This window comes from Trichosurus vulpecula, chromosome 2 (genome assembly GCF_011100635.1).
Source record: "Trichosurus vulpecula isolate mTriVul1 chromosome 2, mTriVul1.pri, whole genome shotgun sequence".
NCBI lineage: Eukaryota > Metazoa > Chordata > Mammalia > Diprotodontia > Phalangeridae > Trichosurus > Trichosurus vulpecula.
Genome location: NC_050574.1, coordinates 212,676,851 through 212,814,682, shown reverse-complemented (window position 1 = coordinate 212,814,682; position 137,832 = coordinate 212,676,851). Strand labels below are relative to the sequence as shown.

At 37.8% G+C, this 137,832-nt stretch overlaps 1 protein-coding gene across 4 annotated transcripts; it reads right to left on the bottom strand.

Annotated features, from left to right (window-relative positions):
• Nucleotides 1-16,719: 16,719 nt before the first annotated feature.
• On the bottom strand, nucleotides 16,720-107,209 carry TANK (TRAF family member associated NFKB activator). Of its 4 annotated transcripts, none has more exons than XM_036746912.1 (8): nucleotides 107,096-107,209; nucleotides 64,082-64,231; nucleotides 46,657-46,765; nucleotides 45,058-45,188; nucleotides 28,242-28,315; nucleotides 27,483-27,598; nucleotides 21,112-21,698; nucleotides 16,720-17,423 (listed from the first exon to the last, which is right to left on the bottom strand). In XM_036746912.1, exons 2-8 carry the CDS (start codon nucleotides 64,178-64,180, stop codon nucleotides 17,247-17,249), a joined length of 1,293 nt encoding a protein of 430 aa, XP_036602807.1. In that variant the 5' UTR covers nucleotides 64,181-64,231; nucleotides 107,096-107,209; the 3' UTR covers nucleotides 16,720-17,246. The 4 variants fall into 4 exon arrangements, with proteins under 4 accessions (XP_036602807.1, XP_036602805.1, XP_036602808.1 ...); XM_036746910.1 differs by having other exon boundaries at nucleotides 46,657-46,768; nucleotides 107,096-107,189; XM_036746913.1 differs by lacking the exon at nucleotides 107,096-107,209 and adding an exon at nucleotides 99,416-99,476.
• Between the last annotated feature and the right edge of the window lie 30,623 nt (nucleotides 107,210-137,832).

The following is a 137,832-nucleotide window of genomic DNA, read 5'->3' as shown; positions in this document are numbered from 1 at the left end:
TGTTCTAGTTTTATGGAACTATACTAGCAGTTAGAGGGAATGCTTAATGCTCTTTGCCCTCTGCCAGAGGCCCTGACTATCAGAAGCAGATTTGTTAGGCACCTCATTGCCCAGAAGAAGGAGAAATTTCATCTTTATGTTTCCCTTGTTGGCCAATTTTTTAGCTAAAAGACATTTAAAATTGTACAGCAGGCAGAACCCCAGGGGACCGAATAGTGTTCCAACATCCTTAAAGGCTTCCATCACTTGAAAAATCAAATTCCTCCTCCTGTTTCTTAAACCAACCAAAGTAAGCAAAAGCAGTTTTAAAAAGTCTTTGTGTCTAGCATTGGAACTTTCTCATATTTCACACCATTATAGAAATGTCACTCTAACCTATATGTATCACAAATGCTACGCTAAATTAGGGCCAAATTTGCAGCCCAGTTTAACTGGGTTTCCTCTTTTTTTTTTTTTTTTTTGCAAATGCAGTTTTTGGGTCTGCATTTAGCAATGCAGATAAAACTGTCCATATAAACTAACTATGTTTCAAGTGCTAAATTAGGGTATAGCAAGCATTTTGTCTTACCACTTTTTTAAAGGAGGTCACAAAGAAATTTTCGCTTTATTTTATACTGTGGCTAAAATTTAAGGAAGGCATTTTGTTCTTAACTCTCTATAGTGACTAGCCACCAGACAAGTCTGAATTGCATTTATCCAATTTCACAGATATAAGTGATATTACAAAGGAAGAATTTGTGTTTTAAAGTTTAATTATTTTTGCTATCAGTTTTGCCTGAGCAGCTTTTGTCATCTGTATGTATGAAAGTGAATTCAGTCAACCTTACTTAATCATTGAATCCCATGGGTCTTCTGAAGTTTCTAAGATGAGGAAAACAAAGGCAGGGGGAGAAAATTTGTTTTAGATATATGATACATATGCATACATCACAGAACAATATATCTTGAATATCATTATCCCCCACTTTCTGAATCTTCCTTAACCCTACCCCCAGGGGACAGCTGCTGAGAGTATGTTTTTGCAAAAGCATCCTGGTTTCCAATCAGCCACATCCTTCACCCCAACTCATACTTCCAATTCAAGAGGGCCCTTGCAATATTTTTGATCTCCTGGATCAGTCAAATTGCTCTTTTTAATCTGGGAAAGGGGACAAATAGGTTAATAGGTTTGTAAAAGGGGGAAGATGTATTCTTATCTTTCTACATTCCTATGTAAACGTCATTTGTATTTTGGCACCACTTCTGCAAAATGGAACAACCAAATATCCTTGCACTTTGCCATCTCTAGCAAATGATGAGAAAATGTGCTTAAAGCAGGGTCAATCCTGACTGGAATTTGTTATTCTAGATTGTACCTGTTTCATTTTATTCAAGATTTAAATTTTTGAGATGAATCCTTCGAAAACTTGTACCTTCTGCTAAAATAAAATTCTCAGCACTTGTGAATGTAGTGACTTCTCAAGGCTTTGCTCATTATCCCTCAGGATAGTACACCTACTTTAGGGTTCATGAAGTAACAATAGGATCAGAAATTGTCAAACAAACATAATACTTATTGTTAGGTAAATGTTATGATATTTGCATGTGTCATAGTGAGTAAAATAGTTAATGGAGTTTAGGGTACAGGTTTCCCCAGCTTTAAATATTTGGGTCATTTTGTCTTTTTTAATTAATCTCTTGGAAAAAGTACTTTCCAATAGACAATTATGTTTCCTTTAGAATAATAATAATCTCTGTAATAATAGCCAGCATTTATAGATAACACTTTAAGGTTTGCAAACCTCACAACGACATTGGAAAGTAGTGTTATTCCCCACTTTATAGAAGAGGAAATTAAGGCCAAGATTAAATGCTACTAAGTTTTGAAGCTGCTTTTGAACTCAGGTCTTCCTGACTCCAGGTCCAGCACACTATCCACTCTGACACCTACCTACCTAGAGGAATTCACTATACTTAGGTACTCCACTGATTGATTATGTGCTTTGACTTTTTTTTGTCAGTAGTGGTGATGATTTTGCATTGTCATCCACATTCTCATTTAATTTAGTCTTCCATGTGTGCAGCTGCAGAATTTTTGAGATCAGTAGCCAGGCTTAAGAATATGAATTTGAACCTGAGTTTTTGTCTGGGTAATGTAACAACCATGTAGATTTTGGCCATATTGGCACTATGTTCTAATTAGCTAAGATAACTGTTCCCATTTGGGAGCCTATGAAGTATATAAATTGCTAAAAAAAAAAAATAAAAAAAAGAATCTTTCCTATACTGAATGGTGAAGAGAACAACAATCTCTCTTTTGATTATCCTTCATTTTATCCTATTAACAACACTTATGACAGACAACACATAGTGTGTGGGTAGTCAAACCCAACAATGTTTCCATAATGCATTAATATTGTACTTTTGAATAAAGGGATAGATTGAAGGGTTGGTAGTGCAACAGTAATTTAATATGCTGAACTCGTAAATTGATCAGAAGGTTTTAAGGTGATTCACAGCCTAAAGATAAAGCAAAGCTTGTTCCTCTAGAGATTTTTAGGGTGAACAACATGTGTAAGGTTAAGAAGTGCTATATATTTTCAAGTATCACCTATATGCTTTAATATGTATGTACAGGATAAACTCTGTAATGCAATAATTATAGCTAATCTAAACCAACCTGAGATTGTGAAAATTTCAACTTGGGATCTTTTGAATTTTTGAATGTGTTGTAATTGCAAGTAATTGCACCAAAATAATCTAAAGACAGAAAGACTTTTAGGGAGATAATTATATAATTGTAATTTTCAACCTTAGCAGCTAACAATTTTAGAAAACTAAATATAATTCCTAGTTTATGCACAAAGATGTAACAGAAACCTTGCTACATAGTATAACTATATTTTCATGTTGGAAACCAAGATCCTTAGGACACCTCAAACTAAGGGGAACTGTCTCATTTCACTATAAAGCTAGAAATAACATGAAACTTATTTCCAACTTTTATTTCCTAAAGTTTGTCCATAAAAGTTTTTGTCACAATATTAATAGTTATGTTTTCCTATTTCTTTGTGTGTGTAACTCCAAACTTTTCAATTTTCTGATTGTATCATTGCATATCGCTATATACGTATATGTATATACATATATATCATAATTAGAAACTAGGGGAGGAAGCCTAACAATGTATTCAAGTTGGATTGCAAGGCAAGAATAGGAATATTTTTATTGTAAATAAAACTTCAAATCTTGTGAGGGCTTGACACTTTTTTTTCTTCCATACCTTTATAATCTTCGGGAAAACACAAGATGCTCCCATTGGAATCAGACCAAGAAAATAAGATTTTAGCAATAAGGAAAGTATTTCTGGAGTTTTTCCCCCTTCTCTGCTAAAATTTCATGAATCATAAATATTTAGAAAATGCAACCTGCTGTCCTAAAGTTAGTTATGTGAAGGAAAGACCTTTTTTCTTGGAATCAGGGCCTTTGAATTCTTTGCCAAGAAATGGAGACTGAATCATAAAGAAAACTTATTTTCAGCAAAAATTTAAGGGACCATCATGAAGGACATTGTGTTTTTCAGAAAGCCAAAATAAGTATATTTGAATTATCACTCCAATTTTGAGGAACCACTGGATCCCTTATTAGAGACATACAAGATTCCAAGCCTGTTATATTATGGATGGCAAGATAACATCACATCATCTTTCAACTGAAATGTTAGCATAACAAAACCATGTCTTATACTATAAAAGAAGTGTAACTAGGGTGTAGGCAAAAGAGAGTTTTTCAGCTAAAGATACAGTTAATTAGTACTAAAATGGAAATTAGTGACTGGAAGTACAGGTAGCAAAGTGGGGGAAAAGGCAGAAATAAGAGCTAAACTATGCATTGATGGAACACATGCCATCATATGACAAAAATTTTCATCAAACTTCCAGGAAAATAAAGGAAAAGAAACATTTTTTTACCCCCTTAACCTATGGGGGCTAAAGGCTATGACCTAAATTTCAGACTTCTGAAGGCTAGGATAATTAATACCTACCAAAAAATCAACAAGGTTTTTGCTTTTCCACATCCCAGAAACAGAGAGAGCTTTATACGTGAAAATATGACTATTAAGAATTCACAGATTATCTGAAACATTTGCTAATCACCCCACCCCCGTGCTAGAGAGAGAGAGGAAAAGGGAGAGGGAGAGTGAAAGTGCGAAGCATTGGGGAAAGCCAGCTGAGAAAACGTAATGCCCTTCCCAGGGCCTTTAAGCTATCAAACCCATCCCAACCACTATTGTATCACTGTTGCAGCAATGAGGTAGAGAGTATACATGTGGAAGCTAGGAATAAGGGAGAGGAAGAAGATTTTAAAAATATATGGAACTTAAATTCCTATGGTCCTTCCCTCCTGCCACCCCCCCTACCCCCCATCAGAGAGTGCTGTGTTTATACATGCTGGGCGACATAAACCTTGCTGAATTTCTGCAAACTGCTGCCTGAAACTCACAAACAGCATCTATGTCAATAGCAGGGAGGAGACAAGAGACACAGAGAAAGAGATAGCTATGGAGAGAATGGAGAGACACAGTCAGTAGTCCCTGGGATGCTAAGCATGTATGTAACGTGAGTTGTAATGGAAAGACATCATTACATCTAGTACAAAATGTCCTTTTTTTCCCAAAGTCAATGAACCTTTTGCTTTATAAAGACAAAGCATAATAAATGAAATCGACAGAACCTTTCTCCCTCTTCCCTCTCCCTACTCCCCACCTCCCCACCTTTTTGGGAAACAAAACGTAAGGTGTGTTTTTTTAAACTTCTATAAATCTCATTGTTGTGTTCTATTTAACAGACAAAACTCGGCAGGACAACAAAGACTTGATCTGTAGGAGGAGAGAAGGTAATAAAGAGAAAGTCCTCTCCAGAGGGTAATTAATCCTCAGTCATTCAGATGAGAAGTTCCCTGTTAACTGTTAAGGTTAATGTTCAGGTAGCTTATCTCTATTTTCCTTAATAAAATTTTTTTTTAATTTAAAAAACATTTTTTTTTTGCAGAATGTTATACTATTAATTGCCAATTTGCATATGTGTGCAGCTGCTGTTTTGGCTCCGAACTCAATCCGATAAGCTTGCTGGAGGTATCGCAGAGCACTTGGCAGCTTTCCTATTTGAAAAGAAAGCCTCTTCCTAACTACAGAACAGCTGATAGTCTATCAGCGATAGACCCTGATGGCGTGAATTACAATTACACTACTTTTCACACTAAATCTGGGTGATAGCTACTTGGAAAGAAGTTTCATCATTTTTTACCACAAACTGGAAAAAGAATTACATGGTCATGCTGTGCTTTTAAAGGCAGTTTGGTTCACTTTTGTCTATTTAACACCTAATTCCAAGAAGTCCATAGGCATCTAGAGATCTGAATGGCGCGTAATGAATTCACTGTTTAGATTGAAGATTTTTTAAATCTACCTCAAATTACATTTATTAACAAGGCGACCAGGAAGTGTTAAAGTTGTTAGACGCTTCATTTATTAAATAATTTGTGGGTATTTTCAGTTGTCATATCCAGAGTCATGGGGTTTGCTTATTTTTTTTTAATTAGCAATCCAAAACAATGCTACTGCAATTTAACAATTCATCACATAATCTTGGGCTCTTCAGTTCAGCTGTTAATGTTAGATAATTCAGATTGTTATTTTGATCTGTTTATAAATGATTTAGGCTGCATTGTGCTGGTAAGAGAAGTGCTGCCTGAGCTGGGAAGGATCCTCCTCTTTTCTTTCTCCCTCATACATACAGCTCAGGAAGGAGCAGCGGCTCCTTGTTTCATATATGTGTATACATATACATATATGTATACACACAAATATATATACACACATTTTTATGCATGTGCATATATATATGATATGAAGTAATGTATTATATATCTAAGGTAGAGTTTTACCTCCAGCTGGAGGAAACAAGTCATTTGGGGTGGGGCAAGGGGGACCAGTGATTTAACCCATTCTTTCGCCTTGTTATTAGTTTTTTCCCTCTCCTGGTTGGGAACTTGGGAAACTATCTGAAAAAGAGCAGGAAAAATATCTTAGTGCCAAAGAGAATCTAATTATGATCTTAAATTCCAGAAACAGCTTGGGAGGTCAGCAAGCATTATATTTCCTTTTCATGCAAGAACCAAAAAGCAATTACAAACATGGGATGTATATGTATAGGCTCAATACATATATAACTGTAGAGGTCCCTTAAACAACTTCACTCCAGTTCCCTTTTCTCTAATCTTCTGGCCCTTAGATTCTTAAATTTAAATTTCATTTGTAAAAACATTTACGTTTACCCCCAAAGCAGAAGTGGAACACACTAATCCTGACGTAGTTAACCTAACAGAAAATAGATTTTGTTTTCCTTTTTTAGTTGCCTGCTTTATTAGACTTCTCACTCTCACAGATTATCCAAAGACTACCCATTGATTGATCGCCCGTAGAGCTGCATTTGGTGTAAAGAAAAACCTCACAGCTTTATTGGCTCCCAGGAGACAAAACAAACAGAACAAGATATTCATATTAATGCAAACAATGCAACAAATGAGGGGGAAAAAATCGCCACATTGAAGTGAGCCAGTGGAAGAGGTCCGGAGACAAGTCCAGCTGGGTGGCTTTGGCCCTAGTCACCCTCTGGGCCTCCTGCTTCCCTCCTAGAACTGTCCCTAGTCTTCAGCAGCTCCATCCACCCTGGAGGCCAGCCCTGAACCCTAATGAAAGGTTAACGAGGAGGAAATGACCACTGCTTATTGGACCTGGGCCAGGACAGATGGGAGGGGTCAAGGACTCCCCTTCCAAGAAGTAATACACAAACCTTTTCCAGTGCGATCTCCAATGCCTCCAATTTTCTTTTATAGGTGGAAGTTCCTTGTCCTCTCTAGATTCTACAGTTAAGTCTCTATAAATGCCTTGGTTTAAGACTTTTCCATCTCCTGTGTGCTTCTCCCCATTCCCCTCCCCCAAAAGAAAACATGACAACTTTTTCTGCCCCTGGAATTGTTGGGAACTTTGGAGTCAAAAGATCAGCTTATCTCCCAGGCAGAAAGAAAATCAATCAATCAAAAAGCATTAAATACTGACCATATGCCAAGGCACTGTGCAATGCGTGAGGATACAATGACAAAAAAACATTCCTTGCCCTCAAGGAGCTTTCATTATCTGGGGGGAAGGTAGAGGGAGAGGACTTTTGTGCAGATAGATAAAATATACACAAAGTAAACACAAGGTGTTTTCCCAGGAAATGGCACTGGCACTTGGGGTGGAGGAAGGAAGGGTCTCAGTAGATTAAGTGGAACTATTTGCGGGACAATCCTTGCTATGGAGAGTTCAGAGGAGGGAAACATCATTGTTGGCTAGGGACACAGAAGGAAGGTAGAATATACTGGTAAGAGACAAGGCGTGTGGAAAAACATGCTGTACAAGACATCACGCCAGTGAGCCAAGATTACAAAACATAACAAAACAACACAATCTAAAAACTATACAAGCACAGTAATTTGGGACAAACAGAAAATTCTAATGAACCCTATCAAAACTGAAGATATATGTAAAGAGGATCATATAACAGAAAGGAAGCTACAGAAAAAAAAATATCCAAAGTAGCTATGGGAATTTCTTGATAATTTTCAGGCAACGGTATATATCTCATGGCATGGAATTTACACTCTTTATTAGAAAATGGACCAGGCTTTACAGAACCCTCTGATAGCATACTGGACTTTAGGAACAAAAGGAATCAAAGGACCAGTTTTATTTTTTTCCTTGACAGCAGTGTTACAATAACACATCAGCAAACAGGGTATCAGTTACAACAAGTATTTCCATGTCAACATAATATATCTGTTCTACCACTCACTGTGAAATCACAATACTAATTTATATTTAGTTTATTTGGAAATATATGAAATAAATTGTGACTTTAAAACCGTAAGGGAAGCTAACTGTCCTACCTGAACTCTAAGCAATACAGAGGTATAGAAACAGATTTTGTCTAGATCTCAATGATGCCAAAAGAAAGAACTTTCAAAGTGTCCATAGTAAAGCCATAAAGAAAACAACAACCATGCAATAAGCCCAGGTGTGTGTGTTTGTATATGTGTGTGTGTGTGTGTGTGTGTGTGTGTAATGGAATCATAAAGCTGTCATTTGAAAGAACCATGCTATTGGAGCTTCTTATGATTTGGTTTAAAAAAAAAAACCCAAATTCCAAAACTTTTATTAAACAAGTTTGTCATCCTTATTGATACTTTGGGACCCCAGCATGCTAGGCTCTCTTTTAAGTAAATTCTTGGAAGTTAGAGGCACAAGATACCCCTTTATCACTGGCTGTTTGTGGTACTTACCTGCAGAAGGAGAAACTGGTTTGTCCAGAGACAACAGTTTTTATAAGATTTAGTCACAAATAGTTTGGCGAAGAAAGTAGATGACATAATAACATACCTTATCCTGAACTTCAAGACTATCATGGAACTGGTTTAGATCAATTACTTAGATCAAATGGATTGGTTCAGAGAATATTTTTATTCTAGTTCAATGGTTTTTAGGAAATATGTAGGTTCACTTAATGTTTGAACTGATTCACCATTGGTTTGTTTATTGGTTAGTTATTTTAAGCAATATTTGTTAAGTTTGCAGTTCTATAAACATGCCATTTTGATTTGGTCCAAGGATCAGCAAATTCATACAGTTTGTTTTGGATTCTGGTTAATAGTTCAGTTTGATTCATGCCTCTTTGATGCAAAGGCTCTACTTCCTTTGTTTTTTTTTTCCTACCCAAGTTCCTGTGCCCTGTGTTATTCTATGAAAAACACACTCAGCACAGGACAAATATTTTTGTGAAAATATTCTCAGCTAAGTAAAATGATTAAAGTAAGTTTTATTCTTCACCAGACACAACTTGGTAAAGATAATTATTTTAAAAGGCAAACTGCAAGAGACTCAATATCCCATTGACTAAATATACCCTAATTCTAGAGGTTATTTATTGCTTCTTTATTTTCATTTACAGCTCCAAGTATTAGCTATACCTTCCTATCCCTAGAATGAATTGCCTTTTGTGCTGATCTGGTTCTCTTTTCTGTAGCCTTCTTGTTATAGAGGCTGTGCCAGAAGTCTGTGCACCCACTCTTGTGATAAATATTATCAGAGAGCTGCTGCATATAAATACATCTTTCTTATATTTAATATAAATGGTGAAAATGGCCCCCAGGTGCCTAAACACATTCATATGCATTATCTCTCATTTACAAAGAAAATTCAACCGGCCATTTTCAGTATAGGTGCACGGGACCTTTATAAAACCCCAAATTTCTAACCGGGTGGGCATATTTAAAAATGGGATTTCTTCCTTATCCTTTCAGGTTCGATATCTTGCAAGATATTTGACATAGTAATTTTAGCTCTCCATGTGGGAAAGGACAAAGACATTCACCAATATTACAGGTAGACTTTTCAAAGCAAGCAATAGCTTTCTTTCCTGGCTTAAAAAGTGATGGCTCTTTTTTGTTGTTGCTGTTTATTATCACCAAAGGAAAGTGGGGGTGGGATGGGGAAATCTCCTGGAATTTGGGCCAAGGTGATTCCTAAAAAATAAAGTTTTCTCTTGTTATTGATTGGGTGTCAGAAAAGGCCCATAGCCAGGTCAATATTCTAGCAATGGCTTCTTTTATTTTTAACTATATAACCATGCAATCCAGAATCTATACAAACTCTTAAAGAAAGCACTGTTTTGTGGGCAAGAGGTAATATTATAACAATCCTGGGAATTTAAGTAATGCCATGGCTTTCTGTTGGAGTGAGGCCTACTTGACATCCCAGGATAAAAAGCTACAAAAAAAGGATGGAGCTGGAAATAGTGTAGCCCAAGCGAACCTCCCTCTCCCCCCAAACCCCAAACACTCTCAAACATCTGACACAATGCTTCACTGTATAGATTCATGACCAGAACTGGGCCTAGAGGAGGCTGCCAAGTTAGTTACCTTTAAAAAAAAAGAGAGAAAAGGAACAAGAAAAAGGAAAGGAGAGAGCAAGAGATTATGTTGCATCCTGCTCAATCAAAAGCATATTCTTAGAATGTCCACTGGTAACTTATTTTGCTTTGAGATCTCTCCCTGACCTACAGTTTTTGCTTTGGGGTCTCTTCTTGAGCCATAAGCTACATAAAGATCCATTGCTAAACAGACTTCATTCACATTCTGAATCTGGTTTTTGTCTCACACATATTAAATTTTACAAAACAGAAAGAAACAATAGAGCTTATTAGGAAAAACTTGTTTTGAATAGTAAATTAAGCATAATGGAAATAGACACATATTTTAACAAGCCTTTCCCCCTTTTTACCATTTGAGCATTTACATTTTTTTCAAAGTACTGCAATTTTCCCCTTAAGTCTTAAACTGGCACTGCACACTTTCAGCAAATGAGACAAACATCATTCTTTATATACCAAGAGAGAGAAATAATTGCAATTCAGTAGGTTCCAAATGCACAATCTTTTGCAAAAGAGCTTAGGCAGTCGCTTCCAGAGTGAATTAACCATTCAATGCAGTATCTACAAAACCTAAAGGAAATAGCTGTTCCTAGGACAGTATTAACCAAGTACCAATTCTGTACCAATTGATTTCAGTTTATGCCTTTTTCTCAGATTCATGAAATAGATATATAAAGGTACGCTTGAGTTTGCATAATTTGTTATTAAGAGATATGCCCCAGGTGGAGCTATCTTCAAAGCCAAAATCCTTTCTTTATAAGTGGTGTCAAAGTGATGTATATATTAAAAAATCTTGGAATATTATCTCAGAAAGGAAGTAACAGCCCAATGAGCCATATGTTCAGGGAACCTAACAGGTTTCCACTTGGGACTAAATTTCACTTCACCTTTTTGTCCTTATGTGCAAATAAAAACTCATCTGTAAATATGCCATTAAAACAACCATGCAAATTAGTAAAGTCCATAGGCCTGAAAGAAATTAGGTTAGGCCCCAAAGAAACCAGGCTGTTGGAAGACTGAAATCTGAATAAATATTAGATGGGCATTATACAACATTAGTATAGTACTAGGCTTTTTCAAACACTACATTCTCAGATACATTCATATTTATATCATTGGTGACTAAAAGGCGGATGAAAATTATTGAGCCACTAAATTCTGAGACTGACAAGAGTTTCTGTGTCCCCCTCAGGGTCTGGTACAAAGTTAAACTCTATGCTTTAGCTATATTGCTATTTTAATACACTCAAGAACAAGGGGATTTGTCAGATAACTAACCCAGCACATGCATGTATACTCACATAGATGAACACACTATTTAACAGAGCAAAGGGGGACAGGTCAGTTAGTCTTCCTAAAATGCAGAAAAAGAAAAAAACAAAACAACCCACAAACCTGACTCTTATTAGTATACACTTAGCTAAAAAATATTCCTGTGAAGATACCTCAAATTTAAAGATAGTCATTCTGTATTATTTTAGCAGATTTTACACAATTTTGCGGCGTTCTATTAGTATTGTAATTCTCATGTAAGTTATTTTATAAACGAGCATGATATATGGGTATATTTAAAATATTAAGAATTCACTCTTCTTTAATAGGAAAGCTTTTCATATATTAAAGATTTATTAATGTCAAAAGCTTCTCAGGCCAAATGTTATTGACTGATTTTTGGGGGGGGATTGGTAAGGAGGTCAGCAGAAGAAAAACTGCTGTTTCCATGTTCAGTCTTGGCATGGGGTTAAAGGATAGTGTTGGGAAAGGGGAAGGGAGGGGAGAAGATAGTTTTGTTATGCTAATTTAGACACCTGCTTACCTAAATACCATCTGACTGTTTAATCTGAAATTGATCTGTCCGGGGAACTGGGAGCTACCATGAATAGATTTGAACAGGGAATATGGAATCTCATTCTTTGCTCTACACACTTTATGGCCTCTGAAATTGTTCTGCTACTCAGTTCTGATAATCCATTTAAGTCACAACAGAGCCAATAAGTTATTTTCTTAACATAAACGGCAATTTATGTAAACTTACAATAATAAACGATATTTAAACATTAAAGGGAAAAGTGTATGTTAAGCAAAAGCTTTAGGGGCAAAAGTGGGATAATAACTGAGAAACATTTGACAGTAAACAGCCCAGAGCTCTGCTTCCTGCCTCACAAGAGGAACAAGTAATGTTATAGAGGTGAAAGTTGAAGACTCTTTGGTTAAATCCACTTTTGAAGGTTAGAAAATTTGAAGGTTTGGCTGTTTGGCAGCTGTGGGCACCAGTCTTTGACCTGCTTCTCCAGGGCTAGAGAAGGTAGAGAAGCAGCCTAGCAGGGGAGCTGTCCACATTGTTGAAGGTGTTCTAGATTGCCCTCGGCAAAACCTATAGAGGGAGTGAATGAAGCTGGGAGGGTGAAGGGAGGGACGGATGTATTTCTTTAAAGTTCCTTTCTTTCACAATTACGCTATCATTGCCTATTTCGATGCTTCAGGCTGTACTAGGGGGATTTGATCTTGAAGAGCAAAATCTTATAAACCAACCCCTTAACGGCAAAGGCCTGTTTGAAGGTATAAAAGAGCCCTTGAGATTTCCCCTTAGAGATGATGGGAGGGGAGAGGGTGTGTTACTGGGAGGCTTCCTCAGGATTTCGGGGTTTGGGAGGGACAGACCCTGGGGATGCTTGGGGCTCTAGGAGGAAGATAACACTTATTCATCATCAGGTTACTTGTATTTTTAGCTGTCTTACAGCTATTTCTGAAGGCTAGTACAACAGAACTGTGTCTTGTCCGAACACTTCATAGAATTCATATTGTGCTCCACCCCTCCCCCCATCCCTAGAAATTCACTAGGGCAGAAAAGTATTGTTTGTCACCACACCAAGATCAGAGGCCACCAAAGTCTGGGCGATGTGGATGAGGTTGAATCTTTTTTCATATAGATTCAGAGGTGAGGCTAGGATTGGTCAGCAATGAGTCCAAGCATGATGCCCTTTTTCACTGTTGTAGAAAGGGCCACTGGACCCAATACAGCCCCCATTTCCTTGCCCTAATCCAAATTCTTTTATGAACCCACTCTGCCCAACACGAATTAAGAAACTGTCCAACAGCAGTGGAACGTAGGGAGTAGGAGGAAAAAAGACACCTTAGCTTGTTTTTTCAAAATACATTTTTGCTACCAGTATCTTCCACCTGATCAATATCTCTACTCCCGGCTCCCCCCTCAAAAAACCCTCAAAACAAAGCAAAAACTAATGCAGGTTTTGCAAGGGGAGATAGTGAGGGGGCCCCCCTTTCAAATCCGCGGGGTCCGCTGGCGCCTTTCTCCTTCCAGGCTGCTTGTGAGCGGAACTCCGGCTCTAGGTGGCTGGGAGGCGCAGCGGTGGTGCCAATATGTGGGGTGTGCTAGAAGAGTGTAACAGCGACTGTATGTGTGTGCGCGCGCGCGTGTATTTTGGCCAGGGAGATGGGGAGTAGTGGTGCTTGGGTTCGGCTTTGCCAGCGGCTGGAAGGAAGGATGAAGAAGGGGAGGAGAGATGGAGAAAGTAGAGGGTGGCTGTGGGGAGGACGCGGGAAAGGAGGGAGCACCACAGGTGGAGAGGGAGGGAGGGAAGGAGCGGAGGAGGAGAAAAAAGAAGAGGGAGAAAGAGGGAGAGGAAAAGGGAGAGGGAGACAGAGAGAGAGAGAGAGAGGGAGAGGGAGAGGGAGATTGAGAGAGAGAGAGAGAGAAAGGAGGGAGCGCGGCAGGCAGGCGGAGGGAGGGCTGATTAGCATGCAGCAGCGCTCGCAAGCCCGGCTCCATTGTTTTAACACCTCCCCTCTCCTCCGCGCCAATCTGTCACCGTTCAGCAGGCGAACGCTGCTGCCTCAAATGCTGCTCTTCTCAAATGAGACGGATAATTAGTTGCCCCGCACGAATGCCGCACTCTTCTCACCCCTGATTGCTATCACCTTCTTGCTCCTGGCAGTTTTGACACCTCGTAATCAGCCTGCTGCTTTTCTCTTTTCTTTCCCGACTTCTGCTTCCCTCCCCCCTTTTCCTTCTTAGATTTTTTTTATTATTTATTATTATATTAAATGCAATCCGAGCTCCCATTTGGTCGGAGCCTCCGCTGAGTTAACCTTCCTGTATATATTTATTTATCTGTGTATGTATGGATAATGCACAGAAGATACAGAAAATGGGGCAATGGGTGTGTAGTGAGTGCGGCGATGCTGATGGTGATGATGGTGATGGGGGGGGGGTAAGAGTTTGTTTTGCAAGAGAGAACTTCCCTCCTCTCCCGCCGAGATTTTTTTTTTTTGGGGGGGGAGAGGTAGGAGCAGAGGAGAGCCGGGGAGAGACCTCAATTAATGCTTTAAAGATCTCTTAGAAATTAACAAACTGGGGAGTCTCGGAATCTGTCAGAGGCGTGTTTTCCCCTCTCTCCTCTAACGAGCATTGACAGTCTAATTACCGTAGCTACAAGCAGCTGTCGAGGCAGCAGCCAGGGAGAGAAGGCGCCACGGGCTGTGCCCGGCCCCGCCGCCAGCCCCCTGCACCCAGCGGAACGAGCTGCCAAAGGCTGCCGGGATGGCTGGACTTCGGGGTGGAGTGAAAGAAGGGTCCAGACCCCGGGGGTCAGGAAAGCTTCGGAGACCACCAAGGCAGACCTGACATGGGCACCAGCCGAGTTTATTATTTTTCTTTTTTTTTGTAATCCTCACCTTGAAGGTTAAAAGATATGAAGAAAAAAGGAGGGTAGGTGCGGGGGAGTGGGAAATTCTCTCGAGCCATCCCACTTCCCTACCTCGACCCCCGTCCCAACCTCCCACCCCCCCGTGTTGGTAAAATAACCACCCAACCCGGGGCTGAGGAGGCGGGGTGAGCCAGGCTCAAGTGTAAGAAAGCAGATGTCCCCGCTGGCAGCAGCCTTAGCCTCCAGGGAAAGCTGCTGGGGGAGGGGGTGCCTCCCGAGGACATTCACCTCCTACTTCTCAGGCATCCCGCTCACAATTACCTCGCCTCGGCGGGGGTGGTTTTTTCAGACTCAGCGTTTGGCGAGTGCAGCTTTTTTACCTGGGAGCGGTTGTTACCCGGCCACGCTCGGCAGATGCCAAGATGCATCCCTTGCACGACTCAGTTAGGAAGGAAGAGGTCTGGAACGTTACCCACTCCTCCCCTTCCCGATACTGCTCTTGCTGCTGCTGCTCCTGCCACCGGCACCTCTGCTCAAGCGTGCTGCTCCCCAAACCCCGAAACTAACCTCTCTCCCTGCAAATGCAGAGCTCCCTGGGAAGCTTCCCGCCCGCCTTGGAAGGGTGGGTCTTCGTGGTGTGTGTAGATCTGCACTTGCAGGGCCCCAGAACAAGAGTCAATAAAAAGTTGGCCCCCTAGACCCCCTCTCCCTACCCTCTTACTGGGACTTCTGAAGGGATGGGACAAGAAGGGTTACCTGGAGATCAACGTAATATAACCCAAATAAGTGGACCGAGGTTTTTAAAAAAGGTGAATAAGAGTCGTCTTAGGTTATTAACAATCTCCTCGTCTTTGCTCCTCTGAGGAAAAGGCAAGTATGTGTGTAGGGGGTCAAATGTGTGTGAGGAATGCCATTCTTTCCTTGGGCCCCCTTTCTGGAATAGTCAGCTCAGGAAGCAAACACTTCAGATTACACATGCTGAAAAGAAAAGCTTGGAGAGTGGTTGATGTCAGAGAAAGTGGGGAAATGGCCCATAATAACCATAGCCAGGCACTTCCACTCATTTCCCTTGGCAATGAAATAAAGAACTTAAGGTTTCAAAACCCTCTACAGTAAAAATACTGTAATAACCAACCTAAGTTGATGGAGGTGAGGGAAATGTCAATCCAATGCCATTGACACCTCTCAGTAGTAAAGGGGCTCTCTCATTCTTTCACACAGATGAGGCTCTCTATTTAGTTCTATTCACAGCGTCAGGCTGAGACTCCTCACAGCCAAAATCAAAGAATTAATATTTTCATATGATGTCTAGCTTCAAGATAGCCTAGGAAACTCCTGTTCTTAGGTGATGCAAATCTATTTTTTTTCACTTGATAAAATGGGAAAGTAACTTCCATGTGGCTCTTAAAACAAGACAGAAGAGAGGTTAAAATGGCCAGTGTGATAGAGAAAGCAAACTTAAGGGGAGCTTCATGTTAAGGTGCTGTATTGCATGTTTTTCCCCTGAAAATCTCAAAACCTTGTACATTGGCAGAGAATCAGACTGCCAGACCCATGCAGAGAGAATGCCTCAGCTAGAATATGTAATATTCCCAACTAAAATACCGAAAGCTATGGCAGTCCTTTTTAGAATAAACCAAACTAAATTAAAATAGTTTGAGTTCCTTTAGCATGAATGTGACCTTTAAAATGTAAAGTAATAAACATGATAATAAAATGCAACGGGTAGCACTGATTATACTTTTCCCAGACTCAATCATTACCCCTTCAATTGTTAAAGGAAAGAATACAGGTATTTAGAATTTCATTCTAAAACTAAAATCTTTCATTCCCAAATAGTGTATCCTATAGAAATAGAATATATATTTTTTTAATATGGATCACCATATAAGTAACAAATTTAATATTTAATAACATATTTCTACCAAGTATATATATATATGCATCATCAAATTAAGACTATCTATATAGATTATCAAAAGTCAATCAAGTCATTACTTCTATTAGAAAAAAATGTATAAGATAATTATACAGGCAGACCAAAGTGAAATTTTTCACCACCAGCCAACAAATGTCTTAAGCTTGGCTTTTTATTCTGGAATTTTATAATGCCTATTTGTTTACTGTAGGTCTATCTGAAAAGGACATTCCATACAGCATAAATATTTTTATTTATTTTAACAAAAAGAATCTCTTATAAATATTTAACATTTTCAAATTGAAAATATCTAACTAGGAATCCAAGCAATATGCTTAGATATTTGAGGCTACATTTAATTATGATGATACTACTCTCTAAATTACACAGGTAATACTGATTTCCAGTAATGGCATTTTAGATATGAGTACACTAAATTATAGGATTTTTTAATGAGATGTCCTTCTAAATGATATCAAAGTTAAAAATATATTTACGAAAACAATCTAAACACCTAGAGCAATGAACTGTATTATAAACATCCATTCTAAAAAACTTTACATGAATATTTAAATTTACAATCAAGTATTTATAGGATTACAAACCAAAAATCATTGCATAAAATCCCATATCCATGTCTGTCTTAAAAATGTCTTAAGACTCTCCATTAAAGTGTGAATTAAGATGCCGAAGGAAATCCCCTCTGGATGTAATTGATGGTGGGAAAACTGCTTGACAGAATTCACATACTTGAGGTTTGTGCAGTTCTGAGTCTGTACTACTTAGTGCCAATAAGTCATTCTCTTCATTAGGGTAAGGCTTCCAGAGGGGCTGAAAGGAGGAAAAAAAGCTTACTTTACTTACTTTCAAAAATTATCTGAAATATTTGAATATTAAGTTATCTGCATATGTTTCAAACCAACGCTAAAAGCAAATTATTCTTGGGTTAAGATAGTCACAAAAATTAAATCTGTACTTACATTCTCTTTAAACAATTCAACTACATATTGACAAGAACATTTAAGAAATATATGCATATATATATAATATATATGTATATGTATATATATATATATGTTCCAGATTCAGTAATAGTCCTTTTAAAACATACCGATAATTATAAATAACAGCATCACTTTTTAACTAATGATGCTAATTTCTGCTATTTTGGAATTTTCTAGAAATTTTACATTTCTTATTTGATTACAGAAACCTTAAGCTACAATTCTTTTAGTTATATCTGGGTTAGGTGGACATTAGCACATATTTTTCTAGGTCATCAAAGGTAAACTGTAAATCAGATTTTGTCTTTAATAATCAAATAGCAAATTTACAAAAAGTCTAATTTCTAAAAAATCCTATCTAACTTCCCCCTCACCCCATTTAAACTAGGTAAAAAAAAATCTCATTGGTCAATGGCTTTTCATTTTGTAATATGAAATATTTAAATCAATTATTCAACAAAGGCTGATATCCAACATATAAAAGTATATTCCTGTCACTTTTCACTCAGATTTGATTTTGTTAAATGTAAGCTTCTCTATTTCCTTACTTATATACAAGCATACTTGCTCTTTCATCCTTACTCGGCCCAGAATAGAATTAAAAGTTTTTCTTTGACTAACTGTCCAATTGAAGAAATGCAAGTAATAACATTCTCAAAATGAGTATTTTGACTATAATCACACCCACAAATGACTGCACGGATGCTTCTTGTAGCTATGAGGGCAAGAAATACTGCACTGTAACTAAAGGGTAACAAAATTCTTTTATTTTCCTGAATCTGTGTCTTGGGTTTTCATCTGATTTTTTTTTCTTTTATCTGTCAATACAGAGGCCTATTATTCTTAAACTCATGTACTTTGAGGAAAGAATCATATGCTATTTACCAAGCTGCTAGGGTAGTCAATTTAAACAGATCATTTATGTGCTATTACCAACCTTTGTTTAGAGTGTCATAAGCCCTTAACTGATTTACAATCACAGCCCTCCCATTCTGGTCAGCAAACTATCCACATAATTAAGTTCTATGTTACTAATTGATAATTTTACATATGACTGTCTCTTCTTCCTCTGCTAACAAACAATTAGGGTATATAAATGAAGTCTCTCTAGGAAGTGAGACACAAATTTCTAAGTTATTATGTAGCTATCGTCATCAAATATTTGTTAAAATAAATTTCTCTTCTTTGTGAGAAAAGTTGTTATAATTATGGGATACACAAGTGAAAAACTTAGTTAATTCCCTTTAGCAAAATGTATATGTTCTTTTATTGTGCAAGTTTAACTGAAAAGAATAACTAGTTAAAACATTTAAAAGTAAAATACATGAGTTCAGAAGAAAAAGGTTTAGACTTTAAAATTTTGTCTGTGTATTCAAATCTCTGAAAAAAATGATGGACTTAGAAATGTCATCATTATAGAATGTAAATGCCTTGAGAATAAAGACTGTCTTGCTTCTGGAGTTATATTATCAGTGCCTGGCACAGCATCTGGCACATAGTAGGCACTTAGTAAATTATGATTGACTGACTTGCTGAAACAAGCTTAGATTTCCACTTTGCTCTCAAAATTGTAGTTGTATTCTAAACTATGGAAGCTACAAGTTGGATTCATCTTTCCATTAAACTCAGTTGAGAAGTTACATTTTTGACTCACTAGAAATAAGATAAAGAAAACAAATTCATATACTGGAACAATATGTATAAATATTTGGTATTCTGTTATAGATAGTTTTCAGTCAATAAAAATTCCTATTTTAAGTTACATTGTTTAGTGTAAAATTAATTTCTGAAAAGATTTCAAACAAATTTCTCCTTGAGTACCACCTAAATAAAAAGGTGCAACTTAGATATGCCAGTATTATTTTCCTGTGTACAATGCAATAGTTAATATTTTAATGTAAAAAAAATTAGCATAAAATATAAATTTACTCAAATATTCTAATGTGGCCCTCAAAAGAAAATAATTTCCTTACTTACTTTCCTGCCAAAATATCAATTATCTAACCTTATGCCCCATGTCTTGTGACAGCTCAACACCAATTCTCCTACATTTTTTTTTAAGCTGCATACTTCCCTATCAACTTGTAATCACATACCAGCTGTTTCACTTGCTGCAGTATAGAAAGCAAATGCACAATGCAGGGTGCCATCTACTGAAAAAATGAATGCACAGACTAACTAGTAAAAGAACAAGCAGACGAGATAATGGAGAAAAAGGGAAAAGTAACAAGGATTAGAATGGATGTGCTTCACAGCTCCACAGGAAATCTACTAGTAATAAATGGAATTGTTTAATTTATTTCACTCAGTCACAACTATTACTGAGAATCTGATCTAAAATATGGTACAAGGGGAGAACTGAAGTGAGTGTGTAATTAGTATCAGTCAGCTAAGTGCAATATTCTTGTGTAAGTAAAATACATCACAACTTTCTGAATGTTTTACATTACTATAATCTAATTGATACACTAACACTACAGTCCTGTAAAGCCAGGGGTTTATTCATTAGCCAAGCTTTTCTGAAAATAAATTTCTTAAGGCAGAAAACAGAAACTAGGCTCCATTTTACTAAACAAATGCCTGCATTCTAAAAGAGATTCACATCAATCTGTATTTTCATGAGCTTCTGTTTATTATTATTTTTGAAATTATAGATTGTCATAGCCTCCAGGCAGTTTTAGAATATTTTTTAAAAAAGAAACATTCTGTGACTGAACCTAAATTTGAAAGGGAGGGTGAAAAGGGGTTTAAGTAGTATGTATGTAGGCTTTTTAAAAGATTTAAATGAAACATGAGATTAAAATCTCATACGTGCAGGGACTACTTAAAATGAATGGAAATACATAGTTAATGGTTGTCTGAATGTGAAGTGATGAATGCTCCCTTACCGCTCCCCAACCCCTCAAATCCCAAACCACTACAATGGCTAGCACAGAGAACGGGCATAACGAAAATATACAGATTTTTAGTATTATGATAAATATAAACAAATACTATAACTATTTACTAAAAACACATTATAATTAATGAATGGGGTAAATACATTGAATTTGTTTCCTTTAAAAATTTTTTTTAAAAAATGCCATAAACTTTAATAAAATTAAACGATCTAGAATTTCAGATTTAAGACTCTCAAGATCATCTGGTTCAAGCCCCTCATTTTACAGAATGAGGAAAGTGAGGCACAGGAGTGCAGTGACAAGTCCAAGGCCACACTTGTTATTGAAACACAACGTAATTTAAAAACAGCAGTACCTAACGAGGTAATAGTCACAATATGGACTTTTGAGGTTATAGCAAGAAATAGATTCCAAAAGGTTAATATATACAAATGTTAAGATATGTGGGATAGTTTAAAAATATCAATTAGGCCCCACTGCAGAAAAAGTTGTATTTTCTGTACCAAGTCTTATAATTTGGTTAATTACTCACTTAATATTAGAAAGGTCTGCCAGGATAGGATTATCAATGTGTGTCGAAACATAATGTAACACTGACCAATGAAAAACAATTACCTGCTGTGGTCCTCGGACAGCTCTTCCCGGGGAATCTGGCGATGCAAACAGTACCTCTGGGGTGTCCTGAACTTGGAGGGATGTATTTACATATATGATATCATGGTCTCCAGCTGGTAAACATGTTGCTTTATCCAGAGTTGTCTTCATACATATATTGATAGGATTTGAGGGTTTTGTCTTGTCAGAAGTTGTAATGTTTTGCATAGCTGAAGTTATGAGGTCAAGTCTATTAATTTCAAATAGAGTACCTTCTGGTTTCACAAAGTTCATCGAATTGTCCCTAAGTTCCCTATCAAATTTATCCTGACTCACAGGCTCAGTTCTGGCCAGACCCATTACCTGGGGTTTATCTGGAGTGCTATGCAAGAAAGTAGAGTCATTATCTGTAGGTGGAAACTTGACATTAAATTTGGAAAGTGATTCTAAAGAGTTGTCTTCCTCCTCTTGACCCAGTCCTCTCGGTGTGACAGATGTGATGCATGATGTCCCTCTATTTATAATATCCTTAACTTGAGGCTTAAAAGGTTCTTCTGGTTGTTCATCAGTTTTATCAGTACATTGTATAGGCAAAGAGAACTGTATTTCTGCAGGGCAAAAACCATACCATCACAAAAGGATCACATTCATGTTTAATCCATTTTTGAAAATCTGTTTAGTCAAATAGGTCCTGAGTTCTCTTAGGGTTTAGTCATTTTTAGGATGGTTGGACATGACTATGATTTTAATGTTTGTAGTTACTAATCATTATTCAGGAATATTAACTCATTTCTGGAAAGTGAATTAAAAGGCAGCCTACCAATTCCTGTTGAACAACTTTTATCATTCCTTCCATTTTCACCTAACATTGTTGTGTTTATTCAACAAACATTAATTAAACACCTACTATTTGTAGGAGCACTAGTGACAGTTTTGCTCAGTTATGGTGCTCCAATACAATCATAAAGGACTCACATGCACTTAAATTTTTTGTCAGTAGGCAAAGCAGCAACTATTAATAAATTTACTAATAAAAAAAAAATCTGTTAGGAGAAAACACAAAAAGGCACATACACAGGCTAAGAGCTATACATACTGAACATCTTATCCCCAGATGTTATTAAGTCACTAAGCATAGCACCAAGCGTTTCACTGACACTCAATTCTCAATTATTTATATTAACTGATGGGCACAAATACAATGATAATCCAAAATAGATGTTAAAGCTTTAGAATTTCTAATATTTCTTTTTTAAGTTACATAGAATTGTAGGTATATTCCATTTTGGAATTCACATGACAAAATAAAATATTCTAACCTGTGAAGACTTGACTTGGGAAGACTTAGAAACTGTCCAATCTCCTTAGCTCTGCTCCAAAAATGTCAGACAGCTTAAAGTAAACTGCCCTCACAAAAATTGTACTTATGACAATTTTCCTGAATCAAAGGGAGTAACTGAGTACTTTTGCTTAAAAGGTCTCCTACTGGGATACAGGTTCCACAATGGAATAAAAGTACAGGAGACACTGAATTGTGCAATATACTACTATCACCTACTTTTATGTTGATTGAATTGAATCTGAAAGTAAGATTTAACATGGATAAAGGCCTACAGTTATTGTGGATTATCTACATGCTTCAGGATTAAAAAAAAAATTAAAAATAAGTCAACAGTTACTCAGTTGAAAATATTGCTGAATGTGTTTCGATAGCAGTATTTCATCTAGAATAATATAGGGGGAAAGACATTTAAAGTTACTTAAATTCAACAAACATTGTTAAGTGCCTGCTGTGTGCATTTAGGGTTATTATCTATTAGCACTAAAGGCAATACAAATTTACATATGACATAGTTCCTGCCCTTACAGATCTTTAAGCTTAGTAACAGAGGCTTACTTATGCTTATACCGACACACTTACTTACACTTAGGTCACTTATTCAATCCATCACCCCAACTATCTTAAAGCCAGTTGAGAGCCAAAAAGGAGGTAACATGAGCCTCTGGGCAGACAAAACAAGTGCTGCAGAGCCTAGGAACTAAAGTTCATAAATTTAATTCAAGAGAGCCCTTCAGACTCTGAATAATTTTCTCTTCTTATTTTAGGCAAAACTATTAATAAATTTGCTTTATTTGATTTTCCAGGCTATAGACAATTAAAAACAGAAAATTATAGGAGGGGCATGGGGAATCTGGTAGAAGCAGAAATCCTGACAGCAGTAAGAAGTGACGACTGATAGGTGAAACGATAGAAAAACTATAAGAATCAGAAATAAGAACTCAAAGCTCTACATTTTCAGGTAATTCCACATTGGGCCAAAGAGTCCTAGACATTTCAACAGACTTCAATAGGAATTACTTCATTACATAGCATTGCAGAGTAAATGACGTCCACAATTATGACATCTCTCTCCCCATGCCTTATTGAGAAAGAATTAAATTGTGTTGGGTAGCCTTTAATAGAGCAGAATACCATTCATTTTAGATAAATTTCCTTCAAAAATAGTTAATATTTTTTTTAAAAAATTTGGCACTTCATGGGGTTTTAGTTAATCATGAAGTCCCTTTAACATAGAATTCTCATTCCCTGAAAATCTTAGACAAACGAAGCTTTATGTTACTCTAGTTTTTATTCTCTTATGCCACCACAAAGTAGAGTTCACACTTGTAGTTGACAACCCACGATAATTTCTATTTATAGGTATCTAGAAGTACAATTTAAGATTAAATTTTAAAAGGAGGTATTTGATCTGAAATCCACTTCTTTCAAAGATCAGCAATCACATGCCACTTCCTACAGGAAGTCTTTCCTAATTCTGGTTATTAGTACTCTCTCACCTCACATTACTATGCATATATTTATTTTTTTTATATTTTTCATTCTCCAAGCAGAATGTAAGTTCCGTGAGGGCATTTATATTGTTTTTTTTGGTAAACCTTCTTCTGTGCCTAGCATAGTATATCACACATTGTGGTTAATATATGTTTGCTTGATCTGACTGAAATTAGTTTCATAATCTGAGGTATAAAAGAGGCTTGGAAATTTCCTCAATCAGTCTTCTTAATAGTAAGAATTATTTCTTCTCTTTTGTTAGAAGATTGCACGGCATAGACATTCTATATGCTTGCTAACAGAGCCACACTGTTCTAGCCATATACTAAATTTTTCTGCTTAACTTTGCAGAACTTTGAAGCTCCCAAAGGTCACTAACTCTCAAGCATGTCAGGTTCTCTCCTGGCACTGGATATGATGATGGCAGGGAATGGTAATATAATTGTCAGCTGGGGGAATCTGAGTTCAAATCCTTGCTCTTCCACTTAATACTCTTATGACCATAGTAAGTTGTTTAACCAATGCTGGAGCTTCAATTTCTTTATTGATCAAATGAAGGGGTTGGATTAGATGACCTCCAACATCCCTTCTGATCTTAAGCATACAAGCCTGTAGTCTGAAAAGATAACCCATGAAGTGTGATGAATCAGAAAGAAGAAAGCACTGTCAAATTTTTTTTTTATAAAAACAGAGACAAGGCTAGAAGAAACCACTAAAGATAAATGTGCTGATTTTCACATGTAAAGTAAAATTACAGGTCCATGTGGTCATCAGGACAGGTATGCTTTGAAGTTTCTCCAGTCACTACAGGATCACTCAGATTCTTTGCTCAGCTCCTCTGAGAACAATGGGAGGAGGAATTTAACCAAATAATTCTAGGTTAGGAGAGTGACAGTTTGTGGAATAGAATTTTTCTCAGAAACAAAGCTAAATGATCTACCATCAATAGCATAGTCTGAATTATCTGGTCTAAGCACAGAAAATCATGTTTTCTAGAACGGGATTTAAATTCAAGATTATCAATGTGGACAGCAGAACTCCAAGCTTGAGTAGAAAGATTGGGAGACAAATTTGGTCTACCACATGATCTGCTCATCCTGACACCATACTGAGTTGCATCCTTCAAGTCAGCAAAACTGCTTTTTGACTCATTTTACTTAAAGATTAACTTTGGAAAGCAAGGAGAGGTACAGTGAGCAAATACTTTTGAATTTTAGAACAAACTTGGGGAATCAGGTGAAAGTTCTTTTTAGTTCCCCTTTATATCTAAAAAGGAAAAAAAATAAACCTTCAACATTTACATGCCACTGACCCTAGGCCTCTTTCCCTACTCTTACAAAACTAACCCCTAATCTACTAAGGCAGATATTACTGTCATATTTACTCACATGCACATGTTCCCTTAAATGACAGCACATTTGAGGAAATGAGAAAGGTAAAGACATGTAATAATGAAAAGGAAGACAATACACACAGTTCTAGTGGTAGCAAGGCAAAGTGGACAGAGCTGAAATTTTCTGAACTAGGCAGCTCTCAAAGGTCACTAAATCTTCTTCTGGTAGTGGACATGACATTGGCAGGAAGCTCTGAGAACTGGTAGCCTCATTACAGTCCTGTAGTTGGAAAGGCCTGGGCTCAAGTTCTGCCTGCACGTGCATACACACACAGACACACACACACACAAGCTGTCTGATCATGGGAAAGTCATTCAACCTTTTAGTTCTCCAAGAAACTTTCTAAATATAGATTTAGTTACAGATGATTTGGCGATCTGCATTGGTGGAGGAAATTTCCACACCTGGAATTCTCCCACAGGTGTGGAGACTAAAAATTTTGCAATCTATAAATTCTTCCTGGGTAGCAACTAGTTTGATTGAAAATAACAAAATATTAAAGTTAATATATCATGACAATAAAAAATTACAGGTCAAATTCTCATGTAAAGCATATTCTTTTGTGATTCTTTAGATAGCATGCTAAATATTTCCATCACAAGTTTATGGAATGTAATATGGACGATTATAAGTCTTGACTAGATATATGCTATGCATCAGTCCCAAAATTTCTGGTAGATTTCTTTTCACATGATCCATTAGTGCCAGGAGCATAATATTCAATACTTCAGTGTGTTGCTTACAGTCCACAAACTCCCACTGTAGTCTGCAGCACAGCAGTTAACAAACATCTTTAAAAAATTGTTGTTTGCTGCTTGTGGCATTTCGTACATTGCAAGAAAGTAGCATTAAAAAGCAATTTTGTGGGCAAAATAAAGTCAGACACTCAGTATTCTAGTTGACAGATGTATACTCAAATTTAGAACCCAGCAATTTTTAAATGGTCAGAGTATTAAGCCATTGATGATGGGGTAAGTTCTCTGTGTAACAAAGAATATTACACCATTATAATGTTTTGATAGGATGCTGATGCTTAGGGAAAAATGCCTATGGATTCTGGGTACCACATTTTTGCAGCTACTAAATTATAAATGAATATATTTCTATTTCAGAAGTATCTAGCATCATCAGTAAGCACAAAAGATTATCTCTCCAATAATATCTGATAAAGAGTGATCTAGAGAAAACTATTTTTGGAAACACCACTGATTACCAAAGCTGCTTTTCTCACCAATACCATAGATAGTTAATCTACAACTTCTTGGAAACTTAAAATAATTAAAATTCTGAAATGAAGTCTTAGTATGAAATCATTTAAATGGTCAAGATATAAAATTTAGAATTGGCAAGTACCCTTTAATTACATAATTTATTATATATAGAATTGCTAGAGAACGCTGCTTTAGTATATTCCAAAAGAGATCAGAAAATCACATTTTTTGAAATCATACTTTGAAATGTCCAAATCACAGAGGTAGAATCATTTAACATATAAATTACTATCAATTTACCTCCTTTTTGTCCCCTGTGGTGCTTGAATATCAGCTTCTATCCCATATACTTTGCTATCAGCATTACACTACAGAGAAGTGAGCCAGTGTAGGAGGTTTGAGAATTGAACCTTCGGAAGGAGTGGGACTTTTTGATTATATTACAATAGCTATACAAAGAAGATATTTTCTTTGGATTCTTTTATATTAAATAAATTCTTCTTCATCTCAGATCTCAACCAGCTGCTCAACAAATTTTTAGGCAGAAGTACAAAATTCATGTACCTGATATTTTTCCCACTTATTACATGGGAGGTGGAAGGAACTTCACTGCAGTTTAGTGATCTATTAAGTTAGTGATTTATGCAATACCCAAAACAGCATATTACAATTTAAGGCCATGTTATATTTATATTCCTTAGTGACTAGTAAGCTTTAAGTACTTGTGTAACTAAATTGTATGTACATACACAGTATCAATCTATGAAGGGAGATGGAATCAAAATAATAAAATAAACTCTTCTTGAAATAGTGCTTTATGCATTTAAATAAGAAACTACTTTATACAGAAGAAGGTATTTGACTGGTAGGTAGTTAGGAATATTTCATACAGTAAGAAAAAAATTCCAAATCCCAAAACATTAATATTGTAGTAAAAATAAAATTGAACCTTACCAGATGTAGGTTCTTGAATGTTAAGTCTGTTTAAGTGGTCTCTCTGTGCTCTTGCTAACATGCATATCCTATGGAATTCTTCTTTCATTTCATGCAAAGTCTTCTCTATTTCTTCCCTGGAAGAGCAAGGTGTTGAATATAAACCTATTATTCTGATCTTTCATCACATCACATTTAATAAAACATTTCCAGTATGTACTCCATGTTTTCATGACCAAAATCCATTTTTTAAAAAAGCTGGTTAAAGGAATAGTCTCAAAGCAAGAAATTAATTAAAAGTTCTCATTTAAAATTAGTTTCAGCTTTGTATTGGGACTGTAGGCTGCCAATCTCCCACTTAGTCATACAGAAAACTAAAGTTGTTAGACCTGTTCTTACCTTTCTGTTAGGGGAAGCCTAAGTGCGTGCGTGCGTGCGTGCATGTGTGTGTATTTTTTTTCTTTTCCCCAAACTTATGTAAAACAAAAAAATTCAAGTCCTTCAACATATTAGCAAAATTAACATTTTCATCTTTCATAGAATAGCACCGTTATATATATTATCTGCAGTAGGAAGAGCTTAGGAGGAGAAATTATTTTTCCCAGCTTGAGAATCTACTATCCTTGTCACATAAACAAACAACCAAATCTTCCTCTGGGCCTCAGTTTCCTCATTGTTAAAAATAAAGTGGTAATGCTAGATGACTCCTAAATTTCTGTAGCATTCTGTTGCTCTATGGCTTTGATAGCAACTGTAAATAAAAAAATAATGTAGATGTACCTTTTACTGAATAAAGGAAAGTCAGGATTCCCTGGAGAATTTTCCTGTCTAGGTGAAGTCTCTGGTCTTTTTACCTTAAAGAAGACACAAGAAGATGGTGATTTCACTTTAACATACTTCTAATTTTCTATAAGAGGAAGCTTACAAATTGTGAGCTATATATTAACTACTCTTTTCTCTGACTTCGATACTTCAAGGAGTCATAGCCTTTATGGATAAAGATTCCAATTTTGATTGCCCAAGTTACTGAAATGAACCAAACATCTTGCCTGTGAATTTTTTTTCTATTTTAGTGCTCACTAATGCTGGATGAAACATGTAAATCAATCCCTTGGAGTATTAAGTTACGACTTCTTTGCTGAAGAATGCAGCTGTGTAGCAGAACAGGGGGAAATCCACAAAACCAAGCAGCTGATTCTTAGCATTTAACAAGCATTTTAAAGATTTGTAAAAATAGCCCCATTATGTATTTAAACTACTTCCACACCAGTTCTTACCTTTCACTACCACCTTGTGGCTTATATTGGTATTACACAGATTTGGAACATGACTACCAAAAGTTGATTATGTTCTAACGATCTATCAGTTGAAAACTTTTTCTATGAACTAGGGCAATCAGAACTTATTACTTAGAAACCTGGCATATCTAGTACTATTTAAATGAAATTTAATATACAAAGCCAACAGTTACAAAAAGTCAAACATGCTTTCAAATAAATGGACAACTTGATACTTAAAGACCTCTCATACAATACTAATCATCATTTAGGTGCACTACAAGAGTATTGAGCAAGAAATCTTAATTGATTGCTCATCTTATCATATGTACACACATGTCTGTAATCTTGCTTTTTGTTAAATCTGATTTTTAAGAGTCTTATTTCTTTCTAAAGGCAGGAATTGACTCAAGTTCCTCTTTCTTTAGATAACTCTCTTCAGTTTGTTTTAATTTACTGCTCCCATTTTCCAACTGTTCCTAAAATAACGTAGGAATTGTTGAACATTCTAAATGAGGAGGATATCATTATGCAAAAGTTGTGGATAGGTTGAATTAAATCTTGGCAACTCAAGTGATTTCGACTTTATATAGTACATTATCATTATCATCAGCTGGAGGTGAAATAAAAACCATTTGCTCTTCAGTGCTATCTGCCTAACACACATTTGTCTTAGTAAAACATATTTATTGAGATGATCTGCTTATAGACAATTACTCAAAAGCTTCAGCTGAGTTTATTGACAAAAAATTCTGACTGGAAAGTATTTTCTCCTCATCAGTTTCTTTCTAACAGCAGTAGGCAATGTTTTGGTTATATGCAATGATCATCAAATGGATTTTAGGGTGGACTAGGAGAGAAAGTTTCTTGATCAAAACATGGTCAACATTTGCAAAGATTACTATTTTGGAAATCAATGAAAGCCAAATGATTTGGAGATTGATAGTTAGTTATATTTAAAAGGAAGCTACTCATTCAGAAAGCCATAAACACAACCAACAAATGAACTTCTATTGGAAATCCTAACAGGATTTCTTTGCTTTTTAAATACTGTAAATGGGGGTCAGGAGAATGGATTACTAAGAAAATAAGAAAGCATTTGGAGGTTTGGCGCTATAAACAAAACAGAATGAATTGTTATGATTGCTCCCTTTACTTTTAAAAAGAGAACTATATGGCTTATTTCATTGTTAGAAAAAATGCTTTGAAAAATAAAAAGAACCAAAAAGAAGCAGCATCTTGATTACTTTGAAGGAATAGTCAAGAAAATCACTGAAAGGGACAAAAAAAGATGGTCAAAATGCTCAGTCTTATTTTTGAAATACTCTAGTTAATCTCTTACTTTTGAAGTCCAACAGACCTACCCAATTTTGTCTCGTTATTTTTAACTAAGCCACTGGGCGCAGTAGTATTCCCTAGGAATCCAAGCAATTTAATGCCTCATGCAGAAACCTGCACAATGACTTTGGGGCATCCTGTATTTCCCAAATCTCTTTATTCTTAATAGGTATCTAGCACTATATGAAATGACCACCTTGAGTTACTTCAGGAGGGTAATCGAAATTTGGTTTTGGGGCAGAAAGTTTTATGTCTTTGTCAGTGGATCAGGAGGGAAATATGTATAAATGAGTGAATAAATAGTGTAAAAGATAAATGAGTGTATGACAGAAAGGAATCTAAAATAGGTCAGAGAATGTAAGACAGGAAAAGCAGAAAAGAAAATGATGAAAATCTACTATACTCAGCTTGGTCAGTAACTTTCCAACTGCTTTCCATTTAACAGGGTTTACAGCTACTGTTGGCATCCTTTTGGGAGTGGCTATGAAAGGGAGGGGAAAAAAGTGTTGAAAGGTATTTATACTCTCAGATTAAGGAAGAAAACAAAATGTGTGTGGTAAAAATGGAATGGAAAGCATAGAAAATATCAGCTGTGGAATGGTTTCTCAATAATGCTGGGTAGTTGATGGAAAAATGGGCACAAGGTAAGGCAAAATTAGAATCTGGATTCATTTATCAACTACATTTTTGACACTTAAGAGTAAAAAGCAAGAAAAAATTACCAAGATTAAAGATATCCTTACCAGTTTTAGATAGGTTGAGACCAAAGACATTATGGTGAAGCCAGGAAGTGGAAACAGTTGAATTAGGGAGAAAGTGTGGAAAGGGCTGCAACATTGAAGAGAATAAAGTAGAAGAAAGCACGATTGGAAAAATTACAGAGAGAGATCTGATAAGAGTAAACACAAAGACGAAGCAAAGCAAAAGAGTAAAGAACAGAAGGCTGAATAAAAAAGTTACTAGGAAGCTATATTTAATCTATAGGAATTTCAGACCATATACAATCTGTAGGTCTCATTACAGGCTCCTTGCTATTCCTGAAAATCTAGCAAAGCAAGAGGAACACAAATCACAGGAGCACTGCCTCAAAGCAGTGTGCTAGGCAAACCTACTGTCAGTGTGGGAACAACTCCAGGACAAAATGGGATACATCCCAGAGTTCTGAAGGAAGTGGCGAGAAAATAAACAATAAGGAAATAAAATTAAACACCCCAATTACTTCCAAGTTCTTTACAGAGGGCTGATTTGACTTTTAAAAAAAGTCTTTATTAGTATAATACTGAGATTAAAAATTAAAGTTATAAATGATTTTTGAAGCCTTCTACAGTTAACCAAATTATAGTGTTTATCACTTGCTAGTCTGTGTTTGTAAGAACATTAGCTTTTGAGTGTCATACTTTGCAGCATGGGGCATTTGGTATGCATTTTCCTGGATTTCATTTTTTATACAAAATGAAAATCCGGTAAGTTACATGCCCAATTTAACAGTAACATTTTGCTCTTTGGCAACTACTTCAATGAAATCACTTGGAAAAAGGATCCTCCCCCCACTGTGAGGTTGTTTGTTTGGGTATGATTTTAATAGAGAATTCGACATAGAAGACAGCCTTAGAGTTGCCAAGAGTGGTTTATCTGCAATGGTAGAGGGAGTTTCTACATTGGAAATTCCTTACACTGTTGAAATCATAAGTCTTTCCTTCCCTGCCCTAAAACAAAAACAAAAAAAAATCAATAAGGTTTAGCAGCAGCAGATTTGTGGATATATGCAAGCCTATCTGAAGGAGTAAAACTTATAGATCATGGTATAGTGCATATAGTGCAATATAGTGTATTAACTTAAAATTTTCCAAAATCTAAACTTTCCTTTCTACCGTTGCACCTAAAAAAATGGTTATTTATAACAAGATTAGAATTAGTGATCAATCCAAGGATTCATATTCACAGGCTTTTTACTAATTAGCTTTCCCCAAGCTTTTTCTGTGGTCCGTTATAACCAAGCAGAAAATTTTAACTCCAATACACCTTATGTACTGTGTCGAAATTACCTCAGTGTTGACACCACCGTATCTAAAATTCCAATCATAGGACAATTTGTCTATTACTTCTATGCCAACATTCAGAATTCTGACCATTTTAAAAACAGTATTTGTGAACAAATGGTTTATACTGGCTGTCTCCACTTCCTTATCACTTATTCAACACTGAGGTTCCTATGACCTGGTTTTTACTCTCATCACTACTGAAAATGTACTCTAGATCACCAATGATATCATCACCAAAATCTTATGGCCCTTTCTAAAGACAGCCCTCTCCTTGACTTCTCCATCACACCTGACAATGCTCATCAACACCTTTTCCTTAAAAACACTTCTTTCTTGGTATCTGTGACACACTAAATTATCCTGCTCCTCTTTCTCTTTTGCTGCAGAGTAGTGAAGAGTGAGATAGTGGAAAGAGAGTAAGACTTGGAAATAGGAGAAACCCGGGTTTGAATCCCACTCCCAACTTTAACTTTTTGTGTGACCATGTGCACGTAACTTTTAACCTCTACAAACTTCAGCTTTCTCATCATTAAAAATAGGATAATGAAAAAAAAATAAAAATAAAAAAATAGGATAATGATACTTGTTATATTTATCTCATTGGGTTATTATGAAGATCAAATATCACTGAACTTCAGCCTTGCACCTTCAACTAATTTGTTTGATGATTTTATTTCAAATGCAATATGCCAAAACCAGAAATCATCTTCCCTACCTCCCCCAAATTGGTTAATGAACTGTTTGTTAGTAATACCATTTTCCCATTTGCTTAGGCTCAAAACTGCTATCTACCAATATTGTTTTTTTTCTCAGTTCAGTGTTGCTTTCTCCTGATATAACTCTAATTTAGGCCTTGGTTAGTGGCCAATTACATCAGCATCCAAATAATTTTTTTCTGGAGGCAAATGGGTTAAGTGACTTGCCCAGGGTCACACAGCTGCTAAGTGTCTGAGGCTGGATAGGAACTCAAGCCTTCCTGATTCCAGGGCCAGTGCTCTATCCACTGTACCACCTAGCTACCCCTCTCTAACTATTCTCTTTCAATCAATATAAGCTATCATCCTGCACACAGGCATATTAGCCTTCCTCAAATATGGTATTCAAGATGTCACTCTTCCATGAAACCACTCCCATATCCCTACTGTCTTTTCACGTCAATTCATTAAGAACTTATTATGTGCCAGGCACTATACTGGCAGCCATCTAAAAGTTGTCTAGAAGACCAAGCCCAAACATCTAAGCCTAGCATTAGAAGTCTTCCAGAACAGCAGTTTCCAAAGTAGGCTCTGTGATCAACCAATAAGATAGAAAGATGGGGCCCATCCCATTTTCCCGGTGATATCCAACTATGGGGCTTATCTCTATCTCTCTCTTTCTCCTTCTCTTAAATTGAAATTTTATTTTTTAAAATTGTTAAGCATTAATTTCTCTCCTTCCCTCCCTTCTACCTCTCCACTCAAGAAAGAGAAACAAAAGCCCTATAATGAATATGCAGAGTAAAGCAAAACTAATTTCTACATTGACCATTTCCAGTAATGTATGTTATATTTTGCATAGTGCGTACAGCACCTCTCTGTCAGGAGGTAGGTAAATGTTCTGCATCATCAATACTAGAAGCAACCAGGTGATGATGAAGATAGAGCTCTGGACCTGGAGGCAGGAGGAAATGTTGAGACAGGTCCTCAGACACTTACTAGCTGTGTGATCTTGGGTGAATCACGTAACCTTTGCCTGCCTCCATTTCCTCATCTGTAAAGTGGTGCTCTTGCTGAGCAGCTCCCTGCCAGGGTTGTCGTGAAGGCCAAATGAGAGAACATTTGTAAAGTGCTTTGCAAGTCTCCAAAAGCAGTGTAAATGTGAGTTACTGTTACTGTTGTTCTTATCACTACTACAATGCTGTTGTTTTATAGCTTGTTCTCCTGATTTGGCTCACTTCATTCAGCATCAGTCATACAAAGTCTTCCCAGTCATGGGGCTTACCTCTAATACACCCTACACCTCTCGATATCTCTAATACCACTCTAATACACACTCAATCTCTCTAATAACCACACCTCACCCAATGCCTTCCTCCTTCTAGCCCTTCCCTCCACTTGTGAATCTCCCCATCAGCAGAGTTATGACCTGTTACCCAGGCACCCAGAGAAGTCCCTTTACAGGTGCTATCGGAAAAATGACCCCTCACCAGCACAGCAGACCTATGCCCCGTCCCCCATGTCACCTAGCGGCTGCCCATCAGCAGGCAGTGTCCAGGGCACTGCCTAATGGGGAAAAGCCCATCTCCCCATCCTTATTTTTCATTTTAGAGAGAACTGAGTGATCCTCATCAGAATGAGCAGGCATAGATAGGTTGTGACAAGATCTCACTTCATCATCTTTTCTCCAAACCCCTCTTTTTTTCTGAACTTCTCTGTATCTGCTGAAGATACTGCTATCTTTCCAGTCACAAGTTTCACAACCTAAGTGTCATCTTGGGCTATTCATTCTCACACCAAATAAACAATTGGTTGCCAAATGTTATCATTTCTACATCCACAACCTCTCTTACATCCCCTTCTCACTACTCACAGTCACAATCTTAGTTTAGGCCCTCATTATAACTCATGTGTACTGTTGAAAATCACCACTTCCTAATTTATCTCTCTGCTTCAAGCATCTCCCTCCCCAATCCATCCTTCAGAAAGATGTCATGATGCAGTCCATGTCACCTTCCTATTCAACAGTATCAGTAGCTCTCTATTGATTGTAGGATCAGAAATTTTATCTTACCTCTTCGTTTTAAAATAAGGGTTTTTTTGCATTAAGTTTTATAACCTATTAGTAAAGTATAGCATGCATATAATTTATAAATAACTATACACATATTGGGGTGGGTGCTCAATTTTTTTTTAATGATAGCCATGCACATTTTTTAAAGTTTGGAGATCTTTCTTTGGATTTCCAGTAGTCAGTATAGTTCTTGGTACTTAGTAAATACTTAATAAATGCTTGTTGACTGACTATTCAACTGTCTTCTGAAGTAGAATAGTACAGGTACTTAATCAAAATAGTGGTTTTTGAAGCGAATATGCTAGAATGTAATAAATCAAGTGGATAAATTAAGGGCAGTGAATAGTATCCACATAAAGAGTTTTGAAAGAACTAAAGAGCCAAAATACACAACACATGGTCACTACACCTAAGGCTACTGGTAAATTGTCATATGAAGGATTCAAGAGGGAAACCTGAGAACTTCTGCTTGGAATTCAGTTTTGCACAGCATAAGTTGGTAGAATCTATGATAAAGGGTAGAATAATTGAATACTTAAGTAAACATAACCTTTTGGGAGAACCCCATATGGCTTCTATACAGACAAATCATACTTTAATACAATTCTTTGAAAGAAGCATGAACTGCCTGTGTGTGCATTATTGATAATACCCAATTTATAATATAAAGTATTTTGCAATCATTTCATTTCTTAAAAAGTTTGTCTTTTCAAGAAGATTGAAAATTCTTTGAGAACAGGAATAATATCCTGTCTTTTTTGGGTACCCTTCTCAGAGGGACTGTCATAGAGTAACTGTTCAGTATATGCTTTTTGCCTCATTGACATGGATCAAAAGAAATACAGACACAAAGGAATATATGTGTGTACATATATATATATATATATACATACATACATATATATGTAGGTGTATGTATATGTATATGTATAAAATAAATTTATAAAATATTAGGTCTGCCAGATGGCTCAGTGGATAGAGTGCCAGGCCTAGAGTCAAGAAGACTCCTCTTTCTGAGTTCAAATTTGGCCTTAGACATATACTAGTTGTGTGACCTCAGGAAAGCCACTTGACCCTGTTTGCCGCAGTTTCCTCATATGTCAAATGAGCTGGAGAAGTAAATGGAAGCCACTTCAGTATCTTTGCCAAGAAAACTCCAAAATGGGATCATGTAGAGTGAGACACTACCGAATAACAACAGCAACATGAGATATAAATTGTACATGATATATACAGTTTAATCAATAATCTGAAAGAGTAAATACACAATGAACTCTCTGAAATTTTAAAAAACACTATGTTCTTACAGCTGATGAAGGGCCAAGATCTTCTAAGGTGAGGTGACTGGCTAGAAAAACTGCAGATAAGCCTCAATTGGGCTATTTTAAGATAAGTGAAAAGTAGTCCAAATTATATATCTATCTACGAGGATGGACACAGAACAGAGACTTGGGAGTCGCTGTAGATTATGACTGAAAGCAACAGCCATAACTATTCTTAAGGCTATTCTTAAGTCAACCGAATGCAGGGCAACCTCAGGAAAAAAGCAATCTAGAGTATAAAAAGACAGCTATAATCAAGAAGACAGGGAACTACTATATGAGGATAAACTGAAAAGACTAGGATTCTAGTAGAGAAAGACTATGGCTTAGAGAAATTATGACCGAAATTTATCAAACAGAGAATCAAATATTCATCAAATCCTAGAATATTAGACAGAAGGGATAAATACTCCTTCTAAACCTAGCCCCTGGTTGCTTCACCCTCCCCCTATCCTCCTAACCTTCACTAAAAATACTTACTAAAACATGTTGCCTTTTGGGAGAAAGCAGATTAAGAGAGAAGATGTGAGGGAAAGAAAAAGAAAAAGAAAAGGTGGTAGGAGGTTTCTTCATCTTTAAAATTACTGGATTAGTCCAGCTACCTCTAGTAGGTACTCTAATCTAGAGTGCACATGAAAATGAAATCTGCAATTTTAAATAGCAATATGTTCTTATGTAAGGAGAAAATGGAATTAAGGACACAAACAAATGCTACTCCATGATTTTCTCCCCTCTCAAATATTGTTTACAGCAAAATTACAAGGTAAAAGATTAAAAATAATATCCTGGATGACACTAGAAGCACACTCACAGTAGAAAAATACCCCAAATATAAGAGGGTATTAATTGAAAGCAAACAAAAAGTCATCAACAAAATTTTAACTGTATGTGTTAAAATACTTTGGCCATCACCATCTTTCTCTTTTAGGGCTGATTATATATTAAGTCTTATGGATATGGAAACTTCTCATCTCCCCTGTGGGACCTAACAAATCTAGGTATATCATTGGTACCCAATAAATATGGACCAACTGACTAGTATATTTTTAAATATCAGATTTTTTAAATGTATCCAGTTTCTATATTTAGTTATAAATGCCAAGCACAGCACATTTTGTGTGTGTGTGTGTGTGTGTGTGTGTGTGTGTGTGTGTGAGAGAGGGGGGGGGGCATCCCATGTCTCCTGGCTTAAATGAAATCTTTCTTGCCCCTTCAGGTTATCTGGAAAGAATCGTAGAGTTCAAATAGTCCAATCCCTTCATTTGCCAGATGAGAATATTGAGGCTTATGGAGGTCAAATGACTTGGCAAAATCACAAAGCCAATTACAATACAGCCCAGAGACTCTATTGGCAAAAATGCCTTTTTAGTTTTTCTTGAAGGGGCGTGGGGGTGGGAAGAGCCAAACTATGAACTATCTGTCAATACCTAGGGGCAGAGTCAGACCTAGGGATTTTATTCATTCATTCAAATAAAGGTGTCTCAAAAGTCTTGATGCAGTTTAAAGCTACCGATCCTTACAACTACACTAAGTTTTTTGGGACACCTTTTGGGACACTATTAAGAACCTGTAGTTTGCAGAGTACTGAACTAGTTACTAGGGAGGTATGAAATTTAGATTAGACAGTCTCTGCCTTCAATTGAGTTTAAACTCTGGTAGGTTTTGTGGCAGTTTAGGTACAAATAAATATTTGCTTTAAGACAGACCATTTATTTAAGACGTACCATTTTTTTGGTGCCTTGGGCTACCACCCAGTTTGCTAAAACTTCGGCTTTATAGGCTCTTACAAAGAATTTTGGTGAAGGATTAGATTCTGTCTGTAAAACAGTAATGGCTAACATTTATATGGTGTTTTAAGGTTTGCAAAATGTTTTACACATATTATCTCATTTGATCCACACAACCACCCTGGGAAGGAGGTGCTATTATCATCTCTATTTTAGATATGAGTAAACAGAGGATGAGAAAAGTTAAATGAGTAGCCTCAGGGCTATCCCAAGTATCTCAGATAGGATTTGAACTCTGCTTGCCCTAAACCCAAATAAATCCAATGCTTTTATCTAATGCACCACAGATTGAAGGGGACTGCAGGAATAAGAACAACAAATTTAGTCTAAGACACTGGGCAAGGTCAGAAGTCACAACAATGGGTTCAGATCTCACATGCAATGTTGGAGCTCTGGATGTCATGGTAGTGAGCTTTGTTCATGTTTCTTACTTGACAGTGCCACTATTATTATAATGGACGTTTGCAGATTGTCTAACTCTCCTCCTTTAGCAACTCAACTATATATTTGCATACAGATTCTTTCTATTTTTAGTGTTTTAGTACAAGCAAATAAAAAAAGTTTGAGCAGACAAGATGCATACAGAAGGAATTCAAGAAATTCTAGGCAAATCATAAAAAAGGAAAATTCATGATAATAATTTAACTGTACTAGTCTAATTAAAAGCTTGTGAATGATGTTAAAGGTAGTGGAACTCATTCAGTGTTTATTATAATTTATTTCAGCTTCTTTACGATATTTAAAAATCTCTCTACTAAATTTCATTAGCTTTACCCACACTTATGTACCCTATTCTCTTTGCCTCCACTATTCACTATCTTTCTTTTACAATTTCTCAAACTATTGATTCTTAAATATTTGCCTGGATTGAATACAGTGGGCATGATTTGGACTTCATTTGCTGGGGACAAGAGCACACTGCTTCCTGGGAGAAATTATATGAACCATATCTCTCAGAAAGCTGTATGTCCAGCCATAGTGTCAACAGGTTGGAAGGGTGGGTGGGGGGGGGGGGTGGTACTCTACAAGGCAAGAGGTTTAAAAAGCAAGGCTTCTAGAACTGTAGAGGCACTTTGAGTCCTAAGGGCCAGTGAGCTGAGAGAAAAAAAGCTGAGAGGGCGAAGCAAGAAGTTTTAGTGGTTCTCATCTGCTCCTAGGAGACTTTTTTTGGGGAAAAAACCCAACAGATCATCAAACCCAAAACTTCAGAGGCAAAAGGTACTACACCCTAAGTTTATTATTACATGGTAGGTTCTGAAGTGACTGTGTCCTTCTCCTTCTGTGCTATGCTGGAAACTCACTGGAGAACAGGAACAAAATAGTATTTCTCTTGGAACTGTATCAAATGGCACCCATTTGTATATGAATATAGAGAATGATTTACCACTTGATTCTCTTTCCTTGTTGCTTTGTGTCTTAATTAAATGGTTTGCTGTTGGATTTATGTGTCTCTTGTGTGCCAACAGAGAATGGATTACAAAGGGACCTGGGCCATGAATCTGCAAGTCAGCTAGGTGGCACAATGGAGTCAGAAAGGAATAAGTTTAAATTCAGCCCCAGATACTTTCTAGTGGTTTGACCCTGAGCGAGCCACTCAACTTTTACTGATCTCAGTTTCTTTGTCTGTGAAATGAGGATAATGATAATATTTACCTATCTAGGGGTTTTGTGAGGATCAAATGAGATATTTGTAAAGCTCTTTGCAAATCTTAAAACACTATACAAATGGTAACTGTTATTATTATTGTTTTTATTGTATTCCAAAAGAGCCAACTAAATTTAGGGAAGTGAGCAAATGAGGTGTGCTATACAAATATATTTAGAACTATCCTATATAAATATAAGGTCTCAAAAATGGCACATGAAGATATAGATGAACATAAATATTTTAGTTAGGCTTAAAGCATAAAAGCTGGTGTTTAGTATAAATGGCTGAATTTATTCTGACAGAGAGTTGTTACTGTAATTCTATTTTGGAGATCAATCCTACTAGTTATTTTCACAGGACAGGCAAAAAGTTACCTTTTTTTGAAAAAGTGAATTCTATAATGCAGTTTTGGATACATATTTTTTAAATGTATGACTGCAAAATAATCGATTGCAAAACTGCAGACGTAATTATGTCCATATCACAAATATAAGGCAGTGTATCTAACAGATGCATCCCCCAGATGAGATGAAATATGGGGACACAATTTAGATCACTTCATCATTATTAATGATTATTTATTAAGTTCCTACATTCATTTTTTGATGATCAGTGCACATTCTCAGATTTGATGCTTCCTTACAAAAAGTTGTTTCTGTAATAATGATCATTTTTGGAAAGCAAACTCCACAAACTAAGAGCAGATAACTCCTAGAAGTTAGGACTACCAGGATAGGATCTGGCTCTTCTCATCCAATAATCCTAATCTATATGAAAAGTGAACCAGTCATTCTTCCATGCCAGTCTTTTCACTAGCCCATCAAACCCCCTCTCCTTCAAATCCCATCTCCTCATAAAGAAACACTTTCTAAAATACCATATCCAAACTAGGATGTAGTGAAAGCTATGTTTTCTGGATTAAGGCCTTTACCATCCCTTCAGTAGACTTAAGAGTGAGGTAAGGAATCCCTTATTTTGTATTTGTTCACAGTACAGCATATAATGGGAGCAGTGGTAGAAGTAGAAATCTTGGCCTTCCAAAGCAAACATTTCTGAAAGGGGTTCTCACTGCTTAATGTATTTTATTCTCTGCATTTCTTATTTTTTATGATTTCCTCTCCAACCAACCGCTGTCCACAATGACTTTGGTCCTGACCTATTTCTTTCCCTCCCTAACCCCATAAGCCAAAAAGACAAAGCTAAGAGAGCAAATGTACTCCTTCCATCAGCTCAAAATATTTCTCTTCACTTGCTAACTCAACTCCCATTCTCTGATGAAAGGATTTTTCTCTAAAGTTAATCTCGCCTTTTATGTTTTGCGCATGTCCAGCTCTCACCTAGTTATATAATCTAGTTTATGGGTTATCCAGCCAAATGGGGCCATTTCCTTCTCCACCTTGTCTTTTGGCTATTTAGCTTCCCATTATTATCACCACAATATACAGGGGAAAGAGAGAGAATCTGAAACGTAAGTTGATCTTTCTTTTTGTTAGTGACTCTGATGAAAGGTTTGGTTGGGAAGGAGCTATTAATATTTTGTACAAGGATTATTTGGTATATCATGTATACCTTTTCCCAATCGGTAAAGATGACTGGGAAAGCTGGCTGAATTGGGAAACCTTTACCTTTCCCAAGCTTTTCTTATTGACTATTCCTAGTTAAGATTTATAAAATATCTTTAATTTGGAAATATGCTATTTATAATTACCTTTCACTTAGTGTTACTCTCAGTGTAGGAATGCTGGCATTAATTTTGAAGCCAAAGTTAAAAGAAAATATTGTTATGCTAACATGTTAAACAGTATTTAAGTGTATATGATAGAAGATTTCTACAACATTGCATATGTATCCTTTCAAATACTTACTCTTAAAGAAAAATAAACTACAAAGCCTGCATGGGTAACCTAAAAATTATACAAATTTGGTTTTTTTTGTTTTTTTTAAATCAAGTTGAACTAGTGAAGATAACACAGAACATCTAGCTTGGCACCTCACTGAATGAACACTTTCCACTTTGGGTTCTAGGCCAAATTCTCTTTTCCTCAAATGCTCCTTGACACCTCGAGCTGGCTGAATTATTTTCCCCTTACCTAAGGAATTTCTATTGTCTTCAAAGAGATTATAGCAACTAAGGAGATAAAGAGAATTTTGCCTACTGCTATCTAATAATAATGGAGTAGTTTGTCATTTCTTTCTCCAGTAGATTAAGTCAAATAGAGGTTAAGTGAATTACCCAGGGTCATACAGCTAGTAAGTGTCTGAGGCCACATTTGAATTCAGGTCTTTTTGACTCCAGGCCCAGCACTGTGCCACCTAGCTGCTACCAGAAAAAAAAATTATGGCTCGATTTTAAGGTTTTCTTGGCAAAGATCACTGGAGTGGTTTGCCATTTCCTTCTCCAACTCATTTTACAGATGAGGAACTGCGGCAAACAGAGCTCAGTAACTTGCCCAGGGTCACACTGCCAGTAAGTGTGTAAGGCCAGGTTTAAACTCAGAAAGATGAGTCTTAACTCTGAAGGACTTATGATGAAAAATGCTATCCATCCTCAGAGAAAGAACTGATGGTATCTGAATACAGCATACTTTTTTTCTTTTTACTTTTTCTTGGAGGTTTTTTTGGTCTATGTTTTCTTTCATGACATGACATTATGGAAATGTTTTGCATGACTATACATGCATAACCTAAACAAATAAATAAAATGAAAAAAAAAAACCTTTATAATGCTAAAAAAAAAAAAGTAAAGATGAGTCTTCCTGACTTCAGCCCCAGCACTGTATCCACTGAACCACCTAGCCACTGTAGGGACAGCATTCTGTCTCAATATCTAATTTTCCCCCATTATTTACTCAAGGAACATATTTATAAAAGTAGTATTCCATAGGCATCATCATAGGCTTTATAATACAGGCAGTATGAACTAGTCACAAAGCACTCCATTCTGAAAGAATCGTTACTGTTGAATTCTTTTTTATGAAAAATAATTTAATAAGAGCTGGATGGAACTTCAGAAGCCATGTAGTCCAACCTTCTCATTTTACAAATGAAATTGAGATATGGAGAAATTGGATGATGTCCATAGATCTGTGAGTGCAGAGGCAGTACTCTTCCCTCTATGCCACACTGCTTCTCATCATTTTGCACCAATATGATTACTAGTAGTTAATTCCTAGCACTTTATTTACCAGCAGCTAGATGGTGCAGTAGATAGAGTACTGGGCTGAGTCAGGACCCAAATTCTGATTCCTGCATCAGATACTTAATACCTGTGGGACCGTGGGCAAGCCACTTACGCTACTCTCAGTTTTGGTTTCCTCGTCTGTCATACGGAAATAAATAATAACATTTACCTTACAGAGTTGTCGTGAGAATCAAATGAGATCATATACATAGAGTGCTTTGCAAATCCTAAAGTGCTACCTAATTATCAGCTATTATTAATGGAAGGGCAGCTAGGTGGTGCAGTAGATAGAGTGCCAGGCCTGGAGTCCAGAAGACTCATCTTTCTGAGTTCAAATCTGGCCTCAGACACTTAACTAGCTGTATGACCCTGTGCAAATCACTTAACCTAGTTTGCCAACATTTCCTCATCTGTAAAATGAGCTGGAGAGGGAAATGGCAAGTCATTCTGGCATCTTTGCCAAGAAAACTCCAAATGGAGTCACGAAGAGGTGGACATGACTAAAAAACACAGTCATGGAAACTTGAGCGGGGGGGGGGGGGGGGGGGGGGGGGGGGGGGGGGACGGAGAAGGAGGGGCATTGTGGTGGTGGTGGTTTGCAATGAATGCTTTATTAGGGGAAAAAAATCCAAATTGAGAATACCAAGAGGTTCTTTCATCTTAAATTTTCTCTTATATAAATAAGCTATAGATGTGTGCAGAAACTTTAAAGCTTCAAATTGGGTTTCTTCAAGGTAATTAGTATTTGTCACTAATCTGATAAAATCATTTTCAAATTAACACTTCTAGATATAATTTACTTAGTTCACAGAAATGCAAGACAACTGTATTCATGGTTCAAATTTAGCAATAGCTGAATAAATGCAGGAATTAAGTTTTTAAAATTATGAACTTTAGTGGTTTATTAAAACTTGAATCTGGGGGCCATCTTTACATCTGTACATCTCTCTGATGTACAAGGCCTTGATCACAGAATTAATGAAAAACTCAGTATTCAGTTCTGTAAAGTGACATTTATCCCTTAATCCTTTCCTTCCTATTTATGCTTTGCTTGTACAGTTTAAAGTACTAATAGAAGCCTTATAAATTCATAGAAATAAACTGTGATTTTTCTAATAAGTTAATTATTAGTCATAGTTCTCTATTGCCTCTCCAAATTCTCTCATTGGCTCTACCAGGAGAAAAATGGGATCTAGGCAAAAATTTAAGAATAGTGCATTTACTTTCACTTCATTTAGGAGTGCAGTAGCCCAGAACTCATGTCTCAAGTGACGGTATTGTTGCTTATTTCTTTATTCTTTATTTTGGATCACCTTCAATCCATTCAATCCTTTCTTATCCTCTGGCCAAGCCTAAGTTAAGTTTCTCCCCAAATTAGTCCAAGAAGATCTTTCAAACTGAATGGGCAGAATCGCAGATATAATATTTCCATTCCCGCAAAAAAAAAAAAAAGTTTTCCATTGGCTCCACTAAGAGGAAAACTGGAATATGGGATAATACCTTAATTGTAATTAGCAACTGATTGAAAATGAAACTTTTAAAAAACTGATTGTGATTTTGTAAATAGTACCTTAATATGGTGGACATTAAAATATGAAAAAGGAGTATTTAAGCTTGGGTTTTCTACAACTAACTTACCTCACTGAAAAAAACATAATTAAAAATAAAAAAGTCAAGGCAGCTGTAGGGAAAAAAAGCTGGAACTTTTTTTTGTTAATAACCTAATGACCATTTGCAGCATGCAAACATTTTGCTGTCTGTTATTTAACCATATAATTCTTATCTTGACTCCATCTTTACCTTCTCTGATGTAGCTTCTAATATATAAACCTAGATAAATGATAGTGAGGAGAATAGTTGAGGATGTGAAATGTCAGCCTTAACAATAATGATTTAATTGGAAAGCTTCAGGAAAATAGAATGCAGTCTTCATAAGAACATACAAATAAGATGAAAATGCATGCACAGACCTTCTACTTAATATTCTTGGTGGAGGATTGTGGAAAAATACACTGACTTATACTTATTACATAGCTGTACTTGACTTTCAGCTTTTGCTGAAGTATTTTGGAGATTGAAGGAAATTCCAAATCATGGCATAAGGGTTTCTTTTGTTGTTGCTGTTTCTTTTTATAAGTGAACCATTCTAGAAGACTGTCAAACTTGATTTCTCTTTTTAGATATCTCTTAGGGCATAAATCTAGAATTCCACATAAAGGCAGGGGAGACTACCTTTGAATGTTTTTCTCTTGGGATTCCTGATTTCACTTTGTCATGGGGCTGATCAAAAGTTACATTAAGAGGTATGTCATTTTTCCTTTTTTCACTCTCTTCCAGCATAGGAACATAGCCATGGACATTATCTGAAAAACAAAAACACCCTCTAAGATGTTAGTGTAAAACTATGTGAAAAGGTGAGATCCAGAAACTAAAAAACTGAAATAATTCTCTCTAGATAAATTAATTCATACCTTAAAATTGTAAACTTTTATAAAGTATATTGAATAAATTACATGTTAAACATTCTTATTTTTATAGAAGTTGTTAAAATAATGTAACCACTCATAGATCCAAGTATGTAAGTAATTTAATCTCTCAAAGATCCAGGTTTATATAGAGTCAACCTAATCCAACAAGCACTTGTTTACCACCTTATGGACTTCTACATGTAAAGCCTTGTGGCTAGGTGCGGGGGATATAAAAACAAAATAAAATTTAGTCTTTGCCCTCGGGAAGTTTATACTGGAGAGGAGGTAAAGAGAATAGAGTAGTACAACATGTTCACATAAAAGTAAAGGCAAGATAAGTTGATGAGAGATAGCACTGACAACAAGGAGGATCTGAAAAGGCTCTTTCATAAGAAGTGGCTCCCGAGTTACGCCCTGAAGGAAGTTAAAGATTGGAAAAGGAGAAGGGGGATAGGAAGTAAATTCGTGGCATTTGGGACAGCTTGGACTAAGGCTCAGAGTCCGGAGATGAAATACTGAACAGCATGAAGGCCAGTCTGACACAATGTGAAATAACTCTGATGTTAGGTTGGAGTTAGATGTGGAAGGCTTACATATATGCACCCACACATATACATACACACATATATTTAACATCTTTTACTTAATATGTATGCATATATATCAATCTATATTAAATATATACACATATATTAAAGATAGCCATCTACCTTCAATTCAATTAGAAGGGCAGTAGTATAGATTCATGTTTTCATATATATGCACATATATATGTCTATATTTATATATTCATATATACATGTACACTCATATACATACAATTATATATATATATATGGACACATATACACACACACATACTTAGGATTTATTTGCATACAGATGTGAAAGCTATGGGAGCTTATGAGATCAAGAGGGTGAATAGAGAAAGAAGAAAAGGGAGAATGTGGAACATGGGTGACGATTCACCAAAAAATACTGAGATAAACAGTTAGACAGGTAAGAGGACATCAGTGTTTCAAAATATAAAGGAGACAGAGAATATGATATATATGTATACTAAATTTAAATATATATGTACACATACACACATGTATACACACATATATGTATATAGAAACATTTGAAACTTCCAGAGAACTAAGAGTGTGCAAGGGTAAATCTCCTCTTTAGAGAACTCATGCCATCTATCAGGGCTTCAAATGTTCTTTCCTTAAATGTTAATAATAAAAATGTGAAGATTTTGTACCATAGTCATCAAAATATCAAAACTTTGTAGCAAACTGGGAGAAAGAATCACAACTTTCACCTTTCTTTCCTCTAAGGAGCTCAAGAAAGATAAAAACAATTAACATTGACATACCTCTGCTGGAATTCACAAGAAGTAACTGTGATTTTAGCTTGTCAATAATACTTTGTTGAAGTGACAGCTGTTCCTGTTGTTCACGTATTCTCTGTTCATAGTTTTCAGTCTGCTGACATAAAAAAAAGTTAGCCTGATATTTACTGACAGCTAAATAAAAAATATATATTGGTCTAGTTCCACTCAAATAATTTTAATTGGATATGGTCTGCCTACTTGAATTTTTATTTTCCTAGAATTTTATTTAGTATATCTAGCTAGCACTTGGCTTCTGAGGTATGTCTCTAAAATCATCACCCATAACTGTGACTAAGTTATTGCAAGCCACCCACATTTAAAGGAATGAGAATATTTCAAGCACAAGTTTAGCTATGTTGAGTACAAAATAAGGTTCCTTGGTCCTTTAAAATTGGTATTAACATCTGGAAATACCTAGGTTCATTTCTTAGTAATAATGATCTATACAAATCCTTCATTTATTTCAAGGATCCTTGTTTTCATTAGTGTGAGAATACTCTTCACCAAATCAGATTACAATCTTTCCTTTCCTTAGTAGGTTCATTTTGTGAGTTGCTATGGCCAAACCCTCCGCTTCCCCCCACCCTCAAATAACCACAAAAAAACCTAATACTTCATAGAATCCTTGATTTAGAGCTCTAAGTTCATTCATTTATTCATTATTCATTCATTCCTTCACTCATTCATCAAGCACATACTGCTTGCCAGGCACTGTGCTAGGCACTGTGGCTATGAAGCAAAAACGAAGCAGTTTTCATTTTCACAGAGCTTCTGTTCTTTTGTGGGGATACAACAGGTATGTAGAAAATTAAACATAAACTGGATACAAAGTAATTTGGAGAAAAGGAGAGGATTACATTAGGCTTATTGCTATCCAAGCCCAAGAGAGCAGCAGAAATGAGAAAAGCTGGTGGATCAATTGCCAAGTTCTGCAGATAGTTCCTAGAGAAGTGTGGCACATGGGAAGGAGTGTAGGGCTGGGGCTGGCAATCACAGGATCTGCATTCACACTTGCTTGGCTATTTGTGTGACCTGGGACAAGTCATTTGTTTCTCGGGGGCTTAATCTGCAAAATAAGAGGTTTGGACTGGATACCCCCAAGGTTCCATCAGGCTCTAAATCTATTTTCCTCAATTTCTATCACCAAGAGCCACTGAGGTCATCTAGTCCAATCCCTTAATTTTGTAGATGATGAATGGAGAATCCAAAGAAGTTGTGTTTCTCTAAGATTACAGAGGTGGCAAGTGCCAGGATCAGGATTTGAACTTACTCCAAATCCAACATACTTTCTAGTAATAGTACATGCATTTACATCCTCCTGATCAGTCTTCCATTGATGTCTCCTTCTATATAAAGTCATGAACTATCAAATAGAAATAATTTCTATAAAATTATCTAATAGTGTCCTTTAATATAATACAAAGTTAATTTTGAAAAGATAATGCTATTTAAACAAAAGTCCTCATGACCTTGTCTATTTACTTTTGCACAAAAGGAATAAAAACAGAGCAAAGCTTCAAAATAAAAGAATCACAACTGAGGAGCTGTAAAAAAGCAATTTAACAAAGTAAAAATTGATTTAAACAGACTTATTTTTCTAAAGGAATTGAAGTTTCAAGGGAAAGTCATAAAAAAGTCATTGCTAGTCTCTGCTGTTCTATTATTTTATTATTCATATGGTGTTTCCATAATATTCCCCTGTATTTTTACTTTAATTAATCCTGCTGCCTGTTAATGGCAATGGAAAATTGAACAACATGTAGCTATTGCTTTAGGGCAGGGTAGGTACTGGAAGCCTACTTCAACATTTGAAAATTCTACATCAGAGCCATCAATTTTGGACAATACCTGAAAATCTAATTGGGGAAGTAATACTGGTAAACCCAAGCTCACAATGTTGATCGGTGGTAAGAAAACACACTATTAGGTGAAAATAATATAATTCTAGAAGAAAAACATCTTTATCTGTGAACAAAAGATAAGTAATATGGTGAAGGTGAACAAATCGACAGTGATAAGAACCAGCCACACAGGATTCAAGTGGTCACTTGAATTGTCAATGACCTCCTGGCTTGCATCTTGGAGGCTGGCCAAATTATGGGCTATTGCAGTCCTTTCTATGACACCATGATGAAATTTACTTCAAGAGGGTTGTGGTCAGCATTGTGAATACGTACGTTTGAGTACTGCCCATTTTATCTTTGGAGAGAAAGTAAAAGTAACCTCTAATTAAGCTCTAAACTGAAGGAAGTTTTAATATTCTCAGAGATTCACTAACCTGTGATTGTTGTTTACATTTACACAGATATGTTAGAATTGATAGTTTTTACACTGGTAGCATATTACTTTAGGAATCTAAGCCTAGATTGTGCCATACATCTTTATTTTCTTCAAAGTGCCTAGCACAGTGCCTTACACATAGAAGGCAATGAGTAAATATTTGCTAAATGCATGAAAGGGCACAAAAACATTTAAGCAGTTTTCATTCTGGTGCATACTGGAATGAAATTCATGAGACCATTTGGTTTGTCCAACAGCTTGTATTCTCCAAGTCTAAATCTAAGAAACGATCTAGTCAAACTCAAGGCCAAACTATCTAATGATACCTGGACTCACATCACACTGGATCTCAGAACAGGTGTGAGTTCTGAGAGTGTGAACTAGAGGAAGGAACCTGATGGTAACAATTTTTGTGAAAGCACTGAGGATATGTGGGGACTCTGCCATCTGGGAAATCTGCAGCTTGTATCCTCAACATCTATTCCTGCTTAAAGAATATAGTAGGTTCCACATGGAATGAACCTTTCTTAAAGGAGTCTGAAACTCTAAGCAGCTATCTTTTAAAAGGTAAGAAAATATGCACAATGACCAGAAAGTTGCCAGTAAGGTTTAAATTTAAGGTGAAAAGGTTTAATTTGAAGAAAGAAGACCTAGATTTAAAATCCTGGATCTGCTTTTCACTACCATCAAAGTCTCAACTTCTTTTGTAACATAAGGGACATCATTCCTAGGGGCATATACAACTCTACATCCTATCCTTTTTTACTTCTCGAGAGTAGGGATTGTTTCATTCTTTGTATCTGTGTATTACTGTATTAGCACCTTATTGTAGTTTCTGACACATAGTATCCACTTCAATAAAGCTTGTTTATTGAATGATTCCTAATGTTTACAGTGGTTGAGTAATATGTTAAAGAATCATTCAGTTCAGTTAATAAAAGTGGCCAGGACAAGGGTCAAAATTTTTCAAATCTTGGCCAATTCTAAATCCGCTGATACCTTGTTAAAACTTCTCTATGTCAACATCAGTCTACCAAAATAAGAGAAATAATTAATGTTAATGTTAATTTTCCTTCATTAACCAAGCAGAAAACTAAGCCTTTGTCAAATAATTTTAGTCTTCTGGCCTTTGACACAAAACACTCTCCAGGATGTTACTATATAACATGTAAATATAAATGAATGATGCTGTAATGGGGAATCTTAAAGGAGCCAGTGAATGCAACAAGTTGAAGAATTTTACTACTTTGTTCTACTGGCCTGAATAATCATATGCAAAATTTGGAACAATATTCTTCTTACTATATTCTTTAGATGCAAAGGTACTAGATCCATAACAGATGAATGCTGGCAGAAAATGCCAACAAAACAGATTTTCAAAAGTACTTTGATGAAAAAGTACAAGTAAAGTCCATTTACTAAGAAGCAGGAAAAAAAAAGTCACAATATAATAAAGGAATGAAGATTAAATTTGAGGAAATAAGGACTGAAGTAAAATAAGATTAAGTATTCTGAAGATGAAAATGAGATGCTTATACTGTCTACTTAAAAAAACAGATTCAGGAGGAAGATTCAGAAAAAAAAAAGCTAGATGACTGATGACATAAATTTAGGAGGGGGAGAGGCCACAAAAATATATTATACCTAAATGTTAAATTGTCAGTAGAATTTAGCTATTCTGCTACATTTGGAAACAATGAAACAGAAATGATTTGTAGGAAAACAACAAAGGTTGTCATTTATATGTCTAGTATATGGATTAAAAAAAAACCCAACAAAACCTGAAAATGTTACTCAGGTCAAATAATTGTTGCACTGTCAGTACATATTTTTAAAAATGCAATCCCAGAGTAAGTATACTCCAGCAACTATCAAAGACCCCATGAAGCAGAAAAATCACTAAACCAAATTGAAAATGTACAACAGCAATGTCTTGTCAACACTTCTGTACAGAGCACAGACATGACAGCTAAAACAGACAGAAGAGAAGATGCTTTTGACAGCCAGGGTGTGTGAATGATTCTTTGAGTCAGATGGCAGCAACAAGTTACCAACTAGAAGATCTGCATGACAACTAACCATCCATCTGTATCAAACACCATCTGGCCAAGATGACTCCGGCTTCTGTGTGTTTGACACGCCTCCCAATGCTGAAGACTAGCAAAACAAGTGGTCCACCCGCAGCTGAAGAAGTAAACAGGTATTACATAGTCCTGGTAGAAAAAGGATTTGGGTGGCTGAACAAACTGTGGCACAGCAGTGTGATGGAATATTACTGCACCATTCAAAATGACAAGCTTCAGGAATATAAAGAAATATGGAAAGACATATGAAATTGTTCAAAAAGGAAGAAAACAGAACTAGAAGAATAGCATATACATTTACTATGGTAATAAAATGGATCATAAAAAACCTTATATGCATACAGATGTAGGAGAGATCTGAATCAGTAAGTTGATGCTATTGGTTTATTAGTTTAAAAAACAAATAATTCTTATGTAGTTGAGTTCTCTTCTTACTTTGTTTCTGTTTAGATTGTTTTAAAATTGTCAAATAAAAAATAGTTTTTGTTAAAAGAGAGAATGGATTTGCATGCTAAAGCAGGGATGAATCCTGCACTGGATACAAGTTCAGGGGTAACTCTCAATGACCAGGGACAGTGGACATGTCTCAAATTCCATAATGACAATATTCTACACATACTAAGCTTTCCTAAATGGAACAAAAAGTTTATCTTAACAACAGCTTCCAGTTCACAAGATTCTCCAAGATTCTAGGATAGCAAGCACTCTCCAAAATGCTACAGAATTTTGTACACACAGATGTACAAGCATTGCTGAATACAAATAAAATTAAAATGATAGTATGTTCTGCAAGTTGAAATTTTCCCTTATCAGGGATACTGAACCAGCTTTCACTTTTTATATGCTCTAAAATGAAAACATTAAAATTTATATTAAGATCCAAGCTCTTCAATATTACAAATGAAACCATATCACTTAGGGTACAAGTCAAACAATTTCTCTCATCATTTCTCCATCTCCCAAAATTGATTTTAAATTTCAGAACCTTTTAAATTATTAGAAAATTGGCCACCTATTAACAAAGGGAGCTGAATCTTCATTATAAGATTTGCTTGGCTACTAGAGACCCACAATATGAAGCTCCATGGCTCATAAAGGAACATAATTAAATAGTAATTATCTTATTGCATAGCACGTTAGAATATCAACTAATTAACTAACTGTCTCATCTTGACACTTTAGTGAGCTAAGCATCATGTTCAATTTTACAGATGAGCAAACTGAAGAGAAGAAAAATGGTAAGAGATCATCCAAACCAAAATTACTACTCTAGTGTTTCTGGATATGCAGGTCTACAGCAGATAATTATTTTCAGCTTCTTACCATGCCCCCATCCCATTAATCAATACATCAGTACCAGTTGTTGTTCAGTTGTTTTTAAGTCATGTCCAACTCTTCATGGCCCCCTTAGGGATTTTCTTGGCAAAGATACTGAAGTGGTTTGCCATTTCCTTCTTCAGCTCATCTTACAGATGAGGAAACTGGGGCAAACTGAGGCAAACTGAGGCTCAGGGTCCCCCAGCTAGTAAGTGTCCGAGGCCAGAGTTGAATTGAGGAACATGAGTCTTCTTGACTCCAAGCAGTGTACTCTAACCACTGTGCCACCAGGATGCTTCCAATAAATCAATAAGCATTTATTTAAGTAACTTCTACGTGACAGGTGAGAGGCAGTGTTTTATAACGGATAATGATTCAGCCTCAGAATTATGAAAACCTACTTTCAAGTACTGCCTCTGACAGTTACTGACTGTGTGACCCTGGGCAACTCACCTAATATCTCTCAGTCTCCCAGGCAACTACTTCTCTAAGACTGAGTTGCATAGCAGATGCTGATTTTCACTGGTAGAGGCAATTTCCTCAGTGGGAGTTCCCTATACCAATACAATAACAAATCTGATTAAAAAAAAAAGTGCCAGGTGCTGTGGATAAAAGACTAAAAATAAAAATGAAATAGTCCCTGTTGTCATTTATCAGGGGAGAGAACATCTATGTTTATACACACACACACATACACACACATATATGTATACACACAATAAGCACAAGGTAATTTCTTTGAAGGGGGAGGCACTAGCAGCTGGGGGAACAACAGAGGCTTCATATAGAAAATAGCTCTTGAGCTGAACTCTGAGGTAAACTAGGAAATTCTGAGAGGCAGAGGTAAGGAAAGAAAGCATTCTAAGCATGGCGGGGGTGGGGGGGGGAAGGGAGGAAGGCAGCTATGCAAAGACATGGGGATGGAAGACAGGATGGAATGTAGCATCAACATCAAGAAAGCTATTTTGGCATGAAAGACAGTATAAGGTTGGAAAAGGAGACTGGACCTGAGTTAAGAAGGGCTTTAAATGTAAACAGAGGAGTCCATATTTGATTCTAGCAGTAACCAGGAGGCACCAAAGTTTTTTGAGCAGGAGAGTTTTTTGAGCAGGACGTCAGCCCTGTGCTTTAGAAAACTCACTTTGGAAGCTGTATGGAAGACAGATTGGGGAATTACATGAGAAAATACCTGAAATGTGATCAGAAACTACTGCCTATACATGATTAGAGTGATCACACTTTCTCCAAATGCCAAATGGGTACTCTGAGAAACTAATCTTATCTTACAAATAATTTGCTAGTTCATTCTAAGTTTCAATAATTTTGTTTCAATTAATTTCAATAATTAATTTTAAGAGTTTTACTATTCATATGACATCAATTACTGTCTACTCTAGATAGCAAATAATATGAGTGTTCAACAAAAGTTGATGACTATAACCGAACACAAAGTCTCTAGTCTTTCCCTTTCCGAAATGTCCTCACTTTACACCCCCAGGTTTTCTTAGTCATCCCTCTCTATATAGTGAAATCAGAGATCCAGGAATCTTAGTTTAAGTTATACCTTCATTTAACCAAGGGTGTTCCATCAAAGAAATATGATCAAACTTGGAGAGGGAGCCAAATAGGATTGAGGACTGAATATATGGTAAAATATGGCTGAGTAAAGTTATACTAGGAAACTGGATAAAGAAAGCTAGTTTCTTTGGTTTTATCTTTATTGTAAGGAAAATCATCGGGCAAGTGAGTGTGTGTGTGTGTGTGTGTGTGTGCGTGCTCGAGTGTGCGTGAGATCCTAGTATGAGTATCTCCTTAAACTGTCAAACTGTTCTATTTCTTTTAAAATAAAGCCTTTCTGCTTTACCAAGCAAGCTATGTTTCTGTTGGACGTGAACCTCTAAAATGCGAACTGTATACTTTGGAAACATGTGCCCTTATTTTAAAATCTGAGTATTTTTTTTCTTTTGGGTCCCTGATTCCACTGCCAAAAAGACATGAGGAAAAGGTAGTAGGATTTATCTGAATTCTGTTTTTCCCAAAATTCTTGTTATGTTTTCTATTACTGAGCCCTCTGCTTACTTCCCCCACTATCTCCCCTTTTCCTCATCTCTCACAGGAAGAAGTGGCCCTTCTTGCCAAGGCAAAGCAGTCTACACACAGTCACATTCTATCCTGTCTTCTCCAGCAAATTCTCCTGTCAACCCCACTCTCTTATCAATCTTCAGTTTCTCCCTAACAGCTACTTCCCTATTGCCAACAGATATGTCCATGTCTCCCCCATCATTAAAAATCATCACTTCATCTATCCATATTATCTATCATTTCTCCTCCCCATTCTCTGATAAACTCCTTGAGAAAGTCATTTATACTCACTGCACTTACTTTCTCTCCTCCTGCTTGATCCTAAACCTTCTATATTTTGCCTTCTGTCCTCATCAATCAACTTAAACTACTCTCCCCAAAGTTACCAATAATCTTCTTTAACGTCAAATCTGATGGCTTATTCTCAGTCCTTGTCCTGGAACTCTCTACAGTCTCTGACACTGTTGATCACCCTCTTCTGGATACTCTTTCCTCTCTGGTGTTTCATAACACTTCTCTCTCCTGGTTCTCTTCCCACCTTCCTGACACCAATCACTCCTCCTCAGTCTCCTTTGCTGTCTCTTCCTCCTGCTCACAATGACTGTATATCCCAAAGTTCTATGCTGGGCTCTCTTCTCTTCTCACTCTGCACCCCCTCACTTGATGATCTTATCAGCTCTCATTTGTTCAGTTGTCTCAATGCAAATGATTCTAGCCCTAACCTTTTTCCTAAGCTATAGCCTTGTACTTCCAAAGGTTTTTTGGACTTCTCAAACTGGGATGTCCCATAGATATTTTAAACTTTACATGTCCAAAACTGAATTCAACTTTCCACCCAAACCATCCTTTCTATCTTCTCTATAACTGTTGTCCATACCACCTTCCTCCCAATCACCCAGGCTACTAAGATGTATTAACAATCACACTGGCATACCCAGGATGGCTGCTAGTGCAGGTTCTTTTATCTGCTTTACTAGGAAAGATAGCTGTTTCAGGGGTCAACAATCTTCTTTAATTAAACAGAAAAAATACAGAGAAGAGAAATAAAGACCAACAGACAGGGCTCTACTGCCTGAATCAAAGCTTTACAACCACCATTGAATCAAGACAGCCTTTACTGCTGAGGAGTTGGGGAGCTCTGAACATATGGCCCCTCAGAGTCTCAACCAGGGAATCACAACATCTTTTTCATAAGTGAGCCCCCAAAGCAAAAGCTCGCTTCTCAAAAACAGGCTCAGAACCAGAAAGCATCCTAACCCTCCTAACTTGGTACCTAATGAGAAATCAGCAAAAGGTGCGTAAGCCTTCCTACAACCAAGCTTCCCTTAATGGGCTCCACATGAGGCCTACTGATGGGTGGAGAAGATCTTATTCCCCACTGACCTTACATAAAAGAAGCTGAAATGTGCCTGTCTTACAAGGTTGCCATAAATCAGGACAAATATACCTTCCTATAGATGTGGACTAGTCAATAGTACAATGAAGTAGATGTGGGACTGGTTAAGTAGTATGTCCAAAAGAATAATCATTAATGGTTAAATGTCAACTTAGAAAGTCTCTAGGAGGATGCCCCTGGGATTTGCCCTTGGCCCTGTGTTAATTTAACATTTTTATCTGGGGCAAGGATTAAGATATATCTGGTATCCTTCCAAATCTGAATATGACTCAGTGAGATTAAGTGACTTAAATAAGATCATACTGCTGGCAAGTGTCAGAGGTGAGATTTGAACCCAGGTCTGCCAAGTCAAGACAGCTGTTATTAACTCTGTACGAAGGTACTGTACTAAGACTAGGGACACAAAGAAAAACAAGACGTAAAGCAGGCCCTGCTCTCAAGAAACTCAGTCTTACAGGAGGGAAGAAAGAAAGTATGCAAATAGCTATGTACAAACAAGACACAAACAGGTAAATTGGGGGGTAATCTCAGAGGGAGAGTACTAGGATTGAGGACTGAAAAGATTTTATATTTGATTCTGGAAGTAATAAGGAGTTTATTGACTAAGGGGTGACATGATCAGACCTGCACTTTAGGAAGATCAGTTTGACAGTTTAGTGGAAGATGAACTGGTGTGGAAGAGACTGAGAGTGAAGGTGGGTTAGGAAGGGAGACACAGGGACCAACTACTGCAATATTCCAAGCATGAAGTAAAGAAGACTCGCATCAGGGTGATAGTAGTCAGAAGTAGTCAGAAGAAAGAAGGAAGAATATAAGAAATATCTTATGAAGGTAGAAATGGCAGGACTGAGCCAAGACGGGAAGTAACAATTAAGTAGCTCTCACCCTCCCTTATTGACCTCTTAAAGCCCAGAATATATCATCCCAGAAAAAACCCTGGAACAGCTGAGCAAGCAGAAAGACAGGATACAGCAGTCTTGTAGCCCAGGAAGCTTGGGGGATTAACAGGAAAGGCTCCTCTCACTCTGGGAGAGGGGGAACAGTACAGGATGGGAGGTATCCCAGCAAGCCAGAAGCAAGCCCCATCTCATCAAACCAGGGGGAGATCCTGAGTCCTAGGGTGGTAGAGCCAGCAAGTGCCAACACCAGAACCCTCAAGTGCCTTAGCACAGGCAGGGGAACCAGTATACACCAGCTCAGAAAACCATCACATGTGGCAGTATTCTCCAGCAGCCAAATCTCCTGGTGCTTCAGCACAACTCCAGGAGGCATAGCTCCAGGCTGGCAGACATTCTCCAGCAGCTAAACATTCATGTGCAAGACCTGGGGGAACAGGCATCCCACAGGGGCCAGACTCCCCACCCCAACCTGAGAGCTCCAGCATTGCTGAGCCCAACTCAGCACCAGGTAAGCTGACAGACCCCTACAGCCTCCAGCTGCTAGCACCTGAGGCCCCAGCACACAAAGCCAGGGACCAGGTCCCCGGCTCCTAGCACAAGAAGCTTGGGTCATTGCCCCCTGTGCTCCAGCTGGTGAGCTCAACTCTAAAAGCCAGGAATTAGGCAAATAGCATGAAAAAAAAGGCAGAAACAGACAATGATCAGAGATTCTTATTATGGGGACAGGGAAGATCAAGGCACAAATTCAGAAGAGGACAACACTGTCAATATACCCACATCTGAAATCTCTAAGAGGAATATGAACTGGTCTCAAGCCTAAAAAGCCTTCCAGAATTTCAAAAGTCACATGAGAGAAGCAGAAGAAAAATTGGGAAAAGATATGAGAGATACGCAAGAGAGAGTCAATAGCTTAGAAAAAGGACAAAAACTGACTGTATAAAACAAGTCCTTAAAAAGTAGAATTGGCCAAATGGAAAAGGAAGCACAAAAACTCACTGAAGAGAAGAACTCCTTAAAAAGTAAAATGGGCCAAAAGGAAAAGGAGGTAAAAAATCTAATAGAAGAAAACAATTTGTTAAAAATTAAAGTTGGCCAAGTAGAAGCTAATGACTGTATGAGATATCAAGAATCAGTCACACAGAAACAAAAGAATAAAAAATAGAAAACATAAAATACCTCATTGGTAAAACAACTGACCTAGAAAATAGATCTAGGAGAGACAATTTAAAAATTATTGGTTTACCTAAAAACCATGATGAAAAAAATAACCTAGACAGCATCTTTCAAGAAATCATTACTCCTAGAACCAGAAGGTAAAATAGTTATTGAAAGAATCCACCGATCACCTCCTGAAAGAGATCCCAAATTGAAAATGCCAAAGAATATTGTAGCCAAATTCTGAAATTACCAGGTCAAAGAGAAAACACTGTAAGCAGCTAGAAAGAGGATCACATAGGACCTTGCAACTTCCATATTAAAAGATCAGAGGGCATGGAATATGATACTCCGTAAGGCAAAGGACAATGGATTACAACCAGTGAAATTGAGCATAATCTTTCAGGGAAGGAGATGAACATTCAATGAAATAGGGTACTTCCGAGCCTTCCTGATGAAAAGACCAGAGCTCAACAGAAAATCTGATCTTCAAATACTAGACTCAAGAGAGGCATAAAAAGGTAAAGAGAAAAGAAACAACAACACGTTATTAATAAGGGCAAACTGTTTACATCCCTACAAGAGAAAATGATACTTGTAACTCTTGAGAACTGTATTGTTACTATGCCATTTATAAGGGGTTTACATAGATACAGGGGGTGGGTATAAGTTGACTTTGATGTGATGATAAAAAATCTAATGAAGTTGTGAAAAGGAATTGTTCTGGGAGAAGAGGAAAGGAGGAGGCAGACAAGGGTAAATTACATCACATGAAAAGGCACAAAAACCTATTGCAGTAGAGGAAAAGAAGGGAGGAAGATGAGCATTCACTTCTAGGTCTGTATCTCAAAGAGACCATAAAAATGGGAAAAGGACCCACACGTATAAAAATATTTATAGCAGTTCTTTTTGTAATGGCAAAGAATTGGAAATAGAGGGGATATCCATCAGTTAGAGAATGGCTGAACAAATTGTGGGATATGAATGTAACGTAATACTATTGTGCTATAAGAAATGATGAGCAGGCGGACCTGAGAAAAACCTGGAAAGACTTACATAAACTGATGCTGAGTAAAATGAGCAGAACTAGGAGAACACTGTAGACAGTAACAGCCACATTGTGTTATGACTAACCTTGATAGACTTGGCTCTTCTCAGCAATGCAAGGATCTAAGACAACTCTGAAAGACTCATGATGGAAAATGCTATCCACATCCAGAGAAAAGAACTGGGGAGTCTGAATGCAAATGGAAGCATACTATTTGCTCTCCTTTTCTTTTGTTGTTTTTTTTTTGTTTCTTCTTTCTCATGGTTCCTCCCATTAGTTCTAATTCTTCTTTACATCACGACTAATGTGAAAATATGTTTAATATGAATGTATAAGGACAGCCTATATCAGACTGCACACCATCTTGGTGAGGGGAGAAAATTCAAGAGCTTGGGTGACTGGGAAGATAGAAGTACTCTCAAGAGTAATAGGGAAGTTAGGAAGAACAAAAAAGTTTAGGTGAAAGATAATGAATTGGGGCAGCTAGGTGGCACAGTGAATAGAGCACCGGCTCTGGAGTTAGGAGGACCTGAGTTCAAATCCAGCCTCAGACACTTGACACATGTACTAGCTTTATGACCTTGGGCAAGTCACTTAACCCCAATTGCCCTGCCAAAAAAAAGATAATGAATTTAGTTTGAGATTTCAAATCCTATTCTCTATCCAATAAACCACGCCATAGTATAAAAATGAAGCCAAAAAAAACCCCAAAAAACTAGTGGAATCTTAGGCTGCATTTTGAGGAATATAGTGTCCAGAAAGAGGGAAGCATTAGTTATGCTGTACTTTACCCTGACAGGACCACATTTGGGGTATTATGTCCAATTTCAGGCAACGCATTTTAGGAAGGATATAGATAAGTTGGAGAATATCCAGAGGAGAGTGACTAGCATGCCATAAAATTGGTTAAAGGAACTAGGATTGTTTATCCTGAAGAGATTTAGGAAGGGATATATGATCATAAGATCATGGATTTAGAACTGAAAGGGACCTCAGAGGCCACATAGTCCACTTCTCTCAATTTACAAATGAGGAAACTGAAGCCCAGAGAGGTTAAGTGATTCGTCTGCTGAATTGAATTCCTTTAAATTTTTGTTATCATCAAATGGAGTTCAGAATCAGCCCTTCTAACAATACTTCAGACACTCTGAGGCTGCTTCAATGTGGAGTACACTGGTCAATACGTCCCCTTCCCTTCCTTGATTCATGCTTACTGAAGCCACAAAACAAAGAATGGAGATCATAGTATCATAGATTTATGGAGGGGACTGGAAGGGACTGCCTTGTTATTTATTGTGTTCCTTGATAGCCACTAACCCACTAATCTGGCCTTCCTGCTGTTCTTTACACAAGACACTCCATCTTCTGTCTCTGTGACTTTATATAAGCTGTCCCCCTAGAAAGCACCTTACCCCTGCCTCTTAGAATTCCTTGTTTTCTTCAAATTTCAATTTACATGGCCTAATCCACTCCCTACATGAGGCCTTTCCCGATCCCCTCAGTCTCTAGTGTGTCCCCTCCAAAATTACGTTGGATGTACTTTGTATATGTTTGTCGATACTTACACAACTTTTTCTCTACACTCGACAGTATACAAATTCTTTGAAGGTACGGATTATTTCATTTTGCATTTGTATCCTCAGTTTGTAGCATAGTGTTTGCCACACAGTAGGGTCTTTAATAAACTCTTGTTAACTGACTTAGTCCAAACTTTTTATTTGGCAAATGAAGAAAATTATATTCTTAGGCATATCCAGGACCACTGTTGAGAAGTCTTTTCAACAAATTTGCACAGAGAGTTAGTAATTACTATCAGGTAAGATATCAATATATTATCATTAACAATTTACATTTATATTGTTCCTTAACACTTGCAAACTGTTTTCCCTACCACAACCAGGGGTGATAGGTAGTATGTTACCCCCATTTGACAGATAAGGAAACTAAAACTCAGATTCTGGAGTTATTGCTATTAGATTTTTGGAGGTTAGATTTGAACTTGGGTATCCTGATTTAGTTTAGCACGATTTCCACTACACTTGCCTTATTTTCTATGGAATGTTTCAGCCTCGCCTCTGGCACAGGAAGCCAAGCTATGGCTTTGCTATCATTGAGCAGTAACTGAGCAGATGTTAGTGGAGATTCTTCACCTGAGTTCCATGGAGTCCCAATGGGTCATAAATAGATTTCAGTGGGTCTGCAAATGGTTTTTAAAAAAATATTTTGGTAATTTTACTTCAGTGTTTGCTTCTTTTGCAATCCTATATATTATAGTTGATGCATTTAAAAATATTTTGAAAAGGGGTCAAAGCTCTCAGCTAACTGCTGAAAGGATACAGTCACAAAAAAAGGCTAAGAATCAGTACACTAGATAAACTTGCTTATGCTTTTTTTTTCTCTGCTACTCAAACCTTAAGTAAAAGAAGCTCTTGACTTAAATAATGTATTTTTATAAAATTTTTAAAAATTCAGTCTCAGAGATAATAATAATTTTATAAAGTAATAGTTCAAGCAAGAAAAAAACAACAAAGAAGACATTTTTTACCAGATTTGAGAAAACAGCATAATGGCCTCTGGATTATTTTTTTAACAGGTCATGGAAGATTTTTTTTAAGGAACCACCTTTAAAAATAAGTATTTCTCAGAGAGGAATAAAAAGAACATCTGGTTCTACCATGATTAGAGTCTGTTTTATCTCTCTCTAAGGAGATATCAAGCTCCCAACGGGCAGAGCCTGTGTTATATACCTTATTTGTGTTGCTCAAAGTAGCTATCATAATACCTTATACAACATAAAATAATAACAATCTATACAGTGACTGACTACACCAATGTATGGCACTATTTTTAATGTAAAACACCTTTAAAATAGGTAATCTTATTTACCCCTAAACATAATTCAAGACAGAAAGTAGAATGGAAGATTTAAGCACCCTACAATTTGAGTTGATTATTACACATTTCCCGCTATCTTATCCTCTTAAAAAAAAGATATTTGTAGTGAAAGAAGTATTGACCTTGCTTTTTCTCAGTCAATGCTTTGTTCTCCAAAGTTTGATGAAAACTCAGTCATTATAATTTGGTAACTCCAATTCTATTAATGCAACAACAGATGTGTGTATTGATTAAAATCAGAACCTAAGAAAATACAACCAAAAAAAGTCCTTAAGAAATCTTTTCCTTTTATAACAGAACAAAAAACTCCATGAAAATGCCTAGAGACTGTGTATGTATATAAGAACATAACACATGAAAAGCAATGATGGAAGTTTTGTTACTTGAAAAATGACTAAAAATTAATGTGGGCAGTATGTAGAATGGGAATAATAATACCTTCATCCAACAGTGTTAGCAGGTATTTTTAATGGTAGGGCTACAAGGTGATAAAAATAATGACTATGATACTTATATTTTTCTTTATTATATATTTGAGTATTTGAGGCCACCCCAGCTTTCAGAGGAAAATCAGAAAAAATTTTTCCCACTTATTTTATCTTCTTCCTTCTTCTTCTGAAACAGAATCTACTTAGAGCAGCTCATTTTTATACTTTAAATTTTATGAAACACAAATTGCTTATAACAGCACTTTAAGGTAGGTAATGAAAATATTTCTATTTTAACATATGAGGAAAATAACACTCAAAGAGGTTAAATGTTTTATTGGTGGTCACATAAGTTGTAAGTGTCATAGCCTCTTGACTTAAAAGTCCAGAACTTTGGAACACTAAAGCCTACAGCTGATGTTATCAGAGGCTTGTTTCAGGGCAGATAAGGGAATAAATTAAAGGAGTAAATAGTTGCTTACCACTGTCTCTAGCAGGGGAGGAAAGTCCAGAAAACTAACTCCTCTATTATGATCCAACCTCACCCTTCCTTCTTATCCTTTCTTACTCTCACCTCATCTGGATCAAGACCAGGGTGTCAGATTTCTTAATGTACATACAACTCTGTGCAAAGTAAAAACAGGAAGGGACTAGGTTGTATATGTGGGTGTGACACAGTCCTCAGGATTTTCTTCCCCAGGATCAAAAATGATTAAGACCCAAATTTAAAATATAAACTTAAGTTTAAACATCATCTTTCAATCACTTTACAAATAATCTCCTTTTCTCTTTCTCTTAACACCCACATTTTCCTTTCCACATGTCACCTAAGAATGAGGGAAATTGCTGGGAGACTGGAGAAATGTTAGGAGATGTCGATGCCAATTAATTTTGCCACTGACTGTTCTTTTGTAAATGGGAATAAGTCTTTCAAGTATTATTAATGAGTGATGGGCAGCAGACTAGGATACTTGAATAACGCTCCATTTTAGAAGGAAAATATCAGGAAAAAAGGAGTATTCATCAGAGATGGAAGGAATGGTCTTCATCTAGCCCAATCCTATGTTTGACAGAAAAACTGAGGTAGAGGGAAGTGAGTTGGCCTTCACCGCCCCCAAAACAGTTTGTTAGAAGAGCTTAGGCTAGAACCCACGTCTTCTGACCCTAATAGTTAAGAGCTCCTTCCAGAACAACACAATGCCTTTTTGGGAAATGTGTTTTTAAGAATGTGATTTCCCAAACTCTCATCAGATACTTGAGAGAAGCTAAAATACCTTAAACTTTCGTTAATTACTGAAGTGTCCCCTTAAGCAGTTTACCCTTATCATACTGTCATTGGGATAAAACTTGTTGGAAACTGATTGTGTTATCTTTCAATAAACAGAAATTCGTAATAAATTAAGCTACATGTTATTTTAAGTTCTGTATGGTCTTTCTGCCAAGCAAACGACGATGTAAACAAATAAAAAGTCAGTTAAGGCACTGATACTTCTTGACTTTGTCTTTTAAAAAAAATCTTGTTTCATATTTCATCTGTTACATATACAATGGAAACACTAACATTTCCATTCCTAGATTTAAGAGAGACCATATTTTTGGTCATTCATAAACATGTAACCTTTAATTAACCCGCAAACATTCCACATGAGTCAATTTTTTTTAACACACCATGAAAAAACGTCAAATTTCTTGCCTTGGTTAATGTGCCTCTTTGATATTTCAAACTCTGTTCTTCCCAGTGATTTCCACTCGTACCAATAGTTCAGTAGAAAATAGTATGCCATGATTTCCAAGAGGTGAGTTTCCAAACCAGCATCACATACCTTTTGTTGTAGTTCTTTTACAGCAGAATCTCTGTCCATGCAAGCCTGGCGGAAAGCTTCATAAGCTTTATTGAGCTGCTCTCCCATGTTTTTATCCATTCCTCTCCGTCCTGTAGCATCACTGAAAAGGACAGTGTCAATGACAAAGATCTAGAGATGGGGAATCAAGAGAGAATTGCATCATTACTGAATAAACACAATTGTATTGTGCACTTTACAGATCTCCCCAATAAGGCTTACTGAGTATTTTGTAGCACGTAGTAGTTATGATCTAGAAATCTGGCCAACAGTATTTAAGAAACCATGCATTTTCATGATTTTATAACATTGTTCACAAATGGCCAAGAAACAAGGGGCACCCAAATTCACAAAGATATCACTTTGACCAGGCCACGTGAACCTAGAGAAATGTGTTGGGCTATTTTATTCACATTACTCTACACAGTGTTTTTCAATAGAAGAAAAAAAAGCACAACAGTGGTAGCAATGTGTGGAGGGATACCTTTTACTAAACGGACAGTTATTTCCACTTACAAGGTGAATTCTTGCTACATTGAAATTGGAGCAAAATTAAATAGATAATAAATGTTTGTAGATGGAGTTCATACTGTTGTTATCTCAGAGCAATTAAAATGTGTGAAAATGCTCTTATTTTAGCACAAAACCTAGGGAGGGCTGTTGTCAGATAGTACATTAAAAAAAAATGCATCCCTTCAGTCCTCTTCCCACACTAGCTCTCCAACCTCCCTGCTGCTTCTGAACTACAGGTTATGTGGCTGGTAGAGGTAATTTGAGAATACCCTTGTTCTGTACTATCAGTTTGTATAACAGCTCCAGCTGCCTGCCCTCCTTGGTAGAGGCCCACCTAAAGGATCTGATTCTCCTTTCCAGTTGGGAAGAGCACAGTGAGGGGGAAAGAGTCCTCTGTTAGCCATTCCTGTCACAGTCAAAGTCAAATTTTTTTACCTCCTTAGAAACCCTCTATTATCTCAGGTTCTGATCGAGTACAAGATTTTCCATTTTATCCTAAAATATTATATTATTATAATTAAATATATATTAAATATTATAAATATTTCCCTACATAGAACAAAAAAAAATCATCTCACTTCAGGATGCCAAGTGTCAAAAAGTTACATGACCAATCAGCTATTCCATAAGAGCAGTAAGATTATTTAAGACCTGTACATCATTATTATGATTTCACTCCCACCCAAGTAACTGAAGGCCCCTTAATATCAACTCATTTATCCTGTTTATCTAATGGTTCACAGAAGGTAAGCTTTTTAAGAAACTGAAACATTTCAAGATTCACTGTCTTTAGCAGTGTCAAACTGGTAGAAAGTGGCTTTGAAACCTTAAGACATCTATAGGCAGTTTGGTAGCACAGCGTTAGAATGCTGTTCTAATCCTAATCATAGTGTGACCTTGGTCAAATCACTTAACCACTATCTGCCTGAGTTTTCTCAACTGTAAAAAAACCACTCAGGATTGTTCTGAGGATAAAGTAAGAAAATATTTGTAAAGCATTTTTGCAGAATTTAAAGTGCTGTAGAATGCTAGCTATTTTTTACCTATATGAATGTGAATTCTTAGGTCACTAGAGCAAAATTTGTGATGATTACTCTAAAGAGCCCCTGACTATTAACATATCCTGAAGAGTGGCAAGTGGCATGTAAAAAAAAAAGACACCACCCACTGTTTAGTCTATTACTGCATATGTAGTGATACTGATTGAAATACATGTTTCAAAGTTAGATATCAGACCAAAAAATACAGTCATCCCTTATGTAAGGTTCACATTCACTATAAAATTCAAAGCACAAAGTACTAAAACCTGACAATTCATCCACAAGAATCTTCTAGGGAGCTATGGGATAGGTAGTTTTTGAACTATATCATACAAATGCCACTTCAAGAAGAAAGTCATCCAACAATTTCCTCATGGATGCATCCCATTTCTCCAAATAGGAAAAAAAAATGCTGTAGAAATAAACTTCAGGTCAATGCAACTAAACAAATTTTATATTTAATTCCGATCTCACTCCAGAGAAAAGAATTGGGTGTTATATCAGTGACACTGACCATAAAAAAAAAAAAAAACTGTCTCCAGGATGCAGCTAATTAAATTGGACAGATTTCAAATATTAACACCCTGAACTTTAATGCCACCGGTCCTTCAATTTTTTTTTGGTTTTACATTTGCTAAGTGTAAAATTAATTTCACAATTTAAGAAACATATTTCCACTGTATTTTGGTATTTTTCCACAATTCTAAAGGCTCAATCGGGCTTTTGCTTTTCAATGCCGGGATGGAAAACCCAAAGGCCCAGCAGGATTAATGAACTCTAGTTTCCTTTGCCTTATAAATATAAAGAAGTTCTTAGAGTAGTCAGTGACAGGCCAGAACGTGGCTTACTCTTTCTTAAATCACCAAGTTGTTTTTTTTTTTTTTAAAGTGTTACTCGCTATTCACATTTACACATTCGTGGTTTGCAGGAGGGAGGCCTCCTCCCCTCAGAAAGGAGGGTCCTCGGAGGCTTTAATTTTTACAGGGACTCAGCACAAGTTGGACCCCGGACCGAAGCCCAAAGAAAGCGAAACCGCCTTGGGCCAGAGCCGCGCGCCCTCAGGCTCAGACTCGCGCCCTCTGCACCCACTTCCCACCCTGGCTGGGAAATGGCAGCAAGCCCTCCCAGTCTCTTCGGCCGTGGCCGCAGGGAGGGCGGCGGTCTCCCGGGTCGCCAGTCCAGCGGCGCCGCGAGGGGCGGGCTCTGGAGCTAGCACAGCTGGCGCGGAGCCCGACCGCCCCGGGGAGCACGCGGCGGGGGGCGACCTGGTTTCCCCGGCTCCAACAGGTGAGGCTAGGAGGAAGCGCCAGGAAAATACCCGCCCCCGGTCACCCGTATGCTTCCTCTTCCCCGTCACCAGCTTTAAAACGAAACCCTGCGAAGTGAGGGAGGGGGCGGCGTCAGGGGCAGACCGGTCGGTGTTCCGAGCAGCAGCCGGAGGATGGGCACCTCCCTCCCCAGGCTAGGGGTGGCCCTCTCGGCAGGGGAAACCGGGCCCAGCATCCCATTACTCAGTCCTCTTCTGCACTTTCCCAACCTCACCGAAACAGGTCTGGCAACCCTTTGGTCCCCTCTCCACAGGCTTCTGTCAGTAAAACACACACAGACACACCGAGACACGGAGACACACACAGCCAGCACCGTTCTGGTTAACACCTTCGTGAGGCACTTGTCTCTACAAAGCTCTCCTGACCCAGGGTGATGGTGCGCCTTCTCTTCTAATTTATCATTTCAGACTCAAGGCCTTTTATAAGTAGAGAGACCACCCCTATGGCTGAGACTTGGGCCAAGACATCTGGGTCTTCCTTTCCTCAACTCTAAGATAGGGGTGGTGTGGGTGGAGATTTGCAATACATGTCTCTAAGCTACTTTATGGCTTTAAATAGCAGGATGCTTTGATTTATGCCACAAAAACACTGAGAAGGGATTACAGATTTAGAGCAGGAAGGGCCCTCAGAGTTCATACTGTCCAACCCCTGCATCTTTTGGAAGAGGAAAAAAAATAAGGCCCAGAGAAGGGAGTGACTTGCCCAAAGTCACATCCATGTCAGAGCCAGGATTTGAATTGGGGTCCTCAAAGTCCAAATCGTGGGTGCCTTTCAGTGATTGCACTACTCTGCCTCCCCCAAAAGTGAAAAGTAAAGATCTTTAAAGACAAAGTGGAATTTTCTGCTATTTATGTGGCATGAATGTCACTGCAATTGAGTCACATTATGAAGGACAAGCAAGAAGCTGCTTAGAATTAATGGAAAACCTCCCCTTTGCTCCCTTCTCCAAGACTTGGGAAGATGGGGTGGGGAACCTGGGGCCTTCTAGGTCCTTGGATGCAGCCTTTTGACTGAGTCCAAATTTTACAGAACAAATCCTTTTATTAAGGGGATTTGTTCTATGAAGTTTGGATTCAGGCAAAGGGATGCACTTGAGGACCTAGAGGGCCACATGTGGCCTTGAGACCACAGGTTCCCCACCCATTAAGTCCAACACCCTTCGCGTTTCATATGAAAAACTGGGGCCCAGAAAGGCAAAATTTCACTGTCCAATCTCTCACAAGCCAGTTGGGGGAACCAATTAGATTCTAATTCTCTTGATCACCAAGTCACTGCTCTATCACTAGATCGGAAGAAGGAGGCAGATTTGTGTTAAATTCACAGGCCATTAAAATACATTTTTAATCTGATGGAGACACAATGTCAGAGAATTTCATATCAGACACTAACCAGCTCTGTGACTCTCAACAGGTCACTAAACCTCTGCCTCCACTTTTTCACCTGTTAAATCAGAATAATAATAGCACCTACCTCACAGGGGTGTGTTTCACAAATAACACACTGGAGGCACTGGAGTTTTTGGACTCTAGCCTCAAACAGGTTCACTCTTGATCTGGTCAGACAGGAAGGACAGGAAGATAGCTACGGAGGGGTTAATAATCTTACTTTATTCTAGTCTGGTCATTTCAAGAGGAAGTTGCTGATAATGGGCGCACCAACAGCATTCCCTAACAACCCTTCTCGAAGGGGCTGACAAGAAGGGGGGAAGGCAACAACTCCTGCATCTCAATGGGGTCAAGCAAGACAGGCACAGCATTCTAGCTTGTGCACTCCCCTAAATCTCCTCAAGCCTCAGTGGGGCCAGTTGAGGCAGGTACATGCATTCCTTTATGCATTACACAAATCCCAAATGGGTTTCCTCATGGATTCCTCTATGGATTCCCTGTGGTCTCCTCACTCACTGATCAGCGCCCACTTGCTTTATAGGGCAACAGATGAAGAAGGCATCTTGCCACCATTAAGCTCACAAGTTAACTTTAGCAATATCATCATTCTGCACAGGCGTAATAAATATCAATTATGTCACCCCTATACCTCATGGCGTAGTCCCAATAGGACTGTCCATCACTCTGATTCTAGGAATTACTATCTAGGATCCTTGAGGCTATTCTGGGAGTTAATATCTAACACCTGGAAACTAGACATTACCATGGCCATGGATCCTGAGAAACTGAATTCTAAAAAGATAACAAAATCCTCCTTACATGCAGGTTGTTATGAAGATGAGATAATTTTTGTAAGGATCTTGGTAAACCTTAAAGCATCATATGAGTGATATTAATATTGTTATTACATAACAATATTATTATTATACTATTATACTATAATACTATTATTGTTAGTATATAAGGTCTTATTATGAATAGCCACTACTGGCACCGTAAATATCTTTAGAATTTTGTTACAGGAAAGGACATTAAAGATCATCTAGTACTAGGAGACTTTTTTTTTTTTTACAGAAGAGGACTCAGTTCAAAGAAGTGAAGTAACTTGTTGAAATTCACCCATCTAATCAATTGGCAGAGTTGGGATTAAACCCAGGTCTCCTAACTCTCAGTGTGACAGTACTCTTTCCACTACACCGTTCTGCCCAAAATTGTCTATTTAGAACACAATGAATTTCAAGTGTCTGATTTTTAAAGAGGGTTAAGTAGACAAGACCTAAAGAATAAGTGTAATTTCCTATAAGATAGTAACCATTTATTATATTCTGAATAAATTTCCATCAGGTGTTTCAAATATTTTCCCCCTAAGGTGGAATCTTACACATTGGATAAAATATAACATTGGATATATAATATCCTTTCTGATTTTATTGTTCATGACAAACTAGCAATGTAAAGCACTGAAATACAACAATTAGGGTTGCTATAGAAATGATTAGATAATAAGACAAGTGGCTATGTCTGAAAAACGGCAGAAAAACAATCTAACATGGAATTTCCAAACATAAATACAGGGTACATTATTGTTTTATTGTGCATTGTGAATGTACCATTCCCCATAACAATCACAGGAAGATGCAAAGCTCATTTTCATTTCATTTTGATTTATTTTGGTTTCATATTTAAAATTGTCTTGTCTTTTCCCAACTGAAAGGGAACACCAGAATAGGTGGGGTCAAAGAAGACACTGGGGCAGGGCGGTAGGAGAGGATGCGGGAAGGGTCCAGAAGGATTTCCTTAGAAATGTGGGCATAGTTAAAACTGAAAATTGCTTTAGAGATCATCTGGTTCAGACCTGTTCCTTTTATGGATGAGGAAACTGGGGTTCCAACAGGTAAAGTGACTGCCCTAAGGGCTAGAAGTCTAGAAGTATCAAGTGGCAAAGCCAACTGTGTGAAACCCAGCTCTTCTGACTCTAAGTCTAGTACTCTGGTCCACAGCCCACAATACTGCTGGATGTGGCTGGAACCAAATTAAAATGTAATTAGAAAACATTTAATAAAATGAAATGAAATTAAAGCTATGTCAATATGTGGCCCACAAGGATCCTAATGTATGGATTAGTGGCCTCCTATTTCTATTTGAGTTGAACACTGCTGCTCAATATCATGCTGCTGCTCTCTTCCCACACAGTCCTAATAGTGAATGGGTCAAATGCCACAACAGGCATTCCAGTCTTGCCTTTCCACTCCTGGATATTGCAGATCTATGGCTTCTGTAGTGGGCTTAGGATTTCATTTCAGGTAGACTATTTATAGGCATCTTGATTTGGCATCAGAAGGCCTGTTTTAGAATCCTGTCTCAAACACTTAAAGTTTGTATGACACTGGACAAGTCATGTTATCTCTGGGCTTCAGTTTCCGTATCTGTAAAATGAAGGGTTTGCATCAAATGATTTCTTTCACCTCTACGATCCTTTGACCTGGATCATCATACTTATAGCTACTCTGTTTAATTCTTTGTTTTGGTCACAGAGTGAGGATGACTCTGGTTGGACCCCTAACTTTCTTTAATCTGGAATTTACAGAAATCAGTAGAGCCACTGGGATATTTGCCTAATGGAATTCAGTGCTTTCCTGGATATTGTTCCTTTTCCCCCTGCAATTTCTACCACTGGGCTACAGTTACAATACTCAAATATTTACTGAGCACCTGCTGTAGCCCGTGTGTGCTTTCTTAAATGCTGCTATACAAAGAGGCATGGAGCTTAGTTTCTGCTCTCCAGGAGCTTATGGTCTAATTGGGAAGATGGCATATAGAGAGAGATAAAAAGAAATAACCAGAGAAAGTAGCATACGCTGAGCAGCTAGGTGAAGCAGTGGATAAAACACTGAAGTCAGGAAAACCTGAGTTCAAATCTGGCCTCAGACACTTACTAGCTGGGTGACTCTGGGCAAGTCACTTACTTGTTTGCCTCATTTTCCTCATCTGTAATATGGAAATAATAATTGGCATCTACCCCCCAGGGGAATGTGAAGATCAAATGAGAGAATAATTGTAAAGCACTTAGCACAGCACATAGTAGGTGCTATATAAATGTCAGCTATTATTATTGAGAGCTTATAAACAATAGCTACTAAAGGAGGAAGTGATAACACTGACTAAGCATCATCAGGAACTTCCCTTCTATTTCTAACACTGAATATGCTCAGGAGGAATCTTTAATTCTGTCAAAATCCCCCCCAAATCTTTCAGCAATAAATGATGAAACATGCTACGTAAAAAAGGAAATAACAGAGATTAAATACTTGTTGTCTCACTACCTACTGCCACAGGATGTCCCTCCCTTTTAGTTTTTCAGATATCATAAACCATACAAAAGGCTAGGCCTATTTATTGTTTGGAAGACAGAAGAAAAGTTGAGCTGGAAATGGTATGGGCATTTATCAAAAAGGGTCTTTATGGCTTATTTTTTTTTAAATCCTGGGCTAAAAAGATCACAAATCCAATGGTTAGGAACATGACTTAATTCTCCGTTCAGTGAAACCTTCTACTGTTCAATAAATGCCTGCAACTTTACTGCCTAGCGCACAAGGCTGGTAAGTGGAAAGGGCACTGTAAAACTTAAAGTATTACTGTGGAAATGTGAATTATTCTCCCTAACCAGTTTCCCAAAGGCAGGATCTAGGTCTTATTTAACCTCTGTAGCTCTGTGAATGTTAGCTGAACTGAATTAAAATAATTAGGAATATCATACAAACAGGTTACTAGAGGTATAGTTTTGCTTTTTCCTTTCCAGAGACTGGATGCTAAGTTGACTAAGGCTATTAGATTTTTCACTAGAATAGATGTGTCGAGCAACTGTTGTTAGCTTAAATATAATTTGGGAAAGTAATTTCAGCCATCCCACAAGGCCCTCTTTAGCTTTAGTTAAATGTGAATGTTTAAATAAAGTAGTAAGTACATTTCCTGCATTGTACTGTTACATTTTATTTCTAGTGTGTCACCCCATATCGATAAAAACAAACAAAAAAAACCCACTACAATGACTTGGTTATTAATAAGATTTGTGATCTTTATCTTTCAGGTAATAATTGTAAAGCTTGCTCTTAGCATAGTGGCACTGTTATAATAAGTGTTATAGAAATTTTGTCAGCTATTGTTATTTCTATAATGCATTAAGGGGAAAGTACTTTTGAGTATCATTATCCCCTATTTTGCACATGATATTGTGGAGGTAGAATGGCTAAAACACTGCATTATGGCATAGTGAAAGAATACTAAATTTTGAGTTAGAAGACCCAGAATTCAAATCCTGGCTCTGCTGCTTGTTACCTGTGTCTAACTTTGCACAAGTCACTTCCTCTCCTCTGGGGTAAAAGACCTTAGTTTCTTCATCAGTAAAATGAGGGTTTGGGCTACATAACCTTTAACGTCTCCTCTCAGCTCTTAACTTGTAAAAACTCTGATAGTGAAATTAAAGTAGCTGTAAATTTTGTCCCCTCACTTACTAGCTCATTCCTACCCCTGGCATCCTTTTAATGTTTTGTTTTGTTTTGTTTTTTTTACTTCTCAGAGGCAATATATACTAGAGGAGAAAAAGCTTATTTGTAAAGAGAGGCTAATGAGAGAGGAAAGAAGAAAGAGGGACAGACAGAAGTCAGGGAGATTTCCACAGAAAGGCTTTAAGTCACAGTTTAAAATTTCTGAGCAGCCATTTAGCCTCGTGAATCTTTCCAGCTATAAATGGGAACTAGCAAAATCTTGCATAATTATGAAGATGTACTGTGTACTCTGATCCACTGGCACAGGACTGTGAAGTTGTTTCTTATAGTCCTGCTTTTAATTTCCCTGAGGACACCTATAGGTTGTTAGGAAAATGTTTGCAAGTTACAACTCGTTTCATTAAAAGTAATTGTGATGAGTCCAATGAGAGACTAAATGAGGTTTCCAAGACTTCCACAGCTCCCTTTCCTGCAAAGATGTTTTAATGTTGAACTACAAATGTTGTTTCTAACAAAAGTTTAAAAATTGCACATAATTTTACTGCTATGCTCAATGAAATTACTTATACTGCTAAACATTTGAAATAATATGGTAGACATTTCTCTCTAGGTGGCCAATGTCAGAGGCCACAATCACTCTCCAATTCATATCCATTATCCTATCAACAGGCTATGAAAATTCAAGCTGGGCTAGTCAGAGTTCTATTGCTCTTCTAGCAAATAGTAATTATCCTTTTTAACAGCGGAGACTGGAGAGTTTCTTAAACTTAAGAGATCCATCAGATTTTGCTCACTCAGTCTCCCAAAAAGCAGGAAAACACATTAAAAAGGAAATATGGCATTAAGAGTTCCTTTTATATTTTTAACCTACCCCTGAACTATCAAAGCGATAACTTGATAAGAGAAAGCTGGTATAGTAGATGGCTCGGGGGAACTAAAGTCAAGAAGTCATCAACAAGTATTTATTAAGTGCCTACTATGTACCAGGCACTGTGGTAGGCACTGGGGATATAAGGAAAGACGAAAACAAAACCAAAATAAACAGTCCTTGTTCTCAAGGAACTCACAAATCTAAGGGGGAAACAGCATGCAAACAATAATGTACAAACAAAATATTCTTGTTTGTGTTGTTTCAGTTGTGTCTGACTCTTTGTGACCCCGTTTGGGGTTTTCTTGGAAAATATATTGGAGTGGTTTGCCACTTCCTTCTCCGCTTCATTTTACAGATGAGCAACTGAAGTTAACAGGGTTAAGTGACATGCCCAGGGTCACATAGTGTCTGAGGCTGGATTTGAACTCAGGTCTTCCTGACTCTAGACCCAGCATTCCTCTATCCAGTGCACCATCTAGCTGATCACAAACAAGATATATATGGAATAAATTGGAGATAATCTCAGAAGGAGGGCACCAGGTTTAAGGAAGACTTGGGAAGGGATTCTTGCAGAAGGTCAGCCTTGAGCTGAGACTTAAAGGAAGCCAGGTGGCAGAGATGATGAGGGAGAGAATTCCAAGCATGGAGGACAGTCAATGAAAATCCCTTAAATTGCTATGTCGCTAACAATTCAAATCAACTAATATTTATTAAACGCCCTCTGCAAGAAGTGCTAGGAAGACAGAAGCTTTGGTTAAGACTGTCCTCACTGTCAAGAAACATGATACATATATCCTAGTATGTATATAATACTTTAAGTTTGCAAAGCATTTTTACAAATATTATTTTATTTGACTTGAGGACTTTTTGCCTCCCAAGTTCAAAGCTCTATTAACTGTCACCTAGCTACCTCATTAAACTTCCCAGGTTCCCTATATGTAAAATGAAGAGGTTGGACTACATGCCCTCTATGGTTTCTCTTGATCTAAAATTATGATCCTATAGATTATAGTACAGAATAATAAGCCCAAATGAAGTGAAAGTGGCATTAGCACTGACCTGCAAATATATAAGAATTTCAAGGATGGCATTTCAGTCACAGGAAATGGCAGGATCAAAGGCATAGAGGGATATTAGTGTGACCTTCAGAGGGCTGGCAAGTGGTACATCTTGGCTAATACCATGAAAAGTCAATCTGCCCTTAAAAAAATTTCTTTTAGCATCATAATGTACTGTAACAAGAAGTAAAATCTTGCATTGTATTATATTGCCCAGAAAAAATAACACCAAAACAAAGCTATTTTCATATCCCAGCAGATGGCTGACAGTAACTGTGCCTTGTTGGTCTGCTTATAATGAATGATACACAGTTCATCACCTTGTACAACAAATATTTGTCTTCAGTTTGTCTATGGAACACACCAGTTCTCTTTAAGAAAAATGTTTTGGTATATGATGGAAAGAGTGTAAACACAATTCACTGGTTCCTCAGAGAAGCATCAATTTCCTCAATTCAGTTTGCCCAATCACCTCCATTCCACTTAAGACCCTTGAGACTTCTATACAGCAAAACTAAGGCCTGAGGATAATAAAAAGGACAGAGATTCAAAAGAGCAACTTCCTTTGGAGATAAGAATCCGAAAGGGCCTCACTGTGTTATCAGGAAGCCACCACCCTAAATTTTAATTGTATTACACTTCCTCCTCACCTCTACAGAAGAAAGTCCCTCTCCTTCTTTAATACTTAGCTCAAGTATCATCTTCTGCACGAAGCATTTTTTGAGCTACCCAATTGCCAGTGCTGTCCCTCCCAAACTACCTTTTGTTTATCTACTCAGTGATGGTGAACACTGGACCTGAAGCCAGGAAGACTTGAATTCAAGTCTGGCCTCAGACACCTGCTAGCTGTGTGAACCTGGGCAAGTCACTTAACATCTGATTCAGTTTCTTCATCTATAAAATGGGGATAATAATAGTACCTACATTCCCGGGTTGTTGCGAGGATGAAATGAGATAACTGTAAAGCACTCAGCACAGTGCCTGGCACATGGTATTATATAAATGTCAGCTATTATTATCTATGTTTATACTGATTTTTTGTATGTACTTATTGCCCCTCCATTAGAACGTAACCACCTTGTAAGAAAGTACTGTTTCATTCTTTGTATTTATACTAGCTCAGCGTCTGACACATAGTTATAGCAGATAGTTAATAAATGCTTGTTGACTGAATGACTGAATATTTTATGACAACAGGTGAACTTTACAACGACAAATTAGACTATCACCTTTCTGTTTGTGAGTCTTGAAGGGCATCTGGAAAAAAATATTTGTCAGGGATGCAGCCTGTCTCCTGCAGAATAAGGCATCCTACAGGGAACACCAATTCCAGATGACCAAGAAATGTCTATCCCTGGAGGGAAAAGGGTCAGTTCAGGCTACAGCAGTTTGACAGAAACAGCCTTTGGGTAAGAGTCAGTTCTCTTAGCTCTAATTCTGTGCTCAGCATGCCACCTTTGGTTCTATTATCTGGTCTGGAGCCGACCTTTTTCCCAGGTTGGAATCTGGTGTACAGACAACCAGTCGAAGTGCTCAGGCCCAGAATAGCATTCATTATAAATGAATAAGCTGGAATTCTTGTTTGTAAGTCTCTAGTGAATTTGGTTAGTGTGAATATACCTCCAGAGTTTTAACACCTATGGTTGAACTTTAAAAAAGAAAGAAAGCTTTTCAAAGCTACAAAGCCAAGGGCCAGACCCTTAATTAGAATAACCCTAAAGGGCAGCTATCCAGTGCGGTCCACTTTGAAAGAGTAAGCTGGCCTTATTTCTTTACCATACTAGCCACTAAAATGAAATTCAAGAAGATATACGACAAGGGGCAGCACACTTTAGGTATTTGTGCCAAAAAGGAGTCTGGCAGTATTCTAGACTAGTTGATACTGGCAGATCTCAGCAGAAGTTAAAGAAGGTAAAATCTGTCATCAGTGCCCTCCTAACCCAGTCCCCTTTCCTTTCCTCCTATTATCTCTGACCAGACCTCCTCTCTTCTGTACTTCTGTTGCTATTATTCAGTCGTTTCTGACTTTTTGTGACCCTATTTGGGGTTTTCTTGGCAAAGATACTGGAGTTGTTTGCCATTTTCTTCTCCAGCTCATTTTACAGATGAGGAAACTGAGGTAAACAGAGTTAAGTGACTCGCCCAGAGTCACACAGCTAGGAAGTGCTTGAGGCCAGATTTGATTTCAAGTCTTCCTGACTCTAGGCCAGTTGTTCTACCCACTTCACCATCTAGCTACCCTATGGCATAATGCCCATACTAAAGCTCTTCAATCCCCATTAAGATAATGGCTTTCAGTTTAAGATATTAGCATAATGATGGTTTGAATTACAATAAAGCTCTTTAAAGCCAGGAGGTGGTAAGGTTGTAGATGGTGATGTCAGTTCCACCTAGGCCTTAATTCTGGAAGTGGTTCAGTAGAAGGAGGGCAACTGCCACCCTCCTTCTACCTCAAAATAACCATCTTATAGTTTCCAAATATAGTCCTGAAGGGAGTTGATATATAAAAGGTTTTCCTTGTTAAGCCAGGAGCTTACTTTCAGAAGGCAGGAACTTTTTTGCCTTCCTTTGTATTAGCCTGCCTCTAACTTTAGGACTTCTTTTACTACACCTGTCCCTTGAGGGAAGAGGAAGATGAAAGTTGGTAAAGAGCAGGACTTGAATCTCCAGAAGTGAGGTTCACATTCTGTCTCACTTTCAGAGGGAAGATGAGTGAAATGGGCCCTGCCATCTGACCCTATACTTCCCACCTTGTGTTTAGCTTCTCCTGTCTGATCTCCAGCCTCCTCCGGAGAGACAGATGTCTCCTTCAACTCACTGATAGCCATCTAGTCATACCGTACACATCCCAATGATTCTGAAACTCTGTAGGTCATCATCCAAACTCCATTTTCCACCCCCTACCACCTGATTCCTTGCCATTCCCCTCAACCCTCCCACCCCAAAGTCTGGAACAAACACTACACAACTCTTCCAATGTACTCTCTAAAATACAGGTTCCACAAATAGCTGACCTTCCTTCAATCTACATCTTTTCATTTCCTACACTTCCCATCTTCTAGCAATCACTAAAACCTGGGCTCTCCACATAGCCTCCCTGGCCACCCTTTCCAGTACTGCCTGCATTTGCGCTCACTCCCCTCAGATTACTGGTTGAGATGGGGGAGTTGGAATACTCCATGCTCCCTACTGCCACTTCCAGGTTCTCCCCCTACCTCTGTCACTTAGTAACCTTTCCTCTTTTGAGGTTCATGTTATTCATAGATACCACCCTATCAAAATCATGGTAGTTGTTATCTAGAGACCCCCATGTCACTCCCTGTTCTTTCTCACTGAGTTTAGTACCTGGCTCACAATTTTTTTCTCCTCCCCACAACTCCTGCCCTCATACTAGGGACTTCAACATACATAGTGACTCTCCCTCAAACACCCTAACCACTCACTTCCTCCACCTACTAACTTCCCATGATCTATTCCTCCACCCAACCTCAGGCATATACAAAGATGGTAACACCCTTGATCTAACCACCCACAAAAATGCACCACCTCCATGTTCAAGAATTCCGAAATCCCCTTATCTGACCATAATATGTTGGCTTTGAGACTTCCCCTCTGCCATCTCTTACCAAACCCTACCCTTCATCCACACCTAGAACTCTAATCCCTCAGCTCTTCAACTCTCTCCCAGGCCGTCACCCCTGCACAGCCACTGTATCCTCTTTTCTTATCTTAATCCCTTGGTGAACCAGTTCAACTCTATACTATCTTCTTTTCTTGAATCCTCCTCCCCAGCATACCAACAATTTTGCCCTACTAAACCTTGGATCACTTCCAAATTCTGCCACTTTTGCTCCAACACGTGTACTTTTTTTTTTCTTTGTGGAGACAATCAGGATTAATTGACTTGCCCGGAGTCACACAGCTAATAAGCTTCTGAGGCTAAATTTGAAGTCCAGTCCTCCTGACTCCAAGGCCAGTGCTCTAGCTACTATGCCACCTCTGACCCCTACAGCACCTAGCTGCCCTGTACACATGCATTGCTGAAAGGAAGTGGAGAAAATCATGTGACCATTCTGATTGGGTTGACAACAAATTTATGTTGCACAATGTCAACTGAGCCTTCACTGCTGTTAGGTAATCCTTCAACACCTCCCTTATCAACTCTATCCCGCTCTTCATAGTGGCTCTTCTAAACCTTTCATCCCTCCTCAAACTGAGAACTTTGCCTTGCATTTTATAGAAAACACTGAGGCCATAAGTCTTGAGCTTCCTCTTTTCCTCTTCCTCATCTCATATTATTCAGATGCCTTATGGTAGTCTTATTGCATACCAAAGCTAACTCTGCTGCCTGTACAACAAATCTTTCCACCCCCATTTTTTCCAGCAGATTGCCCTTCTCTCTCTCCCACTCTTCAATTTCTCCCTGTCTATTGATTCCTTCCCTACTGTCTACAACCATGCCCACATCTCCCTCATCCTCAAATAAACCCTATATTGATCCTTCCATACCCCCAACTATCATCCTATATGGCTTCTGCCCTCTGTGGGTAAACTGCTTGAAAAGGTCAGATACAATAGGTGCCTCCACTTTCTCTCCTCTCATTCTCTTCTTAACCTCTTACAACCCAGCTTCCAACCTCATCATTCCACTGAAACTGCCGTCTCCAAAGTTACCAACGATCTCTTAAATGCCAAATCCAATAGTCTTTTCTCAATCCTCATAATCTAACAGTAGGCACTTAATAACAGTCTACTGACTGACTGATCTACTTCTCAGTATTTCCACTGAAAATGTGCTTTCTTCAAAGCATTAGCTTCCCAGGTGTTGCCGTGATTTTTTATACTACTACACTCTAGGTATTAAGAGAATCTAAGTATCTGCCTTGATCTAATATACATTAAGTTTCTTAACAACACAAATTAACAAGAAAATTTTTTAAAAAAGTGAGTGTTAGAACTGGAAAGAATCTCATATCATCCCATCCAGTCCCCTCATTTTAAAGAGGAGAAAACTGAGGCCCAGAGTGGCGAATCAACTTGTCCAGTCCTGAAACATCAATACCAGAGGACTCAAATACCCTCAAGAGTCTGTCATTTGGTGATTGTAATCCATATTTGGATGGAGGGAAATGAGAAGTCCACTTACTGTGCTAGAGACCTTCAATAAAGATCCCACTGGAACATTGAAAACAATCCTCATTCTGACCAAGTATTTTTTGAACGTACACCTTCGATAGCATCCTTTAGTCCAGGGATGGGGCACCTGCAGCCTTGGGGCCACATGTGGCCTTCTAGGTCCTTGGGTGCGGTCTTTTGACTGAGTCCAAGTTTTATAGAACAAATCCTTTTATTAAGGGGATCTGTTCTGCGAAGTTTAGATTCAGTCAAAGGGCTGCACTTGAGGACCTAGAGGCCACATGTGGGCTCAAGGCCACAAATTCCCCAGCCCTTCTTCAGTCTGTGTTCCCATTGAACATGTGCTTCTTCATTGCCTTCTGGTTACTCCTTATTTTTAATTTTTTAGAGACTGTACTGTTCTATGTCATGTCCATTAAACACTGGTACAATATTGGCACTAAAAAAAGATGGGCCTTTGTTTCCAACATAAGTCTGGTGTCATCAAAATAACTTTGCAACATCTCAAAAAAAGGAATCCAACTTGATCTCTTTCTCTTGTTCAACTTTGGGCCAAACTTCCTCACTATTTGCAGTGTCATTTTAAGATACCTCTAATAATGAATGAGCCCTGTAGGTTATCCAGTTGCATATGATGTTCTAGATCAGGGCTTCTTAAACTTTTTCTACTCGTGACCCCTTTTAGGCAGCACATGTTGGCGCTGCATGGGTGGCATGAAGGCATGTGCAGTGCAAAGGGTGCATGTCATTTGTTCAAAACCCAGGCTGCAGTAAAGTTGCAAAATGCAACACAGGCAAGTGCTGCCAGAAACACCTTGGATTCATTACACACTTGATTTTGAATTAATTTTTGATAATTGTGCATTCATAAACCTTTTAACATTGCCAAATTTTTCAGTTGCAACCCACAGTTTAAGAAGAGCTGGTCAGTGGGGCAGGGGCAAGCCAAGATGTCAGCTGGAAAGCAGGGACTTGCCTAAAGCTCGCCCCCAGGACCCTCCAAACACCTATAAAAATGGCTCTGAACAAATTCTAGAACTGCAGAACCCACAAAATAGCAGAGGGAAGCAGGGCTCCAGCCCAGGACAGCCTGGATGGTCGCTGGGTAAGGTCTATTGCATGGAACTGGGAGCAGAATAAAGCCCAGCATGGGCTGTGCTTGGACCAACCAGACCGGGAGCTGAGCGGAAAAGGCCCTAGCACCCTGAATCAGTGAGCTGTGGCAGTTACCAGACTTCTCAACCCACAAACACCAAAGACAACAGAAAAGGTTAGTGGGGAAAAACTGGGGGGACAGAGTGAAAGGAGTTCGAGGTTGGCCACCTCCCAGGGGGCAGCAGAGGTGGTGCAGGTCTGAGGCTGCTTACAGAGCTACAGCTGCAGTTGCTTCTGGCCCCAGGCCCACCTATTGGGAGGAATTAAGTTGTAGATCACAGCAGGAGTGCAGAGCCTGCTTAGATCTGAGCCAAAGTCCTGGTTGGGGGAGGAAGAGCACTGGTGTGGCAGAGCTTGCTGTGTAGAAATAGCTCTGAAAACAACAGCACAGACCCTCAAGCTTGGGACAAAGTACTCTCTACTCTACAAGCAGTCATACCCCAACAAAAACCTCAAGGGTCAAGTAGTTGGCTGGGAACATGGCCAGGCAGCAAATAGGGACTCAGATTCAGACTCAGATTTTGGAATCTTTCTTTGGTGACAAAGAAAACCAAAACATACAGACAGAAGAAGTCAACAAAGTCAAAGAGCCTACATCAAAAGCCTCCAAGAAAAACATAAACTGGTCTCAGGCCATGGAAGAGCTCAAAAAGGATTTGGAAAAGCAAGTTAGAGAAGTAGAGGAAAAATTGGGACCAGAAATGAGAGTGATGTGAGAAAACCATGAAAAACAAGTCAATGTCTGACCAAAGTAGACCCAAAAAAATACTGAAGAAAATAACACCTTTAAAAATAGACTAACTCAAATGGCAAAAGAGCTCCAAAAAGCCAGTGAGGAGAAGAATGCCTTGAAAGGCAGAATTACCCAAATGGAAAAGGAGGTCCAAAAGACCACTGAAGAAAATACTACCTTAAAAATTAGATTGGAGCAAGTGGAAGCTAGTGACTTGATGAGAAATCAAGATATTATAAAACAGAACCAAAGGAATGAAAAAATGGAAGACAATGTCAAACATCTCATTGGAAAAACCACTGACCTGGAAAATAGATCCAGGAGAGATCATTTAAAAATTATTGGACTACCTGAAAGCCATGATCAAACAAACAGCCTAGATATCATCTTTCAAGAAATTATCAAGGAGAACTGCCCTGATATTCTAGAGCCAGAGGGTAAAACAGAAATTGGAACAATCCACCAATCGCCTCCTGAAAAAGATTCCCAAAAGAAAACTCCTAGGAATATTGTTACCAAATTCCAGAGCTCCCAGATCAAGGAGAAATACTGCAAGCAGCCAGAAAGAAACAATTTGAGTACTGTGGAAACACAATCAGGATAATACAAGATCTAGCAGCTTCTACGTTAAGGGATTGAAGGGCTTGGAATACGATACTCCACAGGTCAATGGAGCTATGATTAAAACCAAGAGTCACCTACCCAGCAAAAATGAGTATCATGCTTGAAGGCAAAATATGGATTTTCAATAAAATAGAGGACTTTCAAGCTTTCTCAGTGAAAAGACCAGAGATGAATAGAAAATTTGACTTTTAAACATAAGAATCAAGAGAAGCATGAAAAGGTAAACAAGAAAGAAAAATCACAAGGGACTTACTAAAGTTGAACTGTTTTGTTTACATTCCTACATGGAAAGATGATGTGTATAATTCATGACACCTCAGTATTAGGGTAGCCGAAGGGAATATACATTTACATATACATATATATATATATATATATATATATATGCATACATACATACACACACACACACACACACATATATATATATATATATATATATATATGAACAGAGAGCACAGGGTGAGTTGAATCTGAAGGGATGATGTCTAAAAAAATGACATCAAATTAAGGGATGAGAGAGGAATATATTGAGAGGGAGAAAGGGAGAGATAGAATGGGGTAAATTATCTCGCATAAAAGTGGCAAGAAAAAGCAGTTCTGTAGGAAGGGAAGAGGGGGCAGGTGAGGAGGAATGAGTGAATCTTGCTCTCATCCGATTTGCCCTGAGGAGGGAATAACATACACGCTCAATTGGGTATCTTACCCCACAGGAAAGAAGGAGGAAGGAGATACAAAAGTGGGGATGATAGAAGGGAGGGCAGATAGGAGGAGGAGGTAAACAAAAGCAAACACTTTTGAAAAGGGACAGGGTCAAGGGAGAAAACTGAATAAAGGGGGATAGGATAGGAAGGAGCAAAATACTGTTAGTCTTTCACAACATGAGTATTCTGGAAGGGTTTTATATAATTATACACATGTGGCCTATGCTGAAATTGCTTGCCTTCTTAGGGAGGGTTGGTGGGGAGGGAAGAGGGGAGAGAATTTGGAACTCAAAGTTTTAAAAGCAGATGTTCAAAATGAAAGTTTTTGCATACAACTAGGAAATAATTTATATAGGCAATGGGGCATAGAAATCCATCTTGCCCTACAAGAAAGTAAGGGAAAAGGGGATGGGGGGGAGTAGGGTGACAGAAGGGAGGGCTGACTGGGCAACAGGGCAACGAGAATATATGCCATCTTGGAGTGGGGGGAGGGTAGAAATGGGGATAAAATTTGTAATTCAAACTCTTGTGAAAATCAATGCTGAAAACTAAAAATATTAAATTATATATATGTGTGCATACACACACACACACACATAGATATAGATATATATATATGTATATAAATATATATATATATACACCTTTTCGGAAAAAAAAGAGAGCTGGTCTAGATGATAGATATTCATCAGCTTTTTCTTTTTCATGGTTGGATAACTAGGCAAAACTCTTTTGAGTGGTTATAGATTTTATCCAGGAGGCTCTGAAATGATCCAGAGCTTGATGTAATTAGCATGTCATCTGCATATAGCATGTCATCTGCATACATACTCACCAACTATATAAAATCTCCCTTTAACTTGGACCCTGCACTGGATCTTTTTCCCTATGACAGTGGGAAGTACCTCCAACAAGTAGACATTTCCCTGTTTTATGCTATACCAAATAATATGATCAGAGTTTATTTCAAGGAAATATTACATAAGGATTTTGTCTTTGGGGAATTAATCAGGACTTACTACCATTTTTACTATCTTAATAATAACACATTTGGAAGGCAGTGTGGAATAGGGAATAAATGGCCTGATAAACTCTCTAAAACTGTAAGTTAAGTACAAGATCCTGATCTACATTTTTAGAGGGAGCTTCAATACTGGGAGTGCTTTACACCAATGAAATCTTTGTAGCAAATTTCTCTAAAAAATATCTAACTTCCAAGATACATATGCAATCGATTGAAATTTGTAAGAATAAGAGCCGCTTCCTAATATGAATAGGTAGTTAGGAAGAAATTCAGGCTATCAAGAACTACACGAAAAAATGCTCCATTTGACTTAATAATTATAGAAATGAAAATTAAGTTCACTTTGAGTTTCTACTACATATTCATTGGATTGACAAAGCTGACAAAAGAAAAATGGCAAATGTCAGAAAGGCTGTGGGAAAATAGGCACACTGATGTACTGTTAGTGAAGCTATGAACTGGTCTAGTCATTCTGGAGAGCAATTTGGAACTATGTCTGAAAGTTACTAAACTGTGCATATCCTTTGACTAAGCCATACCACTGCTAGGCCTGGGTCCACAAAGAGATTAAAAAAAAAAAACAAGAACAGAAAAGAAAGAAAGAAAAAGGAAGAAAGAACACAAATGTTTAAAAAATTATAGGATCTTTTTTTCTTTTGGTGGTGGTGGCAAAGGACTCTAAACTAAAGGGGGGCTTATCAATTAGGGAATGGCTGAACAGATTATGGTATATCAATAAAAAGGCGTACTATTGTGCTGTAAGAAATGATGAAAGAAGTGCTTTCAGGAAACCTTGGAAGGTCTATATGAAAAGATGCAGAATGTAGTGAGCACAACTAGGAGAACAATTTATACAATAACAACACTGTAAAGACAAACAACTTTGAAAGACTTAATAATTCTGATCAATGCAATGACTAACCATGATTCCAGAGTACTTATGATGAAGAATATTATCTATCTCCTGAAATAGAGATGAAGGACAATATGATGAATGAGACTTTTTTTTGAACATGGTCAACATGGAAATTTGTTTTGATTATGAATATAGTGCAAGATTTTTTTTCCCCTGGGGGACTGAAGGAGAAAAAAATAGACTTTTGTTATTTGACATGAATTTTCATTCTAAAACCTCTCTTAGGTATTAACTTATTGTAATGTAGAAAGGCAGTATGGTGTTGGCTAGACTTGGTCATTGAGACATTGATTCAAACCCTGCCAACTTTACTAGTTATGTGACAATGAGTAAATTCCTCAACATCTCTGAACCTCCATTTCCTCATCTGTAAAATGGGAGTAACATCTGTAGGGCCTGCTTCACGGGGTTATTATGCAGTTAAAGTGAAACATATGCAAAACTTTACAAACCCCAAAGCGTTATAATATGTAATGTATATATACACATAAAGTGGCAGTGATGCTGTTGGGGGGGAGGAAGGTGGTCCTAACTCATAAATTCATTGCTGTAAGGCACTCCCAGTGTAGAAACTCCCCCTAACAATGCACATCGTCATCTTGTCAGTAACTTATAGTTTCAGGGAGCTAAGCCAGCCATTTACCATCTACGCCACACTGCCTTTCAAAAGTCAGTTATAATTAAATTAGTAAAAATAGCAGTAAGTTATGATTACTTCTCAAAATGACCAAATTGAATAGGGTTTTTACTGTGATTTCAGTTCATGCAGGACTTTCAAACTCTGTCCCAGTTTTCAAAGACTCCCTTCCTGCCTCAGGCAAAAAAAAAAAAGTATATTTTTCTTAATCATGAACAGAAACTGGACAGCAGTCTTTCTTAACACTTAGTTCTGATCAACTTTTGAGAGTATTTTTTTATCCCCAGAGAAAGCTGAATGTGTGTGTTTTTTTTTTATTTTACTGATGCATTTTGAATTTTACACCAGTCATTTCCTGATATATCTCTCCTCATACTGACATAGCAACTGCAACTGGCAGCACTGGCAACAGACTGCACCTGTGTCCCTTCATCTCTCTACCACGTGTTTTTCATCATCTGTCCTTAAGTGTTCCATGACAGAACCCATCAACTCTCTAAAATGACAGCCAACACTGCACTTTTTAGGATGGTGGGGGGAGGAAGAAAACAAGCATTTATTAAGCACCTACTATGTGCCAGGCACTATGCTAAGCACTGTACAAATATGATCTCATTTGATCCTCACAACAACTCTGTATAGTAGGTCCTATTATTACCCCCATTTTACAGATGAGGAAATAGAGGCAGACAAAAGTTAAATGACTTGCCCAGGTCACACAGGCAACATCTGAGGCTGGATTTGAACTCAGGTCTTTCTGACTCCAGGCCCAGCACTTTTTCCATTGCTTCACCTAACTGCCTTTTCTGCTGTGAATGAAGAAACAGAAACTTTTGTGTCCTGATCTGATATCCACTATGACAGGAATTTTAAAATAAAAGATCAAACAATGTGCGGATTTAGATTCTTGTACGTTATGGTGTAAGGACAAGCCAAAAGAAGCTGTCACAACACAGGAAAATGATGGTATAGGCTAAAAGCTGCCCCAGTCAGGTTCTCTACTGCCTGGATTAATGGAGAATTAGCCTCTCTGTGCTAATACCAAAAGGTTAAAAGGAGGAAAATTACCCCACCAAATACTACACTCTTGAATACTAACCTTGCCTGACCTCCTACTTTCCTCAAACAATATCCTTTTTTCTCATCCTGCCTTCTATAGCAGACACAGCAATATTACTAGACTTAACTATCATGAAAGCATTTGAAGGATCTATTTATTTATGTATATGCAATTGAGAACAATTATAACAGCAGTCTCATGATGCTCAATAAGCGTGGAAGAAGTTTGAAACATTACACAGACTCTTCAGTGTATGGTTACTTATTTAAAATAAATTTTATTGATATCTTTTGTCTTCATATCACATCCCACTGCATCCTTTCCCCTGCTCCCTCTGAGAAAGCTATACTTTATAATAAAGGATTTTTTAAGAGGCAGAAAGAAAAAAAATGTTTCACAAAACTAACATATTAGAAAAATCTGACATTTCATGTACACCTACACCTATGGTTCCCTACTTCCTTTTTAAATTAGTTTTTAAATTAATTAAACAAATCTATTTTTTCTCCTACTCCCACCCTACTGGGGTAAAAACAAACAAAAAACCCTAACCAAAATCCTTGTAACAAATATAGTCAAGCAAAAGAGATTCACTCACTATATCCAAAAAATGTCTTATTTTGCACCCTGAGTTCATCACCTCTTTATCAGGAGGTGGTCAGCATTCTGCGTTATGAGTTCCTCTCAAAACATAGACAGCACTGTGCTGCTGATCACTGTTCACACTTCAGGAATGGCTGTCACCCTTTCCCCCATCCCCAGATCCTTATGCAGACTCTCTCTCCAGTCCCTAATCCTTGAGACAGAAAAATTACCATCAGTCTTCTAGTTGGTCCACTCTACTTCTACCATACAGGCTGTCCAAAAATCAATGTTTTTTGCCCTTCTCCCTCCTCCTTTAGTCTCTGGAGATATAAAGAGGTCTTTTTCTTTGAGGCCCCAGATCCACTTTCTTTGGCTTTTGGACAAAACTTTTGTGTAGCTACCTCCATTAGTAACTGTGCTGGTGCTCCTTCCTTGGATCTGGCTCAACAAATATTTCTTCAGAGGTGGAGCCAAGATGGCGGAGTAAAGACAGGGATTCACCTGAGCTCTTCCCCAATCCCATCCAAATACCTTTAAAAAATGACTCTAAACAAATTCTAGAGCAGCAGAACCCACAAAAAGATGGAGTGAAACAAATTTCCAGCCCAAGACAACTTGGAAGGTCTGCAGGAAAGGTCTGTTGTAGCAGGGTGAGAGAGGAGCACAGGCTGCATCAGCATAGACTGGGCCCCAACAAACCAAGAGTAGGCCTTGGAGTGACTGAATCACTGGCAGAGTGGCTGTTTCCAGACCTCTCTGCCCACAGACACCAAGGACAACTTAGAAGGTCAGCAGGAAAGGTCTGGTTGCACCCCAGTGAGAGAGGAGTGCAGTCCAGTGCAGGCCACACCAGCAAAGTCTGGGACCCAGCAAACCAGTAGCACGCCTTGGAAGTGACTGAATTAATAGTGGCAGCTGCTTCAGGAGCTCTCAGCCCACAGATGGTTAAGGGGGCCAAACGACTGGTCAGGAGGAGATTACTGGGGTCCTTTTACTAGCACTGAGGCAAGACTCTGTTGCTTTGCCCGTACTTGGATCCAGGCTGCAGCCCTGGGTGGCAGTTCCAGGGCATGGAGGAGCACTAGCACAGCAGAGCTTGTGGTCACAGTGAAGCGGGACCCTCCTCACAGTTCCAGGGCAGAAAAGAGTGCTTGTGGTTGCTCACAGACCATAACACAGGCCAGGAGAGTAGTAAACACCTCTCTTTATATCATACCACCTTGGAAGAACTGAAAACTTAAGAGACCCCTAGAAGTATCTCTGAAAACAGCTGATGCTTGAGACAGTACACCCTTCATCTTGAAAGCAGAACCTTACTTTAACAAGGAATTAAAAGTCAACTAATAGGGTGGGAAAATGAGCAAACAATTGGAAAAAAAAACCTCTGACTATCGAAAATTACTATGGTGACAAGGAATACCAAAACACACTCAGAAGAAGACAACAAAGTCAAAGCTCCTATATCCAAAGCCTTCAAGAAAAATATGAATTAGGCCATGGAAGAGACTGAAAATCAAGTAAGAGAGGTAGAGGAAAAACCGGGAAGAGAAATGAGAGTGATATAAGAAAATCATGAAAAAAGAGTCAACAGCTTGGTAGAGGAGACAAAAAAAATACTGAAGAAAATAACACCTTAAAAAACAGGCTAGGCCAACTGGTAAAAAGAGGTCCAAAAGCTCACTGAAGAAAATAATTCCTTAAAAATTAGAATGGAGCAAATGGAAGCTAATGACTTTATGAGAAATCAAAAACAATAAAACAAAACCAAAAGATTAGACAATGTGAAATATTTCACTGGAAAAAACAACTGACCTGGGAAATGGATGCAGGAGAGATAATTTAAAAATTACTGGACTTCCTGAAAGCCATGATCAAAAAAAGAGCCTGGACATCATCTTTCAACAAATTATCAAAGAAAACTGCCTGATATTCTAGAACCTGAGGGAAAAATAGAAATTGAAAGAATCCACCAATCACCTCCTGAAAGAGATCCCAAAATGAAAACTGCCAGGAATATTATAGCCAAATTCCAGAGTTCCTAGGTCAAGGAGAAAGTATAGCAAGCAACCAGAAAGAAACAAATCAAGTATTGTGGTGCCACAGTAAGGACAACACATGATTTAGCAGCTTCTACATTAAAGGATCAGAGGACTCGGAATATGATATTCCAGAGGTCAAAGGAGCGAGGATTACAATCACAAATCACCTACCCAGAAAAACTGAATATAATCCTTCAGGGGGAAAAACAGACATGCAAGGAGATAGAGGCTTTCAAGCACTCTTGATGAAAAGAATAGAGCTTAATAGAAAATTTGACTTCCAAATACAAGACTCAAGAGAAGCATAAAAACGTAAATAGGAAAGGGAAATCATAATGAACTTAATGTTAAACTGTTTACATTTCTACATGGGAAGATGATATTTGTAACTCGTAAGACCTTTCTCACTATTAAGGGAGTTAGAAGGAGATCACATAGACAAAGAGCACAGTTGTGAGCTGAATATGAAGGGATGATATCTAAAATATAAAATTAAGGGGTGAGAGAGAGGAAGGTACTGGGAGAAAGAAAAAGGGAGAGGTAGAGTGGGCTAAGTTATCTCACACAAAAGAGGCAAGAAAAATGTTTTACAGAGGAGAGGAAGAGGGGGGAAGTGAGGAGAAGTAAGTGAATCTTACTCTTATCAGAACTGGTTCAAAGAGGGAATAACATACACTCTCAATTAGGTATAGAAATCTGTCGTACCCTAAAGGAAAGTAGGAGGGCAAAGGGTGTGGGTGGGAATGTGTGATAGAGGTAGGGAGGGTGGGAAATTAGGGGAGAGAGTAGTCAGAAGCAACATACTTTTGAGGAGGGACATGGTGAAAAGAGAGAGAATAGAATAAATGAGGCGGGGAGAAGGATAGAGAGAAATACAGTTAGCAATAGTAACTTAAAAAAAATTTGAAGCAAGTGTCTGATTTCTCATTTCTCAAACACATAGAGAACTAAGACAAATTTATAAAAATAAGAGCCATCTCCCAATTGATAAATGATCAAAAGATCAGTTTTCAGATAATCAGAGCTATCTTTAGCCATATGAAAAAATACTCTAATTCACTACTGATTGGAGAAATGCAAATTAAAATAATTCAGAGGTACCATCTCATACCTATTAGATTGGCTGATAGGTCAGAAAAGGTAAATGACAAATGTTAGTGGGGATATGGAAAAAATGAGACTTTAATGCACTGTTCGCAGAGTTGTGAATGGATTAAACCACTATGTAGAGCAATTTGGAATGAGGCCCAAAGGGCTAAAAAAGCATGCATATACTCTTTGACCTAGCAATACTATCACTAGGCCTGTATCCCAAAAGAAATAAAAAGCAAAAATGAAAAGGACCCATTTGTACAAAAATAGTTACAGCAGCTCTTTTTTGGGGGTAAAGAATTCAAAGTTGAGGGGAAGCCTGTTAATTGGGGAATGGCTGAACAAGTTGTGGTATGTGATTACAATGGCATACTATTGTACTATAAAAAATGATGAGCCAAGATGCTCTCAGAAAAACCTGGAAAGACTTGCATGAGCTGATATAAAGTGAAATGTACTGTGTACAAAGTAACAACAATATTTTAAGATGATCAGCTGTGAATGACTTAGCTATTCTCAGCAATACAATGATCCAAGACAACTTTGAAGGACTTATGATGAAAAATGCTATCCATCCCCAGAGAAAGAACTGATGGTGTCTGAATACAGATTGAAGGATACTCTTTTTACTTCCTTTATTTTTCTTGAGTTTTTGTATCTGTTTTCTTTCACAGCATGACTATTATGGATATATTTTGCATGACTACACATGTATAACCTATATCAAATTGCTTGTCTTCTCAATGAGGTGGGGTAGGGAGGGGAGGAAAGGAGAGAATTTGGAACTCAAAAGTTTTAAAACTAATGTTAAAAATTGTTTTTACATGTAACTGGGAAAAAACAAAATACTAAATAAAAGCTTAAAAAAAGTAAAAAAAAACATAAAACCAACTATTTCTTCATCTAACAGTAATGAAGCATTTATTATATATAAGACTATGTTAGTAACTAGGGAGGGATACAGATACAAAAACGGCACTGCCCTGTCCATAAAGAACTTACATGTGAGGGTTGGGGGAACTTGGAAAGCTGGAAGGAGATAAATGTAATTGCTCCCAGGAATTTTTTTCCCTCTACCCTTTTCTCTTCATTCCTTTGCTGAGTCTCCCTTTTCTGGCTCTTCTTCTAACTATTCCATATTCCAGATTGTTTCTTTAGAAGTCTGTCTGCCCTTGCTCAGTGAGTCTTCTAGAAGGCTCTATCCCTAGGTCTTCAATTATTAATATTTGTTTCTCTTTATTCAATTCCATCCATGAAATTTATTAAGCATCTACTAGCGGCAAGACACTGTGCAGGGAGTATGACATGGTAAGTCCTGTGCCCTAGGAAGATTTGGGGCTGGGGGGCATCTGAGTTCAGAGTGGATTGAAGACTGGAAGCAGGGAGGCCATCCAAGAGGTTGTTCCAATAGCTGAAATCAGATGTAGATGAAAGCAAAAAGTTTATAATTGGGAATTTTACTGATTTGGAGTGGGCAGATTTTCTTCACTTTACTGACAGGTTAGTTCACATGTGAAATTATTTTGGGGAGAGAAAGGACTAAAAACGTACTATACTGGAGTAGGATGCAATCAAAAATGTATTATTTTTCCATGATTTCTATGTTAAAATGTACCTTTTATTAACTCCTCCCAGTATCTCTGAACAAGGATATAATATTATAATTTTTATTATATATGCCTGAAATACACAAATATAGGACTTCCCCTATGGAAGAATCATGCTTAATTTTTAAAAAGAGTTCTAAAATATCTAAAATTAACAATATTATTTTAAGGTCCAATGAAGCCTCATTTTAGTAGCTGCTTATATTGTTTTGAGAATAATCAGCATCTTGGTTTTTCTCCTTATGTATCTGAAAACCAGATTGGTGGTCCAAGTAGGAAGGGGTTGTAGAGAACACCTGCTGTGTAGGTGGGGAAAGTCATTGTAAGCAGCAAGATCCAAGAAACTAATGACAGTGTAAGGGCACATGAAGCTACTAATTCCACCTGCTCCCATAAGAATCTTCTCTTAAACACCACACCAAAGAATTTTGCCCCAAACAGTTGTTACTTTCTTTCCATATATGCTATACACAGTACACATATATGTGTGTATATATGTGTATGCATATATATGTATATATGTTACTTTCCATATATATCTACATCTACATATATGTATATATTATATACACACACACACATATATATTTGTACATAGTTGTTTGCGTGTTGTCTCCTTCCATTAGATTTTAAGTTTCTTAAGGGCAGGGACTCTGCTTTTCTCTGTATCCCTGGCTCATAGCATAGAAGGGGGTCAGCCGGCTGTACCAACTACCAACTGACTGCCATTCATGGGGCAGAGAAACCAGACTAACTGAAGCAGCAAGACAGGCAGACTAAATGAAGCAGAAAGTGAGCCAGACGAACTGAAACAGCAAGACATATCTGGGGAGAGACAGTGCTGGGCAGCACAGGCTACTTCTAAAACCTTGACAACCAGCTCTTCTCAGACCCCAAGAGAGAGCCCAGGACCGTAAATCTAAGAGTCTTGGCAATGTTTCCAAACAAGTGACTTCAGTCATCATCCTAAAGTAAATATAGGTAAAGAAGAAACAAAATTATCATTTCTTCCAGATGACAAGATGGTGTACTTAAAGTACTTAAAGAGTCAATTAAAACCAAGTGGAACGATTAATTTCAGCAAACTTGCAAGATATAAAATTAAACTCCAAATCACCAATGAAACCCAGCAAGAAGAAACATAAAAAAAACTCCATTAAAAATTACTACAGAATGTTAAAATATTTGGGAGTCTATCTTCCAAGAGACACAGAACTATATAAATACAACTATATATAACTTTCCAGAAATAGACATAACCATAAAACTATTAACTGCTCATGCTTAAGCCAATACAATAAAATGACAATACTATTTAAGTTAATTTATTCAATATCATACCAAACTACCAAAAGAGTACTTCATAGAAAAATAGCAACAAAATTCATATAGAGGAAGAAATGATCAGGAATCTCAAGAGAAATAATGAAAAGAAATGGGAACAAATGGGGCCTACGTGCCAGATCTCAGACTAGATTACAAAGTTGTAATTATTAAAAACCACTTATTTGATATTGGTTAAAAAATAGATTGATCAATGGAACAAATTAAGTACTCAACATACAGAAGCAAATGTGTCTAGTAGTATAGTGTAGTATTTGATAAAAATAAAGATTGCAGTTACTGGGATAAGGACTTGTTATTTGTAAAAAAGAAAAAAAAACCAGCTGGAAAAGATAAATAAGGAATGAATCAAATTTACAAGAAAAAGGCCTGTTTATCCAATTGATAAATGGTCTAAGGACAAGAACAGATAGTTCTCTAGGGAAGAAATCCAGGCTATCTCCAGCCATATGAAAAGATGTTCCAAATCACTACTAATTAGAAAAATGCAAATTAACAATTCTGAAATTCCACCTCACACCCAGAGAGGAAAAAAAATGACAAAATAAGGAAAACTGTAAATGTTGGAGAGGCTGTAGGAAAACAGGCACACTGACAGACAGGTAAACCTGAGAATGGACCTTTCCCATGTGGAAAGCAATTTGGAGTTATATACAAAAAGTTACTAAACTATGTGGCCTTTGACCCAATTATACTACAGTTAAGCCTACATCAAAAAGAGATTAAAAAAAGAGGAAAAGGGGTGAGCAGTTGGGTGGAGGTGTGTAGCTCAAAGGCAGCTAGGTGGTACAGTGGATAGAGCACCGGGCTTGGAATCAGGAACACTTTTTGGGTTCGAATCCGGCCTCGGATACTTACTACCTGTGTGACCCTGAACAAATCACTTAACCCTGTTTGCCTGATTTTTTTTTATCTGTAAAATGAGATGGAGAAGTAAATGCCAAGCTACTCCAGTATCTTTGCCAAGAAAACCCTATGGGATGGATCATGAAGTGTCAGACACAACTGAACAACAACAACATATACACAACGTAGCCTTTTCTGTGGTGGCAAAAAAAAAAAAGGGACCTATGAGCATGCTCAACAATTGCCTGAATAAGCTGCGGTTATATGAATATGATGGAATACTTCTATGCTGTAAGAACTGAGGAAAGAGATGATTTCAGAAAGATATGCAAAGATTTAAATGAAGTGCTACAGAGTGAAGTGAGTAGAATCAGAAGAATAATTTATACTATAACATCAATATTATAAAATGAACAATTTCGAGGACTTTTATAAACTACTTAAGAATGGAATAAGCAGAACCAGGAGCACTGAGAAGAGCTATGGTCAACAGAACGACCATTCATGACTCCAGCGGACCACTGATGAAACATGTCATCTTTATCTACAGAGATGTAACAGATTTAGGGTGCAAAATGAGACATACATGTTTTTGTACGCAGTCACTGTGGGAACTGTTACAAGAAATTTGTTTTTCTTTTCTTGGACGGGGAGAAAATAGATTTCTGTTAATTTTTTTTAAATAGGTCTGCGTGTGGGGGTGATACAGATATGAAATGTCAGATGAGGTCACTATCATTAGTTTTGCTTAACTGTTTAAAGTTACAAAAGACTTCTCAAGAAGAGAAAGTAATCTGTAAATGCATGTAATATAAAAAGAAAAGACATCAACATAGGGGAAAAAGGGAAGGTGTAGAGTAGGGTTGCCAGGCTGCATCTGTGGAGATATCACTGAAGTCTTTGGCACTGTCAAATGGTTCAGCATTAGAAACTGAAATGATATTATCAGTAGAAATGACATTAAGAAGGCATTACCATCTGCTTTGCCACTGCACCCTAAGGATCATGGGACTTTTCTATCTGACTTGCAGCTGAATCTTCTGTACTTATTCTCCCCATTAAGATTGTGAGCTCCTTGAAAGGAGGTCATGTTACTTCTCTTTCTCCTCAAAACTTAACATAGTGTTTTGCACATAGTAAATGCTAAATGAATGATAGTGCCTGATACATAGTAAGATTCCCTTATCCTAGTGCCCACTGAGGGACTGGAAATATGACTACTACTTTCTGTGGAACTGAGAATGCAAAATCAAACATGCCATCACCTCAACTTTTACCAAGAAACACTTCCTTTATGAGAAGCAATTAAGTCAAATTTGCCCCAGTTCTGGATGAAAAACTAGATTTCTTTTATAACTAACACTCCTTACCTTCAAAAAGGTATCTATTCAAAAAGCATCTATGCAGATAAAGTAGGGAAGATACTAATTTAGTCAACAGAAACAACCAATCCAGATAATAAAGACAACTCACTTTCATTTAGTGCTTTAACAAAGGATTTTCTTCACAATAGCCCTGTGAGGTAAGTGGTATCTCAGTTTCCTCATTTGTAAAATAAGTGACTTCTAAGGTCCCTTCCAGCTCTGAATCCTACAAGTCTAAGTTAGAAAACAAAAGCAGAAACAAAAGTCATTCCCAATAAACCCACATAGAAGTAGTCAGAATGGGAACAAGTGAGAGCTTTTATATGTCAAGTTTGGTTAATAAGTTTTTTACTATACACATCCATCTTTACATTTGGTTTTGTTTAATGCATGTGATGAAAAGTAAAAAGCAAAATAAAAATAGGCTGTCAGGTGTTTCTCTTTTATAAAAGCACTACCATTCAGTCACGACAGCAAAAGCATATATATTATATTACTATGCCACAAAGAAAACTGTCCAAATGGTCTGCTTAGGCAATAGCCAACTTCTTTTAGCTAATACTCAGTCACATGAATAATAGCTGTTCACTTTCTGTAGTGAATACTTCCCTCTGACTTCATTCTGATACACTCCACAGTTCACTGGAGATGTCAATTGCTGAGTTACAGGGCCTGTTTCAGGTGATCATTTTCAAAGTGAGCAAAAACTGTTGGATTAATCATTTGTGAAAGTCAAAAAGAAGTTTTCTCACAAACTTTTCCTCTTTCCAAGATATGTTTCCCACCAAATACAAAACCAAGCCAATATGAGCTCCTAGAGGGCAGGGGCCATTTGTATTCCCAACACTCGGCACAGTCACTAGCACATAGCAATTGCTTTTGAGCAAGCTATTATGTGCTGGGGGGAGGGGATATGGAGGCAAAAAAGTAAATAGTTCCTGCCCTCAAGGAGTTTTCGTTCTCTTGAATGAAGAAAAATTGTCCTGGTTGGATGCTTCGTTTTTTTCAATTCCCCAGGCCTACCTGGGTGTTTCATGATAATGTCAAGATTTCAGTGCCATGGTGGATATGAGATAATGCATGGCCTTTATAGGGTGTTTTCTCTGCCACACATTTTGAAATTCTACTACGGTAATTTACTGCGATGGTGGAAAGTCTTAGCAATGATCTTTATGATAAATTTCCCTTGTAATACTGTGAAGCAAGTGACAAAAGAATGAAACTGATGCTTTTACCAGGAGTTTCACTCTTGGTTTCTTTTGGGTCATACCATAGAGGAACAATTCTTGGCAGAAGTTATACCTTTATAATGTTGCTAAAGAAGAAAAGAAAGACTATTTATCCAAGAAATATCGGCTCTCTCAAAAACATATTCAAAGTCCTTTCCCTGCCATCCTCTAGAGGAATGAAAATGACCCAGACCCCTCACATTTTTCTTCCTGTTAGTCCACTACTGCTGTACCATGGGAATCATTTCCTCATTAATTTGGATTTACTCAAGAGAACTTCATGTCATTTTTATAAATTATGGTCATGTTTGATAAATAATTTTTCTGTGTCTTAATGAGAATTCTTTCTTGTCGTTTCTCCCTTGAAATCTCTGATCTGTGCTGAGAAAGAGAACCACCTTATTCTTCCTCATAGTAAATTTTGTTTGGCACTTATTACACCTCCTTCCTTACATGTGACATGCTGTCAGAAGCTTCTCCTATGAGATAAAGGAAACTTTTAAGTAGCAATGTTTTTGTACTTTTTGGTAATTAAAATGTGCCATTAGGGGAGCAGTTAATTTTTCTTCAGCTTAATTATGTTCACAGATTTCTTTAACCCTTGATTAGTAGTACCGCTTTTACTCCGTTAAATTCTAGGCTAATAGTGAATTTTACAGACCAGGATGGTAATATTAACACTGATCTATCAGGATTCTGAGGTTCCCTTTCAGAATCTGTCAAGATTCACTGACTAAACCTTTCATGAGCTTCTCTTTACCGTATAAATTGTGGTGACACCTCACAAAACCTGTGTAAAAGCCAAGGAAAGGCAATATGGTAGCAAGCATATTCACAATATTTTAAAACCTATTAAGATTCAGAGTATATTAACTGCAGAGAGTTGGCATGGTGTAGTGGACAATGGGCTGTCCTAGGAGTCAGGAATCTGTGTTCAAGTCCCAACTCTGACAAATAGTGGCTCTGTGATCATCTGTCACTTAACTTCTGAGCTCTAGGCTAGTAGATTCAAACTCAAATAGAAATGGGGGCCATTAATCCAGTACATAAAGATCCCTGTGGGCTGAACAGATTAATTTAGAAAACTACATATTAATATTATCTATGTTCTATTGTATTGTTATTTATTTTGTTAAATATTTCCCAGTCACATTTTAATCTGGTTCCTTCAGCATGGCCAGTGGGCCACCTTTGACACTTCTGCTCTAGGCAACTCCCTAAGACTAAGTTGTCTACAAGGTGCCAACCTGCACTGGTGGAGAGCATTCCTTCATCAGGGAGTTTCCTATATCAATGAAATCACAGGTCTGTTTCCTATTCCTAACTGTCCCACAGAAAACCTAGAAACTTGTGTACCCATATTTGAAATCTTTTGTAACAGTGGTTTAACTGTAAAATCATATTTAGTATTAAGGGGTGGGTGGGAGAAATACGCATTTCTATAGTGCTTACTATGTGCCAGGTACTGTGCTAAACACTTTTTATAAACACTATCTCATTTGATCCTCACAATAACTCTGTCAGGTTGGCTCTGTTAAATGAAATCAGACACTAAATAATAAACCACATCCCTATTTCAACAATACTTTGCTTTTCCTATGCCTCCACCAGCACTAAAGGAAGTCACAGGAAGTAAAAAATGAGGAGCCTCCTTGCTCCCATCAATCATCCTTATTCCCCTTGCCCAGGTGGAGAAACTAACAAAGTGAGGTGTGAGAGTGTGTGTGTGTGATTGTGAGATGGGTATGTATGAGACAGTGTGTGAAAGATAGCAGTGAGATGTGAGAGACTATGTATCAGAATGTATGAGCCTGTGAGATGGCGTGAGTTAGTGTGTATGTGACAGAATGAGTGTGCCAAAGTGTGAGATAGAGTGACTGTATTGTGAGAAAGTGTATGTGGGAATGCAAGACGAAAGTGAGTGTGAGAATGTGAGTGATTGTAAGATAGTGTGTGTGAAATAGTGTGTAAGTGATGTTACTGAGTGTGAGTTTAGTGAGATGGTGTGTTAGTGTGTGAGGATGAGTGTGTTTAAGAGTGCACGAGTGAGTGCATGAAGCAGCGTGTGTGTGGAAGTGTGTGAGCCTGAGAGTGTTTGAGATACAGAGGTTGTGGGCGACAGGGTGTGCGAGTGTTTGTGAGGTAGTGTGAGTTAGTGTGTGTGAAAGTGTTTGAGACACAGTGTGAGATAGAGGGTGTGATAGTGTGAGTGTGTGCGTGTGTGTGTGCTTGTGATAGAGAGGGGGTGTGTGCTGGGGGCGCCCGTGCGTGCGCGCGCTCGCCTGGCCCTGTGGTGCCATCACTCCGCTCCTCCTCCCGGGAGCAAGGGCGGCCGCACTGACTTGTGGACAAACTCCGGGCTCTCTCCGGGCCCCGCCCCCGCTCCTGCCGCTCCCCCGCGCCCCCCCAACCCCGTCCCCCGGCTGTGCCCCACCCCCACCTCACACAAGCTCAGACCCCCGGCACCGCAGCGGGGAGGGCCGGACCCGCCACTCAGGGAGGCAGGCAGCTCGTTACTCACACAGTTCAGGAATTCAGAGCCCCAACTTTATCAGCTTGTCAGCACCCAAAGCAGGGACTCTAACCGGAAGTCGCTTTCGGTTCCAGTTCAGAGGGCAGCTCCTGCGCGCGGAATCATTAACCCCTTGTGAGCACTTCTCTCCTCTCCACGAGGAGCCCAGAAGAACGACAGCTAACACAGCTCTTCCTGGTGACACAGGCAAGACAACAACCAGCCCAAGCCTAAAGGTTACCAGGACCAGGGGGACTTTAGAGGCCACTCTCCTTGTTTTACAGATAAGGAAACTGAGGCCCAGCGAGGTTTTTCTTTTAGTTATTTGCCCGAAGATACACATGTGGTAAATAGTGGAGGTGAGATTCAAAGCAGGGTCCCTTAGCATTCTTCAGTCTCTGTAGATTTGTTGAAAAACATCCTAAGGTAGGGCATTTTGACATTACTTGGTATGTAATCATTTTACAGCCTGTAATACTTTTGATAATAAAACGCCTTACCCTCAACGACTATGGCAAGAAGAATGGCCTTTACCCTGTCCAGGAGCTAGAGGCAGAAAGTCAAAAAGCATCTGTTAATCATCATGCGTCTGGCACTCGTGGAAGCTCTGGGGATTCACAGAAAGGCAAGTCTGATGGGGGAGACAAACATTCAAATAAATACACACTTACAAAATATATACAGTGAAAAGGGGAGGTGACTGACTTCATTCTACTTACTACCTGATGGTCATTGAGCTTCTCTATAGCTGTAAGAGTCAAGGTGAGGTTGGAAGGAAGATTGGAATATAAGGGAGTAGGAGATGTAAATTCTAGTCCCAACTCCAACACTACCTAGCAGTATGACCTTGGAGAAGTGGCTTCTCTTCTGAGGTTTCCTCAGCTCGGAAATGCAGATAGTAATAGCTATGCTATATATCTCGCAAAGTTATTGTGAGGAAGAAGATCAAATGAGCAGATATATGAAAAACACTTCATAAGCCATAAAGCATCGAATAATTGTGAATTTTTTTGATTTTAGAGTTATGAGGTGAAGAGGGAGCCATTTTCTTGAAGAAGATAGGTTATGCCTTTAATTCCAGGCTTCCTGAGTAACACATACTGGCACTGTATCCAGGTTGCTCCCAACAAGGCCTGTCTTCATCGTTGCCCTCCATTTGCTTCAGGAAAGTGGAAAAACTAGTGGGTCATCTGGTGTTACGAAGGGCAATTGCTCTCTTCTCTGTGGTTTCTAGAAAGAGCTCATCTAATTAGGCACACTTCACACAGAAGCTGCTTGTCCTCAAAGAGGCCTTTAGAGAGATTATGGAGTGCTAGCTGATTTTTAATGGAAATATTTATAACTTGAAAAGTCCATTGCTCTTTTCTGCTTATCCAAGTCCTGCTAATTGTCCAGGGCCCAATTCAAATTCCATCTTCTCCACAAAGTTTTATTGATGCATTCAGCACCTCTCTTCCCCCATCTTCTCCAAATTCCTTATTGCATTTGTCTATACCACCAACAGGAAATTTAGACAGTTCTTTGTCTTATAACCATTGGTGTTTAAGTACCTTATCTCTCTAACTAAATGAAGTTGTTGGAAGAGTGGGGTGGAAAGAAGAAATTCTACTTTTTCTTTCCTAAATTACACAGCATAGTGTCTCTTGCATGGTACCCCTAATATATATTTGTTAATTGACATCACATTGTCTTCTTATAGTGGTTTGAGACACATCTTGAGCTACAGAGTAGAAGACCATACTGAAAAACACCAGGAAAATTGAATCATTTCACTGGAGCTGTTAACATTATGTAAATCTGGAAGATAGGGAACTATGATCAAGATTTTTATTTCTTAAAAAACTGATTAAGCCCCTACTATATGCTAGGCACTTTAAAAATTTAGCTTTTAAGACTTTTAGAACATTGTACAAACACAAGAAGAGACAGTCCTAGACCTCAAAAGGCTTATAATGGGAGAAATACAATGCGTAAAAGGCAGCAGAAAAGTCTGAGGCCTTGGTGGAAGAGGGAGATTCATGGTGGAGAGGTTCTGAGAATCCAGAGCAGAGATGAGAGAAGACTGAAGGAGTGAGTGAGATTGGAGGTTCTGGGGAGCAAATGGAGGTTCCAGGGAGCAAATGGGATGGAAGTTAATGGTCTTACGAAAACCTTTATTCACAAATTAGAGAAGAAGGATCAGGGAGGACAGAAATTAGGGTGGGGGGGCATAGAAAACAGTCAGCTTCATTATATCTAGAAATTGGCCAATAAAATGTTGTCTAAGGGGCAAGGGATCCTCTCCTTGTGAAGTCTATTCTATTTTTTTAAAAAGTCCTGCCCTGGAGAGAGGCAGCATGTTACGGTAGAAAGAGGAAAATGGAAAGCGACAACAACAACATTGGGAGTCAAGGACCTGTGTCATATTCTATTCCTTGTCACTTATCGCCTGTGTGACATTGGGTAAGATGCTTACCCTTTCTGAGCAGTTCTCCTCAATTATAAAATGAAAATTAGAATAGATGACTTCTAATGAGTTATAGCCTATATCCTGTGACCTTGGAATTGCAGAATAAAATGTCAAGTTAAATGCAGAAGGCTCTGATGGCCATGACTTATTCACATTCAGAGGATCCTGGAATGTTAGAGTTCCAAGAAGACTTAGAGATCATCTACCATGATTATTGGAGGCAGCTAGGTTGTGCGGTAGAGAGAACAGTGGGCCTGGAGTCAAGGAAGACCTGAGTTCAAATCTAGCCTCAGACACTTACTAGCTGTTTGTCCGTGGGCAAGTCACTTAACTGTGTTTGCTTCAGTTTTCTTATCTGCAAAAATGAGCTGGAGAAGGAAATGGCAAACCACTACAATATCTTTGCCAAGAAAACCCAAAACATGGTCATGTAGAGTTGGACACAACTGAACAACAACAACCAGGATTATCAATGTGGGGTCGATGAACTTTTTTAAAAAAAGTACTTTGATAACTATATTTCAATAGAGTTGGTTTCTTTTGTACTCTTACATGTTTCATTTTGTGCGTTACGTTATCCTATGATCTATGGAGTTTCACCAGTCTACCAAAGAGATCCATGATGTACTAAAAGATTAAGAACCCTTAATCTAGCTTAACCACCTCATTTCACATTCACAGAGCTGGGACCAGAATCCAGAATTCCTGGCTCCCGCTTTACCCTTTCTGCTAGATCAATTAGATATTCTTCCAGGTTAGCAACTTCTTTTAAAACAAAAAGATAGTGAGAAGGTTAAGCTATACTGCAGGCACAACTTAATAAAACTTATTTAGAAAATTGGAGCATCTAGACACTTAACAAAATTGGAGGGTGTGTGTGTGTGTGTGTGTGTGTGTGTGTGTGTGTGTGTGTGTGTGTGTGTGTGTGTGTGTAAGAGAACGATGAGGTGATTTGGGAGTCTGGGGTGGTGTGGGAAGGGGAGTGCTAGCTTGGGCACTAAAATGAGGACCTTTGGGAAGTTATGGGGAAGAGCCAAGAGAAAACACAAGGGAGACAAATTCATCTACTTTCATTTTGCCTAGAGGTTGAAATGGTTTTTACGCCTCTGAAAATTATCTTGGTGCCATCTTTTATCTCCCTGTTGAAGCAGGGTATATACCAAGTAGTTTAAGAGGTTACCTAGTGTTTAAATTAATAAAACGATCATGTTATATTAAGAAAAATATATTTACATAGATCAGTATAACTGGAAATTCTGTAACTGGGAGGGCTTGCCTGAAAATTTAGCCTTTTCTTTGTTTACTGAATTTTTGGAGATTCCCTTCTTCAATTTAAGTACAATCCTAAAGTGAATTACTTCCTTCTAGTCAGAGATCTGGGGTCAAATCTTTGCTCAAGTAACTTACAACTTGTGTGACATTCAGCAAGTCCCTTAACCTCCCTGGGTTTCAGTTTCATCAAGTGTAAAACGAGGTTTTTCATTTCCAGAGCAATGTTCACTCATATTCTAGTTCGTTTTAACTGGAGCCAAATACTAACTGGTTGGCACACCATGGCAAAAAGTCTTATTTAGGCTACAAATCTAACCTTTTTTGCTGAGGAGGTCTGGAGAGTCCCTAAGGCAATGTTTTTGTTTATCTCTTCAGGCTGAAAAGCTCCTGCCCGCCTTCTTTTATGGCTGTTTGGTCCTTGGACTAGGTTGGCCTCTCTGAAGAACCTTCCATCTCAGATATTGTGATTTTGTTAAGGGGGTTGCCCTGACTCTTAAACAATCTTTTCCTAATAAAATGAGAATAACCTTGCTAGCAGTTGCCTCCCATCTCTTAATCTTTCAGCTTTATCATAGACTTTCGGCTAATTCAGGCTGCATACTCATCGATGAAAAGACTATATACATTTTACAGCCTTTTCTCCATTTCTTGCCTGGTTATATGAGCTTCATCTGAGTCTTTTTTATATACCAGACTTGCTTCCTAAAATAAGGCAAACCTTTTCTAAGCAAATTCAAAGTTACATTAGATTAGACATATGTTTTGAACAATTTAACCCATCTATGTATTAGGCTGTGATGATACAAAAAAAAAATTAAAAGTTTCTCCTCCTAAGAAGTTTATATTTTAGTAGCAGAATGTAAATTGATCAATAGATTCCTCAGATTTCTATTATTGGGGGACTTATTTAGGTAATCTTTGGGCAAAGAAAAATTCTTGGACATAGGTACGCTGAAGCCAGTTCTAACTAGTTTCAGAGAGCTGAGAGACCCTTCCTAATTTTTCAGTTAGCATTTATACTTCAGAAATCAGCAAACTGCAACAAAATAGGGCTTGATTCCTTGTTTTGTCAATTGACCACAGACCTTAGAAAGTGTTAATGCAGATTAAATTTAGAATTGGATTAAGTTTATGGTTCCCTCTTCTCCCACCCCCTTCCCCTCCTGCAGCTGCTTGTCAAACATTTACCAACATACCCCTGCTCTTGGGTAATTGTAGGGTCTTATGTAATACTGGAGTAGTGGAAACAAATGTTCCCCTTCCCCCTCCATGATGACATAATATGTTGTACAACAGTTTTTTAAAAAATGTCCTATGTCTAAACCAGCTCCTCTACAGGTCTCCAGAAGTAAACTATTCTCAATCCAATAAAGTCTTTTAAAAAATGAAGTTCAACCTCTTCATGGGACATTCACACATGGTTTTCCTAATCACGGCCAGGAATTGGGCTAATGAGGTCATCATCTGGGGGCCAGTCTTTCAAAAGAATTACATATTTTTTAAACAGGCTCCCTCAGAAAAAGGTTGTAAGAGATAAAAAATCCGACTTTTTCAATAATTGATGTTGTAACAGAATTGTATAATAAGCTCTTTCTTACCTAAACCAGACATTCTTGATGACCTACATTTAGAAATATATCTATTTTCCACTGTATAGTCCTACTCAGATCAGTGAGTAGAATTTCTCTGTTTTCTGGAGATAGCTTCAGGCCTTTTAAAATAATGCTTGGGCTGATAATTTTTGGAGAAGGTACTCATTTACAAAACTAATTGATAATTTATTTGGTGATCTCAGTGTGAGCTTGGAGGCACGGAGTTCCTAACATCTGCTGTAGTCGCAGAATGGAAAGGAATATGAATGAAGCATTCATTCTTATGACCAAATTGTCATGTGTAAAATACCATTAATAATATCATTCCAAGGGACAATTTTAAATCTATTCTCCTGAAAAATGGCTTTTGCCATTTTTTTGCAAGTGAAATAATGTATTTGACCATTACTTTTATTGTAATTTCAGCTGATATTTTAGCCTAATTTCAGTTTGTTCTTTAAATAGCAGTGACTTGTCAGTTTTTGGGTCTCCTTCATCCTTCCTCTCTCATCCCCTTAAGTGGGACTACTTGTTCTTTGTTTTTGTTTGGGAATGTTTGGGAATGCCTTTTCTAGGCCTTCATGCCCTACTTTGTTGTTTTTGGAGGAATATGTTTGTGAGTGTGTGTGTGTGTGTGTGTGTGTGTGCACACATACATATATAGAAAGAGATACCTGTTTAAAAGTCAAGATAGAGTAATACTTTGGTAACTAATTTCCTTTTATTATGCAAATGAGTACCAGTTTCCTTAGTTTTTATTTTTGTTTTTTTGCCATTCTTTTCTAAATTCAAATTTCTATCCCTTGTCCAAGTATGTAATTTAAAATCCTGCTCATCTTTCACTATTGTGGAGGAAAGCATTGCAAATTCAAAACAGTTTATAGGACAACAATGTTCGAAGGTATGTTTAGTGAATGCTTCTTTAACAAGTCATACACTTGTATGCTGCTCATGATTAGCTGTCAAAGTTTCAGGTGAACTTAATGTAGGTGACACAGGAAAAACAGGACTCCTGTTAAGACTGTCTTGTTTTTCTAAAGCTCCTTTGTATCCTTCTCCCTTCTTCATTAACCAACTCTGCCTTCCTGCGATAAACACCAGACTTTCCAATTTTATTATGTGCTGCCAGAGCAAGCACACATCATGTTCTACAAGAGAAGAAGCCTTATATTCTTTGTTGAACTATTATTTACCAATTTCATCTTTACATTGTCTTCTTCTGGATAACAATAGCATGTAATTTGTACAATTAATCTGGCCTCTTCAAACCTTCCCAGAGATGTCTGGGGAAAATTTAGTTGTTTGAGAGGAAGATAAGAAATCATTAACTAAGCCTTTTTGGTCATTCATCATCAGACAATCTATTTTGAGCTCTTAGTGAGTAATATGGCACTATATTTAGTATAGTACTAAGTAACAAAATATCAAAACCATTCATGCTTTGAAGCTATATATCAGAAAAGATAATGTTAATATCAGTAAGTCTGGTAATAATTAATCTGCTTTATATGTATAATCACTTGTATAAAATGAGGGATATGGAAAAAAAAATAAGGGAAAATATTTGTCTCGACCTCTTACTGTAGCCATGACTTCAAGTAGTAGGCGGCTTACATCTGATGCTTCATTTGTTTCTGGATCTATCAACTTGTCCCAGCATTATTTCCATGGTTCTAGTACAATCTATAGCATTAACATTTGATTTTGAAGATAAAAAGTTGAACTTTACCAGAATCAGGTTAGTGTACTACAGTGAAGTAAATTAAAATAATCTAAGACAAGAACTAAAAAAGTTTAGCTGATTATTGTGTTAAAGTAAGATTGACAAGCATATGTTTCCCATAAAATGGAAATTACCAAACCCAAGCTCACAACAAAATGGGAATTCTGTATCAGTTTAGAATTAATCCATCAGATTTCAGCAAAAAAAGAAAACAGAAAAGAAAAACTGCAAACCATATTTAGTTTATTATCCCAAGAGAAAACAGCAACCTAATCGACTAATGTACAGATCTTATGTGTATTTGGTCTTTTGTCCTGAAATATTTTATAATAAACTTGAACATTAGAAAAGGCCTATGTTCCAAAGTTGAGCTAAAGAGAAATAGTTTTAAAGAGGTCCATAGATACTCATGATTTTACTCACTGGAAAGCTAGAAAGAATAATTTTTTTAAAATAATATCATCTCTTTATTTTCATTTCTTCTTTAATTTCTTAGACTAGCCAAATTCCCTTCGATTGTAGGGATTGTAGGTTTAGGCCTTTCATTATGCTTTTAACACGAGTAGAGAGTAGTTAAAATGGATATACTGTAATTTAATTTTATATGCTAATTTAGTAACTGACAATCAACAGGCACAAAAGCTTTTCATTACCTTATTAGAAACTTCTCGATTAGTCCTGAGTCATAGATTATTCTTCTTTAAATACTTAGGTAATTGTGTAGTCTGAAAGCTTTGTCACCAGGTTTTCAAAATGCAGCCCACAGTGAAACTGTCCTGAGTCTAACAAGTATCTTATCTGGGAACTTCCACTGAGAAATCCCCTAACTTGAAGACTTCCTTATTTGCAGCTACTAACAGCCAATCCCTGCAAAATATTGAAATGAACAAAGTCTACCAGAAGATATTTTGCAAACCACCCTGCCTGTAGCTCTAGCCGACTTCCTTCTTCAATTCAAAAGAAGTTTATCATAAATAAAGCTTATTCTTGTACAATTAGAACATTTCACAAAATTTTTAAATGTTGCAAATCAAATTTTTTTTAGATAAAACACCATTTTCAATCAGTTCTAAGCCATTATTTCCAGAAATAATTAGAGAAGTAGTGAATTTAGCATTCACAAGGCAGGACAGAAAGTAGTTAGCAAAGATTCAAATATTAGCAAAAATTGTCTAGAACTTTTGTTTCTCCATCCTTGATGTGGAAAGTATGCCCAGAAGGAGCCTGGTAAAGATTAATTTCCCAGGAGGCATTAAAAAGTTAGTTTGTCTCTCTTCTGGCATTGGAGATGCCTGCCTACCCAGAGGATAAACTTTCCTTTAAGTACTGGGGTTGGAACTTTGTTCTGACATTGATGTCTCCTTGAATGGGGAGTGAGCTGACTTTGCCCAACTCTTGTCCTACTGGCACTACCTTAGGAATGACTGATTTATTACCAATTTCAGAGAATCTGGGCAATTCCTTTGAACTCAACTACCCAAATGAGCTTTCTGATGTCGATGTTCCCTTCAGTGATGCAGATCACTGTGCATCTTGTTCACCTATTGCTCATATTTTCCATGAGTTTGCCACAGGGGGTCTGCCCAATATGCCTTCCTTGCTTTCTACTGACATTAAGTAAATACCTGTGCAGCGTAGAGTTTGCCTCCTGGCTACTCCTCTATCTCAAAGACCAGCTTATCTTCATTTTCAATTAGAGATTTCTTTGTTGGCATCCTTTACTCTAGTTTTTGGTAGTTTGTATTGCAGCCTACTCACATGTAGCATGTACTTCCCCACTGTCTCCTTCTGAGTAGTTATTCTTCAGAGACTGTAATGGTCCATGTCTCATGGACATACAACAATACTGAAGAGGTTATTGTAAAAATGAAGATTGTACGGAACCATAGGTTCCAAAATACCTACACGCCGGGTCCTGCAGAAAGAATTCGACTCAAGCCTTCTCAGCCAAGGGAAAAGAGAAAGTTTATTAAGGATTCACCACAATGGGCTGTCTTAAGAAATCCACCCCTTTTTGTGACGCCTGTTTCCACAAGCGGGCCAGATTCAACCTCCTGAATTAGATTGAATCTGAGCACCTTCATGGAGGCAAGATGGAGATTATATACACAAAGATTGTAGGAGGGATTGAGGGGTGGTCTGGGGTGACAAGAGGAGGGGTTTAGGGAGGGTCTTGAGGGGAAGTCTAAGGAGGATAAGGTGGGGTCAGAGTCCAGGAACCTAGAGAATGGAATTAAGGATGGGAAGTAGCTGAAGGCATGGATACTGATATATCAAGGGTGGGAAAGTAGCTGGACAATAAAGGGTGAGGCTAGGTAGAGATTTGGCCTAATGATAATGTGAGGCTTGTGGCCTTAGGGGAAGGCCAGATCCAGTTGGAAGATTCAAGGACAGTTCAAGGGGGCTCCCAGAGACTGTATTCCAGATTCAAGGGGGTTCCTAGAGACTGTGCCCTCATCAATACCAGTGGAATATTGTTATTACAAAGATAGGCTATTGTTTCTGGAGAAGTGTAGGGTCATTAAACGAACTTTGCAATTTCCCCAGTACAATGCATCTTGCTTTCCTCCTACTTCTGGGCTCAAATAATTTGTAATGTCTGTACAAGATTTTACATGTATAACATGTATGTACATATATGCAGGATATCCCAAAAGTCTTCGTGTAGTTTAAATGTATTAGATATTTAAACTTAGACTTTTGGACACACTTTACATCTATACATGAAAACCAATATAAAGACATATGTGTGCTGGAGCCTGCTTATAGTTACTCAGCTAGAGCCGACCATTAGATTTTCAGTGTGAACATATTATGTCTTAGAAATCAGTAAGTACTGCAAATGAGGCCTTGACTTGCTGATTGTCTAGACGTAAAGTGACAATTGAAAATGTTAGTAATACAGATTAAACTTTAACTTGTGTCATGGGTACTTCTCCCTTTGTATATGTAAGATCCCCATGGAGGGGTAGAGTTCAAACCTAAAGTACAAAGATATTGAGGCACATGTGCAGGCAATATAGGTGACAAGGGAATAACTCACAGTTCCTGTTTACTGAGAATGCTTTTCTTTCTTCGTAGAGGGACTCCCTTTAGGTATAGCTCTCTGCTAGGCTCTGAGAATCATTGCCTTTCTAGAGTCCATAGCTGACACTTTTCTCCATCATAATGGAGCACAATCCTTGAAGTTGTCACTGTATTCTGGTGACTAGATCTTTCCATATTCTTCTGTAAGTGCTTCCTCTGTAATCAGCCACTATTGCTCTAATGAACTTTGCTGCTGACCCTGATCACAGCTAAAACCTCTGATTGAACCTCTGGATGGAACCTTAGGATCTCTTGAACTTAGGTTACTGCCTGGATAATTTCATCTTGGGATAGTGTATCAGTAATTAAGGTGGGACTTTTTAGGGTTCTTCTCTTAGTACCTTTAATGATTCTGGCCTTTGTTTGAATGGGGCAGCTAAAATGGGATCTTTTTGTCTTGGAATGTTTCTCAGCACTAAGACAATTAGGAGTCATTGATTTGTTTATGGTAGTACTGGGGATTAACTTTCCCACACCCTAAGTGGGATTTTTCACTGTTCTTTGTTTGAGTGCCTTTCAGCCCTTAGGTAATCAAGTGCCCCAGGGCCCTGAGACAGGTCTATAAGATCCAGCCTCGGCATTTGACTTTTGGGGACTCTCACTCACTGGAAGAGTGGTGTGTGACTCTGGGCAAACTGTTGTTAAGAGCCCCCTGGCTTTGAAGAAATCCCTATGTTTTGTTGGGGGCTCTCGCTCACTGGAAGAGTGGCACATGAGTCTGGGCAAGCCACTGTAACTGCCCCCTGGCTTTTGATTTTTGGGGGCACATTCATGGAAGGAGTGTTGAGACTCTGGGGCAAGGCACCCCCTGGCTTTGTAACCCCAATAGATGTTGGTGATTCTCTGGTAACTGTGAATTGTGATTTGAATCAGACAAGGTCTGTCTGTTGATGTCTGTAATATATTTGTATTTGCTCTGAAGTTCAGGTGGCTTTTCCTCCTGAACTAAGTGAATGATATTTGTATGTTGGATTAAAGTGAGATTGTTAACCCCTTAAAGTTACTTTCCTTAGTAAAGCAGATCAAAGAACCTGTGTTAGTGGCCTTCTTTGTGCTGATTGTTGTTGGTTTTACACAGCCACAGTAGCTGCTAGCAGATTGTTGCTACACATACTCATTTGCAAAAGCTTGAATAGAATAAAACTAAAGAAACAGAGGTTCCATAAGCTCATAGACATATGGTAGTTAAGTGGAAGATACAGCAGCCACCTTCTCTCTCCCCAAACCCCGACCTGGAAGCTCTTGCCACAAGGAAGGAAAGATTATTCCTTCTGTATGAGAAATCAGTTCCAACCCATCACCTCCTGAGTCATCCATCCTTCCAACTCCTCAGCTAATTAGAAGACTTTTCATCACACACAGTACTGGCTTCTCAGTTACACATGACTGGAAATAGATTCTCCCCAAATTTCCACATGGTTGCTTATGCTGGAGCTAGGCAGGGAAATATCTGCACATGTCCTAAGGACTGAATTAATGTAGAGAATATCTGCACATGCTTCAGGGACTGGGTTCTCATTGGCTAGTCTCCCTGTTACACATAAAAATTTATAATTCTCTATTCGAATGTAAGCTGCCTATGTGTAGAGATTGTTTTCTTCTTTGTATGCCAGTGCCAAGCACATTGGGTTTCACATGGTAGGTGCTTAATAAATGTTTGTTGACTGATTCTGGGGGCCCTACTGCCTTTGGTGGAGAATGCACACACATACACACACACACACACACACACACACACATCAATAGATATGTGTGTATAGATAGATGTGATAGATTGTTCTTCTGATTACATGTCATAATGTGAACATTAGGTATTTATTTATCATTTGTTTTTTTCCTGTGACTGGTCAGACCAAACTTTTTCATGTGATCACATATGTCTTCCAGGAAGTTCTGCATTATTCTAGGGCATAAAGCAAGCAGCGCAATCATCTGCAAACAGGGGCATCTATATGGCCTCAACATAGGTAGGAAATCCCTCTTCAATTGGGACTATGTGCTAGATCTCCTATTAAAGTAACAAACAGGGGGCGGAGCTAAGATGGTGGCTGGAAAGCAGGGACTTGTGTGAGCTCCCCACCAAGGTCCCTCCAAACACCTATAAAAATGGCTCTGAACAAATTCTAGAAGTGCAGAACCCAGAAATAGCAGAGAGAAGCAGGGCTCCAGCCCAGGACAGCCTGGATGGTCATGGGGTAAGGTCTATTGCATGGAACTGGGAGCAGAGTGGAGCAGAGCCTAGTGTGAGCTGCGCCTGGACCAACCAGACCAGGAGCCGGGCAGAACAGGACCTAGTGCCATGAATCAGTGAGCTGTGGCAGTTACCAGACTTCTCAACCCACAGACACCAAAGACAACACAGAAGGTTAGTGGGAAAAACTGCCAGCGACAGAGTGAAAGGAATTTGAGGTTAAGCCACCTCCCAGGGGGCAGCAGAGGTAGTGCAGGTCTGAGGCTGCTTACAGAGCTACAGCTGCAGTTGCTTCTGGCCCCAGATCCACCTGGCGGGAGGAATTAAGTGGCAGATCTGAGCAGGAGTGCGGAGCCAGCTTAGATCTGAGCCACAGTCCTGCTTGGTGGTTCTTGTGGGAGGAAGAGTGCTGGTGTGGCAGAGCTTGCTGTGTAGAAATAGCTCTGAAAACAACAGCACAGACCCTCAAGCTTGGGACAAAGTACTCTCTACTCTACAAGCAGTCATACCCTGCTGAAAAACTCAAGGGTCAATGAAATTGGCTGGGAACATGGCCAGGCAGCAAAAAGGGACTCAGATTCAGACTCAGACTTTGGAATCTTTCTTTGGTGACAAAGAAGACTAAAACATATAGCCAGAAGAAGTCAACAAAGTCAAAGAGCCTACATCAAAAGCCTCCAAGAAAAACATAAACTGGTCTCAGGCCATGGAAGAGCTCAAAAAGGATTTGGAAAAGCAAGTTAGAGAAGTAGAGGAAAAATTGGGACCAGAAATGAGAGTGATGTGAGAAAACCATGAAAAACAAGTCAATGACTGGCTAAAGGAGACCCAAAAAATACTGAAAAAAATATTGAAGAAAACAACACCTTAAAAACTAGACTAACTCAAATGGCAAAAGAACTCCAAAAAGCAAATGAGGAGAAGAATGCCTTGAAAGGCAGAATTAGCCAAATGGAAAAGGAGGTCCAAAAGACCACTGAAGAAAATACTACCTTAAAAATGAGATTGGAGCAAGTGGAAGCTAGTGACTTGATGAGAAATCAAGATATTATAAAACAGAACCAAAGGAACAAAAAAGTGGAAGACAATGTGAAATATCTCATTGGAAAAACCACTGACCTGGAAAATAGATCCAGGAGAGATAATTTAAAAATTATTGGACTACCTGAAAGCCATGATCAAAAAAACAGCCTAGATATCGTCTTTCAAGAAATTATCAAGGAGAACTGCCCTGACATTCTAGGGCCAGAGGGTAAAATAGAAATTGAAAGAATCCACCGATCGCCTCCTCAAAAAGATCCCAAAAAGAAATCTCCTAGGAATGTTGTTGCCAAATTCCAGACCTCCCAGATCAAGGAGAAAATACTGGAAACAGCCAGAAAGAAACAATTTGAGTATTGTGAAAACACAATCAGGATAACACAAGATCTAGCAGTTTCTACATTATGGGATCAAAGGGCTTGGAATATGATATTCTGGAGGTCAGTGGAGCTAGGATTAAAACCAAGAATCACCTACCCAGCAAAACTGAGTATCATGCTCCAAGGCAAAATATGGATTTTCCATAAAATAGAGAACTTTCAAGCTTTCTCAATGAAAAGACCAGAGCTGAATGGAAAATTTGACTTTCAAACAAGAATCAAGAGAAGCATGAAAAGGTAAACAAGAAAGAGAAATAACAAAGGATTTACTGAAGTTGAACTGTTCCATGTTGAATTGCTTGCCTTCTTAGGGAGGGTGGGTGGGGAGAGAAGAGGGGAGAGAATTTGGAACTCAAAGTTTTAAAAGCAGATGTTCAAAAAAAAAGTTTTTGTATGCAACTAGGAAATAAGATACATAGGCAATGGGGCGTAGAAATTTATCTTGCCCTACAAGAAAGTAAGGAAAAAGGAGATGGGGGGGAGTGGGGTAACAGAAGAAAGGGCTGACTGGGGAACTGGGCAACCAGAATATATGCCATCTTGGAGTGGGGGGGAGGGCAGAAATGGGGAGAAAATTTGTAATTCAAACTCTTGTGAAAATCAATGCTGAAAACTAAAAATATTAAATAAATTAAATAAATAAATTTTAAAAAAAGTAGCAAACACCTTTGGTAAATGTTTGGCTTCATCTTTTATGTCTTGCCAGATAGTCATGATTGGAGATGTATGAAAATGAGTTAATTTGTCAGAAAAGAATCAACAAGGTATCATTTTGCTTCACTAGATTGAATGCTTCTTTATTATCAACTGAAAGTAGGCACAGTGGGATCTTGTATTCTCTATGTCCTTTCGTCAATTGTGTGATGATGAACCTGAGGTCTGTTTTAGGATGTTGCTTATGAAAGTCTGCCAATTGCAAGATAATACTCTCATTGAGGATGTCTTTAATGCAATTATAGGTTATTTTCATAAAATGTTATATGTAAGTGGGAAAATAGGTATATGGGTTGGTAGTCATTAATGTCCTTACATTTGCCTTTTTTGGTATCAATAAGGTCTGAGATTTTTTCCATATACTCTTGGTATCATATCTCAGTCAGTCAACAAGCACTTAGGAAACATGGAAAAAAGAAAAGAAGGAAACAAGGGAACAAGCTTTTATTAAGTCTCTGTAGCCAGAATGGACTTTGTTTTCTTTGAATGACTCAGCTTGCCTCGTTGAGCTTCCCTGGATGCTGGGGCTTGCTCTTCCGGGGCAGGACCAGAGCTTCCTGTGTGATGAGTCGTGGGGCTGGCTGAGGGGAGGTGTGTTAACGTGGTCTATGCTAGGGGGAGGGGCCAAGTCAAGAACAATCGGCCCTGGTCGTTCAGGCGGCGCTTGATGATGTCAAAAACTCTATAAGAGGGGAGAGGACAGCTTGAAGATCCTCCTTTCCTTTTCCGGTTGGAGCCAGAGACGCCTACAGCCGAAGCTGAGCTGCTGGTAGCAGAGCTGACTACAGGCTAGTGGGTAATCTTCTTACCGTAGAGGGGAAGCATGTATACGATTTTGCCTTATACCATCTCGCTTCTCTGTGGCCTCCTGGTTACCCTTGTAAGGCGGACTTATTGGGCCTGGAAGCTTTTGATGAAAATATCAAAATGGGGATGCTGGTTTGTGGGCTTGTTATTGTGGAGTGTAAATACATGCTTTAGTTCTCCTGCCTTCTGCCTAGAGAATTCCTTATATCTTGCGGTTCCAGACCTTTTAGGCACATATGAGATTCTCTTTGAAATCATAAATTCTGCCTTCCTAATATAGTCTCCCATCTAGCAGGCACTGCACTAAATGCTTTACAAATATTATCTTATTTGATCTTCACAGCAAGCAACCTTGGGAGGTTGTTGTTGTTCAGACATTTTACAGTCATATCCAACTCTGTGACCCCATTTGGGATTTTCTTGGTAAAGATACTGGGGTGGTTTCCCATTTACGTCTCCAGCTCATTTTACAAATAAGAAAAATGAGGCAAACAGGGTTAAGTGACTTGCCCAGGGTTACACAGGTAGCAAGTGTCTGAGACTGATTTGAACTCAGTTCTTCCTGACTCTAGGCCTAGTGCTTTGTCACTGTATCACTTAAATGCTTTTACTATGTGCCAGATCCAGTGTGCTAAGCACCAGGAATATAAAAACAAGGAAAACACTCAAGGAGCTTACATTCCAATAGGGGAAGACAACACAATAAAAGGAAGCTGAAGATCAAGGAGGATCAGCACCAAACATCAGGGAATGGTAGAGAAAGCCAGGGGTATAGCTTGGAGAGGACGAAGATGTGGCTGGCCTGGGAGCCTTCCTTAAATGGAGCTTCTCAGAAAAGTCATCCATTCAAAGGAGTGGCCATTGAGGAGGAAGAGAAGAGGGTACTTCTAATGTGTGGATTCCAGGGATTGAGAGGGCTTCTAGGAAGAGGAGGATTCCCGGGCATAGTAGAGAAAGTCTAGAATTCATCCTGGAGAGGTGGTGAATTGATACACACCTTGTGCATTGTAAATAGACTTACCTTGTGAACTAACTGACCCTTCAATTCCTTCACAATTGTGTTGCATTCAACATGTATTCCATACAGCAAAATTTATCTGATTTTGCTCTCTGTTCTAGTTTGTGTTGTTTTTACCTCCTCTATAAATGCATAAGGAGTATTATATCTTACGATTGCAATTTGGTCAAATTGACCTTTTCTATGTTCCTCTCACATAACACTCCATCTCTCATCTCCACTCCTTTGCACTGGCTGTCCTGCATGCCTAGAATGTACTCCTTCTTTCCTGCTACCTTAGAGTCCCTCTCTTCCTTTAAGATGCAGCTTAAGCACTGTCTTTTGCATGAAGCCATTCCTGAGTCTCCCAAATGCTATGCTCTCTCTCCCAAACTATATTTTATCTAATTAGTTCATATTTGTACCTGTTTATATTTATGCTGTGTGTATTTATATGTGTACTTGTTGTCTCCTCCATTAGAATGTAAGCTTTTTTTGAGTAGGGAGTGTTTCCTTCTTTGTATTTATATCCCCTGAACCTTTCACATAGTAGGTGCTTAAATAAATGCTTGTGGATTGGTTGGTTGATGGCCTTCCTGTCCCTGATGGTGAATAAAGCTCATTCTAAAAATCTTTGAATTTTTCTTTTGTTTATCATCTTTCATCCTCATATGAACTTAGGATGACTGCTTAGTTGGGTCTCTTGCTAAATTTGCTCTATAGTGGTTTCCCTTCCACTGCTTCACTCTTTTATGAGGCAACATCAGTCATAAATCTCCATAATACTCCCCGCTAAGAATTTACAAGCAACTTTACTTTGCTGCCCTATTTCTCTCCTTCGTAAGTAAGTTCAATGTTTGGCAACCAAGGTCTGGCTTTTTTGTAATAATTATATAATTGTACAATAATCGTATAATTTGTAATAATTGATTTACATTTAAACTTTTGTATGAAGCAGTCTATTTCTATATCCCTTTTATCTTAAATATCTCATTTTCATTAACATTTGTTTAAATAAGTTAGGATGGAATTGTTTTATTTTTATCTCATATATTTTTCTTATTTTTATTCTTCCAGCTTTGAATTGTAGGTTTGGCAGTTTGACCTCAATTGAACTTAGTAAGAGTGAAGGATGGTTTCTAATACCTTTAGCCTATCTTGGCAGGCATTCTTTTAACTCTAGAGAAACTGAAATGAGTTATTAAGATAGATTAATAAATATGCTAATATGCTGGAAAAATATATTGTGAAATTTTGCATTTAATTGCAAGTGACTTTAGAGAAATACATTTTAAAATCAGGTGAAAAGAAGTATATGCAAGTGTATACATATACACACATAAATATACATATACATATGTACACAAAATACATATACACACATATATGCAGACACATACATATATATTTTTTCATAGACTCATAGATCTAGAAAGAACCTTAGACATTATCCACTCTAGCCTTCTAATTTCTATGGTCTAAAGAGATAAAGTGACTTGGCCATGGTCATATAGTTAACAAAACAAGGATTAGAGCCTGGTATCCTCAATAAAAAACAATAGTCTTTCAAACTTTAAAATCCTTTGTGAATGTGAATTATTATTACCAAAAACAGCCAATGTTTCTTCTACTATATATTCCACACTATATAAGACTAAACTGTTACTACTTTGTGACTTTGCCAATTACAAAATGAAATAGCACATGAAGCAGAGAAAGCGCTAAATTAATCTACAGTAGAATATATATTATTTCTTACCTGAAGTACAGTGAGCTGTGTCTTGTTTAGGCCTCCTTCTGGACTGTTAATTTTACAAGTACTTCTCATGAAAAATTAGGGCACAAAACTTATAATTTTTCTTTATGGTATTGAAAATAAAACAAGCAGTAAAACAAGATTCTCCCCAACAAAGTAGGAAAGAGATGTTTTTTCATTTGGGCCTATATATTTTATAGAAGCAAGGCTTTTTAAAAAAATCTTAATAGGTCCAAGAGAATGAAATAAGTCTTATTCCTTCTATCATTGTCTAAGAAGAAAGTCATTGGTTACCAGCATAGATGATGATTTTAATATTACACGTAATCATTTTCACACATTAGTTTAGCCTTGCAGATGGATTTCAAAAATGACTAGGTTTCTACTTCCTTTACTCCTTGTTCTTTTCCTCATATGAATACATTAAGAAAATGGTAAATCATCTTTTTTCCACAAATTCAGATTGTTTGAAGCAGCCTGTGTAGTACCTGAGACCTTCCTTGAGTTAATGACCAGATTATTTCTAAGGGCCATTGCCTTTGGATGGGAGGGGATGGAGAAGAAAGAAGTCTCTTTTGCCAGTTTTCTCTTGAAGGGCCTAGAATTTAAACTTATAGCATTGCTTATGGCTTCCTAGAGGATTTTCTTTCCCATAGCTTCCATCTTTGTTTCTCCCTATCTTCTTCCTCTTCCCCCTCCACCCCACACAAATCCTGTCTAGAAGGGATTAGTCATTAATAATAGAACATGAATTTAAGTCAAAACATTACCTCTCCCAGAGGTGTCTGCATTTTAAATCTTATCAGAATAAAACATTTTTTTTGTCCTCTGTTAAAATAATTTCTGTTACCAGGGCACAGATAAGTACAGATTTTCAGGAGACAGTATAGTTTTCTTATTCCCTAAAACCACATCACCTAAGTAAATGCCAGCTTTGTCTGTGAGTTAGGCAGATCACATGAATGACAATATGAGTTTTCCTTCTGAACCCATGAAAATCAAGTATTATACAAAAAGAAAGAAACTTTATCAAATTTATTTTAGGCCAGCTGCCTGATTCTCACTTGACCTACTCTGATTTCCTTTGGATTCTGGTCAAGTGGGTTAATGCTTGTTTTTTTAGCCTTATTAGTAAAATTTCTCTTAATAATCCAACATTTGACCTTAAAGCTACAGATTTCATTTTTTCTGAGGATAGAAGGATAATTTATATTCTTGCTATTAGTTAGATGAACCTAGATTTAGTTTTCCTTGGCATTTTTCCTGAAAATTACAGACTCTACAAATTCTTTAGAAAATAACACTTCAGATATAAATACCTGAAGTACCAAGACTATGTGTGTATAAGAGGCTTCTCTGGCTGATTCTTTTTGAGAAGAGAAATATGAATTACAACTTTAGATTTTTTTTTGAAGTGACATTTTTATTTAATATATTTAGTTTTCAGCATTGATTTTCACAAGAGTTTCAATTACAAATTTTCTCCCCATTTCTACCCTCCCCCCAACTCCAAGATGGCATGTATTCTGGTTGCCCTGTTCCCCAGTCAGCCCTCCCTTCTGTCACCCCACTCCCCTCCCATCCCCTTTTCCCTTTCTTTCTTGTAGGGCAAGATAAATTTCTACGCCCCATTGCCTATGTATCTTATTTTCTAGTTGCATGCAAAAACATTTTTTTTTGTTTTTGAACATCTGTTTTTAAAACTTTGAGTTTCAAATTCTCTCCCCTCTTCCCTTCCCACCCACCCTCCCTAAGAAGTCAAGCAATTCAACATAGGCCACACGTGTATCATTATGTATAACCCTTCTACAATATTCATGTTGTGAAAGACTCACTATATTTTGCTCCTTCCTAACCTATCCCCCTTTGTTGAATTTTCTCCCTTGACCCTGTCCCCTTTCGAAAGTGTTTGTTTTTGATTACCTCCACCCCCATCTGCCCTCCTTTCTATCATCCCCCCTTTTTTTTTATCTTCTTCTTCCTCCTTTTTTCCTGTGGGGTAAGTTACCCAATTGAGTATGTATGGTATTCCCTCCTCAGGTCAAATCTGATGAGAGCAAGATTCACTCATTCCCCCTCACCTGACTTCTCTTCCCTTCCTACAGAAGTGCTTTCTTGCCACTTTTATACGAGATAATTTACCCCATTCTATCTCTCCCTATCTCCCTCTCTCAATATATTCCTCTCTCATCCCTTAATTTGATTTTATTTTTTTTTAGATATCTTCCCTTCATCTTCAACTCACCCTGTGCCGGCTCTCTCTCTCTCTCTCTCTCTCTGTATTTATATATATATATATATGTATATGTATATGTGTATATATGTATATATATATATGTATATATGTATATATATACATACATACTCACATATACATATATATATACATAAATATATATATGTATATATATGAATATTCCCTTCAGCTACCCTAATACTGAGGTCTCATGAATCATACACATCATCTTTCCATGTAGGAATGTAAACAAAACAGTTCAACTTCAGTAAGTCCCTTGCAATTTCTTTTTCTTGATTACCATTTCATGCTTCTCTTGATTCTTGTGTTTGAAAGTCAAATTTTCTATTCATCTCTTGTCTCTTCACTGAGAAAGCTTGAAAGTCCTCTATTTTATTGAAAATCCATATTTTTCCTTCAAGCATGATACTCATTTTTGCTGGGTAGGTGATTTTTGGTTTTAATCCTAGCTTCATTGACCTCCAGAATATCGTATTCCAAGCCCTTCGATCTCTTAATGTAGAAGCTGCTAGATCTTGGGTTATTCTGATTGGGTTTCCACAATACTCAAATTGTTTCTTTCTGGCTGCTTGCAGTATTTTCTCCTTGATCTGGGAGCTCTGGAATTTGGTGACAATATTCCTAGGAGATTTCTTTTAGGGATCTATTTGAGGAGGCGATCGGTGGATTCTTTCAATTTCTATTTTGCCCTGTGGCTCTAGAATATCCGGGCATTTCTCCTTGATGATTTCTTAAAAGATGATATCTAGGGCTGTTTTTTTTTTTTTTTTTTTTTTTTTTTTTTTTAATTTAAATTTATTTATTTGACATATTTAGTTTTCAGCATTGATTTTCCCAATAGCTTGAATTACAAATTTTCTCCCCATTTCCACCCTCCCCCCCCACTCCAAGATGGCGTATATTCTGGTTGCCCTGTTCCCCAGTCAGCCCTCCCCTCTATCAACCCCCTCCCCTCTCATCCCCTTTTCCGTTCCTTTCTTGTAGGGCAAGATAAATTTCTCTGCCCCATTGCCTGTGTATCTTATTTTTTAATTGCATGCAAAAACTTTTTTTTTGTTTTTGAATATCTGATTTTAAACCTTTGAGTTCCAAATTCTCTCCCCTCTTCCCTTCCCACCCACCCTCCCTAACAAGTCGAGCAATTCAACCTAGGCCACATGTGTATCATTATGTATAACCCTTCCACAATACTCATGTTGTGAAAGACTAACTACATTTTGCTCCTTCCCAACCCATCCCGCTTTATTGAATTTTCTCCCTTGACCCTGTCCCCTTTCCAAAGTGTTTGTTTTTGATTACCTCCACCCCCATCTGCCCTCCCCTCCATCATCCCCCCCTTTTATTTTTTTTTTATCTTCCTCCCTCTTCTTTCCTGTGGGGTAAGATACACAACTGAATATGTATGGTATTCCCTCCTCAGGCCAAATCTGATGAGTGCAAGGTTCACTCATTCCCCCCTCACCTGCCCTCTCCCCTCCTCCCACAGAACTGCTTCCTCTTGCCACCTTTAGGTGAGATAATCCACCCCATTCTATCTCTCCCTATCTCCCTCTCTCAGTATGTTGCTCTCTCATCCCTTAATTTCATTTCATTTCTTTTAGATATCTTCCCTTCATCTTCAACTCACCCTGTGTCACACATATATATATACACATATATACATACATACACATTCACTTATATATATATACATAAACGCATATATATATATATATATACATACATATATATATATATATATATATATATATATATATATATATATATATATATACATATATACATACACACATACATATTCCCTTCAGCTACCCTAATACTGAGGTCTCATGAATCATACATGTCCTCCTTCCATGTAGGAATGTAAACAAAACAGTTCAACTTTAGTAAGTCCCTTGCAATTTCTGTTTCTTGATTACCTTTTCATGCTTCTCTTGATTCTTATGTTTGAAAGTCAAATTTTCTATTCAGCTCTGGTCTTTTCACTGAGAAAGCTTGAAAGTCCTCTATTTTATTGAAAATCCATATTTTGCCTTGGAGCAAGATACTCAGTTTTGCTGGGTAGGTGATTCTAGGTTTTAATCCTAGCTCCATTGACCTCCGGAATATTGCATTCCAAGCCCTTCGATCTCTTAATGTAGAAGCTGCCAGATCCTGGGTTATTCTGATTATGTTTCCACAATACTCAAATTGTTTCTTTCTGGCTGCTTGCAGTATTTTCTCCTTGATCTGGGAGCTCTGGAATTTGGAGACAATATTCCTAGGAGATTTCTTTTTGGGATCTATTTGAGGAGGCGATCGGTGGATTCTTTCAATTTCTATTTTGCCCCGTGGCTCTAGAATATCAGGGCAGTTCTCCTTGATAATTTCTTGAAAGTTGATATCTAGGCTCTTTTTTTGATCATGGCTTTCAGGTAGTCCAATAATTTTTAAATTATCTCTCCTGGATCTATTTTCCAGGTCAGTGGTTTTTCCAATGAGATATTTCACATTGTCTTCCACTTTTTCATTCCTTTGGTTCTGTTTTATAATATCTTGATTTCTCATCAAGTCACTAGCTTCCACTTACTCCAATCTAATTTTTAAGGTAGTATTTTCTTCAGTGGTCTTTTGGGCCTCCTTTTCCATTTGGGTAATTCTGCCTTTCAAGGCATTCTTCTCCTCACTGGCTTTTTGGAGCTTTTTTGCCATTTGAGTTAGTCTATTTTTTAAGGTGTTGTTTTCTTCAGTGTATTTTTCAGCATTTTTTTTTTGGTCTCTTTTAGCAAGTCATTGACTTGTTTTTCATGGTTTTCTCACATCACTCTCATTTCTGGTCCCAATTTTTCCTCTACTTCTCTAACTTGCTTTTCCAAATCCTTTTTGAGCTCTTCCATGGCCTGAGACCAGTTCATGTTTTTCTTGGAGGCTTTTGGTGTATGCTCTTGGACTTTTTGACTTCTTCTGGCTGTATGTTTTGGTCTTCTTTGTCACCAAAGAAGGATTCCAAAGTCTGAGACTGAATCTGGGTGTGTTTTCGCTGCCTGGCCATGTTCCCAGCCAACTTACTTGACCCTTGAACTTTTTCAGCAGGGTATGACTGTTTGTAGACTAAAGAGTTCTATGTTCCACACTTGGGGGGATGTGCCAGCTCTGCCACACCAGCACTCCTCCTTCCCCAAGAACCCCCAACCCAGACTGGACTTAGATCTTCAGCAGGCTCTTCACTCCTGCTCTGATCCGTCTCTTAATTCCTCCCACCAGGTGGACCTGTGGCCAGAAGCAACTGCAGCTGTAGTTCTGTAGCTGCCCCACTTCCGCCGCCCCGAACCTCAAACTACTTCCACTGTCGCAGCTTTTCGCACTAACCTTCTCTGTTGTCTTTGGTGTTTGTGGGTTGAGAAGTCTGGTAACTGCTGCAGCTCACTGATTCAGGGCGCTAGGGCACGCTCCGCCCGGCTCCTGGTCTGGTTGGTCTGCTCCACCCACGCTGGGCTCTGCTCCTCTCTGCTCCCAGCTCTGTGCGGGATAGACCTCACCCAGAGACCATCCAGGCTATCCTGGGCTGGAGCCCTGCTTCCCTCTGCTCTTTTGTGAGTTCTGCAGTTCTAGAATTGGTTCAGAGCCATTTTTTTATAGGTTTTTGGAGGCACTCGGCGGGGAGCTCACGCTAGTCCCTGCTTTTCAGCTGCCATCTTGGCTCCGCCAACAGACCTTTAGATTTTCTAAGGTAAACCTATTCTCATAGAACTTTGTTCTGTTAAAAAAAATAAAATATTCAGAATAGAGCTAAAAGTGTGTGTTGGATGGGCCATGGGGAATTGAAATGGCTCCTCTCCCTCCATTTTCTCTTTCTCTCAATTCAGGTGAAAAAATTCTTGTTAATTACTTACTATATGTTAGGTACTAGGAATATAACAAGAAGAAATAAATAGCTCCTGCTCTCAAGGTACTGACCTTTTACAGAGCAATACAAATTAATTTCAACTAACTATGGTAGGAGATTAGAAAAGACTTAATTAGGAGGTGGCACATAAACTGTGTTCTTTGACTTCTATGAAGTGGAAGTGTATACCAGACATGAAGGACCACCTGGGCAAAGATATGGAGTCAGGAGATACAGTGTCATCTAGTTGACCAGTTTGACTGGGATGGAAAGAGAAGGAAGGAATAAGATAAAATACTGTTGAAAAGGCAGATGGAAGTCAGATTGTGAAGGGAGTTTAATATATTTTTAAGTACTAGACTGAGGAGTTTGTGTGTTATCCTAGAGAAATAAAAAACCCACCACAGATCTTTGTATGGCCAAGATGACATGGTCTGGTCTGTGTTTTAGAAGTATCACTTTAGCAGTTGTTTGGAGGAAGGATTGGAGAGGAGAGAGACTGGAGGCAAGAAAATCAATTAGGAGGGGACAGTCCAGCGTAAAAGATTATGAGTGCCTGAACCAGGGCAGTGGGTTCAGGGGATGAAAGGGGCATAGTATCCAGCCTATCTGCTCTTTTCACCCCTTGAACACACTGCCCTGGTCCAGGCACTCATAAAGTAGTAAAATATGACCCAAAGGGGTTGGAGCATAACCAGAAAAGATATAGTCAGGAAGCACTACCATGGAGGGGGTGGTAAATGATTAAGAAGAGTAACTTGAATCTCCCCTTTCCCTAAGGCCACATACTCCATCATCGGACTGGCTACTTTACGTGTGTGTGTCAAAGAGATGGGGCCAACTAAAAGAATAACAAGAGTGGAGGGGAGGAAAGAGAGAAAAAAAAGGAAGGCATATCTTGTTTGGAAGTGGAAGGAATAGAATTAGAAATGGAAGCTTTGCTTATCTTCTCTTTTCTCTTAAGAACTAGTTGGGGGGAAAAGTTTGGCCTTATTACTTATTCTGTGCTATTATTTAAAGAAGGATGAGAGTGTACATTTTCTTTCCTGCAGATTTACTCATCTTTCAATTTCTCCTTTCCTCATTTATTATGTATAGAGTTGCGAGACTCATAAAATTGTTCATGGTATCTTTCTTCAGAGTACAAAGGTGAACTAATTCCTTATAAAGCCTTTCTAAGGTGAAAGAATTTCGTTAGAGGATGAGTTCAATCTACTATACAAAGGGTACGTTTTGAGCATTATATATTTTACTTTCTTTTTTAGTAGTTAAAGTAGCAATACGTTTAGTTTATTGCCAAATAACCTTCTTACTTTGATCTATGTACTGGAAATTCCTTCTGTCTTAAGGTTAATGAGAGGCACTAACCAAAAGAATGAGTATGGTAGGCATATTCTTTCTGAACTCTGAGATCCAACAAAATGGTTTGGATCTCAGATGAAGGGAAATAGAAATAATCTGGCTCCTTTCATGGTACTCCACAATTTTTATGTGGTTGAAAACAAATCTGCATTAGTTGAGAGATATTTATTTCAGCACAGTAAGTTCTTGAAACTCAAACTGCTGTGAAACACAATCATTTCCTGTCTCTTTAGATAGAAAGAAAAAACGGCACCATAATTTAGTGCTGGCACAGTTTCTAATATTAGCAGAATTAATAAAGTGGTTATATAATTCTCTAGGAATGAAGGCATGAGAAACTAAATTAGCTTTTTCTCTCACCTTTGAGAGACAATGAAAGCAAGACAGAGAAATCTGAGAGAAGAAAAAAATTGAGAGAAGGGAGAAAATGATTTAGAGAAACAGTTCCTTAATTCTTAATCTAGGCTTTGAAATCAAGTCTTTTCTAGGATATTGGGAAGATCATTTAACATTTCTGCTACATTTATTCTAATGGAAACTGCTCAGCTTAGCTCCAGAGAGGAGTTTTTAGGACAGGCTTGCTTATGTTTTTTAAGAGAATTGTAAAAGACTTGCAGGTTTGCCATAGGTTCAGCAAGTTGTCTTTAGTTTGAACACTTCTTAGGAAATGCCAGAAAATCCCAGTGCGAGGATAAGATAAGATTCAGGGAACCCAAAGAACAGAACACATGAGGAACTTCTCTTTGTCATAGATTCCAAGCTAAATCACAAGTTGCTATTTATGGGACTGAGTGAATTCAGGTAGTGTTAGATGAGTATGTGTATATGTACAGATCTGTATTGGGGCACAGGGAATGATTAGGGTTTGCAGTCTAGAAGAGAGTGATGAAAGAACTGTCTATAATGACTATGTATGAGACAACAACTTATGCTCCCCTTCTTTTTCCTCCCTTTTCATTAGGTAGAGGTTTCACACCATTGATGAACCAGAAAAGAAAATCTCAGTTCTGACTTTGTTTTTCAGCCTGCCATTTAGTCAGTTAAAGAACAAATATTTTTGCCAAGTTCTGATGATGTGTAGAGCACTACATTAGTGAATTTTCAGGACCTTAAGAGAGTGAATGCTCCCTCTGGCTGGGTAATAGTGAGCATTTATATAGCATTTTAAGATTTGCAAACACTTTATAAATGTTCTCATTTTATCCTCACAGCAGTTGGGGGAAGTGGGGAAGGGAAGGTAGATATTATATTATCCCAATTTTACAGATAAGGAAACTGAGGCAGAAAGAGGTTAAGCAGTTTGCCTGGTGTCTCACAGCTAAGAAGTATCTGAGGTGGAACTCAAACTCAGGTCTTTTTTACTTCAGACCCAGCATTCTATCCACGATGACAAGAGCACAATTTCTGAGGCTATATCTTGTATACAACCTCTATTTTCACTGATGACACAGTCCTCCTGAGAGAGCAAAAGCAGTTTTATGGAGGGTATTGTCAGATTGCTGAGAACTTGCTTCTTCCTAGATTCTTACTATTTACACTTTCCTCATGAATTGTTTGGGAGAAGGAGTATTATAGAGTAATCTTCCCTCCACACCAAAAGTTCTGAAATCCTCTGGGTACCAACTCCCAGCTCTGTCGGTGTTCTGTCTTTTCACTTTGTAGGAGCTTTACGCAGAGTGACATTGAATGAGCTTTACCAAGGACTGACATTTATTGTCTTTGCAATTCCATTCCATAGCAACTAGTAATAATAATAGGAAGAAGGAAGGAAGAAATAAGAGGAGGAAAAGGATGGGGAGGAGCAGAAAAAGAAAGAGGAGGAGAATGAGTAAGAGGAGGAGAAGGAGGAGGAAGAGAAGGATGAGGAGGAGGAGGAGGAGGAGGAGGAGGAGAAGAAGAAGAAGACCTCTAGATTTGAATCTCTAGAATCTCTGTTCTATAAAATGGTACCAGTTGTTCTGGTCAATTATCTTTCCGTGAGGTCTGTGAGGATAAATTAGGACATAGATAGCAATTATTTTGAACTTCTCAAATAACAACTCTAGGGAAAATATGGCGACTTTAATTCTTCTCTTAGAATCATAGAATCTTGGAGTTGAGAGGGACTTTAGAGATTACTATCCATCCAACTTCTGATTTGTAGTTAGAGCACTTGAATTCAAATTTAGTCTCTGCCACATACTGCCTGTGTGATCTTGAAGAAATCACTTTTTATTCTTCCAAGACTTTTTTCCTTCTTTGTAAAATAAGAGGTTTGGACTAGATAATCTTTGAAATCCCTTCAAAGATCTAAATCTATGATCCTACAAATTATCTTGTATCATGTGGGAATAACTTTTGACATCTTTTCTTGCACCAGAGCTGAAGGAAGATCAGGACAGTAGGACATACATTCATTGCCCAACAAATATTGATCACTCACTATGATCTAGTGTGATAGAACGGAAAGAACATTGAATTTTATATTGAGAGGTCTTAGTTCAAAGCCTGCCTTTGACACTTAACTGACTGTAACCTTGAACAAACTATTTAATCTCACCAAACCTTATCCTTTTCTTCATATGGTGATATTCTGAATAATGGAAGGTCATCCTTGTGGCCCCTTGAATGATAAATCATTAGAGAAGATCCTCCATATTACAGTGTAAGCCCAGCACGTATATGTCAAGCTCCCTGGCCCCTTTTAACAAACCTTTGGACTCTCCTGCTTGGACACTAATAGGCCCTGAACAAAGAACAGGAAACTCTTAAAACAAAGGATAGGAAATAACTTCTCTCCTGATGGAGAAACATTCCTGAAGACATTAACCTAACCAGTTCTTAGGAATGAGGGGGGCAGGGGTGGCTCCCCTCTCTGGTGGGAAAAACTTTCTTTGTTCAGGGTCCTATAAAAATCATCATGTGGGTGAATCACATTGGATCTCACTCATGGAGAGCATGCTTTGCCTGGGACTACCTTCTCTTTTGGGGCCTTGATCGAGCTGTGTAAACCGGGATCCCCTCAGCTTTGAAAAGATTAAGTGCTGGCCTTCCCCTGAGAGGTGATGCATCTCTGTTGTCTGTGTGTTTGTCTCTGTAGCTGTGTTTGTTAGGAATTGTTCATTAGTGTGGTTGTGGGTTCAATGTAGCATTTCCCTGTCTTTCAATAAAAACTTTATTCTGTTGGGAGTATGTCTTATGGCCAGTGCGAATCTGAATCTGAACCTAACCTAGCTTAATCGAACACCCCTACAGGAATGTGCTTCTGACAAACCTGTTGCACTGCCCTACCCCAAACCATTTTTAAAGATGGAGGTTCCCCAAAAGCTTCAGATGTTAGAGATTGGGAGGGCAGGGAACCAGGGCTTATAGCCCCCAATTTCTCCTCCTGGGCTGAACAGGTACAATAGATGTTCTATGAGTGCTTGTTTTCATTTCCAGCCTAAACTCCTGCGTAAATTACAGTTTGGTGGTCCACAACTCCCTTTCCAAAGTTGGATTTTCGCTCTGAGGCTTTATGTTGCTAACTGGCACATGGTTCCTAGAAAAATCGCTTATTTATACTTCTGGGGCTAGAAGGAACCTTTGAAATCATCTACTCCAGGGTTTCTTAATCTGAGGTCTGTGGACCTCCAGCAGGTCTGTGGATAGATTTCAGGCCATCTGTGAATGTGGATAGGAAAATTCATATCTTTATTTATACTTGGAATTTAAGATTTCCTTCAGTTATTAATGTAGCCAATAAACATTATTCTCAAAAAGGGTTCATACATTTCACCAGAATTCCAAAGGATCCACAACTCACAAAAAAATTAAGAATTTCTTATCTAGTCCAAACTCTCAATTTTTCAGATCAGGAAACTGAGCCTTAGATTTGCTAAGTGACTTGGCTAAGGTCATGGAATTAGTTAATGACAGAACTAGGACTAGCACCTGGGATTTATAGCTCAGTGTTCTTTCTGCAACACTCGGTAGCCTTTCCTGGACTACCTCCAAACTGGAGGGTTGAATATTCTCTAAAAAGTGACTTGTAATTCCCTGTCTCCTTGCACTTTGCATGTTGTAGCCCGGATATTGACAAACATTTCCTCAAGAAGCTCGCTTACGAAGGAGCAAGAAGAAGGTTTCTTTCAGAACAGGGGGTACATTGCCCTGAGGTAAAGTCATAATTCTGGTGCTCATTGTTCCCTCCCTGATGATGGCTGAAAATTTTTCTCTCTTCTCATAGCAACTACAGAGACAACCCTAGAAGTTTACAGACAGGGGATGTTTACTGCCCAGGTTTCAATACCCACAATTTCACAGAACAGGAATAGACCCCAAAAGAAGCAGACTTTTTTGCTTAAGCTTTTTAAAAAAATTATTAGACATATTGTAGTGTGATTTGGTGGAAACAAATTGTGCATTGACTAAATCTAGCTTTCCCAGGCCTTGATAATTACTGCTAGACTTTGAGTCAAGATGGTAGATTAGGGGCAGCTATCTAGCTGAATTCTCCCAACATTCCACTGCAAACAACTTTAAAATAACACTCAAATCAAATTTTGGAACAGAAAAGCCAACAAAAGGTCAAGGTGAGACATTTTTCTGGCCTAAGAAAACTTAAGAGACCAGCAGGTGAAGTTTGTGGTACCAAGCTGGAGGTCTGTCCCAATCCCACACATACAGCAGCAACAACGGCTGGAGCAGCAGCTTTGGGAGCTCTCAGCCCAAAGAACTTCAAGGGGTCAGACAACTGGTCAGAAAGAGATCACAGGGAACCCTTTGCTGGCACTGGGTATAACTGGCACTGACTGGCAACTCTATTGTCCATATGCAGTTCCAGAGTGGAGAGGAGTGCTGAGGGTTGATCACAAGGGAGGAGGGGCCCTGGTCATAGTTCAAAACAAAGAGGAATGCCAGCACTTGCAGCTGCAGGGGATCAGGCACCCTTCCTGGGTAAAGACCAGAGTGCAGACCATGAGAGCAGTGACCACACTTCTCCCTGGATCACCTCACCTGGGAGCACCAAAAAACTTGCAGATCCCAGAACTAGCTCTGCAAACAGCACACACAAAAAAAGCCTGAAGCCTAGTTCAGTGCTTCCCTATCCCTAGGTAAGCAGAGCCCAACTTTAACATAAAGTTCAAAGTAAAAAAAAATAAGCTGGAAAAATTAGCAAATAACAAAAAAGTAATAATTTGACCATAAAAAGCTACTATGGTGGCAGGAAAGACCAAGACATAAACTCAGAAGAAGACAACAGTGTGAAAACAGCTACAAATAAAGCCCCAGAGAAAAATGCCAATTGGATACAAACCCAAAAAGAATTTCTGGAAGAGTTGAAGAGATAAGAGAGGGGTAGAGAAAAAAATTGTAAAAAGAAAGGAAAAATTGGGAAAAGAAATGAGAATGGTGGGAGAAAATTATGAAAATAGAATTAACAGCTTGGTAAAAGAGGCACAAAAATACTGAAGAAAATACCATAAAAAAGCAGAATTGGACAAATAGAAAAGAGGTACAAAATCTCACTGAAGAAAATAATTCCTTAAAAATTAGAATTGGGCCAGTGGAAGTTAATGACACCACATCAAAAAACAATAAAACAAAGTCGAAAGAATGAAAAGAAATAGAAGAAAATATGAAATATCTCATCAGAAAAACAACAGACCTGGAAAATAGATCAAGGAGAGATAATTTAAGAATTATTGGACCATCTGAAAGTCATGATTAGGGAAAGAGTCTAGACATTCTATTTTAATAAATTATCAAGGAAAACTGCCTCTATATTTTAGGTCCAGAGGGTAAAATAGACATTGAAAGAATCCACCAATCACCTTCTGAAAGAGAAACTCAAGTGAAAGCTCCCAGGAATATTATGACCAAATTCTACAACTACCAAGCAAAGAGAAAATATTGCAGGCAGCCAGAAAGAAACAATTCAATAATGTAGAGTCACAGTCAGGAGCACTCAAGATTTAGTTCCTTCCACGCTAAAGGCATGGAGAGCTTTTAATATGATATTCTGGAGGGCAAAGGAGCTAGTTTTACAACTAAGAATAATCTACCCATCAAAACTGAGTGTAATCTTTTGGGGGAAAAATTGATATTTAATGAAATAGAGGACTTTCAAACATTCCTCATGAAATGATCAGAGCTGAATAAAAAATTTGTCATTCAAACACAACACTCAAGAGAAGCATAGAAAGGTAAATATGAAAGAATAATCATAAGGATTAAATAAAGTCAAACTGTTTATATTCCTATATGGGAAGATGATACACGTAACTTTTAAGAACTTCATCATTATTAGGGCAGTTAAAAGAAGTCAGCATAGACAAAGGGCATGGATGTGAGCTGATTATGTTGGAATGATCTCCAAAAAAAAATGAAGAGTTGATAAAGAGGGATACACTGAGAGAATGGGTGAGGCAGAAGAATAGGGAAAATTTTCTCACATAAAAGAACTGTACAAGGACAGACTTTTACAATGGAGGGGAAAATTGGGGGAGAAGTGGTGGGCAATGCCTGAACCTTACTCTAATTAGAATTGGTTCAAAGAGGGAAGAATGTGTATCTATATGTATGTGTGTATATATATATACATATATGTGTGTATGTGTGTGTGTGTACATGCACACATATACACTCAGTTGTATATAGAAATTTACCTTACCCAACAAGGAAATAGTAGGGGAAGCAGATAAGAGAAAGGGGAGGATAATAAAAAGGGAGGGAAGATTAAGGGAGGCAGTAGTTGGAAGCGAAGTAGACTTTTGAGGAATGGCAGGGTAAAAAGAGAGAGAGGAAGAAACAGAAGACAATGCAATGGAGGGAAATACACAGTTAGTAATCATAACTGTGAATGTGAATGGGATGAATTCACCCATAAAACAGAAGCAGAGAGCAGAATGGATTAGAAATCTGAATCCAACAATATGTTGTTTACAAGATGCACTTGAAACAGAAGGACATACATAGAGTTAAAATAAAGGGCTGGAGCAGAATCTAATATGCTTCACCTGAAGTAAAAAAGGCAAGGGTAGCACTCATTATCTCAGACAAAGGAAAAGCAAAAATAGGCCTAATTAAAAGAGATAATCAGGGAACATAAATTATGCTAAAAGGTACCACGGACAAAGATGTAACATAAAAAACTTTTACAGCAATTTTCTCTAATAAAGGCCTTATTTCTCAAATATGTACTGAGTATAGAATTTATTTAAATTTATAAAAATAAGAGCCATTTCCCAATTGATAAATGGTCAAAGGCTATAAACAGACAATTTTCAAAAGAAAAAATCAAAGCTATTTATAATCACATTAAAAAATACTCTAAATCAGTATTGATTAGAAAAATGCAAATATAAACAACTCTGAGGTACAATCTCATACCTATCAGAAATGATGAATGCTGGAGGGGATGAGGGAAAAATAAGTATATTAATGAATTGTTGGTGGAGTAGTAAACTAGTTCAACCATTCTGGAGAGCAATATAGAACTACGGCCAAAGGGCTATAAAACTGTGCATACAACTTTGACCCAGCAATACCACTACGAGGTCTATATCCAAAAGAAATCAAAGAAAAAGGAAAAGGACCTATATATACAAAAAATATTGATAGCAGGTCTTTTTGTGGTGGCAAAGAATTAGAAATTGAGGGGATGCTCATCATTTGGGGGATGGCCGAATAAGTTCCAACACGTGATTTGATGGAATATTATTGTGCTGTAAGAAATGGTGAGGAGAGAGTGGTTTCAGGAAAGCATGGCAAAACCTATTTGAACTGATGCAAAGTGAAATGAGAAGAACTAGGAGATCATTGTGCCCAGTAATAACAATGTTGTAATGATGATCAACTGTGAGAGGCTTTGCTACTCTGATCAATAAAATGATCCAACACATTTCCAAAGGACTTATGATGAAAAAATGCTATCCATCTCTAGAAAGGGAACAGATATACTCTGAGTGCAGATTGAAATATAATTTTCTCACTTTCTTTATTTTTCTTGCTTTTTTTTGAAATATGGCTAGCCAATATGGAAATGTTTTGCATGATTTCACATGTATAATTGATATCATATTGCTTGCCTTCTCAGGGGGTAGGGAAAGGAGTGGGAAAAGAATTTGGAACTCAAAATTTAAAAAAGAAAAGAATGTTTAAAATAAATAAATAATAAATTGTTTTTTTTAAATGGAAAAAAAAGATAATTGCTGCTATATTCTCAGGACCACTTATGTGTATATAGCTGAAAATCTCAAAAATTGTACATTGATCACTGCCTTCTACTACCATTTGGGCCTACTTAATAAAGCCATTCCCTTTCCCAATAACAATGTCAACCTAGGGTCAACTGCCTAGAAGTTATCTGTCCTCATACCTGTATTATAGAAGTTCCATTGTGTATTGCAGCAAAAACTTTCAAGGCCTAGTCCAACATCCAACTCAACAAAAGGATTTTAGAGGAACTTGAAGCAACTTAGATTTTTGTTTCTCCTATCACTTCTTGCTGAATGTCTATAAAGAATTACTGCACAAATTATTAACTTTATCTTAGTTTTAAGAAAATAAGACAAAAAATGAATGCTTTGAACAAAGAAAACATGAGCCTTCATAAAGTCAGAAATAAAACCTAGATTTGCTAATCTATTTTTTTATTTCTTTGCCTCTGGGCTTTAGCAATTGTAAAGTACTATTACTTTATTACATTAAGTTTATTATTATAAATTGCCCCTGTTGCAGTACCCATACTGTTAATATTGACTGTTTTGTACATTAAAAAAAAGTCGTATTATTACCTTTCTTTATATTACAGTCACTGTCTAATACGCTCTTGTCCCTCAACGAACCTTCCTTTGTAACAAAGAGAAAATGAACAAAACTTGCCAACACAGACACTTTGTCTGACAGAGGATGCAACATTCTGTACTTACCCATCTCTCTTTGTCTTTCCCATCTCTCTATCGAGAGGGGGCAAGTGTGTTTCAGCATCTGTCTTGATCATTTGAATTTCTTCTTTTGAATAGTGTGTGTATCCTTTAACCACTTATTTATTAGGCTTATGGTCTCATGTATTTGTGTCAGTTGCCTTGAAATTTTGGATAACAGACATTGATCTGAGATAGGGCAGGGTCTGAATCTGTGGTTTCATTGATATAAGGAAGTAGGCCAGTATCTTCTCTGTAACGTACTTTTATTGAGTTGCCTAGAGCAGTGGTATCAAACTCAAAATAGAAACAGAGAATACTAAACCATACATAAGGATCTTTGCAGATACTTTTTGACTTAGAAAACTACACATTATTAGCATTATCTATGTTTTATTATAATTTCATTTATTTTGTTAAATATTTCTTTTTGCATTTTAATGTTCTGCTGTACTTGGGAGTGTGCATCCCCCAAGTAGTGGATTTGAAACCTCTGGCCTAATGCAGTAAGTGTAAGAGGTATGACTTAAACCCAGTTCTCCTAGCTTCAAGGTCAGCTTACTTTTTACTGTGCATGCTGCTGATCAGAGATATGTGATGTAAAGGTATTTTGCTCACTCAACAGTTTCTTATATTCTGGGTATATTAATTTCATTTGAGCAAGATGTTTTTAGTTTTACGTAATCAAAAATTGTCTACTTTATTTTATAGTTACTTCTATCACTTTTTTCTGTAGAGTTCTGAAATGGACCTATTTTTTTCAGGATGTGACTTTTTATGTTTAGGTCACATATCCATTTAGAACTTATCGTGGTATATAGTATAAGGTGCTAGTCAAAACTTAGTTTCTGTCAAATTTTCAGTCCTATGAAAAAACTACTTGGATCAAATAATTTGACACCATCCTTACAATTTGTGAAAACAGGATCTTTAAGTCCTTTTTATGTTACAACTCAACCAAATTCTCTGCCATGTGAATAATAGACAAGGAACTTCACCCACTCCTTTGCCTTTATTCCCCTTCTCAAGCCAAACTTACTTTTTGAGTTAGATGACTAAAATATAAACCTTAAATGGGCACATTAGATTGTGAACAACTGTGTTGGAATTTGCTTGTTGATTACGGCTCCGGCAAATCTACTTTTGAATTTTTAGATTCTTTGAGGTTTATTTGAAGCAGGTTCAAAATGAAAATCTGTTTCTCTAGAATTTGAGCATTTACTGCTTTTTTCTGTCTCATTTGATTGCAACCAAGACATCAGGCTCATTGGCAATTGTTTATCTTGGCAGAAAGTCAAACCATCTCTTTAGTTCTTCTGACTACTTTGGTTTCAGAAACTAATGTTTTGAAAAAATTTTCCTTAGGCTTTAGACTTTTTCCATGGTGAAATTGGCCCTTCTATATGTAGTGGGAACTACAAATAATTTTCTTCCCATTCTGCAGTAATACCCAGGAACTGTTTAGCCCCTTGTTTGACATCACCTTGGTAATTTGAATAATCCCAACCAAACTGTCCCAGGTCAAATGTTACCCTTGTAACAGAATCTTTCTCTTGATATGAAGGGCCTACGTAAAATTTGGGGGCCTTCTTACTTTTTTTTTACTGTTATCACTCTGAAAATCTGGAAGTTTCTTGTCTAATATCACCCATTGTGTTGTTACTATCTGCCCTTGCAAGTATATAGATCAAAATAATTTATTTACAGGTAAAATAACATTAAAAAGGGATTATATTAGAGTACATAGGAAATTATAGTATCTCCAAGTTAGCAATCTTCCCCCAAACGTATGTAGTCATAGTCACTTACATTTACTACCCCATGTAGGATTGTAGCCTGTGTTAGGGTACAGGAATGCATTTTACTCAACAGGGAAATGGGAGGAAAAGGGAATAAGGAAGAGGGGAAATTAGAGGGATGGTAGATAAAGGAAGGATTAGTATACGAGAGTAGGATGGAGAGAAGTACACAATTATCATTACTATGGCTGTGAATGAACTGAACTCACCCATAAAATGAATTAGAAAGCAGAATCTAAATATGTTGCTTACAAGAAAGACTTGAAACATAAAGATTCACACAGAATTAAAATAAAGGACTGGATCTAGTATGTTTTAGCTGAACGCAGAAACGTAGGGGTCAGCAAATCATTATTTCAGACAAGAAAAATAGAAAAAATAGACTTTCTTAAAAGAGAAAAACAGGGAAACTATATTATACTGCAAGTTAAGATAGACAGTGAAATAATATCAATGTTTAACATATATGCACCAAATGGCATAGTATCTAAATATGTAAAGGCAATGTTAGATGAATGACAGGTGAAAACAGATACAAAACTATAATGGTGAAGGATTTTTTTTTCCTTTTTAAAATTTTAATTTATTTTTAGCATTGATTTAAAAAAAATTGTGTTCCAAATTGTCTTCTTCCCTTCCTCCATCTATTGAGAAGGCAAGCAATATGATTTGGGATTGTCTTGATCATTATATTGATCAGAATAGCTAAGTTTTTCACAGTTAATCATCATCTCCTGGTTCTGCTCCTTTCACTTTGCATCAGTTCATGTAAGTCTTTCAAGGTTTTCTGAAACCATCTTGCTGATTGTTTCTTATTGCATTGTGAAGTATTTCATCACAATCATATACCACAACTTGTTCAGCCATTCCCCACTTAATGAGTATTACCTTAATTTCCAATTCTTCACTACCACAAAAAGAGCTGCTATAAATATTTTTGTACATATAGATTCTTTTCTCTTTTCTTTGATCTCTTTGGGATAAAGATCTAGTACTAGTATTGATGACTTAATGAGCATGCACCATTTTATAGCCCTTTGGGCATCATTCCAAAGTGTTTTTCAGTATGGTTGGATCTACCAACAGTGCAGTGATGTACCTATTTTTCCACATCTTCTCCAGCATTTGTCATTTTCATTTTTGGTTATGCTAGCCAATTTGATAGCCATGAGGTGGTACCTGAGAGTCATTTTCATTTCCATTTCTCTAATCAAGAGTGAGTTAGAGCATTTTTTCAGTGTGACTATTGATAGCTTTTATTTCTTCTTCTGAAAATCACCTGTTCAGCTTTTATTTCTTCTTCTGAAAATTGCCTGTTCATATCAACAGGGAAATATTTCATTGTACCCTTTTCAGACCTAGATAAACCTAACCAAAATATAAACGAGAAAAAAGTTAAGGACTGAAGAGAATTTTTTAAAAGTTAAATATGGTCTCATCTCTGAATAGGATAAGGCAGATGTATACATCTTTCTCATCATTGCATGGCACTTAAACTGATTATATAGTAGTACACAAAAATTTGACAAACAAATGTAAAAAGGAGAACTATTAATCTTTATTAGCCACAGTGAAGTAAAAGTTATTTTCCATAAAAGCTAATTGAAAGAGGATTAAAATTAATTGAAGCATTAGTGCCAAGATGGCAGAATAGCAGGAAGCAGTACGGTGAGCTCCCTCTCGAAATTCCACCAAACAGACCTGGAAAACACAGCAGACCAGATCTAAACAAGATCCAAGAAAAAGTCAGTGAATCATTTTTCTAGCCCAGATTAGCATAGGGAGACAGATAAGAAGACCTGTTGCCCCTGAAGATAAGGTCTGGTCAAGACCTCATGAAGTGCTCAGTGAAAGATTGTGCACCTGGGCAAGAAGGAATCTCAGACCCATACTAGGGGGTACCCTGCACAACATGTTGTAACAAATGTCAACTGGTAGCTTTGTTGACCTCTGACAATTCTGGTTCACTGATCCAGGGCAGCCTGAGCAGGGGAGCTTGCGTTCTGATGGCCTAGCCTTTAAAAACCCTGGATCACCTTCCCATCATAATAGGGCCTCAGAATAAGACCTTAGGTCTAATAAGAGACCTGTTTAACTGAAATGCTGTATTTTATATTTTCTTTTAAAATTTATTGACAAATGTTGTCAAAGTGAGTTCTGAGAGAAAGTATCTCTGGTGATAGAAACATGGCTGAAGTTTTCAGAGTGCTGCTGCTATGTAAACATATGTTGATGTTAATGAGAAT

Coding starts and splice junctions, on each gene's coding strand:
- TANK (XM_036746910.1), bottom strand. CDS start 64,180: ATGGATAAAAACATGGGAGAGCAGCTCAATAAAGCTTATGAAGCTTTC. Junction 46,769..64,081: donor TAAAAGAACTACAACAAAAG/GTATGTGATGCT, acceptor TTTTTATGTCAG/CAGACTGAAAACTATGAACA. Junction 28,316..45,057: donor CAAGAGAAAAACATTCAAAG/GTAGTCTCCCCT, acceptor GTCTTCTTTAAG/GTAAAAAGACCAGAGACTTC.